We start from the raw sequence: 114,321 nt of genomic DNA on the forward strand, positions 1-114,321 counted from the left end.
ACCCAAAAACGGTTTGTCCGATTCATCTGAAAATTTTTATTAGTTAATTTTACTGAATATTATCCCTGGGTATTCAGTTGTAATCTAACAGGGAAACTTGATGAAATGCTATACACCAAGTTTAATTGTTAAACAGCAATATGAAGAATCAATTAGAGTGTTAAAAAAAAATATGAAAATTTCAGGGCAGATAGATCTTTCCCTGATAAACAATTTTACCAAAATGTCAGATTTGCTCTAAAAGCTTTGGTTTTTGAGTTATAAGCCAAAAACTGCATTTTACCCATATGTTCTATTTTTAGCCATGGCGGCCATCTTGGTTGGTTGGCCCGTTCACCGGACACATTTTTAAACTAGATACCCCAATGATGATTGTGGCCAAGTTTGGTTCAATTTGGCCCAGTAGTTTCAGAGGAGAAGATTTTTGTAAAAGTTAACGACGACGGACGCCAAGTGATGGGAAAAGCTCACTTGGCCCTTTGGGCCAGGTGAGCTAAAAATCTAATGTTTGATTTTTTTTTGTTCAATCAGTAATGAAAGTGAAATAGTGAAATAACTATTCGCTTTTTGCAGCAAAAAAGGTTCAATTTTGTCAAATTACGCTAAGAAACATTGCTAATTAGTAATTCACTTGCAAGTGAATGAGTCGACCTCTTTAAATCCGTATTCAATTTAATCCATAGCTAGAGATTGACAACGCATGCATTGCACGTGTACTTGTTTTTTTTTAAAGAAAAAGAATGTCAACAATGAAAGTGAAACTACGGTAAATCATTTGATTACTTATTCGATGCACATACAATCATTCGTATACTGTTTAAAGCAATGAGAAACATCTATTTCTAATCTATAAAATAAAATCAAACAGACCTATAAAAATCCAATTGCACGTGTTGGTTTAATATATTCATATCTTTATTTATGCTTACATCGCTTATATGGTCATGTGAGGTCAAATCGATAGTTAATTAGATGGCGTCTGGACTAAAATACACCCGAAACGAACCTATATTTTATCTACCCCATGCTCTGTAAACTGTTTATTTTAGACTTTTGATCGTGTGGATAAATGTTTTACATTGTTATAAATCAAATATGAGAATTTGAGTCAAATTGGTGACCATGAATTTGACAGCTAGTGCCCCTTTAAATTCAAAAACAAAATTGACTTCTTTACACATGAATATATCTGGCTTATCTCCCCTGCTCTGAACACAATCATTTGTGTACATCAATGCTTATCCTAGTATGCCTAGGAAAATCTCATAATCCTTTTAGCTGTTTTGAGGATATAAAAAGTTAAACAGTACTGTTTCAAACTGCAGAAATAGATAAAAACCCTGTCTCACCGTGTAGAACGCCACATGCGGGGTGTCAGCTATGTTTGACATGGGGTGGCAATTCTGAAGCGACAAAAAAGTAACAAGGTAAGTTCAAGCATCAACATTTCTTATTTTAAGAACTATCAGAACTATATAATGTGTTGCACGGAAGGAACCGCAACACAGTCTATTTTCTGAAAGCAGAAGCAGTCGTTTTCAGTGCTCAGTTTTCTCAAACACTTCGCCCTAGTTTTCCGTGTTGCAGATTTTGAGGCTTTATATGCAAATTTCGGTATAAAAAACTACTTTACACAACTACCCTCTGTATTATTTATATAGAATTGTAATCCTTTCATGGACTTCTACCAGATACCAGTTTCTTAGTTAAAATTATTTGGTTTTAAAACTGTTATTCATCAAAATATAAAGTGTCGCTCGGGGTGTCAGATTTTGCATGTCAAGGGGTAGAGGCTTGTCATTAAAAAAGAATGCACTTTCTCATAAATCGGTCTCTGTCTGATACTTTTTAATTCAAACACGCCTACACTGTTATGATGACAAATTACAAACTTAAGATATGTCATTTGGTCCATATTTTAGTCTTTTAAGTAATTTGCATTTTTATTGATAAACATAGCAAATAGAGCCTCAAAGTAGAAAAATAATTGTATATGAATAGAAGTGAAATGTAATTTGTTTTATATTATACATTTAGATAACAAAAATATTGACAAATGCGCGTAAGAATGTGAAAATTACACGTATGAATGAAGAAGGGTGTACCCGATTTATTATCAAACCATTAATGATTTAAATTAAGTTGCATAGGAATAAAATTAATGAGGCCATTAAACAAAGGCTTTGAACAGACCAATCAGATGTTATTCTATTTGACACGAATCTGACTGTTTCCAGGATAAAAGAAGCGAAATATTGTCTAGAGGAAATGTATTTTCTTTTACCATTTGGATAAATGATAGAAATTCAGCAGCCAATTTTTTTTTTAATTTTTAATAGCTGTTTTGAAATCATTTACAATTGTAGTATCATCGCCGTCTTCAGGATTACTTGAAGTCGTGTTGTCATTCGATGAAAAAGATGCCGGTGAGAATTTCTTTGGAGAGAGTATTCTAATTATTTTTGGAGTGATGGATTTTTGCGGCGTGCACGAGTGCTTTTTAGGTGAACCTGGTGATGAAGTATGATGCAATTTGGCTGGTGCATGGAGGTTTCGGGCAGAAATAATATTGAGGACTATTTTGTGATTTTCCACCAGGTTTATGTTTATTGAGCCATAGCCTTGAATTTTTTCTGACCATTGTAGTGACTGAAAAGGAAAAAAAATCATTAACCAGCTTTAAAACTAAATATCTTTAGCCATTTTGTACTATGAATGAAATCAAAAGCTTATGTTTTATAAGACCAAAAACAGGCAAAATGAAGAACCCTTATTTTGTCATAGTATAGAAGTTGTGTTTGAAATAAAATGTATCATATGAAGACTAATTTACATGCAAATATATCTTTTTTTTATGACAAGCCTCTACCCCTTGACATGCAAAATCTGACACCCCGAGCGACACTTTATATTTTGATGAATAACAGTTTTAAAACCAACTAATTTTTACTTATAAACTGGTATTTGGTAGAAGTCCATGAGAGGAATACAATTCTATATAAATAATACGGAGGGTAGTTGTGTAAAGTAGTTTTTTATACCGAAATTTGCATATAAAGCCTCAAAATCTGCAACACGGAAAACTAGGGCGAGGTGTTTGAGAAAACTGAGCACTGAAAACGACTGCTTCTGCTTTCAGAAAATAGACTGTGTTGCGGTTCCTTCTGTGCAATACAATATATGCTACTGATAGTTCTTAAAATAAGAAATTTTGATGCTTGAACTTATCTTGTTACTTTTTTGTCGCTTCAAAATTGCCACCCCATGTCAAACATAGCCGACACCACGCATGTGGCGTTCTACACGGTGTGTCAGCACAGTTTAAAGATTCACATAAAGATTTATTATTAACCTTGTCAAAAGAATTACATATTCAAAACTTACAAATAATCACATGAGGTGACATGTCAAATTGTATATCACAATGTATGATATTTTATAAGCCAATCAAAATAATATTTTATGTCAGCATTCTCTTTGTTATGTATAACATAAATTAAGCACGATACTGTACATTAATTGTACTCTGGTTGTCTTACACTGAATTAAAATTCCTGCTATTTAATATATGCTAAGTTACAGTCTTATCATCTAATTGTTAGTTCTCCGATTCAATTCTGTACTCCTGACCAGTTGTTTTACTCTTTGTTCTTTAACTTGACCAAGACAAAGTGTGAATCTATGAATTTAGAAAAGTGAAAATTGAATAAATAGAAAATGCAATTAGTTAATAACTTTGCGAAAAATGTAAACACTCCCAGACTGCGCTCTCAATATTATGTTTACTTCATTAGAAAACAATGTTTGACAAAAATAACTGTTTAGACACATATTGATAAACTAATATCTGATGGAGAGGTGTCTCATTGGCAATGATACCACATCTTACTTACAGTACATTTGTAATGATATTTATTAAATGCATAAATTATCTGATTTTAATCAGAAATAGCTTTATAAAACATTGTAGTAACTAACCGTTTAACATATAGTCACTTCATATATCTTTGCTTCCTTGGCTGTACTGTTTGCTGGTCTAGTACATCCTATCAAAAGTTGACCTGTTTGTGTAAATGCCAAGCAGCATGGACATAATATTCCTATGTCAAAGATATCGTAAAATGTCAAGAATTTTCCATTTTTGTCCAATATATGCAAGATAAAGGTATACAGATTTAAAACAATGACATTATCCCTTTGTGTTGTTACAATACATCCCGGCTTGAATGGTTGATTCTGGTTGATGTGGTCGTTTCCTGCATATGTATTAATTACGTCACTCTCCTGACCTAACACCACAACTTTACCTCGATCACTATCTGAATCATAGTCTACAACATGTATATTCATATTCCTAGTACTGGCAATACTCCTGGGATAGGCGAATATTGGATGGTTATATTGATCATGTCCATACACAGTCTCATGCTCTCCTTTCTCATTCATAACTATAACCACACATCGTTCATCATGATTAACACCTCCAACTATGACTTTCCTATTACTTGTTACATGGATGATTGACGGGACGAAGGGTGACAAATCATATACTGTGTCTTTTACTTTTCCAGTTGTATTGCAAGGCTTTTGAATTTTGAAGTTTTCGGTAACTAGTAATATGTTCTCATGGTCCTTGTCAACAGTAAGTGTCATATCAAAGACATGAACGTTGAAAGAATATATTGTCTTCAGAATTTTCCTTCAGGTTTTACTTTCATAAACTTTTCATCTAAACTACAATTTATCAAGATTGAATTGTCAGAACAAGCACTTATATTTGACACTTCACTATGTTCAGTCTGATATTGTTTATTGATTTGAATCGAAACAATTAATTCTAGTGGGGTGACCTTACTTTGCAGCAACCCAATATTAGACTGATTTATCTTCCCTAGTACAAAGTCTGGTATGGATTTGTAGGTTGACTTGATTTTTGGGGATGGCACATCCATTGAATTTTCTATTTTGCCTACCTCATAGAAAAACTTAGCACTGTCAGTGTTGTTGATTAAATCTTCTATTTCATTGTTTTTATCATCAGACGTTTGTATGGATCTTGATATAGTATGAAGTTCAGCATCAATGGACTGCGAAACAGTTTTCCGATCTTGATCCACTTCATTTCTTATCTTTTCAACATGTTTGTCAACAAACTGTTTTAAAGCTTCTCCTTGATTCTTAATATCCCCCATGACTCTGGTATATTTAACATTTTCCCCATTCTTAAGTCTTTCCAAGAGTCTTTTCTTGGTGAATACCTCACTTTTGCCCATTTCAATTTTTCTCTGTCCTCTCTTGAGATTGTCTTTTTTCGTGTTATATGCTTCACTGATTTCAATTAAATCATGTTTCTTGTGTACTTTCGATACACAAGTTGGACATACAAGACTGTTACACGACTTGCAAAAAAGGCAACAAGTCTGTCCTGGGTGGTCCCTGCATTTTATAGAAGTAAAATCTAACTCTTCACCGTGCAGTCCTACATCTTTGATATCTATCACCCTATGGTCGTTTGAGTTTTTAATTCTTGGATGTCTTTTTATTTTACAGTTGTCACACAACAGAAGTTCACACTCAAGACATTTCCACTTGATGTTTTTCTCAATATCACACAAATGACAGTTGATAGGTATTTGACTTTTATGAGCTGATTGTGAAAACGCCATTATTTTGTGCATATATTCTACTTCCTTTTACATATCTTATAAATCTTGGGCAGGTCAAGGATGCATTATAAATTTATTAATAAACGAACATATCATGTGATTCAAACTTTTCTTGTTAACTGGTAGATATGATTGTAAACATACATTTTGTATTGAATAGGTACTTACTATAAAAAAAACTCGTCTATTAAGATTTTATGCATTGGTTGACGCAAACAGAATTTTGTTTCATCAAAATGATTCCTTGCTGAAATGTAGAATATATTGATCTAATGATAGATTTTAAAAATTAACAACCAATATAGCATAATATATGACATTTATGTCAAATAAAATAGCTTTTACAATATCATACAAGATACAAAAATGAGAGAGAGGATTCATCAGAAATAAATAGAATCCAGAATATAGAACTAGCTGGATTCAAATAGAATTTGTATTTCGCTTTATCTGGTAATAATTAATTTTTGAAGTCTTCTGATTGGCTGACGTTATTTTTATATAAGCCCATATATACATAATTTAGTCATGTGATCGTGATGTCATCAACGTTTTTTTTAATGGTTTTCTACGGTTTAAAATGGATTTTAGAATTAAATTAGAAGAAATTAGAAGAAACAAGTACATACCTTCATTGATTTTGAAATATATATTTTAAAGTACTACTAGAAGTTTAAAAGTGTTTGTGGTAAACAAAATGTATTTAAGGAATAACTGTAATATTTTTTCTGTCTATTCAAAATAACATACAACATGTGGTGCACATTGTTAACTTACCCGCTACGCGCGTTATCCAGTGTGCACCACATTTTTATGTTATTTCATCATAGATTATATGTACACAAGTAAACCTTATTCTCTAGAAGAGCTGGACGTAATTGAAACATTAAATTTCAAGCGTTCAAACAACAGTGATTTCCCATTGATTGGATTGACAACAAGTAAATTAATTATTACTTTCAGCAAAGGATTTTTTATCAACTTGTAAGCTATAGATGAATTTACCGCATTTTTCTTTATCAAAAATAAAACCTATCGACCACGAACTAAACTACATAGAAGTTTAAGAATTTTCTTCCATTTTGTATTAAAAAAAAGAGGGACGAAAGATACATGTGAGAGAGTCAAACACATAGATAGAAAATAAACTGACAACGCCATTGCTAATAAAAAGACAAACAGACAAATAATAGTACAGAAAACACAACATAGAAAACTAAAGACTAAGCAACACGAACCGCACCAAAAACTCCTGCTCCACATGTGGCAAGTATTAGAGAAGAACTACAACACAACATAACAAAAATGTGGGGTTTTCTGTCTAGGACAAGAACATCCTTGTGTTATTCTGGCCTCATCCCACTACAATTTTGATGTGCAAATATTTGCATGAGTTTCAGGAATGTTTTAGCAATGCCGATAATGATACTCTGTGAACTCTCATCTCTAAGAAAATAGTTTCATATGTTCTTTAGATTGTGCGACATTAAGTTAAGTTGACTTTACTTTACTTCATTTATGATATGACACTTTTTGCTGAGGGTAGCGGAATGTGATCATACTCGTATCTAGGTGGAGAACATTTGTTTACACTAGCTTTCATATCTTATAATTAGACAGTGCATCTTGTTGATTATTCGATACTGCCGTTTTGTTTTGATTTGATGATTTATGCTTCAGTTAATTACTGGATTATTTGGACATTAAGACAAGTCCTCTATGCAATCACCTCATAAAGATTGTGTATTGGGTTTGTTAATGAGTATGGTGATTATGATAATGTTTCAAGTTTTGCTAATAAGTTTCATCGCTATTTAGTGCATTCTTTCTTTGATCCTTTTTAGTGATAAATTTTCATATCATGCAACTCGATTGAGATGGAAAATAATCACTAGACACTAAGGGCGCACTTGGCGTTGCTTACGAAATTGACATGAAATTGGCATGAATTTGACAACGTCGTCATGGGTAAAATAGCGATAAACAGATTTTCATTGGTCATCTTGTACCGGCTCAAGCGAGAAAATCAAGCTCGTTGAGTTGATGAACGAGAATCTATAAGTAACATGTATATAGACAATAACTGTTTAGTGTCTTTAAATATCAGCTGTATTTGTACGAGGCTAGGAAACAAGGTGTATGCGAGCTTTTAGCGAGCTACTACACCTGTTTCGAGCCGAGTACAAATACAGCTGATATTTAAAGACACTAAACAGTTATTGTCTTTATCCTGCAATTAATGCTGTAAATTGTTTGTATTTTGAAAGACACAAAAACTAACATATTTAGCATTTATTTTCGATTTGTAATCCCTTGAGGCCCGCGTAGTAATATCGAAATCACACATTACGCTGAAGACGGTTTCACAAAAAAAGAATCTCGAATGGTCAACAATAATACATCGCTCAAAGTGAATAATTATCTATTTTAACATAACAACTAATTTTAACAGTAAAATAAATAACAAAACATTGTCAAATTTGAAACAGAAATGTACGAGTTGTCTTACGCTTCAGACTTGACGTTCACTAAACATGCATGCTGAAATTGACATGGTTGATTTTGTAACACAATCATACACATTCAAGTTTTGAAATCGACAATTGTCATCGTCATTGGAATGCAACTGGAATATACATTCTGAGGTCACACAGGTTCAAACAATACTCAGTCCGGCAGTGGGCGGAGCTTTAAAGCGATATCTGTATAGTATACAGATACAGCTTATCGATATCTGTAGGGCTGTATCTGTATAGTAGGACACCCAATTGCAGGATAAATAAGGATACTAATATATGAATATGATATGAAGACAAATATGGCTTTATACTCGACCTATAAACTAGGATTTGGGTAATTTGCGGAATAACAATGACAAGAAAACTCCTTGAACACTTTTTAAAATGTAAACAAACCATACGTCGCTCTTTCTCCCATTTGCCTTAATGCAGCTGAGTTAAGGGAGAAGCCGCAAATTCAAATGTGTAAATGTTTAGTTTAACCTGACAAGTGGTAGTCACCACCACCAGGTGATATTAAGACTATTACAAGATCATCATTTCAGATTATGATTATGGAAATTCATATTTTAAAAGTACGTTGTTTAATATCATTCAGTTTTAAGGATGTTTCACTACACTGGTAATGATTGCTGTTGTTCTTTTGTATACTCTCTATACATTAGTGCAGTAACGAAAGTGCGGAGTAAGTTAATACAAAAACTGTTGATTGTCATGTTTATTTTGTATATTGTATCTGGACATTGGGGCAGGCAGAAAACATCCCTCTCTTCCTATTTTTAAATAATTGATCAATTGTTGTGGTGTTCAATGTCTTCTCATTCTAAGAGTTCACGTAACCCAATATGAAACAGTAAATTTACAATAATTGATTGAAACTATAAGTATAACATCTTAATACACAAATAAATAAAACGTGAGTAGAATTAAATGGAACAAATTAAGATGTAGGAAGTATACAAAAGCTTTATACAATGTAACTAATAAAGTTTAATAAAGACAAACATAATTTGAATGAAACATATATACTGATTAAGATTTAGAAAGAAATCCACGAGACAAATATGTATAAATTATGAACAAAAAGTTAATCTGAATTAAAAGAAACTTGACTTGATTTAAAATTAAAATATATGGGTTTTCTCCTGCTCTTAACACATTATTATTCATCACAATGCCAATTCTAACAATAACAAATCTCATATTCATAATGAGCACTTTGCAAGTTATCATAGGATAATATAAAAATTGCTGATTTTGAACTACAGAAGAAGATAATTTGAAAAGTTTACAGATTTTAATAAAGATAGATTATTGACAATGTCAGAAGGATTACATTGGATCCTTTTTAAAAGTACACTTACAAATTATTGACAATGTCAGAAGGATTACATTGGATCCTTTTTAAAAGTAAACTTACAAATTATTGACAATGTTAGAAGGATTATATTGGATCCTTTTTAAAAGTAAACTTACAAATTATTGACAATGTCAGAAGGATTACATTGGATCCTTTTTAAAAGTAAACTTACAAATTATTGACAATGTCAGAAGGATTACATTGGATCCTATTTAAAAGTAAACTTACAAATTATTGACAATGTCAGAAGGATTACATTGGATCCTTTTTAAAAGTAAACTTACAAATTATTGACAATGTCAGAAGGATTACATTGGATCCTTTTTAAAAGTAAACTTACAAATTATTGACAATGTCAGAAGGATTACATTGGATCCTGTTTAAAAGTACACTTACAAATTATTGACAATGTCAGAAGGATTACATTGGATCCTTTTTAAAAGTAAACTTACAAATTATTGACAATGTCAGAAGGATTATATTGGATCCTTTTTAAAAGTAAACTTACAAATTATTGACAATGTCAGAAGGATTACATTGGATCCTTTTTAAAAGTAAACTTACAAATTATTGACAATGTCAGAAGGATTACATTGGATCCTTTTTAAAAGTAAACTTACAAATTATTGACAATGTCAGAAGGATTACATTGGATCCTTTTTAAAAGTAAACTTACAAATTATTGACAATTTCAGAAGGATTACATTGGATCCTTTTTAAAAGTAAACTTACAAATTATTTACAATGTCAGAAGGATTACATTGGATCCTTTTTAAAAGTAAACTTACAAATTATAGACTGAAGATGACATTTCAAAGTGAATATCTTATACTTATTAAAATTATGTTTTTGTCAACATTCTCTTGATTCGACATCATCTAAGCATGAAAATAAAATTGCATACCAATCTTTTACACTGTGGTGTTAACTTTCTACTTGTTTATATATTTCACGTTCTTGTCTGACCATCTGTTTGTTAGTTGTATATCTAAATCTGTACTGCTGTCCAATGTCCGAACTCTTTCGTTTTGAATTAAAGGGGCACTACCTATGAGATATATAAAAAGTCTAAAATTTGATTTTTTTCTGGTCAATCAAAAATGAAAGTGAAATAGTGAAATAACAATTCGCCTTCTGCAGCCAAAAAGGTTCAATTTTGTCAAATTACGCTAAGAAACATTGATAATTAGTAATTCACTTGCAAGTGTAAACCCGTATTCATGTGAACATCAATTTAACCCCTAGCTAGAGATTGACTACACATGCATTGTACGTATACTGGTTATTTAAAGAAAAAGAATGTCAACAATGAAAGTGAAACTACGGTAAATCATTTGATTACTAATTCGATGCACATAAAATCATACTTATACGGCTAAAAACAATGAGAAACATCTATTTTTAATCTATAAAATAAAATATAACAGACCTATAAAAATCCAATTGCACGTTTTGGTTTAATCTATTCATATCTTTATTTATGTTTACATCGCTTACATGGTCATATGAGGTCAAATAGATGGTTAATTAGATGGCGTCTGGACTAAAATACACACGAAATGAACCTATATATTATCTATCCCATGCCCTGTAAACTTTTTATTTTAGTCTTGTTATAGTTTGGATAAGTGTTTTACATTGTTATAAATCAAATATGAGAATTTGAGTCAAATCGGTGACCATGAATTTGACAGCTAGTGCCCCTTTCACCAAGATATAATGAGTACGAAAGTTAAAAACATTGAAAGTAAATTAAAAGAAAATACGTTTAGTTAAGATAGTGAAACATAACCTAATATTGAATATCTTATCCATATACAATGTGTGAGGACTAAAAAAAAATGAAATTTTAAAGTTCATCAAGCGTCTTTGTTACTCCATTATGCAGGATCAATCATAATTCCCTATAACATAACAGCAGTGTTGTGTTTCAAATTGTAAGAATTCAAATTGCTGAACAAATTGTGTAATGCAGCATTATATTTTTTTCAACCGCTCGTTCAATAAGGGAAGGCAGGTACGATGCCCCTACAACACGAATGATGTTAACTTAACCGTTTAAAAAGTTAAAGTTTTTGACGGAAATACAATGAACTCGAAAGTTGTTTATTTATTGAAACAAGATTTTTATTTTTAAATTATGAGTATTTATAAACTAGTAATAATGTGTACTGAATGCACAAATAATCTGAAAACAGTTATGATAAGCAGCAGATGTTTACTTTAAAATCCTGATATATTCACTTCATACAACGTTGCGTCCTTAGCAGAACTGTGATCTGGATTAGAAAATCCAATCAAAAGTTATCCTTTTTGTAAGAAAGCAAGAGAGAATGGACATGTTATTCCTATGTTCATTGTGTTATGAAATATCAGTAGTTGTCCGTTGTTGTCTAGTATATGTAAGGTATTAGTATTCAGACCAATAACAATGATATTGTCTCTTGGTGCTGTTACCATCTCGCTGTTTGGAATGAGTTTTCCGTGTTTATATATGTATGCCCTATATATGTATTGATTATATCACCTCCAAGAAGGACAGTCAAACTCATAAATAAAAAAAACTGACAACGCCATGGCTACATAAACTACACCTATTTTGATTTTTTTTTACCTTCATTTATTAATGGCTTAGCCAGACATTTCCATTCTGTGTTTATTTGTACACAAATATTTTCTGTATAGTTTCACCAATCTAAATTTGAAATCAAAATGGATCATTGAGAGTTGGTTAAAAAAATGGGTTTCAACCGACATTCAAATGATTTTTTTTCTCAATCGATTTATGACTTTCGAACAGCGGTATACTCTTGTTGTCTTTATTTATGCTTTTACAGTTAAGCAAATTTGCAGAGCTGGTAATTCTTTTTTTTAAAAATACACTTATGTATATAAAAAACTTGTATCGAAAAAGATTGTAGAAAATACAAATGTAATATCAGATACTTCAACTATTTTATTTTGGGTATTGCTGAGTTGTTGTTTAAAATGAATCAACGTTTTCTAATCTTGTGCATAAAATGATGCCTGATAGTTAAATTTACATTGCATACTAATAAGTGTGTTAACGTTGTTTTCAAGTAGTTAAATAGTTTCTGATTATAACCGTTTAACAACGATTTAATATTTGCTTTTAGGGTTATTATCCAGGTTACAGTATGTTAACGTCAGACAAGTGAGTAGATGGTTGGGCAAGAAACATTTTTGTGAAATAAACTCCGCCTACATTGTATAGCCAGATCACTGAAAGTTCACAGGACTTTTAAAAAAACCCATCTCATATATAAAAGAAAGGAAGTGAGGAAGGAGGTATAGATAATGATATAAATTGAGTATTGAGATTTAGATACTGATGATGTAATTTCTTGATTTTACTGATACCTTTAGACAAAGCTAGATAACAAAACTACTGAACTCCGACAATGTATTTAAAACAGTACTTTTATGCGGCTATTATACAGATGAGAAGTTTAGCTAGCTATAAAACTAAGTTTGATTCACCATTTTTTATACAAGAAAATGCCTGAATCATAAAAGGAATATAACAGTTGTTTTACCATTTGTTTGAATCCCCAAGTGTGACTGGGGAATACAAAATATGGTCAGTTGGTTTTCCTTCGACCAACAGTAAAACGCCAAGTGTGGCGTTCATTTGGTTGTGCGGTATGTATCAATTTTGAAGACACGTCCGGTCAGGAATATGACTGTTGACTTCAAATTGATGTGTTTGATCTTTTGATTTTACCCTTTGTTTGTGGACTTTCCGTTTTAAATTTTCCTTGCAGTTCGGTATTTTTGTAATGCATTTGATGTATTCAATAGGCAACGCAATATCAGAAATCTGCAATAAAACAATTTTCTTCAACCCATGTAAACTGATATCAACAAAATTAAGCTAATCCGCAATAATACAGATGTTGTAATATATTGACTTTTAAGAACAGATTATATTTTCAAATGGCTGAATATCCACTGAAAAATAAAAATCAAGTCTGAATCAGCCATTTGACAAAACACATCAGAATTTAAGCAAATTCCTACCTATCTCTGAGTATCATGACTTACCAGCCACATATTTTCCTTATAGATCCATCCCTCTACAGCGAATCAGTATATCAATGGCGAAGAGCCCAAACAATAAAATTGAGAATGGAAATGGGGAATGTGTCAAAGAGACAACAACCCGACCAAATAAAAAAACAACAGCAGAAGGTCACCAACAGGCCTTCAATGTAGCGAGAAATTCCCGCACCCAGAGGCGTCCTTCAGCTGGCCCCTAAACAACTATATACTAGTTCAGTGATAATGAACGCCATACTAATTTCCAAATTGTACACAATGTAGCATTGTCTAGGCTAAAATCGACCTACCTGATTGGTATCTCAAGCGATCATATTTCAGTTCTGGTAGGCACTGTTTGCCAGAAAGACATTGTGAACAGTACATGTATCTTTCAAGTTTATGTAAACTTAACCTGCCAAAATTTCATCCAATAATGTCATCAGGATCTTATAGACTATTCATCAAAGCCAACAGCTATGATAAGTCAGCCTCCACATTGTTCATCTAGTTCCGACGAACAAGTTGTTACAAGACAAGACAGGGAAAAGCTGTTTTATTCGTTTTTTGTTTGTTTACCTTGAATAGTATTTTTCTAACCAATTAACCAGACAGGATCATATATATACTACTGTTTGCCCTAATTCTATCTTTAGATTGTCTGAAGAGTTGGAGGTAAAGTACATGTACGTCATCTACGTGTTGAAGGGACAGCACTATGATAATTCAAGTACCAACTCAGATCTAAAGCATATTCATTAAAGAAAAAAACACAACATTAAGCTAATGTTTAATTATAAAAATGCAACAATCAATTTTTCATTTTGTATGAAAAGCAATCTACAAAAACATTTATAAGTTCAATGTTAAATAATAGTTATCATTCTGAACATTTTATTTTGTAAACATCATATATAAAGTAACAAATAACAATGGAAATGTTCGTCGAAAATTACAAATATTACACGAATTTTTCCGATTTTAGTAGGTTGATTTTAGAAAAGATCAGATGATGCGGAAAAAGTCGGAGCTCGAGGTTACACTAAGTAAAACAGGGAGTTTTTCAGCAAAAAAAAATTATTGAAGAAGACTACATCTTGGATAGAAAGATTTTGTATTTAAACAGTTCCTATCCAAAATTGTTCTTACAGTAACATCTGATAAATTGACCTTCCCATTGCTATATTTTTTGCGATAAACTTGAACTCAATGTGTTTGCATAAAGTAATAACAAGAACTCACCTACATCTAAATGGAATAAAGGGCTAATATGTCGATGGAATTTATCTCAGTGAAGTTAAAAATATCCGCCATTTTTTTATCATCAATGTGTATATCATGTATACTGCACAAATTAAAAAAAAACCTTGATGTTGTAAAATTAATATTGAACCAATGTATTTGTTTTACCCATTTGTATGCCCCCCCAAAAAAACATAACTTTTAGAATTATACCTTTTTGGTTAAAACATTTTACTAGCAAAACAAAGCCTTATGAATCAATTTAAAACGGGAAAATATATCTAATCGATTATTCATTTGAGCGTTATTGTTCTTAACTTCTAGTAAATAATTTTCAATTTGAGAAACCTATGTGCTCTAACCGGACGGAATCGTACTTTTCTTTGTCACTAAGGGTCCAATTAAATCTATTAACATGATTAAAGTAACCTTTTAATTTCCTCCATCCAAAATAAACTTTATAGTTTGAGATCTGGAAAATAAGTGATATACCGTACTACCAATCTTTGTATTCTATTATCATCTAATTCATGGCAATAAATTGTAACCACTAATAGATAGTACGGTCGATTACAATTAAGGAATGAGGTAATTGATATAATTGATATGTTTTATAATCACTGCTATTAAAATTAACGATGTGTAAACAAAAACACTAAATTCTACTTGGTAGAATACTATTAAACGTTAAAAAAACAATACAAACATGCAATATTCGTACTCGCTTACATACATTCATTTGTAACTTTCGTGGTGTAACATCACATGTCAAAAGTGACTTACTGAAACATTCAGATCTATAGTAACGTGTAATATAACATTGTGCAATTTCCTAGATAGGCTAGCAGGTATAAAATAATCATTCGTTCACTCAAATCATAAAACCATCATAAGGAATCAAATTGCATCTTTTTATTTTTTACAATAAGATTATGGAAAAACATTTATTTATGAGATCATTTGTTCCAGAAAACTACAAAATAAGAATTCAAAAAACGTTTTCTATTGTGTACATACTTTCAAACTCAACTAACATACATTCATTCCTTTTGAAGCTCCTTTTAAGGCACTAGCATACATTACAAAAAGGCTAAATACGGTATCACAGTTTTATAGCTTAATAATAGACCATGTGATATATATCATATTGCCATCAGTAAATTTATTGACAAATTTATCCACTGATGTATTTCGTAGGTACCAAAACAGATTTATGGTGAATATTCCATGTATTAACCTCTATACCAGGATCGTTATAAAATTGGCTTAAAACAGTTTTATATTATGTCAGCTGCATTTGTTTACTCAGGACGTCTGAAACAAATATGTAATGATTCAGATCCTTAGACATGTTTAGCTAAAAGTTAAATTTTAATAAAAAAAAAAATAATCTGATTTCAGACACAACCAGCTTCACTAGGTTCTGTGTCTTAATATGCAAAATTTAATGAAAATATAGAAAAGTTGCATTTATTAATGAACAATGTCAAATACGCATTATAAAAGGCTGCATATTCTGTTGATATCATCATTCCTAAAATTTCAGACACTTCTCTGATGTTTATTAAGTTGCTAAATACTTCGTTGAAATATGTTTACTGTAAATTATAAACACAATATTTTTTACTGCAAAATACAAGGAAAGTTACATTATCTCTTAAATGGTAGTTTTAATAAATCTACATGTTTTTTTGTAAGACTATAATGTTTAGGCAATCAGCACATTTTATATATCATTTTATACATGTTTCCATCCGGTCTAGTGTTGATTGTTGTGTGTTACCATACTCGGCACTTCGTAGTTGGATTATAGTTTGATATAAATGGGCAATTGAAAGCACTAGCAAACGTTTCCATGTTAGATACTGATCCTCTGACTCTGAAACAGAAACAAATTTATTCTAATAACGTTTCTTTTAGATTTCTATTCATATTTTTGCCTATTACGTCTGTTTATTTTGTTCATACATCGTTGTCAATAAAATAATGGAATTTTATGCGACTGTCATACACGGTAAGAAGTATGAAGTAGAAGCTATATAATCAGGTTTAATCCACCATTTTCTACATAAGTGTGCAAAGTCAGGACTATGACAAATTTAGTCCATTTGTTTGATATGTTTGAGCATTTGATTTTGCCTTTTGATTAGGAGCTTTCCGTTTTGAATTTTCGTCGGGGTTCGGTATTTTTGTGATTTTCCTATTTATGGAATAGGACCTTTAATATTTCAAAACGCTTATCTACTCTCAATGTCTGTATGTTGACATCTATCCATTTATTTTCAACATACACTCTTGTCGTCTTTGTTAAAGACAGTATTATTGTTTTGTACCATTTGGGTATCTCTCTCATTAAGTATTGAATACATTATTTATGTACCATTTGGGTATCTCTCTTACTCACGAATACAACACACATTTTACATTCATATTTACTACTACATAGTATAGCGTTGTCACTTTTTTGTCCTTTTAACATGCAAAATCATGTATAAGTTTTGCCTGTTTGCTTAAACGCCTTCAATATATAATTCATACTGCAAAAGCAATTACTTAAAATGCAAATAGCCTTATGCAATATTTGATGTGCTACCAGTTTAATTATAAATGTCCGTTGGGGATTGCCTATTACACATCATAAAACAGTGGACTGATTAAACAAACATTGTTTTGATTAACTACTTAAATAAAACAAGTTTGATGACAAAATACTTTGATATTTATTATTAAAATCAAATTGTAATTTTGATGATGATCCGATAAAACATGATTATGTAAAAGACCGTAGATTATATGATTGTTAAAAAGAGAAATAAAATAATGCATGATAGATAACAGCTATTATTTGGCTCAAAAAGTTATTCCAGAAACTCATATGATGAAAGTGCTGACATTATTGTTATATAAAAAAGTGGTAATTGGGGTTCAAAAAATTATTAAAGAAACATTATTGTACAAATGATGATTTAAAGGTTGTAAAAATGTACCTTACTCAAAATAGAACAAAAATATCTAAGGATCGGAAATAACAAATGCATTGAGCATAGAATATTACAATGACAGTGCATTAGATTATGTTGCTTAAAATCTCTCAAAACTCTTTAAACGATTGGTAAAGCAAGAATGTGTCCGTAGTACACGGATGTCCAACTAACACTATCATTTTCTATGTTCAATAGACCGTGAAATAGGACGTCAAAACTTTAATAAGGCATTGAGATTAGAAAGATCATAAATAGGGAGCATGTACTAAATGTCAAGTTGATTTGAATTCGGCTTCATCAAAAACTACCTTGACCAATGTTTTCTTTTAACCTGAACAGAACAGACGTACATAGGAACGAACATGCGCACAGACCGAAAATCATACAAATTTTATGTAGGGCATAAAAACTGGTATAGGGTTGATTAACATTTTCCAAACTTAATTGTTGTAACTTGGCTAATTATGGGGTTTGAGCAAAACATCTTGCATTTTGGTGTATGAAAATTAATAAAATATCGTTAAAACTTTAACCTGATATTTTCGAGATCTTGTAAATAGCTAGGAATTTTTGAAAATTGTAAAATATTAAATGGTACTTAGTTTCAAATTAAATTTGAACATTAGGAAATTTGGTTTATTAATTATGAAATCATTAAATAAATAAGATTCTTATATCTCGGGCAAAGTTACCCAAACAGCATTTGGTATTGAAGTATTATACATTCTTTGGATTTAAAAGTTTTGAGTTTGAGCATTCCTGAACAGGGTAATTTCAGAAAGACGCTTTTTCCTCACAAAATTAATGAAATATGACTTTTTCATTTTCAACAAAGAATATCATACGTTCATCTGAAAGAGTATTTCCCTTCAACTTCTCTTCATGAATCAGATTACTATACATACCTAATTGGACCAGGATTATGTCTATCATCAATTAAGTGTTTTTGTAAACCTTCAGGTTTCCACTTTGAACAGAACATCTGAAGTTGAAAATGTATTTATTTAATTAGGTCTGTATATATCATGACTGGTTATTTGACAATACACAATAAAAAATACAAACATGAATATAAGAGATACTTCATAAAGAAGGCTGTTAGTTTTCCCGTTTGAATTGTTTTATAATGTCATTTTGGGGCCTTTTATAGCTGACCATGCGGTATGGACTTTCCTCATTGCTAAAGGCCGTTTTTTAGTATGTCATTTTGGTCTTGTGGAAAGTTGTCTCACTGGCAATCATTCCACATCTTTTTTGTATGTATATATACAGTATTCAGTATTGTCAAGATGGAAATAAAAACGACAAAACAAAACTCAAATACAACAAGCAAATTCTATATTTTCATTTAAACTTTCAATTCTAAATAAAAAACTGTTGCATGATGAGATTTTCATCACTTTTATGCACTAGTGAGATTTTCACCTGTCCTAAGTTAGGAATCTGATGTCAAGTAGTTGTCGTCTCTTTATGTAGTTCATACGTGTTTCTCGTTTAACGTTTTTATAAAGATTAGACCGTTGGTTTTCCCGTTTGAAGTTTAACATTACTAATTTTTGGTGCCCTTTATAGCTGGTTGTTCGGTGTGATCCGTTATAATGGTAAACTTTCATAAATTGTTTTTGGATGGGGAGTTGTCTCAATGGCACTCATACCACATCTTCCTATATTTATGTTGTAAGTAGATTCGACATTTGAACATGTACATACCTGTGCATAACTTGTAAAAAACAGCTGTCGATTACTTAAGTCAACACCAGGAAGAATTTTCTCTGATTCGCCTTTTCGTTCCCACAGTTGATATGCCTACAATATATATACTCAATGTTATATGTCAGTTTGGTATGGCAAGTCGTTTGGTAAAGTTAACATACTTTTATGAGAGTTATCTCTCCTTAACCAGTCTTTGGTGTATTCACTTGCGGATTGCATTCCGTATTTGTATTATATTTTAGTTTATGTTGTTCTCTTAATTCATTGTTCCGATACCATGTGGATGTGTTTTTGAAGAATAGAACATTATTAACTTGAGATTCAGTTTAATTATTTATGCCAGATTGCAACATAAAATGGTGGAGGAACCCGTATTTTAAGTAAGAACATTCATAATACAATACTTTTAAAAAACAAAACAACATCCATAAACAGCACGATCCTGTGAAGTAGTTTGTTAAACGTATAACCAGCATGTAGACGACCACGCGGTCGAGCACGTGAAAGGCCTTGCTATGTGCTCGATTAAAGATAATGTGTTAATGACAGGCTGACAATATTCTTGCATTTATAGAGAGAAACTTCAGGAACATGATCAACGATAAGCTAGGAAAATTGATGATGAATCGTTCATACAGCAAAAAGAAAATTTCGTATGAAACGACACTTTAAACTTTTTTTTATGTTTAAAGACCCGAGAGTGCCAGGACTCAAGTTTCAACCCAAATATAATGAACTTCAGATTGTATATATTCGTCCGACTATTTCTCAAAAGAAAAGAGTCTAGCGCCGAAATTTACCGTACATCAGATGATCCTACTACAGACTGATACAGATGCTATCCCACCGTTAAATAAATCTCAGACTCGACTCGTTCACGAACTCGCAAATGTCCTGTTCGTTTTCAAATCTCAACTTTAACGTTAGATATAAACTCTTCCGATGAATTTACGACCCAGTACCCAAGCAGACGCGCGCCATGTGCAGAATTTTCACTAGTTGTGTTTTTTTTTTATCATGAACATTAATTATGATTTATAACGTTATATGACAATGTTGAATTGTTTACCAACACAGATGTGACAAGAAATGAGGGACCAACTTAACAGTAATAATATGTGTATAAATTGATAGTGAAATTTTTGTGAGAAAAAGATAAAAATATTGACAATGTAATCAATGGGTGTGAGTTGATGGGAAAAAGTATTTTGTAAATAGATTTGTTGAACTATTGTTGAAGTATTACTCTGTAACAAGAATTTGTTTTATACAAAATATCGAGAGAATATTTTCGTAAATATTGCTATGATAGCAGTTTTAAAAGATTTTTACTTCAAAGTTACTGTTTTTTTAATTTTTTTTATTGAAGTGTTATTCTGAATTGTATATTTTTTAATTACGGATCAGTTACGATTTGAGAAGAGAAGTTAAATTAGTAGAGAAAGTTTTGAATTTAAGTAATTCATTTTATTGAAGAAATATAAATTTTAGAGTTTGCTTTCAAATGAATAGTCATTTTTGAAGTTTGACAAATAGCAAATATTGCATTTATGCAATAAAAGGAAAATACTGCGTTTAAAGGAGCATTTACAGTGTTGTCATTTGTAAGGACGGATTTGGTGTACAATACCAGAAATAACCTATTGTTTATGGTTGTATTTTTTTGAGGCAGCGTATATGGCCATTGCGTTGCTTTAATTGTATTTCCATTTAATAAGAGCCAGGGTCTCTGCTGGTGTCATCATTTGTTAAAGTTTGCTCTGTATAACATGTATGACCAATTTTATTGTGGAATATGCAGTAGGAAGTGATTTTTATTTTTGAGTATATAGTCAACGATTTTGATATTGATTGAATGAATAATAGCTTGGAAGAAATAAAAAGCCATAATTTTTATGAAAATTGATTTTTTGAACTATTTTAAATGACCAAACGCCTTGACCATTGAAAACAAACGGGGTTTGTTTATTTGATCGGGGGGATGTTATATGTCAGTTTGGTATGGCAAGTCGTTTGGTAAAGTTAACATACTTTTATGAGAGTTATCTCTCCTTAACCAGTCTTTGGTGTATTCACTTGCGGATTGCATTCCATATTTGTATTATATATTAGTTTATGTTGTTCTCTTGATTTATTGTTACGATACCATGTGGATGTGTTTTTGAAGAATAGAACATTATTAACTTGAGATTCAGTTTAATTATTTATGCCAGATTGCAACATAAAATTAACATGAACAATTGTAAACAGTAAATTGTTTTCGACAATCAAAAAGTATTATTTTGCTTAGCAAGAACTTTAAAATTGTTCTCCTTCCTCTGTAAATCTTATATATATATAACCCTCTATTGTCTCGTGTGATTCGCCGTTTCAGAATTTAATCCATTCTAGGTTAAATTTTACAAATCAAACAACAAAATGTCAAACAAATCAAAGGAGATTCAACAACGAAGTAACGTTTTTTTCATTTTGGTTTACCAACAATGAGATTATCCATAGTCCTTTTGATTCTAAAAAGGCTAATTGTACGTTGGTCGTGTGTGAGAGGATGAGGTCTGACTGCTTGACTGTAAGACACAATATGAATATTCTTGATTGATAGTCTAATATCTTGTGAACATGAAAAAAATGCTACTTGGACAATTCAGAATATTGATTTTTTCAAATTCAGATTGTCCTTATACATTCTCCCACCCCTATCTGCTTTCAGTTCATAATTGTTGCATCATGGTACCCTAAAGTATCACTAAATTAGGAACCCTCTTTGGATTTTTTTCTAATTTAAAAAATGATGCTAGTATATACTTACAAAAAATGCAGCTCTCAATCCGCCATTGTCTGCAATATTTTCATCTAATGTTTTATAACCGTTTACCTAAAATTATATAACAAATAATACTGTCTGAAGGTATACCATTAGTTAAGGTATACACATTGTTTTGAATTGAAAGTAGTTTTGGAATCTTACAAGGAATCAATATAAATGTTCTATCTGTGATGTTAGTAATACTGAAACGAATCTATGCCACTGTGTACTCTCAAAGAATTGTAACTTCACATAATTATTTGGCATTGATACGTAATGCAATATCATGGTCTTGTAATTTTAGAATAGTTGTTATAAAAACGAATATATATAGACATTGCCACTCATAACTATTTTACTTACTTTTTGTCCACTAATAGTATATCCATCATATTGGTCTTTCATACATTTAACAGTCTGATTGAATGAGCTCACCGTCAGTGGATCCCACCAGTTTTCCAGTTTACCTTTTGCATTATACTGTCTGCCTGTTTAAAAAAGTTAAATAAATTAAATACTGTAATTCTTGGTTTTTTTTCTATATCTTAAATTGAAACTATGTCATCTGAAATTTATTCTCTCTCTATATATGTGTTCATTTCTACTGATGTGATAATGGAATGAATAAAGTTCTGTAAAGTTTTTAAAGAGAACTCATTAACGTCTTTCTACTTATTAATGGTCCCTTTTATCTCTGTTGGTAGGGTGCATAATATTCTTGAATTATCTTTCAACCAGTTAATGTGTCAGCTTAATGATGTACACCGGAGCAAAACATTTCTAGAATTAAAAACTAAGTTTGATTAGAGCATTTTTTAAATTCATCGATATTTTCCAATGGTATCACATGTTTTGAAAATATAAAGAATATAAATATATTGATGTAATAAAATATAGTGCATAGATAATTATGAAAACAAAGTTTGATAAACTAAAATAAATTCTATTCTACTTTTACTTACCAAGAATATCAAATGCATGAGTTATTTCATGCCCCACAATAGCAGCCAAAGTACCATAATTGAACGTTCTACAAATTGAAATGTTTTGTATTTATTTATCTGAGCTAACTTTTTTGTGTATATCTTTTTAATATACTCATTCATTGTAACAATTGAACAAGAAGCCAAAGATATAATGAAAGAAAAAGTTAGTTATGGAATGTATTTCCTCGTTTATTCATGTTATTGAGGTAAGATTTGTTTTCTTTTTACAAATTGAACATTATACAGTACATTAAAATATAAAGTATTGCACTGATCGAACACTTGAAGAGTGACAACAAATATATCTACAATGTACACTAAGTATTTATTTCTTATATTTACTATTAATTTCATTGATTATTTTTAAAAGCGTAACTAAGTGAAACTACAATTGGTAAATAACTTTATATTTATTTTGAAAACTGTCCAGTACTTACATTGGACCATCAGCTGTATAAAAAGGAAGGTGTAACATTGCTGTTGGAAAGTTTAGATTATTCCTTACAGGGTCGTAATCGGATTCAACTCTAAAAGGTGGTCTGATCCATCTAAAAATATAGAAATACACTGCATATGAAAAGTGTAAACTTGATTTTCTTGTATAAACACGTGCATCTGTTACGTTATATAGCTAGTTTAACATCTCACTATAATGACAATTGAATCAAATTCCATTATATTGACAACAATATGTGAACATTATAGGTAAACAAAATTGTAAGGGTTCCCCGAAACTTAGTGTCTCGCATACTTTATGAAGCTAATAAATGTTTTAGCAACTTTAACTGCAGAGTGTATGTAAATAAATGTTAACTGGTAGAAAACTACGTATATAACTAAGTAACAAATGAAAAAAACAGGAACATTATTTTTGACAAAATTTCCTTTTAGATACTAGCTATATATATAGCTTTTGATCAGTCACAAGCTTATGTCAAAGTTTAGTAGAAATGTAGGATAGTTTGAGAACGTATACAGATTTTTAAAAACTTTTACCACAGAGTGAATGTTAAATTAACTGGCAGAAAACTAAGTTTATTTATAAGTAAAATAGGGGATTTTTTATTTTTACAAAATTGACTTCTGGTACCATCTTCCGACCATAAACAAGCTTTTGCTCTAGTTTGTAATAAGTCCAAGATAGTTTAAGAAAGAAGTTAACATTTATAATACTTTAACCACAGAGTGAATATTATGTTAACTGGCAGAAAAGTCTATTTATAAGTAAAACACGGATAAACAGGATTTTTATTTCTACAAAATTTATTTCTGGATACTATCTAATGATCATAAAAAAGCTTCTGTCCAAGTTTGGTAGAAATCAAGGAAAGTCAAAGAAAGTTATTTAAATTTTAAAAACTTTATCCACAGAGTGAATGTTATTCTAACTGGCAGAAAACTAAGTTTATTCAAAGATAAGTAGGGTAATTTTTTTTTTTTTACAAAATTTACTTCTAGATACCATTTTCTGATAATAAACAAGCTTTTTTCCTAGTTTGGTATAAATCCAAGATAGTTTGAAGAAAGTTATTAAAATTTTAAAAACTTTAACCACAGACCGAATGTAATGTTAAGTGGCAGCAAACCATTTAAAAGTAAAATAGTGATAAACAGGATTTGTTTGGACGACTTAATATTACTCATAATTCTACAATATCATCATAAATGAATAGGCAATGCAATAGTATTCTTTTTCGCATTATTAGTCCAACTATACTGCCACCTACCGTTGTCTGTCAGTCGTTTTACCCAGTTCGTTAAACATTGAAGTTACTTCAAACGCCTTCCAGCTCTTTAGATTTTCAAACCAATGGGTTTCAACTTCGAACTTAAAAATATTATAAAAATATTTGAATGGTTATGAATTTTAACTGATATTTCAAATGCAATATTGAAACGCAGTTTAGCCAGTATATAGTGCGAAATAAGGAATGAACATGCAAACTGATTTACAAGAAGTCACAAACTACAGCTAACGATTAAAAACGGATTCATATATATATATCAATGCATTAAACATCGACTCTAAAAGTAAATCTTTGGAATAAGATACATGCAATCCGGTAATAGAGACAGTCACCTTTTCTCCATCGGATGACATTATCAAGTATAAGTCAAATCAAACCAAAAGAGAAATGAGAAGATTAAAAGTGAAAACATCTTCTAATATTTAATAACTTCTCATCTTATCATGATATTAAAATTTACTGTTACAACCTATTTAAAATTAAGGAATGCATCTCCCTCATACAAATCTCTGATTCTTGTCTTTGTTTATAGCTCTTCATACTTTGAACAAGTTTTGGATTTTTCAATATTTTGTGGCCTCGAACACCATTGATGAGACATTTAATTTTATTGCTGAAATGTGCATCTGGTGCAGACAAATTGGTACCATTTAGGTTATCATTGAGTTCCACATACTACTGATAGCAACGATACAATTTTATCAAACGGCATAGTTAATAGCAGTTAAATGGTTATGCAGCCTCAACTGTGTGGTTTTATCTGACACTAGTCGTTTAATTTAGTGAAGATACGATGAGTCTTTTGAAGACGAAGCGCGCGTCTGACGTAAATATATATTTTTTTATCCTGGTATCTCTGATGATTTTATTGGACGCGAGCTCTTCAGAAGAGAAATATGTGACACAGATTATTCAATGATTACCAAGAAAAGAAAAATCTTAATCATAAATGCAACCCATCTTCCGTGCACAGATGATATCAAGAATTTCATGGTTATGTAGACAGAGAAGATTTCACTTTTACAGACACAGTGTTTGGTTTTATACAGGTGATGTTCCAATTGATGAGTTATGTTTATCAAACCTGCCGTGTTAATCTGCATGTTGAAATACAAATAGGCGAAAGGATGTTTGAATCGTAATAGTAGATTTTTAGATATTCTTAACAAGAACAATCTAGAAGTATCGTTTTGATGTTTCATCGTATCCTTTTGTTCTCATTTTATGTTCGGAAACCTACTGAATCATGAAAAAAAGATGATTTTGAAGAAATAACAAAAACTGAGAAAAAGGCAGCAAACAAATGATGATCTCTGTGAGTTAATGCCATTAATTCTGATAGTTTTGTGTAGTTGAAGTATTTTGTCATAAACACTTCATATCTGCATAACAATTTAATAATTGATTATACAAATGAAAATATGCAGTTTACCATAAAAATGTGTTTTGAGATTTTCACTGCTTTAGTTGGAAAACAGTGAGTTGGAAACAAGGGTATGTTGTTATTCATGTTGACACCAACTTTATGTTTTCCTATATACTAGAACATGCTTAGCACTGCATGAAACTAAACAAAGAATGTGTCAAACATGCCCCTTCCTTTTGAATTTGAATTTTCATGAGGTATAAAAATCACTGCAATGTAACAACCTGCCACAAAAAGAACTATCAAATTTTATCAAATACTTACAAATTTATAGAAGTGATCTAGAAAACTTTGCTTCAATATATTAGTTGGATAGCTTATTTTGTTCAACATTTGGTCAATCTGTAATTTAAAAAACAAATCAAGAAAGTGCAGTTTTGATTATCATCGATAATACAACACAAAATTATCAAATAATTAAATAACAAATGTTTAATGTTTTCCTGTCCTGCTGTGATGTAACTGTAAGATGTAACTCTGATTTTTCACCAAGACATTTTTTTTAATTCGGCAAATTAGGTTAACTGTACTATGCGCTGTCAACTGTTCTACGCCAGTACTTCAAATCTTTTGCTCTTTGATCGGTTGATCAATAGATAAATAAAATCGTATAATAAGAAAGCAAAATGAGGATGTTAAATTTGATGTATGGCTTTTCGTGCTTCTTTGTTACATTTGTTTGTTTTATAGCTATTAAGATGATAACATAATGTTGACTGCTGTACCCCTTTTTTCGATATTTTAATCTATGGTGTCTTTTCTTTTGTTCACGCATCGTTGTCAATATAATGTAATTTGATTCGACTGTCACACAAGTGAGAGGTTTAGCTAGCTATAAATCCAGGTTCAATCCACCATTTTCTACATTAGAAAATGACTGTACCAACTCAAGAACATTACAGTTGTTATTCATTCATTTAATGTGTTTCAGTTTTTTTAATTTTGCCATTTGATTAGGAACTTTCCTTTATGCCCGCGTCACACTGTCCCGATTTTTATATACGATGGACACCCGAATGCGAAAATTGTAAGTTCGTACGAAGTTAGTCCCGATCTCGTTAAAATACCAAATAGTGACCGAAGCAAGTACGATGAATAATGAAGTCTACACGATGGTGCCGAAATTATATACGATAGCAAAAGATGGACATACGAAGGTTAGCCGAAGACGGGTATTTAAGCTTCATATCTCAGCCGAAGCCTACACGATGGATCACGAAGGCTACACGATGGATAACGAAGGCTTCACGATGGATTACGATGATGGCGCGATGGCCATACGATGTCTAAAATGCGTTCTACCTGTTTTGAACTTTTTTATGATACGAACAGAATTTCGACAACGTATCGTTTCTGTACAAGTCTGCCATGCATGGCGGGAAATCGATCTTTTTGTCTAATTCTTATAAAACTTAGTGTATTATCCCCTCGCCTACTACATGTAAGTTGCGTGGACATAAAATTGTTATGGACACTCAAGAACTAAGATGCTCAAAACTAGGTATGGGTTACTCGTTAAGAATATCTTAAGCGCTATTGACTTTAAAGGTCAAAGGTCAAGGTCACAGTGGCAGTTGTAATACAAGGCAATATCATCCTTGTGGACACTATAAAACCAATATGATTCAAAAGATTTTAACCACATTTGGTATATTGTTCCTCCTTGTAATGATCTGACATTTTTTACGTTCAAGGCCAAAGGTCAAGGCCATGCTGATGGACTTGTTTTTTTCTCCTTAAAATTGCATAATACACAAGAAATTGGGTGCTGAATTTTTTACCTGCTGGCTCTAAAGACAATTTTAAAGGTATTTCCAGTTACTGAATGTTTTGGTTGATTTCTAAAAAAAAAAGTTTATGTATCAAATATGCATATTCAATTAACCATTTTCTGCATGTGCCATATACAAATATAGTGTCCATATGTGTCCCCAATATGTTACATACGAGGGGATGCCACGCTCGGCATTGCCTTGTTTGAACTGTAAAATGTGTGGACTAGTCTGAATAATCACCCATAATTATGCCCATGTTTACTGATCTATCTTATAGGTAAGGTAATGGGTTCGTTGATCCCTTTTATTCAAAAAGAGCTCTTTCCAGGAGAATATCATAATAATATAGACAAAAGGAAGGATGTGGGGAAAGCAACAAATGCGGCAATATATGACATATAGAAAACAAAATGGACATGGAGTAAACATTCGTGTGACAACAACTTAGACGATACATAAAAAAATCAGAATAATGAAGAAAAAGTTGGTTTCCCTATATACGTGTACCTGCAGTGTTGGTGTACAAGGCGCGTTTATGATTTTCATCATATTACTTGATATGAAAAATTGACAAAACCATAATATTTAACTAGTAAAAGTAAATCCTGAGTCTGTAATAGCTGCTCTTCTTGTTCCATTTGAATTAATTGAAAAAACGCTGTCGCCTTTCTTGATCTCCTAGAATCATATGATATGAGCCCCATGTTTTGTGAACGTCTTTCTTAACTGTCGTATTAGACTGATTAGTGCATATCGCGCATGGCACTTTAAATGTATTTTAGCGCAAAAATTAACTTACATTTAGTTCGATTTATTGCCGTCGTAGTTTCATCTTGTCGCCTTCGTACTTTTATTCGATGGCAATACGACGGGATTACGAGGTCTTCACGCAGTCATGTTGCCATCGTAATACCTTCGGGTAGCTTCGTGATTCATTCGTGTAGACATCGTAATGTAAAAAAAATGACCGATGGAAACGAAGGAAACACGAATGCAATACGATGTTCAAAGATGCATTCCCGGTGACATTACGATAATGAGGATGGTTATACGAACTCAATACGAACCCTCAACATCGGACGCACCTTCGGGGATTTTTTAACATGTTAAAAAATTTAGAACCCTTCCCGAAGTTGTCCCCGAAGGCTAGAAAAAGTGGCCGATGGTTCTATGATGGTTAACGATGGCACTACGAATAGGCCGATATGGATACGATCAGTCCCGATTTTGAAAATTTCCATAATCGAGTTGCCATCGGCGTAAAAGTCGGGACAGTGTGACGCGGGCATTAGGATTTTCCTCGGAATTCAGTATTTTTGTGATTATACTTTTTATATGTTCACCTTTGCTTATAATCTGTTGTTTACGTTGGTGTGGTGTATTGCACTGTGTAATATTATTAGTAATATCTATTTTCTATTTATAAACTATTAAGCAAGATATTTAAACTTGAAAATTCAACCCATTTTTTGCTTTAGATTTAACAAGCTTTTAAATGAAAGCAAATACCTATTTTTTTCTATCAAATGAACTGTAAAAAGTAGTATATACATGGAAGAGTTCGTGTAAGTACAATTAACACCATATAACAATAAAAATCAAGTTAATTTACTTTTTACGTCTTCCCTATTCAGACAATGTCGGTTTTATTACTCTATAACTGTTATAATTTTCTGAATTCATAAATATTAATTGTAAAAAAATATAAATAAACTTGGAAAATGAACACGTTACAGGAAACAAATGATAAAAATATGACTAGTTATGTAATATTTATCATAACAACGTTGATGTTACTTGTAAACACTGCTGTTACCATCATGAGCAAAAGATCTCGGGACACATTAATTGGCATAAAGATCCTATCTGAGAATTATAGATTAGCTTAGTTATCAATATCTATTCTCTTTACTTCATGTAATTATCAAATGTTTAACGTCTGATTGTCATGCATTGTAATGAACATTATTCTTTTCAAACGTAGTACCCTACAACACAAATCAATTTATATATGTTGTTGAAATACTGTTGTTATTAATTTAAATTTTTTATTGTTTGTTGCTTTAAACATTTAATATTGTTTGTTGCTTAAAACTTTTAATTTGTCGAAAATGATAATTTAGTTCACAATTAATAATAAACGATGACAATTAATAATTATTTACGACAACAATTGTAAATGTACAGAAATCAAAGGTACTAATTGGAAGGAGAACCTTGTGGTTTTATTTATTTATGAACCGGTAAACACAAACATTGCTTTGTTAAAGCATAAACAGGTAAACAAAACCAACGCCTTGCTAAAATATAATCAAACCCAAACTTATATTTCAAGTATATGTATATTCGTGTGTAATGCCCCAATGCAATGCATTGCAATGTTTTTTTAAGCCTTTTGTGTTCTTATGTTTAAGAAAACATGGTTTCACATAGTTTTGGTCATAAGTATACCAGGTTTAAGTAATCCCTAAAATATGTGCCGTTCGAGCGAAAATCAGTATCTTTCTTAAAAATATATTATCACAACAGTTTCATTGTTATAAAGTTTTGAAAAATGTTGACGATTTTATTTTTAAAACTTAAAAACAAAATAATTAATTATCTGTAGCAAATCAGAAAACAATATTTATGGACTATCATACTTATAATAAATGATATTGCTTATAGAATTAAGATGGTACCAACCTTATCTGTAGCCTCTCCTCGGACATTTCCTCTAAACCACACATTCCTTAAAACAAATCCTTTAAATGATTGCTTTACCTCTGTAATTAGCTCTTCAATCTAAATTGAAAGAAACATTACTTCAGAAATGTAAGAAAATATTCAACTAATAGTTTATGTTGAAGTCTAAAGTTTTGTGTTGTGTCAAGTCTGGATTAAACTTAGTACTTAGTTTTGATTAACACTTAATATGATATTCTCAAATTACGGCTTTTCTAATACTGTTTTTGGATTTTTGTTTAAAAGTAATTAAGGAAGTATTAAGATAACTAAGTTGCATCTAAAAATCACTAATTGTGTAATGCTTACTACATTTGTTTTTCTTAATCTTCTGACAAATACTCGTATACATAATTTTGTCATTTTGACTTTTAAAACGATGTCAAACAGGTGAAATAGCATGTAATAGTTTTCGTAACTTACAAACATTGTGTGAAGTCATGAAAAAAGATTTGATGAAATACTATACCAAACTAAATAGTTTTTTTTACTCATTTTAAATCTTAATACCAGGCTGATAATTTGATACGCCAGACGCGCGTTTCGTCTACATAAGATTCATCGGTGACGGTCACGTAAGAATACTAGAAGTTGAAAAGCCAAAACAGATTCAAAGTTGAAAAGCATTGAGGTTCCAAAATTCTAATAAAAGTTTTTCCAAATACGGTTAAGGTAATCTATTTCTGCGATAAAAAAATTCCTTAGTAGTTCGAACTATTACAACTTTTGCAATCAGTAAATTTATAAAAACAAATTACCATATAATTGATATTCATGGGAAAAAAAACTACCACCAGCAGTTGGATCGACCTAGTGGTGTAAATAGTTGTCAAAGGTACTAGGCTTATAATTTGAAACGCAGGACGCCCGTTTCTTCTACATAATACTCATCCCTGACGCTCAGATCAAAACAAGTTCAAAGTTAAATCGACTTGAGGTTCCAAAAATTTGTGTTAAATACGCCAACGGTAATCTACTCCTTCGATAAAAACAAATCCTTAATAGAACGCGTCTTTTCTTGTAAGAAAGATATTTATTACATGCATTTTGCAATTTTATCAATTCATTTCCTAAAACTTGGTATAGATAAAGGCAACATTAATATACCGCTGTTCGAAAGTCATAAATCGATTGAGAGAAAACAAACCGGGTGACAAACTAGATCTAGGAGAATAACATGAAATATAAGAGGAAAACAACGAATCAACAGACACACTAAAGTGCAACAAAGAAGCAAAAAAACAAACGACAATGCAACACACATAATAACGAACTATAAGATAATAATTGCCATTTTCCTAGGTACATGACATTTTAAGAAAAAATAGTGGGTTGAATCTGGTTTTGTGTCTAGTCACTCCCCGTGCTTTTATTGCATGACAAGACTACAGTACAAATAAATGGAAGAACATTAATGGAAGAACATTCAGGACAGAGAAATAAACAGATAAACGATACATTTCTACATGCTAATAGTTGTCAAAGGTACCAGGCTTATAATTCATTACGCCCAACGTGTGTTATGTCTTATCTTTTGAACAAACTTTTGTTTTATCATTGACATGTGACAAGATCCTTAAAATACCACTGACTTTCAAGTTTCAAAATTGATGGGTACAAACAGTGGATTTGTCGGGTATAACGTTATCTTATTAAACTACTTAGATATTCATTATAAGTGACCAACCCTAAAGGAGTATGTATAATTATTTCAAAGACGATCAACAAAGGTTGTAATGGGTTGTTAACGTCCTTAACAATTGATATTCAGTCATGAAATTTCCCCATACTCTTCTGATAATTCCATGCAACAGAATTTACCGATGTTCAAATCTCCTTAATCTATTTAAACAAAATAAATTAAGGTAGGTAAAAAACACAACAAAAAAAATGTAAATCACAAGCACTCCAGCCAACTCATACTTAGTAAAAACGTCAAATCGGGATTGGAACATAATTGAAAAATTAACAGAGCAAACAAAAGTAATGGTATCTAAAGTTAAGATCTGTTTTCAGCATCGGCATGAAAGTCTTAAAGACTTAACTAGATTACAATTAATGTGAAACAATGAAAGTATCATAACACAAAGCAACTTTAGAAATATTTAATTCCTTTATCATATTTGACTTACCTGCATGACGTTGTCATTCTGTGAAGTTGCATTAACGTACATCGCCGCTGTAGCAAATCCAAAAGCCTTATTTGTGTAGAAAGTACATCGGCGCCATAACTCGCCATCAAATTCCAATTCTGTAAATAATGGACACTGTATTGTAATCGTTCAGCATAATTGACTTTTGGCTGTTTACCATTTCGAGTAGTAGCCAATTTTTTTATGCATTTGTACTAGCAGAACATAATTTTTACAAACTTTTGTTAACACTTATATAAGCGTAAATTTTAATTGAATTGTCTGATTGTGCGCTAACACCATTTATTTTGACGTTACTTGCCGTGTTATTTAAGTTGTCCTTGATACTAAGCGTTTTACACTTTTCATTTATTGTTGATTGCTGTATGGTCACATCCAGTGGCAAGTTTTTTGTGCATGTTCAGGACGAGAACAAATTAACCAGTAATGCAGTATATGGGCCCAGTAATAAGGGGTCGAGAGGGATGAAAAGTGTGTATTTAGAAGAAGGGAAAAGAGGGAATATTGAATAATGACAGTTCATCGAAATTGGCATCCTGGAATTTTTTATTTGGTTTTAATCATAGATTATTTTTTTTTTAATTTTAAGTAAATATTTGTACTACTTGCTACTGAATAAACTCATCATAGATACCAGGACTAAATTTAGTATATACGCCTGACACGCATTTCGTCTTCAAAGACTCATCAGTGACGCTCTAATCCAAAAAAATAAATAAAAAGGCCAAATAAAGTACGAAGTTGAAGAGCATTGAGGATCAACATTCCTAAAAGTTTTGCCAAATACAGCTTAGGTAATCTATGCCGGAGGTAGAAAAGCCTTAGTATTTCAAAAAATTCAAAAATGTGTAAGCAGTAAATTTATAAATATAACCATATCTATGACAATTCATGTCAGCACAAAAAGTGCGGACTACTGGGCTTGTGATACACTTCTTGTAAAAATTCTATGAAAATTGTATAACAAATGTAAGGTATAAAAAAGAAGATGTGGTATGATTGCCAATGAGACAACTATCCACAAAAGACCAAAATGACACAAACATTAACAACTATAGGTCACCGTACGGCCTTCAACAATGAGCAAACCCCATACCGCATAGTCAGCTAAAAAAGGCCCCGATAAGACAATGTAAAACAATTCAACGGAGAAAACTAACGGCCTTACCTGTTTGTTCACTTAAGTCTGCGAATTGCGATACTTCAAAATACGGCATAAAACTTCGAACAGCGTGCACTAACAAGTAGTAATAAAGAACACTGAAATTAAATGAACACACAAATAAAAAGTACAATTCCCAAATATTATAGTAAAGGCATTATACCAACTCAATAATACAATGTTGAAAAAAAACATTTGTTGATTCATTTTAATAAAGAAGTACATACATGTATGTAATTTAAAAATAGAATAGATGCTTTCAACAAACTTTGGAATATGTTTGACTATGAATTAAAAATACGTAGGAACTGTTTTATTTCAAATATCAAATACTTCTTATCATGTTCTGTTTTACCCGGACCCGATTTGGTGGTGTTGCATCTTACAAAGTCTATTCGAATGCTCTTGAAACAAATTTCGCCCGAAAGGGTGCATTGGGCCGTCTTAAACTTGCAGTTGGAAAAAGTTATTGTTGCTCTTTGCCCTGTATTAAAGGCCCGACTGTGACTTTAACACGGAGAACAGGAAGAGAAAAGCGCTTTTCCTAGGCTTTTTGTGTGTTGATTGATTTGAGGCGACATCGGTATTACTAGATTTATTTCATTTAACTGGGTGGGGTTTAAGAAGTTCGCTTATTTAAGACCATTCCGTCTATAGAAAGGAGTTTTGGGATAAACTTATCAATTCTGTGATATTCGTCCCATATCATAAAATCAGTTATTTTGTATTTGCCTTTGGTGACACTGATAGGTGATTAATATTCAGTAATAATTATAACGGCAATTACCCTTATCACACACATCTTCAAATAGACTATCCTTATGCAAATTAAAACACCAGCTTCAGCCCGATCAGTTGAAATAGCATTGGTTATAGTTTAACACTGGTCCTTTTAGTTTGTGATGATTAAAATGCGAAAAATGCGCTGACAGAATGATTATTTATCTTTGATTTGACACCTACATAGGAAGACTCCTACAAGGTTAAAGAATTCTTGAAGAAGGGAAATTGAAAAAACCCTACAAAAAGTGTACAGTACTATTACGAGTAGGTTGTCCAATTTCGAATATATTTTCACAGATGAGAATGAATATTTTCCAATTGTTACGATACTCCTGTCCTCTTCATTTCGAATTTAACTAAACATATGAGACTTTCACCCTTTATGCACTTACACGACACTACGACGGACGCCGCAATTGAAGGAGTATCTGCTTACCCTTCTTAAGCCTCTGTGATCACTCCGTGTTTGTGTTCGTGTTGCTCATTCTTTAATAGATATAGGAAGATGTGGTGTGAGTGCCAATGAGACAACTCTCCATCCAAATAACAATTTAAAAATTAAACCATTATAGGTTAAAGTACGGCCTTCAACACGGAGCCTTGGCTCACACCGAACAACAAGCTATAAAGGGCCCCAAAATTACTAGTGTAAAACCATTCAAACGGGAAAACCAACGGTCTAATCTATATAAACAAAACGAGAAACGAGAAACACGTATATATTACATAAACAAACGACAACTACTGTACATAGTCTATATTAAGCTATATATATTTGAACTGCTGTTTATTTTGTTGTTGTTTTCTCTATGATATCAAGTTTGTGTGTTTGTAGACACCGTTTACCACGTCGAAAACAAACTAATGATATCATTGCAAAAAACAAACAAAACGACGAGTTGATACACTATGTCAAAGCATTTCTCATTATGACAATGTCAACAAAATAAATGTAAACTCTTTAATCACAATTTGAAACATATTAAATGGCGGTTGTATAACTTCTAACTGGGAACACTCTGTCAATATTAAGATGATAACCAGTTATATTCAGCAATTACATTTATTGTATCCATTTACTATACCAGATGCACCAATATTAGAAGACATGTAATATGAAAACGTCTTTAGTCCCTTGTGTTTGAATTTTAACGTGATACATGTATGTCTATCGGTTACAAAAGAGGCGAACAACACCAACAAGACAATAAAAAACATCAGTCGAAGAAAACAAGACGAGAAAAGAACAAATAATTGTCAACAAAATACTTGTTAACATTTTACACCACATGTGCGTTGATCAGGCTCATTGGTTGAGCAAAAGAAGACGGATGTTTGACAATGATAATTGGAACTATATCCGTGGTGGCGGAAGACCCTATCAATTATACAAATACTATTTTGACCAGCATTTTACTTTAGTTTTAAACGTTGACTCTATATTATATCTAAATATCTACTAACTACCGTCGAATACCGTTATATGCATCTACTAGTACTCTTTTGCTATTTTCTTGTCCGGAATCAATGGGGGATGCGTTATTTAAAAAATGCACATGGTCTAACTGCATTCAGAGTGCCCCCACTTCAAAAGTAATTCAAAGTTAATTTAACGTTCGCATTTGTCTGACAGTATTTGATAGTTCTGGAAAGTACATTTAATACCAACCCAGAAAATATTTTTTACATGTTACGTATATGTTAACTTGAAGGCTCTCCACATAGTATTCCCTTTCCTGTTACACATACCTAGAGTTGTTTTGTTTATAGTTTTCCACTATACCACATAAACTGATTAGCTTGTCTTCATGTAGTATGACTATTTTATCTGTGTTGAAATTCTTTGCTGTTTGGTATGTTAATGTAGTCAGGTACATTTCCCAATCAAACTATAATTTAAAAAAATATGTCGTAAGTATGTCACTATCTTTTAAAACAGCAAGAACATTCCTAGAAATCAAAGAAACTATATTGGAAACCACTAGTTTAAGATACTAAAACCGTCTACTATAGTGCAAAGATCATACAAGATACGGAAAGGAATGTTAATAAACAATCTGACTATTGAAGTTGTATAAAGATGGTGAAGCACTCCATGTAAATATATATGTTTGAGATTAAGTCCAATGTTACAGCTACACATTTCCAGATATGAGCAATATACTTTGATCTGATTTCAGTCCAATATTAGAAACTCAAGTAACGTTTTACAAAAAGCATTTAACATAATTCTCATTCCTAGTTTTTTAACATAATAATCGCATTGTCTGTAAATGAAGGCATTGTGTGAAAACATACGTAACTTCTACATTTATGCAGAAATACTAAATGAAAAGTGAAAATAATAAGAAGAAAAAAAACAGAGGCAAACCTGAACTACAATAGGAGTATTAAACGACATTCGCTAGCTATAAAATACTTATTTCAATAAACGTCATACCATAGAGCACTTATGCTGAAAATCTGTGATCGTTGTGTTCTTGTACACATCAGCTCTGCTGAATTCGATATCATCCTTGCTTCTTGTCTAGAAAGACAACAAATGTTAATATATCACAATGTAAATAGTATACTCATTTTTTTATTTCTGCTAATATTATTTAGTACATGTACTACTTAAAGAATTTATTTTTTTCAATCTTTCTTGATAGATTTTTACCTTCACGGAGGTTGCTTTTTTCACAATCATCTAATTGTGATCTTTTTGAAAAATAAAATATGACATTGTTGAATTTTGACACACTTTATAATGGACTGTTATGAATTACGAAAGACCTCTCACTTATAGCATGTTTCAGAACCACAATCACAAATGTATTAATACCGTGTGTCTACGGTGTAAATTTTTATTTAGAATGTTTTATTTTATCTTATATTTTAAACGCTTACCTTGTTCGCTAATTCAACCTCCAGTTTGAGCATATCTTCTGCAATTGTTAAAGACTCATTCTCGGACTTATTCCAAAACATTCTTAATGTCTTAGACATATCATCTAAATATTTTTGCCTAACCTACAAGGAAGAAAATACATTTGTATCAATCTTAATATGATTAATATACATATGCGTGTTTTGCACCAGAACGCTGACTACTGGGCTGGTGCTACTCTAAAGGGGGAAAAGACTGTCAGCACTATTCTCTACTAATCATCATAGATACCAGATTTTAATTTAGTTCGCTAAATGCATATATTTTTTCAACAAAAGACTCGCCAAATGCGATCTCTTCGAAACAGTTTTAAGGCATAATCTATTACTTTGTTGACAACGTTGAAAAACCAAAGTTCACGAACTAGTAATATAAAGTTGAGTCAAATCTGACTATGGCAATACATGTCTGGGTTTAAAATTTTCGATGCACCTACATGAATATTACAATAGTCAGATTACAATAGTCAGAGCCTTAATTTAAAAGTTCAATCTTTTAGATGAAATTTACAGTTAATGAAAAATTTAAATATTAGAAATCATAATATACACATAAATAGGGTATGTTAATATTGGAAAGGAAACTGGAACGTGTCTGGAATACTAATCATATTACTGCAATAAATACATTTGTAACCTTACTTGTTTAGCATCCCATTTAAGATATTTGTCTTTCATTGTTGTTTCTTCCTCTACCAGTGCATCTATCGGATAAGGCATGTCACTTTGTGAAATCTAAAATATGAAAAAAGACGAAATGTAAATATCTACTTCAATTGTATGTCAAAAACTGAAAAAATCTAATTGAACAAAAACAATCTCATTTTGTAAATCTTTTTGGTTATTGGAATGTCATAAGAAATTGTTGAAAATTAAGGCTTTTTGAAATGCCTTTTATGCTAAGCTTATTCAAAGAATTATAGTTTCTGAATATTGCGTTTATGAATGAGTAATGTGATGATTATTATTACTGATTTGGTGGTGTTGAAATTGACTATCTTTGTAATTATAATTTGTATTTATACTATGTTGATCTCTAGCTTTTAGTTTTCTTGCTTCAACTTATATAGTTTATACGTTCTATAAGCATTTACATTTAACTCCTTTTTCAAAGTGCTACTAAAGCATAGAAACAACAACAAGAAAGTAAAAAAGCATGTTCTCGAGTGTACCGTTTTCTTAAACTTTATACACACCTTAATGACATTTTTATCGTCTTGCCATTCATCTGGACCAACAGACACTGTAAATAATGGCCAAGTATTCAGTTGATGTATCTTCTCAAGAATAACAACCAAAGTATAATTGGTCTCTGTTTCTGAAATAAGCCCTATTAGATTCCGGAACTTTTGAATGATAGCTGATTTGTTTGTGGTCTCTTCTTGCAAACAACTGTCATGGAATTTCTTTGCTTTTTTAATTGCATCGGATGTGCCACGATATGATTCTACAACAAAATGTGTAATTTTATTAGAAGTTTCAAACAAGTATACATCAACTACAACACATATTTTAAGAGGCCACCTGAAGCAAGCCTTCCGCCGGGAAGCGAAATTTTCTCGCTGTATTGAAACCCCATTGGTGGAATCAGGCTGTATTCTATTTGGTCGGGTCGTTGTCTCTTTGACACATTACACGTTTCTATTATCAAATTCATTCTAACTATCATGATATCAATCATTAAACTAGTTTTATTACCCAGAGAACGATAATAACAACTATTTTTCTTTTTTCAGACAGGAACATATTTTTCCCAAGATCATCATCTCCGTTTAATTGCCATTAAATCTATAAATATTATAAGATATTTTAGTTACTTTTAAACTACTTTTTCGTATAATAGAATAACTCTACTTATATGGGTAGCAAGGTTTAAACAATCTATTAAACAAGGAAAATTGACATCACTCCTTATTTCAAGACAGATAAAGGCAACAGTAGTATACTGGTGTTTAAAAGCCATAAATCGAAAGTGAGAAAAACAAAACTAGGATATAAACTATAACCAAGGGAATACATACGGGCTTGCATGAAGCTTGCATGAAGCAGAGTTTTCTCAATGGTTGAAGCTGTTTATAGCACATTTAGTAAAAATACGTACGACTATTTTCATATTTCCGGTTTTTCCACTACTTGAGGATATTGATTTTTTAACTAATAAGATAAGGAATAAAACAATAAAAATAGGATTCAATACAATATGGAACCTAATTATCACATTGTCATGATTAAAAACTATGTATAATTGAAACACTAAAACATGGGATTTAACATTTCGTTACTTTCGTTAAGTTCATAAAAATATACTCCCAATAATTCGAATGTGTATTAATACAACCCACGTCTGTTCAATATAAAGGTAAAATGTGGATGGGGAGTTTGTTAAGTTATTAAAAGTAACGTTTGTTTGTTGGTGAATAGCAACACTTTCAGCTGCATCGGCTATACCTTGGCGGTTCTTTTGCATTGGTGGAGTTAATATAAATCTTGTACGATAACTGACAAAAAAAAAGATACTTACCTAGTAGCTCGTGAAGCTGGTACATATTTTTATATGCTAGTTCCTGAGATCTGTCCCAATAAGAATATCCTGGTGGTATCGGCGTGTTTTTCTCCCATCCACCACATGCATATTTATAAAAGTCATCGCAAGGTTTAACCTGATTGTCAATCGAAGAAAGTACAGAACTAGATACTCCAATGCATCCCTTTGTCTTACAAACACTGTCAATTTCTGAAATTGAATTATCTTTTTTTAAACGTCATATATATGTTTAAATTATAATATTCAGTTATTTGTTTTGGTAAATTGTTGACTTACTAAACCCAACTTTTCATTTTTTCATATTGATTTAATATTATATCTTTATATTATTTTATAATAAGAACTTTAAATAACCTCATGAAACAAACCAGGCTGCCGTCTACTCAAAACTCAATGACGATGGAATAAAATAAGCATGAACGACAAGTAAAGAACGAAGTTGAAGAGCATTAACTTTCCCAAAAGATATTGCGATCAGATATTTTATTTATAACTTTGTTCGGGCTTTTCAGGCTCTATATTAAGATAATGCGAGTGAATATGTACATGTACACAAATCAGTTTTGCTAGTCAATTTTGCTAGAGACACTTTTAAAGGTTAAAGGATTAAAATATTAAGATACAAAAAAGGCTACAAAATCCAGACAATCTGAATGACAACAGCATTGCTAATAAAGTCAAAGTTACTGGATCTTGAACTAGAGGAGAGGGCATCGAAATAGCAAGCCACAAATAAAAGAAAGAAAACAATGCTTCTATAATCAAGTACATATTCGGTATGAATACAAATTTCAAAAAAAGTTCTTTGGGATTTCTTGATGCATTCATTGCAACAAATGTAATAGTTCCGTCAAATAAGCAGTTTATTTGTTTGTTTCTTGTAATCACATAAATTGATTAAGGAACGCATAAAGTATAAAAAATCCAATTATTCCTCGTGTAATCTTGTTAAATGAAAGACAATAGGATCAGAACAAAATACAACATAATAAAGGAATAATAAACAAACTTGAAACCAGATTATCATTCCATGAAAGCTTTCTCAGGAAAAACTTCATCTGAAAGTAATAAGTGATTATAGCTTTTGTTGTATCAAATCAATTAGACAAGTCTGAGTGTCTGGATGTATCTAGCACAGCGTGTGTAATGTGTTTTAGTTTTGTAAACTAGTGCGTTTTTGTTGTTGACACTTTAAAGATATAAATTAAAAAAAAAAAATCGCCTTCAGTTTCACATAAGTTTTTATTTTTGAGTTTTCAAAATGGCGTTTTGTCATAAAGAATTATATTATTATTGCAAATAAAGTCTTACTTATAACGACCTTTCGTGAAAATATTCCTATGTATTAATTTTCGTGAGTATGTATGTCTTTGAAATCAGAACATCAATTAGTTTTACTTCTCTCATGATTAAAAGATTGACATAATTCTAATCATGTCATTACTAAAGATCAGGTAGGTAAACATTGGTCAGACAGAATTAATGTTTCAAATCCTTAATTTTGAAAAACATTACATGTATGTATACCCCTTTTACAAATCTAACCTGCAGTTATAGAGTCAATATAGTACTTATGTCATCAGATATTTTCTTTAAGTTTTTTATATCATGTATCACGTACAAAAGAAACGGAGAACTTGACATGAGGATAATATATTGATATAGCTATATATAGGTCGTAGAAAGGAAAGAAGAACTAGATATGTGGACAATTAAAAGTACCGGTCAAGGATGGAAAATAAAAAAATAATATGTGGACGAGCAAATGATATGAGTAAAAAAAAATGTAAATTTGACATGTGGACGAACAAAGATACAAATCAGAGAAAGGATGTGAAGAACATGACAGATTCAGATTCAATGTTTTATTAGAGTATCACAACTTGTAATACATATGATAAAACCATCACAATATATACATTGAATACAACAGTAATTTTATCATTTTAAAATACAAGTGCCATTCTATAAAAATTAAAATCACAAAAATACTGAACTTAGAGGAAAATGAATTCGGAAAGTCCATGATCACATGGCAAAATCAAATAACAAAGCGTATCACAAACGAATGGACAAGAACTATCATAAAGAATTATGAGAGACATGACAATCAAATAGTATGAGTGAAGGAAAAAAAGGGACACTTGACGTGACGGCATGGAAGATCAAATGAAATGAGTCCAATGTAGAAAGATAATATCTTCTGTGGACGATTAAAAGTCAAATACAGAAAAGGGAAAACATGACATGTTGACAATTGAATAGTATGAGTGAAAGACAGGAAAGGGGGAGAACTTGCCATGTTAGACACTTCAATGATACAAGTCAAAGTAAGAAAAGGAAGAGCATGACATGAGGGCGAACAAATGATATGGGTTAAAGAAAGACAGACGATACCATAATCAAAAGAACAAAACATGCAGACAAACAAAGCCGTTCATACTACACAGTAAACCATTAACAAAGATTTGATCCACATGCACTTTACTTAAAAACCCAAGAGTGTAAACAAATGATGATACGTTTTCGATGTTAATGTAAATGTCGTTTCAGAACAAATGCATGCTGTGGTAAGGGGCGCCGAATGGGACTCTCGTGGTTTTGTACTCGAAATTCAATTTCGACGGACAAAAGTGAGTTTTGTTCAACAAAAATTAGTTCAGTTTAACAACATTTGTAGCCTACTATAAATTAAAATTTTGTCATTCAAAATCATCCTTAAGTGGAACAAAATTAGTTTTGTTATGACAAAATTCATGTTTGTAACACAGAACTTTACTTTTGTTACCTCATTTGAAAATTTGGCGACAAAAGTCAATTTTGTATGCAAACTAGTTAAGTTTGGATTCTGTGAACTAATTTACATACAAAACTGAGATTTTGTCGTTAATTTTTGTGTAGACAAAATTGAGTTTTGTTAAACAGAAGTAAAAATTTAACACAAAAGTCAATTTGGTGTCACAAAAGTCATTTTTGTGTCACAAAAGTCATTCTTGTGTCACAAAAGACATTTTTGTGTCACATACGTCATTTTTGTGTCACATTTTTGTGTCACAAAAGTCATTTTTGTCACAAAAGTCAACTTCCTGCAAAAATGAACTATGTCTACAAAAAAGAATTTTGTCTTGACAAAAATAAATTTTGTCTACAAAAATGATTTTGGTCATCACAAAATTTAAGTTCTCATAAAACAAGTCTGTATCACATAGTTTTGTAAGCAAAAATTATTTTGTTTTGACAGAATTGAATTTTGTATAAAACCACAAGAGTCCCATTCGGCGCCCCGTATATGGTGAATCAGAACACAAGCATATTGTGATGAAACAGGACACATGCATGCCATAAAAAGATCACATGTATATTGTGTTGCCTATGCTTCATAGAATTAGAACACATTCAACAAAGCAAGCACTTCATTAGTCAATATTCTGTCGATAAAATGGTACCCGAGTTTAAACTCTTTATTCTCGATTTAAAAAAACAAGAAATTGATATGCATTGCATATACAATTAACAATATCCATATTTACCGGATTCAATACATGTAATACTTCAATTTCTAGATAGAATAATTATCTAAATTGATTTCTGGTATGAATTTGAAAGCGTGTACTCTGAATTCAATGTTTTCCGGTTATGCTAGTGCTTATCAAATATTAACTATAAAAGCATAACTAGAAACATGCAATATTGAAAATAAATTCCACTCATCAAGTAATAATACATCAATATGCAAGGCTAACAATGGAAAGTTTTTAATCAAGCCACATGGAAATTCCAATGGAATTCCAGATTGAGAATAATGTTATTGTACCTTTAAGAAAATAAATAATAATGCACAAATCAATATCTGACAAATATACGTCTTTATAATTTAAAAAGTTATTATTGCACTTTTTACACAACCCAGAGTATATGAAGAATTTCTCGACCAAGATTGATTGATTAATTGCTGATATTACCCGCCCCTTTCAGCATTCTTTGCAATATCATCGCTATCAAATTTTTGACAAGGATGGGGAAACCGGAGTACCCGATAGGAACCAATAATCGCAAATAGGAATCCCTACAAGGACACAAATGACGAAACACACAAAACATTAAAGAAGAAACAAATGACTTAATGAAAAGCAGATAATTACATTGTATATTAATCTTATTTTACCACTATAGACACTTTTGATACACACAAAAAGGTCTATAACATAAGTGAAAACGGTTTCATAATTATCTTGAAATTCCAATCTTCCAATAACAAATCCTAGTATTTTATTTAAAATCAATATAAGTATTTTGTTGCAAGATAATTTTTCGTTTTAATGATTTAAAATATTTACAGGATCATCGAGTTTCATTTTTGTAAATAAAAATCATTTTTGGTTGAGTTATGGATGCAACCACTTCAATAAACGTCAAATTCAGCGTCAAGAATCCAACTTTTCTTTTATGGATATTTTCGACCATTTAAATCATTGAATTATTAAACAATAATTGAAAAATAAAAAAAATAAATCACTTATTGGAAATGAAAATAATATAATGTGAATTAGCAAAACATTTAAAAATCAAAATTACACAGTTAACACCACTTAACAAAGATGGTTTCTGCACTTTAGTTTCTGTTGACTTATTCAGATTTTCATTTTAAATATCAGATCCTTTTGGTTTTCCCGCCCTCTTTGATTTACATGTCATTGTTTTTAAAAGTTCTAATTTTTGGCTTTGATTGATAGGTTGGGTTTTAAATTACACTTTTAAAAATCATTTATACACTACAAAAAAATATGTAGGTTCGGCCTTTTGCACCGATGCTATATCACAGTTCAGATCCCGGGAATGAAAAGGCACGTTCATTTAATAATTTCGAATGTTTTTCCTTTTTCATGATTTCGATTTGTGTTTGGTTTTTCCTCTAAGTGAAAAAAAGATGGCCATTAAAAAAGTCTGGATCCTCAATTGGTGAAATAGGCAAGCGTAACCAGGGAGAACCAACACATGCATTCTTATCTTTATGTATATTAATTTCATTGTTTCATATAGGCTGACATTAAAATACTCCTTGATGTTTAAAGTTTTATTGACACAGACTAAATCAATGAAAACTTACCAAAGTATATATACTTATAAAACATTTTTATCTTACAACATAGCATTTAAAACCCACACGTTTAGAATATTGAATGAATGTCTGCATCAAAACTAGATGACTTGCATATTGCAACGTGTACATAAAATAAAAGACGAATAATAAAAATATCGTAGAATTCACTCATACACTTGTTCTTTTTAGATTTAGACCTACCTGTACGGCTAGACTTCCCAGAAGATTTCGCTATCAAAGCAATTATAACACATACAGCAATAACCAGGAAAACAAACAGTACTTTTTCTATGGAAGTTCGTTGTCGCATACAACTACATTTTCCTCCACAAATATCATTTTCGTCTTCCAGGAAGTCTTCAGAATCTATACTATCAAAATCCCTCATCTGAAAAAAAAATCAAAATGGTAAGTGTGATTTAATTGTTTGATAAAAAAAAACCACTTTCAAAACAGGGACGGAGCGGCTCGATAGTAAAAAGAAAATTATTTAGTAGGTTTGTGAAATTATCAGAGACTACGATAATGATTAAGTTCAGTTGTCACAAAAAGGCTAGTATCTCTATTTTATACAATAGTCTACTAACAGTTCTCTCAATGAACAATTTCTTCAAATCGTTAGAGAACATACAAGACAATTACCGATATAACTAACCAATTTATCGAAAAATCAAACATTACAAAATACGACAAGTCAACAACGAAACAAAACCCCAACAAAAAGAACAACATATGAATGAAAGTGCTCCTTCCGAACCACTAGTGACTAGTTAAAAACCCGGAAACAATACACTTTCACCAGTATGTCTTTAACGAAAAAGGGGTTAGGGATTATAATTATGACAAACAGAACATATTTGCTGTGGGAGTTGTACAACTGCATAAACGTGGAAAGCAATTTTTGGCGTCTCAAACTTCGATCAGTATTGGGATGAACACTAATCAGGGTATGGGTAACCTCAAATCTAGATGACATTGCTCATTGTGACAGACATTAGTTTTCACCGTATACTTATGTCTTTTTTAGTAGCTAACATCCTTTAAAATAAGTAGAAGGAAAGGAGTGGTTTCAAAAGATTTGATACTTAACAAACTTTATAAATCTTCGTTCAAATTCTGCTAGACCTTTTTTGATGTCCCTTTCTCTTAAATGTACACTTCAAGATTGAAGTATTAAAAAGTTTTGCCTTCACACAGCGTCAAAAGCAACCAATTAATTCGAGTCATATATTGGTGTCTGTAACAATATTTCATGTTGTAAAAGTAAAGATTTACTGTCATCCTAATCGTTTTAAGAGCAACACTGACCATATTTAGATTATAACACAATTATAACAATTCAAAAATAGCACAAACACATAGGAAAAAATAAACTCATCATAGATAACAGGACTAAATTTTATATATACAAATTATACAAGACCCTTTTTGATGTCCCTATCTCTTATAAATGCACACAGTTTAGCTTCATGTTCGAAGTGTTAAAAAGTTTTGCCTTCACACAGCGTCAAAAGCAACCAATTAATTCGAGTCATCTATTGGTGTCTGTAACATTATTTCATGTTGTAAAAGTAAAGATTTACTGTCATTCTAATCGCTTTAAGAGCAACACAGACCATATTTAGATTACAACACAATTATAACAATTTAAAATAGCACATGATCATAGGGAAACATTGTTATTATGCTATCTTTTCTCTGAAACAGTAAAAAATATGCTAACTTAATAACCATTCAAAAATAGCACAAGCACATAGAGATAATCTGTAATTATACTTTCTTTCTCTGAAACAGTAAACAGTATGCTAACTCAAAGTCTATTAGACGTGATTGAACAAGGCGAGCGATGGCAGGTGTGAAGTAAAATTTACCACTGTCAATCGTCGATATTTTCTTACCAAGTCTGATATTTTAGATTCCCTCAATGATTGTAGATTATTATCTTTTATATATATGTTCCGGACCATATGAGTATTTAGATCATACGCGTATGGTCATGACCATATGGGTCTATACTCATATGGTCCGACCATACGCGTATGGTCGGACCATACGCGTATGGTCGGGGTAATTAACACTCTGTTACAGATTACTTTTAATACTTCTAAACTCTTCATATGGTATGACCGTTCATTCAAATTACGCTATCATATAGGTAATTCTATCATTATATTATAATAAAAAGATAAGCTAAATAAAAATAAGAAGTTTCACATAGTTAATTTTACTTAATTGTCAAATTTAAAGTAAACACATTTTATACCGATGGTCATTACCGATTAGTTATTACGAGTAATTGGCAATATGTCGACTAAAAATTAAATTCCAAAAAATTCTTAATGAACTGTTACATAAGAAGTAACTGGAAAGTAGCATACTATTAGTTTATTAAAGTTGTGTTGTGAAGATGGTGTATTGCAGTCATTTTACGATATTTGAGATCTAGAGCTTCTTAAAAACACCGTAGACATCAGAATTGCCAAAGACCTTGGTATCACTGAACGCAGCTGCAAAAAGGCTTGTTTTACACTCGCAAACAAAATGTGTAAATGAAAAAGATCGTGCACAAATTTCTTGCAAATGCAAAAAAGCTATGATACCGTGTGGAAGTGAATGTCATCCAAACCTATATGCACGAATGTAACTAGCGATGAAAACTAACTATGGCATCAATACTTTTTTTACGTAGTTTTTTGGATTATAAAATTAAAAAAAAATGTCATGTTTTAAACCATCACTGTTTTTTTAGATAAAGTTTTTGTATTATTGAAACGTTTATAAATAATGTAATTTGAAAAAATACATATACCTATATGGTCCAAATACTCATATGGTCCGGCCCGTTAATAACCAAACGAGTATTATACTCATATGGTCCGACCATACACGTACGGTCGGACCATACGCGTATGGTCGGACCATATGAGTATACGCATACGGTCATGACCATACGCGTATGGTCCAAATACTCATATGGTCCGGAACATATATATATTACAACGAACAACATGTGTATATCATTGTATTTGACGTCTTCATTAGACACATGACCTATTATATAATCTGCGCTAGCCTACATGTATTATGATATATCGTCTTTGTTAGTATCAGCAATAATACGCTGACACGTTTTTTAATATTTAATTTTTTTCTAAATCATCGCTTTTTAGTGTGGCTGAATTTTAGAAGTAGGCTGTTACAAATGTAGTTGTGTGATTATTAAAGGTTAAATGGGGAAATGGCGGTAGGAGTTTGGGGGGGAGTAGATGTTTCAAATATGTGAAACTCTTGATTAAAACCCTTCCATGTATTTCTAAAGGTGTCACTTGTTTCAATACTAGTCTTTATTGCACCTTTTTCAAACCGAACTTTTACATTTTACTTAATTTATGACAAAAGGTTGTTTATTTTTTTACCAATGAATGTTCAAATCAGGAAACGAACTTTAATATCAACTTTCCAGTGAATATCCAATGTGGTTGGCGACCGACATGAAAACAATTACTTGATAATGTTGTGTTAAAATCTCATTAACAGCTTAATGATCGGTAGTTAGTGACGCATCCACACCATCGCAAATTAAAAGTGGCAAATTTTGAAGCTCGTTAGCAACAAGATGTTAACTGCTTTGAGGAGTGTTTCATATCATGTTAAGCTGAAAATCGTTTTTAACAAATGTTAATGTGTTTTTCTCCAAGTCTATCTTTACATATGATTGAACCATTTCTGTGCCAGATGCATTAACGATTGTGATATATCGCTTGTAGACAAGTACACATGACACTATAGATATTCACAATGCAAATGTCATTAAACGTAGGTGCAAAACAATAAATCTCTACGCAGTTGACAACGGTACCCCCTAAAAAAACTTATTTCTTTCCGTATTCATTCCTTACGGGAAACCTAACGAAAGTCAGAAGTGGGAAAAGGAAGGAGCGTCGCAGTCTACAATCGCAAAGATGCGTTGGCCCTATTTCTATTCCCCGTTGATGTTTACAGAAATAAGTTCAAGTGTAAGAAGTCCAAACCTAAAGAACATAAAATATTCAATGTCTCTGAATCTACCTATATGTTCTTTATGATATATATAAGTATTGTAGTATGAGTGCCCATGGAAAAGACATCTAGATGAAAACATCGCTATTTTGACATGAACAGCCACTCATACACTCATATTGATATACACATAGATGTAATACCCATATTACATCTATGGTATACATACATTGTAACTCCCTCATGCTAAGTGAGTTGACCTTAGTTGTATTTAGCTGTTTTTATGTCTCATTTGCCGTTTCTACGTTTTTATACACATCTGTCTTTCAAACCTCTCCCCCTTTAAAAGGATACAATAAGACTAATTACTCACTTTAACTTCTGTATTGTTCAATAATTCGTTCTTCTCAGTACTCTGCCTGTAAATGACAGAAATATCAATAATATATTGCTTTATATAAAAATACTTTATAATCCGGAAAATAACAGCTTTATATTTGTCAAATGTTTATTATAAATGATTGTTACTACTAAAGCCATCTGATGGTCTTCTAATTGTGTAGAAAAAAATAGAAGTATATATTTCCGAAAGGTTTTAGATTTTTATTCTGACTTAATGTTATTTGTACTATCATATTAAACGACCTTGACTGGTTGTGAATTACATACTCTTCTACAGTCTATAAGATTACGTCTTAAAAAACCAATTGATAGCGCACACACATGCACGGGCAACATGTAAATAGATAGATAAACATATACATAAATATTTCAAAGACGCGTGATGCAATTGTTGGACAGCAGGTAAAACTGTTCTAACTGCTGATTATCATTGTTAAGGGTATTATTCCTGTTATTTGTAGAAATCAAAGCAAAATCAAATCCCAGACAGTATGGTTTACTTTACTGCTGTCAGCTAATCGCTTGGTACTTAAAACGATCATTTTAGATCTGAAGCTAGTCGTAATTAGCAAATAATCATTTTAAAATGGAAATTAAATCGCTATTTGATATGACAAATCTGACATTATATGAGATCTATACGAGATGTGAAGATGATAAAAAAAAATCAACACACATATAAAGAGATAAGACATTACAATTTTCATTTCTAGATCCATAAAATCTGTTTTATACATAGCTTTTCAAATCTATTAGAAATTAATTGACACTTTCAGTCATTTGAAAATCAGTAAATCTATGATGGGAGGGTGAAATGCACGCCACGAAGGACATAATGATATTGAATATTACGTAATTTTTATAGCTTTTTTGTTTGATAAATTATTTGGTTGCAGGTATGAGTCTTATAAAGATTGCATTTGATCTACATTTAGATATCATTGGATGATAATTTCAAAATGCAACTAGATGGTACAAAATGAAAGAATGTGTTAAATTCAACATGTTGTAGACTTCAGAATCTGAAATTCATATTATTTTAGACTATGTATAACCTTTTTAACGATTTACACTTCGTCTTTTCAAACGATCCTAAGGTCACTTCAATTGTCTGTATACAATGTACCTGCTTTCATTCGAAGCAGCTTTTTTCACGACATGCATTGTAGTGTCGCATTTCAATGCATATAAAAAAATCTTTGAAACTTTCATTATTCATTCAGATATGATGGCAAAATGCAATTAGATGGTATAAAAAGATAGAATTGTTGAATTTATCATTTAGCAGACTTCTGGAATTAAGATTATTTCATACTAAATATTAACATGTTACACTACAGACAGTCCTTAGGTCCCGTCCATTGTGTGTATACCTGGTTTTATTCTAAGCAGCATTTTTCACGTCATGCATTGTAGTGTCACATTTCAATGCGAAAATCTTTGAAAATTATAGCAACGGGCAACACAATTGATAAAATAAAAATCGACCAAAACCTTTTTGTTTAAGATAAATGAATTGTTCCTGCATTAAGAAATATTGAAGTCAAGTCGTGTTTATGGCAGCGAAGTAAGCAAATGCAAATGATCGGTAAAATGATGTCGAAGTTTACGCTACTATGGTTGAGACTGGGATGTGAATTTGAATAACGATGGGATTGTTTGTTCTATCAAACCGTACAATAAATACTTTCTATGAGGTCTACTGAGACCTCAATCAAATCATTTATTAAACGAAATGTATATTGACATTCTATCAGACGGCTTTTTGCATCCAACCCAAAATAGAACAAAAGGAAACGTAAATGTATTTCCAGGTCACGTAGCGTTTCATCTCCAGAACCAAAGAATGGGGACAAATAAAAACAAAGATGGAGTAAGAATCATAGTAATTTGACATCGATTTAATATCAGTTGATTAACTGGAATCAATTTCTTCACAACTAAACTGTCAATCACTAATACGTCTTGTCGATTTCATAATGACGTCTTTATCCTTTATCTTTCATAAGAAACTATTATGGAACCATTTATAATTTTTTTCCTTGTCAGAAAATCGGATATCTTGAAAGTCATCTCCGTTGCGTCCATGTTCTTGATGCTTGACGAATGTTAAGTTTTCATGTTCAGATGTAATATACATGTCAGTTATAAAATAACAAATGGTTGATTGAAAATTAGCATATAGTAATATTGTTTGTTGAAATATGACACTTGTAGCAACGACAAAAGCAGAGAACTTACTGAGTATATAATCCTACTATGACATACGTGCGTCTTTGACGAGAACACATGTTGTGTCTTAGAACTTGCTTATGAAGCTATATAACAATTATACTTTATGCTGTCATACAGAAAATTTGATGACAAAAAGCATTGGCACAAATACCAAACACCAAGGTAAATAATAAAAAAAGTGAAAGTTGATAAAACCTTACAAAACCATATGCTCGACTATATTAATCAACAAAACGTATATATGAAGTATAATCCGCTGCTTCATACAGTTCTGGTTCATCATGATATCACAAGTCCAGTAATAAGCACTTCAATGCTGACATGAATATCAATTATATGCATTTTCAAACTTCCTGTTTACAAAGCTGATTTTTTTCGAAAAACTAAGAATTTTCTTATCTCAGGAAAAGATTACCTTAGCAGTATTTGGCATAACTTTTTTGAATTTTGAGTTCGCATTGCTCTTCAACTTTGTACTCGTTTGGTTTAATATACATATTGTGATCTGAGCGTCACTGATGAGTCTTATGAAGAAGAAACGCACGTCTGACGTATTAAATTATAATCCTGCTACCTTTGATAACTTTTTACAACACTGGATCGATGCCACTCCTAGTGGACGTTTCGTCCCCGAGGATATCACCAGCCTAGTAGTCAGCACTTCGGTGTTGACATGAATATCAGTTATGTGGTCATTTCTATAAACTTCATGTTTACAAAACTCTGATTTTTTTTCGGAAAACTGAGTATTTTATATCTCAGGAATAGATAACCTAAGCCACATTTGGCACAACTTTTTGTAATTTTGGGTCCGCATTGCTCTTAAACTTTGTACTTGTTTGGCTTTATAGCTATTTTGATATGAGCGTCACTGATGAGTCGTATGTAGACGAAACGCGCGTCTGGTGTACTATAATTAATCCTGGTACAATTGATAACTTTCCTCAGACGTATTTTATGATTACTGACAAGTGTGTCCAATATATTTTTCTCACAAATGTAACATAGTTCTGCCAAGTAGTACATCATTAACTTTTTCAAATCACAATGAAGCACACATCATGGTACAATTAATGAAAAACTTATAAATGGTATGTAGCTTTCTGCATTTGCGTTTTTAAGGTGGTACCCAACACTTTAACTAAAATTAATTTGACTCGTTTAATTTTCTTTAAATTTTGACAAAGTATTTACTTTGACCCTTTGACAAAAATATAAAAATTTCAAAAGATTTGAACCAACCGTTTTATCAGAAAAATTACACTGGTTATATAGCAGTTTGACAAACACTTATTTTGATCATTGAGAAGCTTAATACTCCTTTTACAACACAACGTAATTAAAACGTTTAGCTGACTTTACGGAGTTATCTCCCTGTAGTGTTAGGTACCACCTTAAATAACACAAACAGGGTAGAAAGGCTTCACTTGTGACCCTAAAACAGATTCATGTAACTGACAGTGGCATCTCACCAAATAATAAACTATACCATCCATTTTATTCCAAAAAAAAAAAACATTCAATGCGTAAAACAATGTCATCGCATATTAAGTTAAGACAGGCAAATGTTTTATTTAATAAATAAGTGCTACACTTCTCAAGACAAACCCTCCTGACACACAAAGTTTCAAATTATCGTTCATATAGTACATTTCAACATACATGTAACTCGATCGGTATACACATATAATTAATATATGCTTAAAATGTTCAAGTGAACTACTTTAAATTATATTTGATATTTGATATATTTATAATCAAACCAAGATATATTAATGTTGGTCAATAGGGTGGTCAATGAAGTCACCGTGACCTACTTTAAAGATTGAGGTTATGACATTTAGACGCAATATCTCACTTAGTTATATGACCGAAGATAACTTGAGTGGAAACTAAATAGTAAAAGAATTATTGTCACGGTCGGGTAAAATTCCTCTTGCCGAGAACTGTTACATTGTAAACAAGAAACTTCTTCTGGATTTCATACTGATAGCCATGTACTTCAGAAGACAAGCCTATCAGTAAATATGACGGTACGTCCGATAACTTTTACATGGATCATGCCACCGGGTGATTAGGGATTTTGTATACCACTATAATTGCATCAAGTTCAGAAGACATTGACATATTTATACATAATTGCCAATAAGACAAATCACCACCAGAGACCAAACGACACTGAAATTTATTAACAACTATATATAGACCACCAAACGGCATTGAAAAGACTATATTTGAAGAATTATTCTAATTGAAATGAAGTATAAAAAAGTGGCTTTATTATAACTCATTCAAGTCATCACTTCAGTTCCAATCATGAGTCACACGTGTTTTGATAGCTTATAAATTTAAGCGCGTTAAATACATGATGAGAAATTCTGCAAAGATTAGATAATTTTAAAAAAGTAATGCAATGATGAAGACAAGAAAAATGAAACATATGCTTAATCTATTACGTAATCAATAAAAAAAAAATCTTTAGAAAGCAAATTAATGTAATTATCAAAGTTTATAAAACATATAGAAATGCAAATAGTAAACGTATATACATGCCATTTAGAGCATCCATTTCCGGTTACCATATTCCCATATCAATCCAAAGATACACAAGACGTCACTAGATAACTATCTTCCGTAATAATTGCAAAGGCAACTTTTAATATAGACACTTTATTGTCGATATATTTCTCAAGATAATCCAAACTCTCATTACTTTAAGCTCCTAGTCAATAGCTATAAAACTGTACAGAAGTTCCCAATCGTACGTACTTTTTTTCATTTATTGAATGATCAATGATATTTTTCAGATAATTACACATTGAAGGATCCCATCATTATTTTGATACTAAACAATTTTTACAGACTTTCGATCAGACCTATCTATAATTTGTTTAATTTAGATGTATGAGTGAGCCATAAAATGAGCATCATTTATATTGATTACGTATACAAAATGAAGGATTATAAAATCGTCATTCTGTCAGGGATATGTATGTTAGTATGGTACTTCTGTCTTAAAATGGTAATGGCTTTTGCTACGTAAGAGAGAACGGGGTACAAAAAGGTCATCTAACATCAATCAACAAGGCAGACATTAATCTTCTTCAACTTTTATGAAAGAGATTTAGGGCAATTTGTTTGCATTGTTGATAACACTGGTTATCATTCTATCAAAATGGTGTAATACCAAGAAATTGCTGCATTATGTAAGCAATTACATAAATGGAGAGGTAATGACAAACAAATCATACTTATTGGGTTTTTATCTTCGCAATTTTACCAAGACTTATATTTATATATTAATGTTACTTAGCAATGAATATTATGACGATGAATTGATGATTGACGTCTGGTTGCAAATTATACATGCTTAATATTATGGACGTGAACAGTATTTACCTCATATGAATATTCGCTGGTTTGTTCTAGACCGACATGTAAAATCGAAAGTTCCGACTGAAGGCACACAAGGACACATTCGACAAAAAAAACCTCAGTGTCATCATTTTTTTAAGTTGTCCGATTCATTACGGTACCGATCAGTTTTTCCTCTGTGTTTGAAAAGCTGTGTGCTAAGTTGAAACAAGACAAGTCTTTTTGTTTGACGAAGAAGGACCAGACCCGCGTTTTGCTGCATGCTTATGTTTATAAAGACTTCAGATCATTCTATTTACAAAAAAAATGACGACTATAAACAACAACTGAACTTGAAACATAAGCATCGCCCTGACAGGTTCATTCATTAACTGTAAAACTATTTTTATGCAATACTAGTATGAGTTATTTTTTCAAATAGAAGGTTCCTTTGCAACTGAAAATCTCATCTGCAGCATTCTTAAAATAAAAAAAAATGAGAAGATGTGTTATGATTACCATGCAATACGGCAACAAAACATGCACCAGAGTTAAAATGAAATGGAAGCCAGGAATAATAAGCCACTGTTCTATTTCTATTTATCTGGCTTTTCAATAACATGTGATCGAAATGTTGAAAGACCCGCCCACTTCTTTATTATTGAAAACTATCATTCTGCATTGACTATTATATCTTGGTGTCAATTAGAAACAAAAGAGAGCCGTTGTGTAGTGGTAAGTGCATCGGACTACTAACGCAAAGGTTCCTGGTTCGATTCCCGTTCGGGATGAAAATTTCAGGAATTCAATTTTCTGCTCTCCCTGACACCATTTGCTAGTATGGTCTTGAGGAAACGATGATAGTCCGTCGGAAGGGGACGATAAATGGCTGATCCGTGTTAAGAGGGAGCCAAATCTCTTGCACGTTAAAGACACCCTTGTAGATTTCGAAAAAGAGTAGTCTAATGCCGCTACAAGGCAGCACTCGCACCCGCAAAGTGGAAAGAGATTAATATAAGCTGCAAAAACTTGTTCCCAATCCACTATAAATAAATATGTTTAAACTACTAGTAAATTAGAAACACTCAATCGGTATAAGATTCTCAAGTTATATCTAATTCTTATACTTAATGATAACCAATGAGTATTCCTAGATGGGCATTTATTTAATGACCTTATTTGACCTATTAATTCACATGACAAGCAAAGGTTAATATATCATGACCCAGTTTCAATTCGAAAAAAACACAAAGATTTTGACGAAAAGCTTCTTTCCGTCTCTACTTTGTTAAAAAAATCTGGTTAATGCATTAACTGTGTACTTTTCTACTTATTGGTAAACTGAACAAAAAGGTATTAACTCCGAATGCTGATGGGTCTAATCGCACACGAAACGTCAGCTTAGTCTTTTTGTTCGTTCAGTATGTGCATGATGTATTTGTCACGTTAGATATTTACAAGAATGGCTCCATTAACTAAAATAGAAAATGAAATCGATATTGTGACATTATTCAGAATCTATTATATTGAAAAGTGTTTTATAAATAATATTTGGTTTTGTTTAGCAATTTAAAACGTACAGCAGATTAATGCACTATTTATATGCCACCAGGATAACGTTTCATTAACTAAATAACATAGCCTAGCACACTAGAGTATAATTATATTAAAGGAAATAATTCTCTATTACAACTTTAACATTAGGTCTATAGAAGGATTTAGTTACATTTGTAGTAACGATTAAAAATACTCAATGTAATTTAAAAGTGTTATTACGGAGGCAAGTCCAGGAGTATACATAATAGTAGGGGTATCGTAGTGGCCTACAGAAAGATAAAGAAAAGCAGTCAAAGATAAGAAAACATGTTTTCTTCGAGTACCTGTCATACGGGATGAAGGAACGGGTTCCCGCTCGTAAATTCTTAATCACGATCAAAGTCAACTACAAAAAAACGGCCTTCAATAATGAAAGGGCAGCATATCGTATAGTCAGCTATGAAAAAGTCTCGGCCGTGAGTTTTTGGTTTTTTTTTTAAAAGAGCCTCTGTAGCGCAGCCAAGTTAACGTCACTGTGTATATTCGACAATGGACACTTTCTAACATTGTGAACTAGAATGGAATTCTTTTGTTGATCTTGTATTCCTGATATTTTTTCTATTTTACAATTTCTCTCTTTATCTTCTTTAGCTTTTTAGGGCAACCACGCTGCGAAAGTGTCTTCTTATAATTTCAGCAAAACAAAACTTGAATGTATCACTTGTTTTTTTTCTGATTATCGTTGCTACTTAAAGAGCCAATCATTCCCCGTTTTGAAGATAATAAGCAAAAACGCATGTAACATTAGTAAATATCGTCATTCATGAAAAGAACTCCTGGTAAAAAGAAAACGAAGTCGACTGTCAATTTTTGCCATGCTTATTTATTTGAAGATATTGTCTTAATGTCTATCTATCTGTTATGGTTATCAGTATAATTATAGACAAAAATACTTAACATTAGTAAAAATCATATTTTTAATAAGAGCAATTACTCCAATAAGAAGTCGATTGACGATTTTTACTATTTGGCATAGTTGTAGATTTTGTCTAGCTAAATAAATCGTGATCATTTATATTTATTTTAGTTTTCTACCTATCATTTTTTTTTTAGATAGATGACAAACACAAAAACAATTCAAATGCGAAACGGGAAAATTAACGGCATAACTTATAACAATTCAACTTACAAGCAACAAATATGACAGATATGATGAACCAGCAGAATATAACGGTACGATTCACAGAAAAAAAAACCAACATAAACATTATAGAAACAAAGCACATATGGTGTTTATTATCCTTCTTTATTCAACATTTATTTAATTCATATCAAGAAAAAAATATGCGAGTTTCAACCAATAATGACTGAATGGACCCAGGTTTCTAAATGACATTTATCGTCCAATTTAATTAAAATGCCAGTTAGTAGAGCACTTAAAAAAATTGAGATTGAGTTAAATTAAATATACATGGATAAATTGTTCAAATTGTCTCCTTGGAACCAATTCATTTCTCAAAGTAAATTACACAAGTTAGAACAATCTGATAGACTTTAAATTAAAGTCGCTCTAAACTATAAATAAAACTGTGATCAACTTGGCGGTTATTAAGGATTTAAAAAAAAATACATTTAATGTAAAATTTATGTAATATTAATTAGTACGAAATTGCATGTCGCCATTATTGATTGTGATATAGATTTTTCTTTCCTAGGATTTCGTGTAGTACCTGTCGTTTATTTGTCTATAGTTTAGAATTTGAGTAAATTATAAAAAAAAACTTCGATAAACAATGAAACAGTCACTGTATTGATTAAAAATATAAAAGCAATCAATTTATGCTACTCATTTAGTTGATGCAATGTAAATTTCATGCGTGAAATTTACACCTGCAATTCATCACCCCGAACTACCTATTTGCATGCAGTTATTAATTTTCTACTTTTGAAAATTTACGCATATTGAATAATTCTAACTATCAAAATATGTTGATGATGAAAATATTTATGCGATTGAAATGTTTAACAGCGGCATTTTAATCGTCAAACCGTTTGTGCATTGGATATTTTTTCATTGAATTACAATTCCAATAAGAAATCCTACATGATGGTATTCAATTGAGAAATCACATATGCAGTTCTGATATCTAATAATAGCAAATGATTATACAATAAGTGAGGCAATATATCAGAACAATGGCTCAACAGAACTAGTCTTCTTGAATAGTTTATATATTGTTTTTAATAATAATAGTTATAACAAAACAAACAACAAAAGCAAAAACAGCATTGTAGTGACTCTGATTAAAATCTTAAACGATAAGATGAATTTTCAAAACAGAGATTTACCAATTTCCCAAAACGAAATGCAAATTTAACTATCATGGCAAAATATTATTTTTAAGGTATCAGTTGCTTCAGTTACTTTTTTTAGTAATTGAAGTATACTTTTGATGATTTTTTTTTCTATTTGATATATTTTTATTAATCAAATCCATGATTAATACTACTAGTTAATATTTCCAAGACCTATCAAAAATTGATTGTTGGCTCGTGTGAGCGTGTTCGCTCAATTTATAAGAGATATCATTTGCTGCTTCTACCCATATAGACTACCGATACCTATAAGCTGTATCGTTTTTGGAATAAAGAATATATATCGGCAATTCGGCATTTTGGAACAAGAACAAAGACTGGTTCGGATGCCGAATTAATAAAAATACGACGCATGTTCAAGCGGAAAGCAGAGTTCATAATTATATCACATCACCAGGATATTAAAATCCAACAGATCTGAAAAAATTGAACTTTTACAAAATCTTGCTTTTCACAATGTCATTGTTCAGATGTCGTCAACGGACTGACTGGCCACTCGTTCGCATGACCATTTTTATTATCGTATATATGTGCCTAACACTTAAGGTTCAAAGAAATTTTGGGAACTTATAATCAGAAGTAAGCTTAAAAGTATTAAAGTTATCTTGTCCAAAGTGGTTCCACACGTGGATATACCAAAGTGGACACATTTTAATGTTAAGTTGAAGTACCATACAAGGAAATGAATGTAAGACATCAATCTGGTTGCATTGAGTAATCAAAGACGGACAGACAGCAGCCGAAAAAGAGTGTGTTTGTGCTAATAATGATACCATGTACAAAAAGTATGTACTATAACACTTGTACCAAACTTCTTATACACAAAGTAAATATCCCCTAGAACGTAAATTTTTAAAACGAATATGTATGAAGATAAGCATTGTGTTGTACTGTTACAGTAATAAAATATCTGCATTATTCTTTTTTATCCTGGAAATAATCACGTATTGCAGAACGTGTTGATAAATGAAGGTAAAATATTAATGGCTATTTGAGCTCATGGGAGAAGCTATAAAAAGAGAACTGTAGCTTAATAGTGCATGTATCATATATACAGATACAACATAATAGTTTGAATATTTGCCATATCATTTTATTATGTTGTGAACAAAATGTGCCAATTCAACAGCAACCCACCAGATAAGCACAACTTAACTGGAACGCCGAATGTCTAATATATAAAGAATAACGGCTCTGGGTCAAGACTGGTTGCGAAAAAAATCGAAGACGTGGAAAAAGGTGACAAGTCCCGTTAACGAGTATCCGCGGAGGACAAAGTCATGATTGTAACTAATAAATTGTGGTACTAACGGAACATGGTCACAAGTCTAGTTAACGAGATTGTACAAAAACGAAATTGTGACAAGTCCCAATCTTGAATGCGTTCGGGAAACTTGAGAATAGACGAATTTGCAATTAAAAATCCGATATTTCTTAGCTTCCATAATTTTCTATATACAAACAGATCAAGATGCTTCTTCATATTGAACAAGACTTAAAATAAGAAGTTGTGGAATGAAACAACTCTGCACAACGAAAAGACCAAAACGATACAGAAATTTAAAACCACTATAGATCAGCGTACGTCCTTCATCAATGAGTAAAAGCCATATCGTATAGTCAGCAATCCTTCGATTCGAGACAAATTGAATGATGTAGTACCAGATTTGAATTGATAAAAAAATTAAATAACAAGCAGCGATAACGACCCTTCATCAGGTCAATCAAGGACAAACTTTGCTTCATACGGATGTTTCCTACATGTTATCTTTTTATTTCAGTGCAGTTTGTAATGCCATATCGGTGAGAAATTTCCTATTAAACAGATATCAGTTAGATGGATATAAGAAGATGTGGTATGAGTGCCAATGAGACAATTTATTCTCCATCCAACTCGCAACCATTATAGGTCAAAGTACGGTCTTCAACAACACGGAGCCTTGGTTCAAACCAAATAACAAGCTATACATGCATATGTAAAACTATTCAAACAAGAAAACCAACGGTCTAATCTATATAGAAAACGAGATCCACTTATGAACCACATCAACAAGCGAAAACCACTCACGCATGATCAGGTTCCTGACCAAGGACTAGCGCAAACAAACGCACCTGGTTCAAGCTTTTCAACAGGCACCAACCCTCACCCTCACCCGGAACAACAGTGCAACATCACAACTTAGAAAGACACGTACTATATAATTAATAATATATCAACCGAAATGGCCCAACTGAATTGAAATGTTTTCCTGTACTGGCATGTCTGTATACAGAACATGTACTTTTTTACTTCCATTAAATAATGTTACGCTTTTTTTACATAATAAATGATCACAAACAGACATGTATCTATTTTTTCTGTATCTTTTCGATTCCGAGAAGGAAATCATGTCTTAACAGGCCATTAAACATTAGTGTCGGAATTGATGAAATTCATATTTTTCAAATATCCTATTTTCACGACGATTGCTTTTTGTATATTTGTGATATACTTCATGAGCTATGTACGAGCAATTTAAATGTCAATGTAAATACAATAATAAACAAATTACGTCTTCAATGAGATAAAGCAATTTCCGTGTAGACTATAACGTAAAAGGGAAAAAAATATCCGTATATTTTAATATCAGAAAATAACAAGTAATCCTGTGTTAGGATACTAACACAAAAGTCACCAAAACGGACCCCAAATCATTGTTTTACTGTATTCCATGGTTACGGCGGCCATTTTGGAAATTTTAAAGTCAAAAGTAATGTCTACATATGGTGGGCAACATTTGTTTAAAGTTTCATCAATTTTGAAGCATTTTGAAATTTTTCACATTTTTGGAGTTTCCATGGCAACGGCGGCCATTTTGGAAATTCCAAACTAAAAAGTCAAGTCTACATTAGCTTCACAACATATGTTACAAGTTTCATTCAATTTGAAGCATTTTGATGTTTTTCTTATTTTTGCTGTTTCCATGGTTACGGCGGCCATTTTGAAAATTCCAAAGTGTCACTTCTGCTGCAAATTGTTCACTCCATAATTATATACCATCATATACCATGAAATGTCTCTACAACAAATTTAACATTGATGTTCTAGAATATTCCATGAAAATTCACCCCCCTCAAATTATGCCATGGAGTCCCCCTACTGAAATAAAATTAGTGCCAAGTTGAAGCAGACATGTGTCTCTAAATATTCATAAGAGAATATATAATTCCATCTACTCTCCATACAGTGGAAAATTTAGGAAATGTAAAAAAAAATTAACCCCACCCATCTTTGAGCCCCCCTAATTATGCCAAGATGACACCCTGGTATCATGGACATTGGGTTCTGCACCCCCCATGATGCAGACCCTTACCCAGAAAAAATATAAAATTTCCATCCTCTACTCCTTCCAAGAAAATGGTAGGACCGTTTAAGGGGTTAGAAAAAGAAAAATAAGAATAATAATAATAATAAGAAACCGAACAAAAACATAAAGTCCCCAAAACTCCGTTTTGGTGACTTAATTAAAGTGAAGAGGATTTAATGGCTGTACTTAACTTTCTTTTTAACTGGTCATTCAACTAACATAGTCTACATAGTTTTTTTTGTTATTCTAGAAATAGCAATTAAGCAGTAAAATAAATGAAACCTCGTCTGGATCACTTGTAATTAAAATGAGGATCCATAAGTCCAAATGTACAAGCTAATGACGTCACAGAAATGTGTGTACATGTCTACGCTACGTTGTGGTATACGGTAAAAGCTTAAGGCATTCAGACTTTTTTCCTCTCAATTATTCTGACAATTTTGAGTGAATCATATCGTGTTTTATAATTTAAGATTTTATTTGACATAAATACACAAGCTTATGTACTTCTTGTTTTTAAGATACGTGTTTGTTTTTAGTTTTGACATAATTGAGTTTAAATTGACACATGTTTCCTCGTTGTTCTGAGATGCTTAAAAAAAGAATCAAACAATTAGCCTTTTGAAACAATTCATATCCCTTTTTTAATTGATGAAATTTCAAAACAACAAATAATAAGACGATCTTTCCATTTGTCGAATAAAGACACACTTCGCTAATCCCGGTGGGTCCTTACACGTGTAATTTATTTTAAATATTTAAGTGCAGGTGGTATCCTAAATGACTGCAGAATTTTGACAAGGATTATTTCTCTTAAAATGAAATATGCTAGAATTACACAATTGACTCTTGTACAAAAGTTGTATACAGTACTATATTTTTATTCAATGCGACCGAACTTGTACGTGGAATAAATGGGACAAATCAAATTGAAGGATTTCGTAAAAAGTATGGATAAATGAATATTTGACATATATTCCACTAATATTGTCAATTTGACTGTGGTCACATTAAGTAATCTTATTAAAAAAATTGTTTATTCAATAATCGTCCTGGCACATTCTGCTTCAAGAAAGAATTTAATTGATATCAATTAAAGATTGTGCAATATTGCGTGTTCTTCACAACTTTTTATTAACCTACCTGTTTTTACCAGGCTTGACAAATTTAACCTCAGGTACGCCTAGAAGACACGGAGATTCTGTTCCGTAACTTGTCATGTTCGATAAATATATTTCTGAATTCCATGTCACATGTTGGGAAAAACTTTAAAAACAATTTCTTCAAAGAAATCTGTATACTCTAGCAAGATGTATTATGATGGTGTAGAACTTATTAAATGTTCCAAGTTTATAGTTTCACTTGTAATTCCACCATCAAGGTACACTAATAAAACTACAATCGTGTGTTTATTAAGAAACATATATAAAAGGATTGAATCCCAAATTATCAGTGCAAGTTTACCCAGTTTCAAATTTCTCATCGGTTTCTGTAAATATTATATACTTTGTAACTTTGCAATCCGTAACAGTGAAATCGAACATCCAATGAAAGCGATTGCATCGTTATAAATTCCCCATGTATCGGGAAAATTCATTTATTAACATATGTTTCTGGCATTGTTGACAATATGCATTCAAGTTGAGAAATTATGTTTATTTTACCAACAGTTTTAATTTCTTGAAATAGACGACGTGGATGATCGATAATGGAAATTGATACCTAAAATCTATTATATAAAACTGTGCTATATAATGCCATAGGGAGATAGGTGGTTTATATATAATTCATGACAACATGCAATATTAGGCGTAAAAATCAAACACGTTCGCTTCATCAGTCTTTAATATCTAACAACTTTCCATTTTGCAAATTAAAACCAAAGCAATTTACCAATATAACAATGCAGATTTTGAAAGATGTTAGGAGTCGCTTTTAGTTCAATTACATTTGACAAGTCAAGCGATTGAAGTTCTCTTTTTTTTTTTATTAATATCTTTATAATGCACTTAAAGAGAATAGATTGCTCAATAGAACGAATGAAATACTGGGGATTCCATTTTGTTTACGTTACTATAAATATCGGTGTTGATTTCATTGGGGATATACATATTTCACCTGTGCATGCTAATGGATAATTATCACAGGTAAAAGTGATTAAAGCAAGGTACAAAACTTACATTTCTATCGAATCTTGTTTTCGTCTCGCCGGCATAGTAGTTGATTTTTTGTTTATAGAAAATGACGAAAAATTTACTAAATATTTCTTTCAAAAATGCCTTCCAATGTCATCCAGGTATTACGTGTGTAAACATCCTGTAAACATTACCAAATTTGTCATCCGGGGTCTTTGTCACGTATTTATTTATATCTCTAACAATTTAACTCTATTTTATATTAATCTTTTCTTATCAAAGTGCCGCGAGACATTTAAAATACATGTACTTGTATATGTTTGTACACATTTTTTATATTGTCTTGCTGTACTTATTAACCCTATTATTGTACAAAGAAAATATTAAACAACATATTTGTTTTAACTTTACCTTAATATTGAATTACTTATCCATTTCTTGTATTAACATTCGAAATATATTTTTCCAATACAAAATCCATCAGACTGCTAAGTTTTGAGTATTATAGCTATATGAATGATAAGTTTGCAACACAAAGAAGTATTTGTCCGAATCACTTAAGGAATATTGAAATGGTTCTGGTCAGCGTTACTTTGTAAGATTGCGATATAGAATCGTAAAGACCGTATTATCAGAACAATCAGAAAATGGACAGCTAGCATTGTATGGAGCTTTCCTCTTTCCGCAATGAAAATTTGCCATGAAAGCGGTTTTCTTTGATTCAGCTAATAACATTAAGAGTTTTCTAACACTACATTGAATTTCGTTTGTGTTCAATATTGTGTATCCGAAACGAAGAACATGTACTTTGACGCTGGTCCTTATCTTCTGCTTTTCATGTTATAATTTCTTGCAATAAATTGATACACCACAAATATTTTTGAAGAATTGCAGTGTTTTTTCATTTAAAGAATACAATGAAGTGTTGGAACTATATGGAACAAGTTTAACCTTGTCGTTAAAGTATACAAGTATAGAAGCTCGTCAGTGGTTGTATTATATCAAACATGTATCTTTATCTTTTATGTTATACTTGTTTTGGGGATTCGGTGCTAATGGCAGGTCTTTGATACTTTCTGTTTAACGTTTAAACAACCCTTTTAGATCAAGAAAGAATTAAATCTTCAAATATTGTAACGACAAATAGTAGTTGCTGTAGACTATACATATACTTTAACCCCTTAAATATCAATGAGATCTCACAGAACTATATATGTTAACCCCATTTTGCACCTGTCCCATGCCAAGAAGCTGTAGTCATTGTTAGTCGAAAGTTATTTCTACTTTTGGTTCATTTGTATTTTTCAGAGTTTTGTGTGTTAGTCCATTTCGCTGGACTAATATACAATATTGGTTAAAGGCTAGTGAAGGGCGACTTCGGGTGCGGGATGCTCTTGCTGCGTCGTTGACCCATTGGCGGCCTTAGGTTGTTTTCTGATTTTTGATCAGGGTTGTATCTGTGGCACATCCCAGTTTCAATTTGCAAATCCACTGTAAGCTCTGATCCCTCAACATTAAAACGTATTCTGTGATAGTCTTTAATAGAATGGAGGAACCTTTGAATTTGAGGTAAAATGCTACTTTGATTATATGAACATAACATATGATATTATTTGTAATCTTTTATACACGATAGCAGATAAGTTTGTCCAAATCTAACTCGTGACATGAATTTAATTGTTCTCTAGAAAGTAAAACAACCAACTTCGACCGTATATCAAAATTGTAGGACGGGCAGACGGACGGACATCATTAACATCTATTTTTTAGTCAGTTTCACAATGAATTTAAAAGCCATGTGATAAAGTTTTATTTTTGATTTTATGTATTGCATTTTTATGTTTGTTAACATGCGATACTTTCTTTGGGGTATAAATGTAAATGTGCATTTAGGGATAAACTCATTTATCGCTATTTTGTGCATTTTTCCTTTGATATTTTTTGTGATAATTTTCATATCATGCTACTCGCTAGAGATGGAAAATTATCGCTAGAAACTAAGGAGCCACGTGGCGTTGCAAATGCTATTGGCATGAAATTTACAACATCGTCATACTTTAGGTAAATAGCGATAAACAGATTATCATTGGTCATCTTAAATCGATTGCTTTTCTCGCTTTCGCCGTAACCGGCTCAAGCGAGAAAATCAATCTCGTTGAGATAACCAACCATAATCTATGAATACCGCCGCTTTCGACAACGCTGGTATGCAAACTTGTTACAGTGGTGAATTGATGATCAATGCTTACTTTCAGAAAAGGTTGAGGTTAATGATAATCGGATACCATTTACCCCCCCCCCCCCCCCCAAAATATAAATATGCGGACTGCGACAGGAATACTACTCATTATTTTACCCGTATTGATTTTAGAACTTCAAAAAGCACTGATTGTTTGCTTTTTACTATATTACTTTTTTACTCATTACCATTCCACAGATAAAAAGTTCCTTTAATTATAGTTGTAATCATTTAGCATCCTGTAGATCATTTATATTAATTAATGTTATTGTCACTGGTATTGATTCATGTGTCTGTTTGTTTGCAGACTGATATCAAATTAAAAAAGTATTAATTTAACGCGAGAATTCATTGCTTATAAAAATTTGTCTGGTCTCGGTACATGGAGGCTGTAAGTTTGTGTTATTTATTTGAATTGTTTCTCCTTTGTTTTTGTTACTACACATTGACTATAATTGTGAATTGTGTACACTACAATGCAATGAAGTTCATCTGGTAGATTGTTTATATTATTACAATCAACATGTCAAGGACAGAATGTGGTCGAAAGATATTTCAAATCGAACAGACTATTAATTTGAATAAATAAACACCTTCAACAAACAATATGAATTAATAAAAATGTAAGAAAATAAAGCATTGATTTTCTAACTTCATTTATAACGGATAAGTGACCACAGGTTAATTTTGGTGGTAAAGTCCATGATACCTCAGATACAATACATGTATGGCTGGCATATTTGTTGTCTGGAAGGATTGCAAAGTGTACATGTCCAACTGGCAGGTGTCATCATCTGACCTTGATCTCAATTTCATAGTTCATTGGCTACAGTTAAGTTTTTGTGTTTTGGTCTGATTTTCTTATACTGTATGAAATAGGTATAGAATCATATTCAAAACAGAGTGGTCCTGGCCATTGATTGACGACATAAGTTATTCCATTGACTGGGACAGATTAGGTGAACGTTTGTCAATGAGCAATGGTCGTTAGAGACAAACGTTCACCTAATCTGTCCCAGTCAATGGGATAATTTAGGTCGTCAATCAATGGCCAGGACCACACTGTTTTGAATATGATTCTATATAAAAACGAAGATGCGGTATAAATTTCCGAGTAAGACTTGCGAGACTAACATGTACAGCATAAAATGTTTCCATACACAAAATATAGTAGACCAATTGCATATAGTAGTAGAAAAAAAACCTCGAAAATCAAATACTTAACTTTGATCACTGAACCATGAAAATAAGGTCAAGGTCAGATAACACCTGCCAGTTGAACATGTACACCTTACCATCATTCAATACACCAAATATAGCGCTTTTCCGAATTTTCCTTGCTCCTTGCTCTGGAAGAAGTGTTTTTAAACGAGCACATACGAATAATCAAGTTTCAGGTGGAGGCCGAATAGCAGGAGTAGCTTGTGTTATCACATTTAATACGAATAGTGAAGAGTTATTTTTGAATCTGTCAATTAAAGACGCAAGTCTTACTGAGATTTTTTTTATATCAACGAATTCAAGAATGGAAGAACAATAAAACAGACTACAATGACCTATAGTTGTTAACTTCTATGTCATTTGGTCTCAGTCTGGTCGAGTATTGTCTCATTGGCATTCATACCACATCTTCTTATTCTTATACGATAAGTGAAATTTACTTCTGCTATGCTAACAGACTTATAAAATGCTAGGAATAATCAGTGTAATGCTTTTAAGAACACATGGGTGAAGACATTGCTGACAAAATAAAACATTGATGATTAGTACCTATGTGTTATTCGAAATCAAGATTGCAACCTGTTCACTATGGGAGTATAAATCTGAACATTCTTTCACTAGTTACGTGTAAGTTTACTTTTTATTTGATGAAATTGTCTGAGATCCAAACAGCGTCGATTGGAGTAAATTATTTATCATCTTGTACTTTATCGTCGATGATGATGACTTCCGATGGTACCAGCTAGTGAATTCCTTATTTAGATAGTTTATTTACCATAAAATACGAGGTTAATTTTCATAGCTGTAACTGTTGATTTCGTCCGTCTTTTGGTAATAGACTTAATGAATATTTTATGCTGACCAGAAATCCGATAATAAAATTACCCCAAAACTCATTATATAGGTAACTAATTACACCTTAATGAGATACTATATTGGTTTTTCTACCAGTAAGGGAAAATCATTGTAGTTTTGTCAAGTGATGATTATACTAATTTGGTAAATGGTTTATGTGATGACTTCACATGAATGTAATGAGTTTTGGGCGATGACTTACCGACACTAACAACTATGATATAACGTTTCAACTTTGATGTTTGCAACTTCAATTACAGACAATATAACATATTACTTACTTCCATCCTTGAAAAATGTTTGGGGGACAACTTAGTTTTGGTTGTTAATCTGTGTATGCGTGTGGGGGAGGGGAGAGGTAGGGAGATACATATGAAAAGAGCACGAAATAGGATTTAGAATTCAAACATCAGCTTTGATTGAGAAAATGACAATTTAACCTAGAAAAAAAAAGAAAGAAAGAAGAACAGGTGTTGAACAGCTTTTTATGAATGACAGATTTAGTTCGTTAACATATGTACAAGAAAGAGTTCAATGTATAATATAATATAATTATTCTTACCAACTATCTTGTATGGGGGACATATGTTTTAAAATAGTTACGATCATAAAAGAATGTTCTGCTGGAATAAGTTTGCAATCAGGGAAACTGGGTAATCTGTTTGTTGTCAAGTTAAGTAGACAACCGTCATACACTGTCAATATCCCCCCCCCAAAAAAAAAATTAAATAAATAAATAAATAATTCATTTAATAGAGTACACCTGTCTGTACTTGTGATGCAATTGGTTTCTAATTCGATAGTCACCAAGTTTTGAATTATTCAGTTAGAGAACATCTCGATAAAGGGGCATATGACATGTAAGGATGATATTAGATTCCTTTCATTCTTCGTTCACGAGAGCAACTGGAAACAGGCTCATACGATTAACTTTGTGTGAACGTTTTCACTGATAATTTATCTTATCATTCAGTGAAAGTTGTCATATATAAAAAAAAAAAAAAAAAAAAAGAAGATGTGGTATGATTGCCAATGAGACAACTATCCACAAAAGACCAAAATGACACAAACATTAACAATTCTAGGTCACCGTACGGCCTTCAACAATGAGCAAAGCCCATACCGCATATAGTCAGCTATAAAAGGCCACGATAAGACAATGTAAAACAATTCAAACGAGAAAACTAACGGCCTTATTTATGTAAATGAATGAACGAAAAACAAATATGTAACACATAAACAAACGACAACCACTGAATTACAGGCTCCTGACTTGGGACAGGCACATACATAAATAATGTGGCGGGGTTTAACATGTTAGCGGGATCCCAACCCTCCCCCTAACCTGGGACAGTGGTATAGCAGTACAACATAAGAACGAACTATAAAAATCAGTTGAAAAAGGCTTAACTCATCAGATTGACAAACAATACAAGTGGACGTGGCCATGTACTTATAAATCCCGACACAAAAAGACATAATGAACAGATCTGAGAGTACTCGCAGTTATCCGACAGCTAGTTCAAAGCCATTAACAACTAATAAAAAATAATGCCTCTAAGACTAAGCAATCAATCCATACACATCCAATATACAATGGATTTAGTGTAAGGACGTCATAAACAGCCAGAGAAAACATGACCCTGTGCAATGCCAAGTAACAGGTATCGACATATTGTAGATCCATGAAAATGTATATGTATAACATACTAGTAATATAAAGTTAGCTTTTAATCTACTGATAACAAAGTCAATATTTATACCAATAAAAACAATATTCAATGATCTTATTACAGTGTTGAATAGGTAACCTTTAAGAATAAGTTTATTTAAAGGAGCAACAAGTTTACATGGATCATTTTTAAATTTCCGGGCACAGTTAACAACATTTCCGTAAAAATGAGGATGTGCTATCCCGTTTGAAATAAGTTTTCTACAGGTACAACCAAACTTCAAAACCAAATCTTTATATCTATGGAAAAATTTAGTAAAGGTTTTAAGTAATTTATGGTAACGATATCCCTGGTTTAATAATTTACCAGTAATACATAGGTTGCGTTCGTTAAAATCAAAAACATCACAACAGACACGGACATAGCGAACAAGTTGTGAAATATAAACACCGTAAGATGGTGCCAAAGGAACATCACCATCTAAAAATGGAAAATTAACAATAGGGAACGAAAAATCGTCTCTTTTGTCGTAAATTTTAGTGTGTAGTTTCCCGTTTAAGACCGAAATATCTAAATCCAGGAAAGAACAGTTATTACCGAATACATTAGATTTATTTAAAGTTAGTTCCTTAGGGTAAATTTCAGCAGTATATTGAGAAAATTCTTGATTATTTAACGAAAAAATATCATCAAGATAACGGTAAGTGTTGTTGAATTTATCAATTAAATGTAATTTCGACGGGTCTTTACTGAGTTTGGTCATACACTGTGATTCGTAACAGTGCAAAAACAAGTCTGCTATTAAAGGGGCACAATTAAAGGGGCATATATTTTATTACAATAATGTATGAAAAGCTCTTTAATAGTAGTTAATGAACTAGTTAAGAGCACTGACAGATTAGTTGTAGAACACTTACTAGAGGCCGAGATGAAACGATATTTAAATGTTTTTTTGTGTAGTTTAGGTAGCCAATAGTGTCCCTACTATGTATTCAATACATAGTAGGGACCTTCAAATGTTCAGAAGAAGCCTTAAGCTTTGATGTAGTTGTGATATGCTTGTTTACTATATGACTCTCTGTTACATGTAGTTAACACCCATTATTTCATTCTTTTCAAACATTTGTCCTTAAAATAAACTATAAATGACTATTAAAATTCTCATAATTAAATTTTGATATATGTATAGAGAATGGATCATAATTATTTGTAATTTCCTAATTGTCTTTAAGGGTTTCTGTTTTTTGTATTCTGAATTATGTTTTGTTTATTGTTCCTCTTTCTGTCTTTTCTTTTCTTATCTTCTTTGACGGTGTCAGTTTAATTTATACTAATGAGTTTGGATATCACTTTGGTAACATCCAAAATTGAACAACATAAAATCATCGCGCCTGTAAATGGACATCTGATATTGTCCGAACTTTGAAATTGTCTAATACATATTTTTTGAAAGCATTCTAAAATGAGAGATGGTCTGCTTCCCACCACGAGTACTACTGATTGTGCAATAATTAGAAAATTAAATATTATTAATTTTATTCCAAAACAGAATGATTTAAAAAGCATTTGGGGTTCTTCAGCACACAATGAAAATAAAACGATGCTGACAATTACTTATTTAATAGAAATTAAATTCTGTCATTATAAGTGTTGTCTTCCAGAAAATGGAAGACAATGAACAAATAAATATTCAAACACTGATACATTATTAGTATAATAGATTGGTTTTGCCTTTACAAGTTGTCTTTCTTCAACCAGATATTGGTAATATTTTAGAAAACTAGTATAGTATACGTATATACTCATAATACTGTGTAAAATTCCTGAACTTTTGACCAACGATTTCAATCAGTAGTTAAGGTTTTGATATCAAGTATTTTAAGTCATTGAGTAATTTTCAGCCATATTTTGCAAACTACTTGTACTTAAACATTCTCCCTTCATATGTCCAAATCAATGAAATCTTATGTGTAGCATCCTTAAACTTACGAAACATATCAAATGTTATAAACAGAATGAGTGGTGAAGAATATGCCAACGAAATAGCAAACGACCGACAAAAAAATCCAATCAAGTACACAATGAGGGCATCACATTTTTCAGTCTTCAACAACAGACAGGCAACAATTTATACGTCTGAACCAACCAGCGACCACTCTACAACATATTTTACCTATTGTATGATATCACTAGTGAGGGTAATACAAGACTGAAAACACATTCTGTATATATAATTGTCTAAACAGCCCAACAATGGTAGATCTGTAAATTTGCAAAAGTATTTTTTTATTCTTTTGAGGACGGGATTCGACATCATACTACTAAGAAATCATGGCACCAAATTGCCTTGCACTATGCCTGGCATGCTACACCACTCGACCATCTTGGCTGGACCAAAACCAAGCTTTACGGGTGTTACCTTTTTTCGTCAGCTTTTATCTTCCTACGTAACATAGTACATGATATATGAGGCATAATGATGGAACATTACAGATCAGATGAATTATCTATCATAGAGGATCTTACAAATTAATGTAGGATACAGTCACAGAAATAGTTATATTTTAAGGTTTATGTACCCTTCTGTAGCCATTTTTGTACGAACTTTTCAAACTTCAATTGTATTAAAACTACAGATATAATGAATAATAGAGATAGACCATTTTGTACATATTCCAAGGGGAAACTTGAAGCAAAGCATTATTTTTTACTATTCCATTGCTTTTAATAGAAAAAGAGGACTTTGTGGCAAATTAATCAAGATTTTTACAGAAAATCCACAGCCTTTATCCTTGTACTCTCATATTTGGCAATTTTATGACTGAAAGATATAGGATTATTGCATGCAGTGCTAGCATTGATTTCCTTAAAACAAGTTTATAAATGTAGTTATTGGTTAAAATAAATATGAATATGGCCAAAATCAAGTACACCTTTTAGGGTGCGCTCGACTTTAGTGACTCAGCACGAGGTGTTTTGGAATTTACAGGTTGCTTAGATCTTTTTGTAAAAAAATAAACACTAGCACATCATAGAATATCAAGTGAGTAAGTTATGTTTCAAATTTTAAAACAAAAATCTCGGTATTAAAGGCTGTGGATTTTCTACATAAATCTTGAATTATTTGCCACAAAGTCCTCTTTTTCTATCAAATGCAATGAAACAGTAAAAAAAAAAGCTTTGCATCAAGTTTCCCCTTGGAATATGTACTTAATGTCCTATCTCTATTATTCATTATATCTGTAGTTTTGAAACAATTGAGGTTTGAAAAATTCGTACAAAAATGGCTACAGAAGGGTACATAAACCTTAAGTACGTTTGAACCAGTTAAAAATCTGCTACAAATTTTATCCATCGGATCGTCGTGTTTCGAAGTCGAATATGATCTATTGTCACCTAAGTAAACAATAAATAAGCATGGATATGGAGGTAAGTACGTGTATGACATGTATAATAAGATATGGTTTATTTCGATGACGGAGCGATGCGTATTGCGTATTGATAAAAATCGCCAGATTGTTACGAGAAAGGTCACTAAGAGTTCACTGCATACGGAAAACATGTTGATGAATTATTGTTTGGAAAGCCATAAATTCAATCAAAGGAAACTTCTTCTAAATTAGTTTTATATAAATAAAAAAAATCGTACATCTAAGACTAAATTATCAATCCGTACACATCCAATATCCAATGGATTTAGTGTAAAGACGTCATAAACAGTCAGAGAAATACATGACCTTGTAAGTTTATATATTAAACATATCTTTATCTTTGTTCCAAAAAAATATGTACATATATGAGTTTTCTTCTTAAATCATTCAGGAAACATACTTTAGAATGTTTTCAGGTGAACAGCTCTTTCTAACTTATTATTTCACATGCTGCCTATTGTTTCTATTCAAACACTTTGACGATATTACAATGAACAAGTAATCTAAAACTATTTAAATAGAAAATTGCGTTGTAATATCTACATGTATTATATAGTTTAAAGGTTTTCCGAAAATCAAATCTAGTTTCGGTTTAGAATAATGTGTACATTTCTGGATCTGTCAAAGTATATTGAACAGGTACGTTACATTTTTATCGTGATATATAAGTTTTTATAGAAACGGAAAATACATACAGGGACTTTTTTTGGGGATGAAAAAGATAACAAAGTACCTATCAAATGTGATTTTCAAAAATATACCGGTATCTTGCAAAAATTATGCATAGAACAGGTTCCATAAATTGACAAAATGTTTTCGAATCCAAGGGTTGACAGGACTATAAAATTTCCAAAATGCCTGCTAAACGTGTCCCTTCGAGAATGCTGGATGTATAAATGCTCTGACATTGCGATGCCTCGTGTAAGGAGAGGACCCACTTCACATATGTACGCCAAAGAACCCATTTAGAAACAGTGTTAATAATTGTAAGTGGTCGTTTGAGAGGCCATTCAATCATCATAAAATTAGGAATGACTTAGTGCAATGCCAAAATAAAAGCACATTCAAGATGTATATTTTGGTACTCAATGCTCTTCAAATTCGTACTTTATTTGGCCTTTTTAACTTTTTTGGATTCGAGCGTTACTGATGAGTCTATTGTAGACAAAACGCGCGTCTGGCGTATATAAAAACTAGTCCTGGTATCTATGATGAGTTTATTTCCTTGTATGCCCCCTTTGCACTTAATCTACAATAAAACAGTCTATATATAGACACTATCAAATAACAAATGATAACTTTCTAAATTTACAGCCGGCCGACGTTAAGGCATACTACTAGATACATGAACGAGCTTCACATAACACGAAATGACCAATAAAGCAGCATCGCTTGAAAAGACGCTCATTTCAATGTGTGAAACTACAAATTCAAATGCTTTTGATTTTGATTTTGAGAGTGCAACAGATAATATCAACAATCAGAAGGAGAAAGATGTCGAAAAAGCAAACAAATCAACGAAACTAGAACCGGTTGAATTGACTGCAGTGGAAACTCAGTTTTTAGCAGAAAAAAATAGCGATTTTGAAGTTGAAGTTTCGTTGCGATCACAATCACAAGGAACAAAATTTAAGACAAGTATTGTTGAAGATGAAAGACAGCATGAATGCTCTGAGCAAGATAACATCAAAGCAATTGCTACTGGAGTCTGTGATTCCAAAAAGGTTGCGCCCTCAGATTTAGAACCAGTTGATGGTAAAAATGTATATAGCGAATCAAGTTTTGATGAGGAATTGTCAAAATTGAATGAACTCAACGATGAAATTGAAAAGATGTTTAAAAAAGAAACATATCATATAGAGGAAAAAGCTGATACTTTTAGTAAAGAAAAACCTAATGCGATAGATACTGATATACAGCGCTCATTTGAATCAGCAGAATACAACCCAGATGAAAGCAAAAAAGTTGATAAGACTTCCTGCGTACGAGAATCGGTTGAAATACTTAATAATGAAGATGCATTACCAAATGAAAATATGTCATCTAGTTATGATCCTAATATAAACACCAACGTTTCACAAGAGCAATATACAAGTGAAACTGAAGGCAAATGTGAAGCACAAGACAAAGACATTTTCGAGATAAAAAGTGAAACGAACAGGGAATGCGAGGCTGTGGCAAATAGAGACGATATTAGTGCCGAATTAAAGCATTTGACAGAAGAATGTTCACAACCTTTTATTTCATTTCGTCAATCAAGAGAATCTTCCAAAACGGTACAAAATTGTGTACCAAACACGATCAGTTTTGAAACGGACAGTAACATTAAGCCATCGTCACAGATAACATCGACGAGTGCAAATGAACTTGAAACAGACAAAAATGACATAGGTGATGAACCAACATGTGTATATAACTATGTAAATGAGAAGGACAATGAACATGAACTGATCGATGAATGTTTTATTAATAAGCAAACTGGACTATCAAAAACTCAAACAGGGATTAATGCTTTACTTAAATTGTCAGATAAAGACCTAGAACAGAATAATGATACGATGAATATGGAAGGAGAGGAGGATGACACAAGCGTTAATAACTCTTTGGATGGTTCTGAAGAGTTGAAAAACAAGCAACGAAATGAAGCTGAAGCTCATGCTCATACCTCTAATACAACGTCAATAAAAAAAACATCAAATAAATTTGCGAAATATTTTGGAAATTTTCAGTCTAACGACACATTAACCAAGAACACATATGAAGGAGATGACAAGTTATCTACTATAAATGTTCCATTTGATGCTATTGACAAACAAAACAAAGTGTGTATTGATATAGAAACAAGCACAGATCAAAAAGCAGAAGTATCAATACATTCAAAATCTCAGGTAACAGTCTTTAATTTTGAGGCTATTAGTTCTAGACACGTTGAATCCGATAAAAAAGAAAAACGAAAAATTATTAAGATAAAAGCAGGACGTTCTCCAACCAAACAAGTTTCAAATTCATCTCAATCAACCACAACAGGTTTGAATAATTTTACTCATGTTGGATCTGAAGTTACATCTTTTCCAAACCTAGATGATCAACGAAATCATGTAAAAGAACTGCATAGTAAATTCCTTTGTGAAAGTCATCACGAAGTTTGGAAATTTTGGTGCATGGACTGCAAAAAATCAAGATGTGAAAAATGTATAAACATTTTCAGTAAGGAAATTTGTATAAATCATCAGTTAAAGAGTTTAAAACTGATCGTATCAAAGAAAAAGGTAAGTTATTAATAAAATGAAACATTTATAACAAAGCTTATAACCTTAGTCTAAATTGTTCAGTGACAAGCAATAAAAAAATATTGAGACAAACAATGTCAATGAAAGTCGCATTGTTTTAATCTTATTATAATAATATCAAATATGAAAAAAAAAACATGCTTTTTAATGAATTAACTGAATTGAGTGTCTCATTAACAAGCAGCACTCCTTTTGCGCCAATTACTGTATTTCAGATATATCATTTGCTCCATTTTTTTTTCAAATGTATCAATTGCGCCAGTTTTCGGAACTCATTTGCGCCAATTTACCTGAACACATATTGATCGTACATATTTAAGATTAATATATATATCATTTTTGTCTGAGTGGAAATCTTGCACATATACATGAGACAGACCCACAAAAGTTAGAGCGTCAAATACTACGAACATCATGCAAAAAAAGCTACAGAAAATATGTTCGAAAGACCAGCTAAGATCATATGTTCGGAACTATTTCATCATGAAGAGGAGCATCTACAGAAAAATGACTTGAAGCCGAATTAATTTTGTATAAGCATTCTTTGAAAAGTTCAATCTGATTTGAGAATGACCTCATTTATTATTCCATGCTGGGTGTCGATAGAAAAGCTATCGGACAAGTCGGCCACTCGAAAGTTTCTATGCCCAAACTGGTTCTGTTCAAACTGTTCTACTCGAACATGGCTGAAGAACATGTATCATGTGCTTCACTATTTTCATAACCTTATTTGATAATTTTGTAGAAATGTTTTACACTTTTTAAAAAAATACGTGGAAGATCACTTATCGATTATTTGTCTCTGGTAACAATAAACAATGCATGACAATGAAACTCATTTATTACAAATTGTAGCGAAAATGTATAAACTGCTAGCGGTATTTTTTCAATGAAACGAATTCTTGGTCACACACATTTGCCAGTATAGAGATTGTACGATTGAATTTAACTTGTTGCAATATTTTCCTCACGTTACAGAATGTTTCTCTCAAGAATTGTTGTGAAAATTAAGCCTTGCAAAATTTTAATGCTTATTGATATGTATTGATTCCACAGAAAAAACAGAAGACAGAAATCCAAAGGGACAGCAAAAATTGTTTGCAGATTTTAGATCAAGCTTTCCAAGAACTTCAACAAAATGAACAAGAATCTCAAGTAAGATTATGGAGAGGAAAAAACCCAACATGATTTAAAAGCTTAAAAACTATATGTAGAAAATGATTTGAGCCTTTCTTAGTTTTGTATTTTTTTTTAATTTGTTCACTGTTTTTTGTTAGTGGTCTGAGGAAACTAGGCAGGATGAGACACTTTGCAAACAAAAAGGCAAGACGACAATTATGTAAAAAGAAATATCAGGATAAGGTAATAAAAAAATGACCCGACCGAAATGAGTAAAATGGCAGGACAGAGATTACAACAAATAAAAAAGGCAGGATCGATAGCACTGCATTATAAATAAACCAGGTGTGACTGTCAGAAGGGGAGCGTCATTGTTTTTGAACATTATTATGACATTAACGGAGACGAAGTAACATAACTGAAGAGGACCGCATTAAAAATGTCTCACTTTATCAAAAAGTTTAGAGAAAATGCAGTTGGCTATAGGGAAAGGAGGCTACACATATATGTAGATTTTCCCAATATTTCCCTCTTTTTTGTGTGTTTTCTATTCAAGAAAATGTTATTGATACATTTCGACATTAAGTATATTATCCAATATTGTTATTATTTTCCAGTTTCAGGCATTAATTCAACGAGAACGAATTCATCAAGAATTCATATCATTTCATCATCTTCTTATTGACGAAGAAAACAAGATACTAAAACATCTAGATAAGGTAACAATTATTTAAATGTTATGGTATATTAATACCTTCTTATATACATTATTTCTTAAGTAAAACTTTAAGGCTTAAGGCAAATGATACGTTATTAGGTGTATTTTGGATTTTTCGACATTTTGTTAAACATTATTTTTGTAAACTAATGTTCCTAGACACAGATAACAACGAGAAAACCTTGTATAAATGACCCAGATCAAAGAGTCTGAGCTATGTTTGCTGTTAATAAAACACAAGTGAGTAAAATTTCATTTATTCAGAAATTAATTTAAATTGCAACTTACACCCTAACAATTATAATAGTACTGTATAAATGACAATGAATTTAATAAGCAAAGGTGGGGTTGAAAAAGTGCCACACCGTAACGAAATAAACATCATAAAAATGAAAATAAAAATAAAAGTGAGTTGAAAAATTAACCCACCAACATATGTCTTTACAAATTATATAAACACTAAATGAATATTGTAATTAATTCATGTTTAAAGAAAAATAAATGTCCTATATGATAACACTAAAAAGGAAGGGAAATGGAAGGGTTTTCAGATAAAATTCAAAAACGATCTTTTCTCTCTCCCAAAACAAAGGCGAATGACCGCATGTCCTAGCACATGTAAAAATTTGATATTAATCACCGATCTCAATAACTGACCAATCAGATAATGCAATTAGATGATTATGCATTGACCATGTTGCAGTCCTTGACTTTATGTTGATATACTTAAACAAAGAAATGCCTACTTACACACATGGCATTAATAAAATCAATATTATCAGAAATTCCAGCAAAAAAGTCTTTTATTTACAATAAATGTTACGTTTAATTTAAAACTTTATTATCTCTGAAATCAAGTTTTAAGTTTATCCCTCCCTTCGAAGTTGAAATAAATTACACTTTGGGAGGATGTGTTTATTAACGAACAATCGACATTCCTATGTTAACCAACTGTGCACTTCATCTTTACCACTTGTTACTTTATACACGCGCTCCTTAGGACGACTGAAAAAAGCTATCATTATTCTTTAATTCACGTTCAACTATATAGATGATGTCCTCTCATTAAATATTGTACAGTTTTTGGTGAATATATTGAACGCATATATTCCATCTAATTTGAATCAAAGTATACAACATAAAGAGTCTAGTATGCTTGATTTATATCTAGAAAGTGACAATGCACGCCTTGTATGCGTTCATGTTATTACTACCACTGGGTCGGTGCCTTTGCTGGTGGACTATAAGTCCCAGAGGGTTTCACCAGCCCAGTAGCCAGTACTTCGGTACTGGCATGAAAATACGGATGTTTTGTGTTATTAAAATTTGCTGTTAGAAAATATGAGAAATTATTATAAATTAAGGAATGTATCTCCCTCATGCAAAGCTCTGATTCCTTCCACGGATTTGGCTTTACTTTTTGACCTTTTTGATTATTGATCTTTATTTTTTATATAAGCTTTGGATTTCAAAAGATTTGGCCACGAGCATCACTGAAGAGACATGTATTTTCGAAATGCGCATCTGGTGCAGGAACATTGGCACCGTTCATGTTATTACTACTACTCGGTTGATGCCTCTGCTGGTGGACTATTAGTCCCCGAGGGTATCACCAACCAAGTAGCCAGTACTTCGGTAGTGGCATGAAAATGCGGCATGATTTTTTTTGTGTCATTAAAATTTGCTGTTAGAACATATGAGAAATTATTATAAATTAAGAAATGTATCTCCCTCATGCAAAGCTCTGATTCCTTCCACGGATTGGGCTATACTTTTTGGACCTTTTTGATTATTGCTCTTCATTTTTATATAAGCTTTGGATTTCAAACATTTTGGCCACGAGCATCACTGAAGAGACATGTATTGTCGAAATGCGCATCTGGTGCAACAGAATTGGTACCGTTCATGTTATTATAAACTCTGTCTTTTGTTTTTTGTTCTCAAGTTTTGTAAACGTATTTTTTCGAGTACTTGATGACGGATAACGTTTTATATCCTTAGCTGAACAGTTTTATAATTTTTACTTCTACAATTTATGTGTACTGGTTAATATTATGGACTGCTTCTTTTAATAAAAATCCGGATAACAAAAAACAAAACTGTTGCTTAGAAAAAGAAAATTACTAAATCCTAAACTCATTCAAAGGGTATCTACACGGCTCAATCATCAAAATCGAATATCTAAAAAAACTACATTCGCTTACTGTTTTATCAATAAAAATAGTAATAACCCATCAATCGATAAGTTTATGCCAAAAATTGATTTACATGTCCCCGTATTTTCTTACACTTTGAAACTGATACATGTATAACTTGAAAAAAATTAACAGTACCATCCATTTAATCACATAAAACAAACCGGGCTGCGGTATTCAGTACGTTGCTGAAACTAGGCGCTATTTATCTAAATGACCTTTCTCGTTTAAAAAGATCCCATAAAGTTAAAAGTATCATTTAGGAATGTTTGGTCCTCAGTGCTCTTAAACTTCGTAGTTTATTTGGCATTTTAACATTTTTGGATTCGAGCGTCACTGATGAGTATTTTGAAGACGAAACGCGCGTCTGGCTTAAATATAAATTTTCAATCCTGTTATCTATGATGAGTTTTATATTTAACACCTTTTAAGTCATTCTCTGTAAAAGACAAAGAAATCCATGGGACTGTTTACACCAATGTCACAGATTTCCGAAAGAAGCACAGTCACCCTATCTAATATTTAACCTTTAGAAGTAGTAAAAAAGAAGCCTGCAGGGGAATCTCATACATCACATCTAATCTTTTATTGTAATATTTAAAAAAAAAAAAAGCACAAACATGTCAGCATTCACATATAAAGCTAACCAAACATTAAAACAGGCATTTGAAGAAGGGATATTATAACGATACTGTTGGCAGATAATTAAAGATGGCTTATTTTGGCTTTATTATTGATTCACTTATTTTGCATCAGATATAAACCTATTCATTCGAAAAAAAATTGTTGGCATAGTACGGGTTATGTTCTTTTCGCATATTACATGATCGTATGATACTAAACCCCTAATGACATGGATTGTGTAAGATATTTATAGGATGAAGACACAGTAATTTAATCAGTTTAATTGAGGTCTGAAGCTGCCTGGCATGTCAGTAACTGCGAGTAGTTATTTGTTGATTTATGTGCCATTGTGATCTTTCTTAGTTTCTTTAGTTACCTATTATGACATAGGACTCGGGCCTCTTTTACTCTTGAGTTTTTTTTGTGCGTATTGATGAGATTTTATTTTTCTACATTGACTAGAGGTAAGAGGTCAGGGTTCTGATCTCACAAATATATATACAAAAGAAGATGTGGTATGATTGCCAAGCACATTTACCCCGCCTACATTTTTGCGCCTATCCCAAGTTAGAAGCCTCTGGCCTTTGTTAGTCTTGTATGTTTTCAACTAGTTCATTTATATATTTCGGAATCTTGTATGACGTTCATTATCACTGAGCTAGTTCACATTTTTGTTAAGGAGGCAGCTAAAGCATGCCTCCGGTGTGGGATTTTCTCGCTGTGTTTAAGACCCATTGGTTGCCTTTTGCTGTTTTCTGCTCTTTGGTCGGGTTGTTGTCTCTTTGATACATTATCCATTTCCATTCTAAACTTTATTTTCTTAAAAAAAAAAAATAATTAGAGAATCAACGTCCTACATGCAAACAGAAAAGGAACATAGACAAGTATACATACAGGCACAACCATGATTGAAAAAATGAGAGTATGACATATTTAGCCAATACACTCTGACAAAAAACGACATGAACCTTATTTAGACTAAGATTTCAACTCATTATTGCTTACCTGGAATGTAGTTTTATTTAATTTATAGACTTTGGATGAGCATTCTTTGCAGAATAGTGAAGGTCAGAAGAAGTATGGTTCGCTTATTGACGCAGAAGCTTCATTAATGTGTGAAAGTTTAAGTTATATCGACAAAGATGATTCATTCGAAACAAATTTTAGTGTAAGTAAAACAACGTTAATATTTTATGAAGTAAATTATGTTGGATTGTAATGGTGAAGGAATTTAATAAAATTGAGAATGGAAATAGGGAATGTGTCAAAGAGACAACAACCCGACCAAATAAAAAAACAACAGCAGAAGGTCATCAACAGGTCTTCAATGTAGCGAGAAATTCCCGCACCCGGAAGCGTCCTTCTGCTGGCTCCTAAACAAATATATACTAGTTCAGTGATAATGAACGCCATACTAATTTCCAAATTGTACACAAGAAACTAAAATTAAAACAATACAAGACTAACAAAGGCCAGAGGCTCCTGACTTGGGACAGGCGCAAAAATGCGGCGGGGTTAAACATGTTTGTGAGATCTCAACCCTCCCCCTATACCTCTAACCAATGTAGAAAAGTAAACGCATAACAATACGCACATTAACATTCAGTTCAAGAGAAGTCCGAGTCTGATGTCAGAAGATGTAACCAAAGAAAATAAACAAAATGACAATAATACATAAATAACAACAGACTACTAGCAGTTAACTGACATGCCAGCTCCAGACTTCAATTAAACTAACTGAAAGATTCTGATTTCATCATATGAACATCAGGCACAATCCTTCCCGTTAAGGGTTTAGTATCATACCATCATAACATATATGAGAAGAACATAACCCGTGTCATGTCAACAACTGTTTTTAGAATAAATATGTTTAGTTCCGACGCAAAGATCTTATCAGTGACTCAATATTAACGCTAAAATATGCAATCTTTAATGACTGTAACTAAGCATATTATATTTCAATACATATTGGGAAACAAATTGATAAGAGTCTTTATGAATATATAAATATCAGGTTTTTTTTAATTAACTGTTCTGTAATTTTTTGTAAGTTTACTTTTGTCAAGACCAAATGATGATCACATAGACGTCACTTTCGCTAAACATTATCTTCAGCCAAATAATGTCGCACATGTACAATAAAAGTAAGTTCCAAAATGATCTATGTAAAAAAGAAGATGTGGTATGATTTCCAATGAGACAACTATCCACAAAAGACTAAAATGACACAAACATTAACAACTATAGGCCACCGTACGGACGTTAACAATGGGCAAAGCCCATTTGCATGTTAATATAAATATGAAATATATAGATATAAGTTATTTTCTTCAAATTAGAACCACGACATTGTCAAACACAACACGGGAACTAGGCACATTTAATGTAATTCATATTTAAAATATTTAGCAACATAACCGACAATTAAAGATACTTCAATTCAAAACGAACAAATTTTGAGTGAAAGATCGCGCTGTTAAACGGACTTAAAAAAATGAAGATCGAAATGAAAAAATGCACCCGAGCTTGAGTAACCTTTTAATTTAGTATCATTGAATTTAAAAAATCTCTTTAAACTTTGTGAACGTGTTTTATTCTAATGTTTAAAAGAGGATTGCATGTAAAAGAGGGGCGACAGTTACCAGCGGTACAGTTAAACCCATAGATATAAAATAAACTGACAACGCCATGGCTAAACAAAAAAGACGACCAGATAAATAACAGAACACAAGACACAACCTAGAAAAAAAAAGCAACACGAACCCCACCAAAACTGGGGATTATCTCAGGTGCTCCGGAAGGGTAAGCAGTTAGGGACTTTAATTTATTATCAAAAGTACCAGGATTATAATTTAGTACGCCAGATGCGCGTGTCGTCTACATAAGACTCATCAGTGACGCTAACATGGACATTTGATTTTATAAAGCCAAACAAGAACAAAGTTGAAGAGCAGTGAGGATCCAAAAGTCCAAAAAGTTGTGCCAAATACGGCTAAGGTAATCTGTGCCTGGAATAAGAAAATCCTTAGTTTTTCGAAAAACTCAAAGTTTTGTAAAAAAGGAAATTTATAAAAATGACCACATGATTGATACATGTATCCATGACAACACCGAAATGTTGACTACTGGTTGACTTCTGTTGATTCAACATGTCCACTGAATTTTATACATACTATTTATGTCTTATACAACTCATTATCTCCCCCTTTTTTAGTGGTTTGGCTGCAGTTTCTGAAATTTGAAATAATATTAATATGAATATGTCATCAGAACATTCAGTTATAACACAAAATTTAAAACTTAAGTTAACATTTTCTATCACAGGTCGTTACCAGTCTCGCACATGCACAAGTAAAGTAAGTACAAAATGTTCTATGCATGTTTATATAAAATACATTTTAACAAAATTTATTTTGAAAGATCTGTCAGTATTATCCCATAGGAAACAAAACTAAGCTCATGTGTAAATGTAAAATTATGAAACGTCATGACTGTATTTTATTTCATGAATATTAAAGAAGTACAAGTTCTGTAACTTGAAAACAAATGTTAACGGTATTTATTTTAAAGTTTAGCTGAATACTTGGTATTCGTTCTCTATATAAAAAAAATCATATGAATTCTTTTAAATATATACATTCTTTTATTAGTAGGTATGTCAACAAAAAATATATGAGCCCCAAAATTATATTCTAGCAGAATAATGAACTTATAAATGAGAGATAGTTATAAAACTGGATTTTACTTAAACCGTCCACATTTTAAGATTGGAGCGTCACTAATGAGGCTTTTAAAGACAAAACGCGTGTTTTGCGTAAATATGAATTTTTGGTCCGGGTATCTATGATGAGTTTATATACACTCTTTTTGCCACACTTGAATAACATAAATCTTAATGAAGACATAAAATGAAAGGTGTTTTATTATTTGTTATGTTAAAATGTCAATGAAAAAAAAAAAATATTGATACTACTACTACTGATAATAATAATAATAAGAATAGTAATAATTCTTGAAGGGGTAATGCAGTTAGCTATATCACTAACTTCCCTTTGCCAAAGGCTTTGGCCCTCATAAAATGCAATGGAATATATCATACAAAAAAGTTAAAAATAATCAATCAAACAAACACAACATAAAAGAAAAATACAATAAAAATTGTTTTGAAATATACAATATTCAAAACAGGTAGAAATTATGAATTCTTATAGTATCGACATCATTCTAATTCCCTCAATAGTATTCAATGTTTAAGTATGTTTGTGAATATTAATATACACACAAAGCTACGCGACTTCGTTTTCTTCCAACGATTATTTTTTTTAAATATTTTATAATTGAGCTTAATTTATACTTTTTTCAGGAATATTGATAAGTTATTCCATAGAATAGATCCTGAATATATAAATTAATCACTGTTTTACAGATTAAAAAAGCTCGGAAATGAAGCTACACATCTTTTATGTTCGATTCAACCAATACCAAGCGCTATAAACCAACTATTTAGTTTGAACCAACAGAAGAGCGAAATATCAGCTCATTTGGAATATGGTAATTCTGATTAGATAATATCATAAAAAAATATCTACTCATTGTCTACACAACACATATCGATTCGCGTTCAGACATTTGGTTTCTATTGTACTATATGTTGAATATTTTCTGAAACTGAATTCGGTATCATACATATTTAATATTTGTTTTGTTTATATATTGAACTATATACACGTATTATACAAATAAGTGGTAAACTAGGTTTAATCCATACATTTGCATAATCGAAATCTGACAATATTTATTTAAGTAGTTTATAAAAAGTCCCTTCCGTTGCTTTCAATTTGGATTTTTCCTACTATGAGCAGAATTCAACTTTTGAAATATGAAAAAATGTATCATTTACAAAACTTTAGTAGTGCAATTTGGTAAAAAAAAAACAGGAAAAGGGGGGGGGGGGGTGAAACATTCTTTTCTCCGTACACTGTTTGCAATCATTGCCCCATACATCTTCAACTTTGTACAACAGTCATGTATCAAAATTTAGTACCGCGGTCTTCTTAAATTTTTTTTTCAAGATTTGACTAATTTATCCACTCTATAATAAAATGTAATATTTTTTTACAGTGGAAGATCCATTCCAACTATGTACTGTCGGATCCACAATGTTTATGGATGATGAATTTATCGTAGCACCTATTCAAGTATCAGATCTATTCCTGTATGCAAATTCACGACGGACGTTTTCTGAAATTTTCCTGTATATCGAATTAATCTGTGATAAGAAAGTAATATTCAAAAAAGTTTTAAACATGACCGATTACGTATTCAACTACTATGGCGGGTATTACCTTCATCCTTATAGGCGGTACCTTGTTAAAGCGAAGCGTGTGACGAGCAATGAGATGGATCAAGTGAAAGCAGACCGTAGCACAGACAGATACAAGCATATCTTAATAGTAACAGGTATATTATTGTCTTTTCAATGGACGACAATAGTGAACAAAACTCTCTTTGAAATATCATTTGAAACACCCAGGTTGTATGTTTAAGTCTTCTTCAATTTTTACATGTATATAGATATAGGAAGATGTGGTGTGAGTGCCAACGAGAAAACTCTCCATCCAAAAAACAATTTAAAAAGTAAACCATATAGGTTAAAGTACGGCCTTCAACACGGAGCCTTGGCTCACACCGAACAACAAGCTATAAAGGGCCCCAAAATTACTAGTGTAAAACCATTCAAACGGGAAAACCAACGGTCTAATCTATATAAACAAAACGAGAAACGAGAAACACGTATATATTACATAAACAAACGACAACTACTGTACATCAGATTCCTGACTTAGAACAGGTTCATTTATTTAAAGAAAGGAGTAGGTCCAGTAAGACCCCTTTTTGGCCCCAAAATTTAGCAGTTTTATAAAATTGTTAAAATGTAAACTTTTAGTTATTTATTGGGAAGTAGATCGCTTCTGCTACATAAATTTGGGCTGTTTTTGACAATACAATCTACATTTATTGGGTACTAGCATCCTTGAGTCATGCTTAATTACTGAAATCGTCACAATTTAAGCTTTTTTGTTAAATTTTAGACGGTTTCCGTCTAAAATGAAAGTGGCCGCATTCGTGTTCATTCTTAATAATGTAAAGTAAGTTGTATTTGATGATAGTACATAAAATATAAAAAGATTGAGGATAGACACGGATGCGGCCAATTTCATCATTGACGAAAACCATCATAAAAGTGATTTTTTTGGGCATATATGTGATAGATTTTTCATATTTAAGCTTGAGTCGGAGCGTTTTTAGGTGACTAAATGAATTGAAATCATTCACATAAACTAATTGAAATCCCTCACATAAACTAATTGAAATCCTTCACATAAACTACTTGAATCAACTAAAACAGACACTTAAGTGTTAAAAAAGTGTTAATAATCTTTCGATTGACGAACCTGAAATTTGAGGCCAAAATCGACCCTTGCCGGACCTACTGCTTTTGTATCTAGATCTGTTCTATCAGTGAATAAACTTATTATTTAATGTTTGTAATGATCTGATAGATATGACTTTTTCAATGTGCACTGAAGATTTTATTCCGCTGTTAAATCTTTAACTTAGATTTTAAAAGTTAACTTGTGTTTGTGGCTGCTTATATTATATAGAATATAGTGGTGAACTCTTATTTCAGTTTTGAACGTTTATCTGTTACTTTGTGTGATTGTCGAAAATGAAATCAAAAAATGATTTGAATAGATATAGGAAGATGTGGTGTGAGTGCCAATGAGACAACTCTCCATCCAAGTAACAATTTAAAAAGTAAACCATATAGGTTAAAGTACGGCCTTCAACACGGAGCCTTGGCTCACACCGAACAACAAGCTATATAAAGGGCCCCAAAATTACTAGTGTAAAACCATTCAAACGGGAAAACCAACGGTCTAATCTATATAAACAAAACGAGAAACGAGAAACACGTATATATTACATAAACAAACGACAACTATTGTACATCAGATTCCTGACTTAGAACAAGTGTATTTATTTAAAGAAAGGAGTAGGTCCAGTAAGACCCCTTTTTGGCCCCAAAATTTAGCAGTTTTATAAAATTGTTAAAATGTAAACTTTTAGTTATTTATTGGGAAGTAGATCGCTTCTGCTACATAAATTTGGGCTGTTTTTGACAATACAATCTACATTTATTGGGTACTAGCATCCTTGAGTCATGCTTAATTACTGAAATCGTCACAATTTAAGCTTTTTTGTTAAATTTTAGACGGTTTCCGTCTAAAATGAAAGTGGCCGCATTCGTGTTCATTCTTAATAATGTAAAGTAAGTTGTATTTGATGATAGTACATAAAATATAAAAAGATTGAGGATAGACACGGATGCGGCCAATTTCATCATTGACGAAAACCATCATAAAAGTGATTTTTTTGGGCATATATGTGATAGATTTTTCATATTTAAGCTTGAGTCGGAGCGTTTTTAGGTGACTAAATGAATTGAAATCATTCACATAAACTAATTGAAATCCCTCACATAAACTAATTGAAATCCTTCACATAAACTACTTGAATCAACTAAAACAGACACTTAAGTGTTAAAAAAGTGTTAATAATCTTTCGATTGACGAACCTAAAATTTGAGGCCAAAATCGACCCTTGCCGGACCTACTCCTTTTGTATCTAGATCTGTTCTATCAGTGAATAAACTTATTATTTAATGTTTGTAATGAAGTGATAGATATGACTTTTTAAATGTGCACTGAAGATTTTATTCCGCTGTTAAATCTTTAACTTAGATTTTAAAAGTTAACTTGTGTTTGTGGCTGCTTATATTATATAGAATATAGTGGTGAACTCTTATTTCAGTTTTGAACGTTTATCTGTTACTTTGTGTGATTGTCGAAAATGAAATCAAAAAATGATTTGAATAGATATTGGAAGATGTGGTGTGAGTGCCAATGAGACAACTCTCCATCCAAGTAACAATTTAAAAAGTAAACCATATAGGTTAAAGTACGGCCTTCAACACGGAGCCTTGGCTCACACCGAACAACAAGCTATAAAGGGCCCCAAAATTACTAGTGTAAAACCATTCAAACGGGAAAACCAACGGTCTAATCTATATAAACAAAACGAGAAACGAGAAACACGTATATATTACATAAACAAACGACAACTACTGTACATCAGATTCCTGACTTAGAACAGGTTCATTTATTTAAAGAAAGGAGTAGGTCCAGTAAGACCCCTTTTTGGCCCCAAAATTTAGCAGTTTTATAAAATTGTTAAAATGTAAACTTTTAGTTATTTATTGGGAAGTAGATCGCTTCTGCTACATAAATTTGGGCTGTTTTTGACAATACAATCTACATTTATTGGGTACTAGCATCCTTGAGTCATGCTTAATTACTGAAATCGTCACAATTTAAGCTTTTTTGTTAAATTTTAGACGGTTTCCGTCTAAAATGAAAGTGGCCGCATTCGTGTTCATTCTTAATAATGTAAAGTAAGTTGTATTTGATGATAGTACATAAAATATAAAAATATTGAGGATGAACACGGATGCGGCCAATTTCATCATTGACGAAAACCATCATAAAAGTGATTTTTTTGGGCATATATGTGATAGATTTTTCATATTTAAGCTTGAATCGGAGCGTTTTTAGGTGACTAAATGAATTGAAATCCTTCACATAAACTAATTGAAATCCCTCACATAAACTAATTGAAATCCTTCACATAAACTACTTGAATCAACTAAAACAGACACTTAAGTGTTAAAAAAGTGTTAATAATCTTTCGATTGACGAACCTGAAATTTGAGGCCAAAATCGACCCTTGCCGGACCTACTCCTTTTGTATCTAGATCTGTTCTATCAGTGAATAAACTTATTATTTAATGTTTGTAATGAAGTGATAGATATGACTTTTTAAATGTGCACTGAAGATTTTATTCCGCTGTTAAATCTTTAACTTAGATTTTAAAAGTTAACTTGTGTTTGTGGCTGCTTATATTATATAGAATATAGTGGTGAACTCTTATTTCAGTTTTGAACGTTTATCTGTTACTTTGTGTGATTGTCGAAAATGAAATCAAAAAATGATTTGAATATATATAGGAAGATGTGGTGTGAGTGCCAATGAGACAACTCTCCATCCAAGTAACAATTTAAAAAGTAAACCATTAAAGGTTAAAGTACGGCCTTCAACACGGAGCCTTGGCTCACACCTTTTTCACCTTTACATTAAAGTTTCAAACAATTTCTAATCCAAGTTAAACGATCGAAATTTGATTCACGTAACATTAATATATTATGTGGATTTGAAGAAAACGTTGATTAGACCTTTAAAATAAAAAAACCATAAAACTCAAGTTAATTTGACAAAAACGAATTTGGTAAATATGTTTGCTTTCCGTGAATCATTAAAAACAAGTTGAAAGGCAATATTTTGATACGTTTTGAGTAAGAGATCTTTGACTAACAATTCAAGAGTAGTTGCATCTCTCTTTTATACATACTGTGGATTCATTATTAATCGTTGGATACCAATTTTTGTTGATATCGTGGGCACAGGTGAACTACGAAATTAAAAGTACAACAAATAACGTTTTTTTCTAAAGACTCGTCTGTAGACTTCGGTAAACCACGAAATGACACCTCCACGAACATGCAGTTGTTTCTCAATCCACGGAAATTAATACCCGCGGAAATAAATGAATCCCCAGTAAACCATTGTGAATCATAAACGTACAATGAAATATTTACATAAACCACACAACATTTAACAATTTAATAAAATTAGAATATCTGTTTTACAACTTTTCAAATTTTACGTTCTATGATAAATAACATATATGATAACAAACAATGTTAAAATAACGAGTTTACTGCAATCTTATAGGTAAAGGTCCTCGCACTACATATTCTATGCATAGTGAGGCTCGAGTGCTCAACTTCATAGCAAACACAGATTGCAGTCAAAGACAAACTTGTCGCAGAATTATCAACACTTATCGAAGAAACAGAACCCGAGTATTTTGGAATATAGGGTAAATATGCTAGCCATCATTATATGCATCACTATAAAACAAACAAAAATGTCCACAAAGTAAAAACGGAAAGGAATAGAGACCAACCACATAAGGAAAAAAACAAGATTGTTTTTACACTAATTTATATCAATAACAATTAAAAATCTTTATACACATACGATTTTTTTCATTAAGAAGACTTAACTTTTTCGTTTTAGTATACACTTTTTGTAAAAGAGGGACGAAAGATACCAGAGGGACAGTCAAACTTAAAAATCGAAAATAAACTGACAACGCCATGGTTAAAAATGACAAAGACACACAGACAAATAAAAGTGCACATGACACAACATAGAAAACTAGAAAATAAGTAATACGAACCCCAACCTAACACTAGGGGTAATCTCAGGTGCCCTGGAAGGGTATGCAGATCCTGCTCCACACGAGGCACCCGTCGTGTTACTCATGTTATAACAAACCCAGTAAATAGTCTCGCTACGTTGAAGACCTGTTGGTGACCTTCTGTTGTTGTTTTTTCTTTGGTCGGGTTGTTGTCTCTTTGACACATGCCCTATTTACATTCTTAATTTTAATTCGGTAGGTCACATTGATGAAAGCGAAGGGATTGTAGTTACGACGTAAGGAACATATCCGATATCATTTGTGATACGATTATACCATAACGGTCAACCAACTCGTGATTGTGTCCGTAAAATTTACGAAAGAATGTACCATTTGGAACTTTTTATGTAATAGCTTTCTTAAACTTAAGAAATATTTTGATATAAGCGTCACCGATTAGTCGTATATAGATGAAACGCGCGTCTGGCGATCTTAATTATAATCCTGGTACCTTTGATAGCTATTGTGAGCACCTACCCTCTATCAAGAAAATCATGATAGGAAATGCAAGCACGGAAATATAGTATCAATTTGGAGATACATACCCCGTATGCAGGTGCTACTGGAATGTTGCTACTTTTGTTGTAAAATTTTGTTTTCAACCGACCCTCATTGTCAAGTTCTAGATGTAATGAGTTCAATTTGAAGTCAAGATATGAGACCGACTCAACTGTATCTGTTGTATCCTTTATCTCTAGTTCGATTGGATATAACATAGTCACAAAATTTAGTTATTCAGTGAAACAACATCATCTATATAGCGGAAAGTCGAGTTAAATGATATTGTTAACATCTTATCCATCTTCCTAAGTAGTTGCTGTATGAAGTCAGCCTCATAATAATAAAGAATAAGTCGACAAGAAGAGGGGCACAGTTAGTTCCCATTGGAATGCCGACAGTCTGTTGTAAAACACGTCCTTCGAACGTAACAAATATGTTGTCAATCAAGAAATCAAGCATCTTGATAATGTCAGTTTCAGAGAATTTTGTGTTTAAATCAGAGTAATTTGAAAATTTCACATGTATTTAACATCTAAATTATGAGTGCGTTGGATAGAAATCGTCCTTATGCTAGTGCACGTACACATGTATATGTTTAAGATTTAGTATAATTTTGGAACATTTGAATTCGAGATAAAAGATTAATTTTGGTCTGTATTGTAGTGTTCTAAGAACAACTCTATTTTAAAAAAAGTTACAGACATTGCATAGGATTTTGTCAATCAAAAGTAGGTTAACAGATGTATTGAAAAGTAAAAACACAAAAATACCGAACTCCGAGGAAAATTCAAAAAGGAAAATCAAAAATCAAAAGGCAAAATCAAAAGTCCAAACACATCAAACGAATGGGTAACAACTGTTCTTTTGCACATGGTCAATTCCTATCCGTCGCAGCTCATATATTGATTATATTGAAAACTAGATTGTCAGCGCTCTCACCTTTACAATTATTATTTTGGGAAACACATAGCATAGGTTTATAATAGCAATGTCTTTGAAAATTACGAAAATAAGTGCAAGTATTTTTAAAAACCATAAAAATATGGAATATAATGGAAATCACATTGAAATTTGCTCCGAAATCTTCATTCTTTAAGATATTAATAAAAAGTTTTAAAGAAAAAAGATCTTATTTAAGCCATTTTTCTCATACCTTGAATAAATAAAATATATGCATATATATAACTCATATAACTCCGTTCTTTATTTTATTTAGATTTTCATATTTTGTTGAGTAACTAATTTATATTGAGTGCCAATGAAAACGCAACACTTTTGTTTTTCCAAAAAATCTTATAATTTTTATTTTATTTATATGAGAATTTTGTATGGTTGGTTTAAAATGATTTTTACGACAATTGACATCAACTTTAAGGTTGAGTGATTTTTGGAACAAATGCGAAGTAAGGGTTATTTTAAACTGACATAAAACGAGTTCACCGCTTTTCAACATACGCACCAATTTCACGATTTTGTCATTTAAAGCTTGGCTAATGTCATGAATTTTCCCACCCTTATTGTAAGGAAACTGCAATAAACATCTGAGAAAAAGCTAGGACTTTCTGACAAACAGCGACATGCAGTTTTGGGCATGATCCAATGAAGCCTTTCACTGCATAAATTACGAGAAGACTGAAGTTGTAGCCTCTACAATAACCCAAATCATCCACAAATTCAACCAAAATAGATCATTTAATGATAAGCGACACCCCGGGGTACACAATGCGAGAATCGCTCAGCCAGACCGATACCTTTGGTCTTAAACATATTCGATATTGACTCTGATTGGTGTACAAATGTCACGAGTGTTCAATGGTGGTCACGGTAGATCCTCTGGAGCAATTTCAGTAAAGCACCATTTGCGCAGAAATTGTTAAAGAGCACCAAAGTCTTTCCTTAGTGGCATCTAAACGACCGTAAGGCGTAAATGTCAAATTCTGTAGACCAAAAATCATTCATTGTGTACCAAAAACCGTCAGTGGTGGTTACATAGACATTTGGCACCCATCTTGGCCAAAAGTCATGTGTTTCGCCCGATTTTGGTCCGATCGAGCAAATTTTGCACCAGATTGGGCATGGTTTAGACAATGAAAACCACCACCGATATCATAAAGTCAGCTTGAGTTTGATATGCGGGACAAGTGGAACAACATTCCTCGAGATCAAATTAAAAGTCCGGGATGATTAATTCCACGGCTCTGTGGAGATTTCGCTGCACAACGGGGTTGTAACATGTTTTGTTAGGACTGTGAGTTGATGATTCGACATTGGATGTTTCGTTTAACTATAGCGTCTGAAAGATGACAATGAAACAATTTTGTTTGATATCGATCTATTGTTAGAATTGTTCATTTTCAAGAACAATTTATTTTGAAAGATTATCATTTCTAACATGAATTTTATTTTTGAAAAAAAGTGTTGAGTTTTCATTGGCATTCAGTATAGCAACAAAATGAGACAAACAATATCATTTTCGTTTCTAGCGTGTTTAAAAAATATCATAAAACACATAAAGTAATGAGGATATTATTCCATTATGACTCACTAAGCGACATGTTTTCGCAGTCTAAGACAATGAGATACAAGAGTAGATTTAATCTGTAACGTTTTATAATGGGTCTTTTTTCCGATTGTGATATTTTGAGTGGTTTTGAAAGCAAAGCAGAAACATTCCTTGTCGACGTACCGGTCTAGCTCTTTTTGAAAATTTGAGATTTCCTCAGTTTTTGTTTGATACATTACATAGTTTCTCATTAACGTGTTAGAAATTTTAACATTGGTAAACAACAGTTGAATAAATAAAGTTATACACAAAGGTTCAAGACAAATATATCATTTCAGCAAGCGTAAGGCCAGTTGATTCCAAAATTCAAAAAAGTTGACTTATGTCTTTTATTATTACGACGTCGTTCCTTTTGACGGTTTTTCTTCTTGCAGATTTCTACTTTGGAGACAATCAAAGATGTGGCCCTTTTCTGCAGTGGAAGGTTGCAAAGGTATTGAACCACACATACATGTAGCACGTATTATTAATAGTAGAATATGAATCTTGGAAATTTTAACACAATCTATGCATATTATTTATACAAATAATTATCAGATACTGCCAATTGAAATCTTCAATTTAAACTGTTCATACAATTCATGTATCCATGTCTAAATTCTGGCTCTATGATGAGTTTTTTTCACTATCTATAAATCAAAGTTTAACCGATAATTTTCTTGAAATGACTTAACAAAATAAATGCTGCAGTGGTTGTCTTATTTGATATATTGATTTTTGTCTTGTTTGAGACAAAAGTTCCCGGAAAGCATGAGGACTTTTTTAATGCCCTGCTCACTAGGTTATGGTCCATTGACTGAATAGATAAGCAATGTTCTGTGTACAGTTTTCTCTTTGAGTTTGTTTGGTAGATCATAAATGGTGGTGTGTATAATGCATTACTATCAGTAAATATCAGTTTGACGACCAGTTTGAGTCCCTGCTCCCTATTAAATGTTCCAGTGATTTTAAATGAATTTATAACTTTCAATGTTAGATTTTGCAGATTATGTTAATTAAATATAAGTTTGACGGCTATTTGAATGTCCTGTCAAACTAATTCAAATTCCAGAGATTTTCAATTAAATAATAATTTTAAATATTAAAGTTTTTTTCATTAAGTTTGTTTGTTATAAATGGTAAGAACAATTGCTGTCTTTACATCTTAATTTGTCAACCATTTCGAGGCACTGCCCACTTGTTTATGATCCAGCGACTTGAGACTAAATATCACTAGTGCTGTCCATCAAAATGTCCTTTTCTAAAGTGTATGCCGATAGTCGAGCAATATCACTGTATACCTTGAAGTTAGGTTTTTACGTTTTGTATATATGTAACATATATGTTTGAAATTATATGCACTCTTACATTGGTCAGAGAAAAATACTTTCTTAATCATGTAAGTAACACTCTTTATAAAGAAATTCATTTCTTTTTTGAGATTTTCAAATAAATCCTCCCATATTTTGCTTCAAGCATCACTGAAGATTCCTCAATTAGTCGAAACTCGTATATGGTAAATTAAATTGTCACATATCATTGCCTTACTTTAAACTAATGGAAATTCCTCTGTTGGTACAAAAAAAAAAGATTTAAAAAATTATAAGTTTGGGGGAAAACAAACATTTGAGAAGTAGAGATTGTAGTATCGAAAAAAAAACCTTATAATTTTGTGAATAAAGCAAAGGAAAGCATTTCTCTAATTATTTGATAAAAAAATATTATTGTTTTTAAAATAAAGCGAAGTAGTTTGTTCAACATGTTCAACTTTAAGTAATTTAAAGAAAAAAGTATGATAAGAACCAGATTAAATACATGAGGAATAGCTTAAAATACCTTAGCAAGCATTTAAATGTGAAGCCTGTCATATACGTTAGTATTATAATGTGCATATTATAAGATATTATGTGGTTATGAAAATTCGTTTGGTAACAAAACTTTGGAATTTTTCGAAAAACTAAGAATTTTCTTATCCTTAGCCATATTTGGCACAACATTGTTGGAATATGGATCCTCAATGCTGTTCAACTTCGTACTTGTTAGGCTTTATAAATATTTTGATATGAGCGTCACTAATGAGTCGTATGTAGACGAAACGCGCGTCTGGCGTACTAAATTAGAATCCTGGTACCTTTTTGGTAACTATAAATAAAAAAGCAGATTACCTAATTTCGAATATGTAATAATTTAAAACTCCTTTACTCCAGATTTGTATGACATCAGTCCAGAAGAAATGAGATCTTTAGCGTACAGATTAGATAGATCGTCATATGTGAGTTGCCCCTTAAGACATTACCCTGGCGAGTTATCATTCAAACGATATGCAAGCAAGTGTGATGATCAAAATTTAAGCAATCGTTGTACGGTCCTTATTTTGTATGTGTATATTTAAGAAAATCAGCATTCAATTCATTAAAAATTATCAAAAAAGATGTTGACCTAAAACCTGAACTAATCTTTTTTTGTATCATAGTCATGAAATTTCTGATGGTTAGCTGCATGTTTTCGTAAAACGTTTGTTTTTTACCTGTTTTGTTGCCTAGTGTTATCATGTGCATCGACCGACACACCTGTTAAATATCTACAAAACCAAACATATCAAAGTGTAAAATTCGATCGACATTAACTTTTAATTTTATCATGTCAGTACGATCAAAACAGAGGGATTCAGAAAACTCAGACTTTTACTTGAAAACTTAAATAATTAGTATCATTTATAAATTTTAAAGGTGTCATTAGAGAACGAATTGTCAGATACTTTTGATGTGATGTGCTCTAACGATGAGAAAGAACTACTGGATAATCTCAATTTAATGTATCAAATTGGTAAGATATGAATTATATTATTTTGCATCTGGCTCATAACAAAATGTGGAAAAAGGAGATAAGAAATTATTTGCAATGAAACAATTATCAACCTAAACATAAATGATGTAAACAACAACAAATCAAGTTGCAGTCTTCAATGATGTGCAAAACAGCAAACTTAAGTCCATATTGTAAAATAAATACAAACGGAACATCCACACATGAAAAAATGAAGGAGATCATGCGCCATTAACAGCAATGTATTGCCATGTAAATCATTCAAATTTGGCTTTTTGTTGTTCATAACTTAATAGCAGAAGAACACCCAATGTAAAGATTTTATTTTTTTGGTTCAAATGACGAAAAACTTGGCATAAGTGAGGTTTTATCCTGTCCAGTACTTTAGACAAAATTTTACAATGCATTTCATTACATATAGGAAAATAACCATCACTGGAACGTAACTTATCAAATGTCACTCCTTTTTTCCTTATTTTCATGCTTTATTAATCATCTGAAATTAAGTTTCCCAAATTTTCTTTAGAAAACACCAAAATAAAAAAAAATCAAGGAAATACTATTTTTTTTACTCTTTTTCGTTTGCAACCAGATAAAAGCCTGGTACCTTTGTTAACTATAATTATGTCGAAATGTCCAATTGTAATGTTTATTTGTGTATTTATCTGTCCTGAATGTACTTGAATTTATTTGACTGTAGTCCTGGCATGTTATATGGTCATTTTAGTGATATATTTAACATTACCATAAATGTGCAAAGTTAAGCTAGCTGCAAAACCAGGACCAACCCATCATTTGTTCTTGAAATGTCCTGTACCAAGTTGGAAAACTGCAGTTGTGTTCTTATAGTTCGTTTCCTTTTATGTTGCATTGTCGTTTGGTTTTTCGTTGCACTTCAGTGTTTATCTTGTTTCGTTGCTTTCTTCTGATGGTTTATGTGTTTACCTCAGTTTTAGTTTATAACCCGGATTGTTGTCTCTCAATCGATTTCTGACTTCCGAACATTTTCGATATACTACAACTGCTTTTGTTTATGTACTATGATTTGATAGCATTTCACCTTAAAAAAATAATTGCAGGTAGAGGGAACACTTAAACATTCTCCTCCGGTCCTAGATTAGTGATTTAGATAATGTTGATAGAAATAACATTGAAGGATTTGATCACAAAAGTATGATCAAAGTCATAATCATATTCCTAAATATGGACATTTTCCGTCTTCAGACTGATAATATATATAAAAAAAGAAGATGTGGTATGATTGCCAATGAGACAACTATCCACAAAAGACCAAAATGACACACATATTAACAACTATAAGTCACCGTACGGCCGTCAGCAATAAGCAAAGCCCATACCGCATGGTCAGCTATAAAAGGCCCCGATAAGACAATGTAAAACAATATGTTGTTTTATAAGAATTTAGGACAAATGATTGACGCATAAGCGTTTTTGTTGTAGAATTAAATAGAGATGTTCTTTTTATGTTATAGTTATTGAATCCATAGAACATAAGTTAATTTGAATTTTGAACTATATAAATGCTACGAAGTTTTAGTGATTTTTTTTCTGTTCTTTATATAAATTCATTTTGATATTGAATAATTATATATTTGACCTTGGATGACTTCACAATTGAATTTTTCGTTTCTTTTGTCAGCAGAAAAAATTGATACAACGACAAATGCAAACGTCAAGTTAGATATTGAAATGAAAACAGTCCAACACCAAGAGATGGAGACTCAAAGAGAAAGTTTCAATGCACAGTTGGCATCACTTAAGGAGGAGATTGACAGCAAGCAGCATTCTATTGACCAACTCAAACAGTAAGATAGTTTGTTTTAAAGCAAAGAAATCTCAAAGTACATCATAGCAAAACGTTAGTCTACAATAATACATGGTATAGCAATTATGCAATAAGGAATAAGGACAAACTATTTTATATCCTCATGTGAACTTCGCGCTTGGTTGTTTAATGAAAGAGTTAGAACAAGAATACATAAATAAATAAAGGCAAGAGTGGTATACGATGTTCGAAATTCATATCGATTAAAAGAAAACAAATCTTCGATACAACCTTACACCATAGGAAACACATCAGCTATGAGAGGAAAACAAAGAATCAACAGGAACAATGAAGTGCAACAACAACAAACGTCAATATACGGAGAAACGAACTATTTGATAACAACTGCCATATTCCTAACTTGGTACATGACAAAAATATATGGTGGTTTCAACCTGGTTTTATGGCTAGCCAAAAGCTCCTGCTTTACAACAAATGTCATTATCATGGCTTGGTACAGACATATTCTGAAGAAAACTCTGGATTGAACCCAGTTTTATAGTCAGCCAAACCTTTTTCAAGTGTGACCGTTTTTATAGTTGCTTAATATTACTAAAAATGGGTGATTAACCCAAATAGTTATATTCGGATAAAATAATAATATTTGGTATTAAATGTTGATGTATTATTAATGTTTAATTTGAAACGAAAAATATCTATTCGAATCTGAAATAATGTAAACTTATTTTGTCATAGGGAAAACGAGAAATTGTCTGTGGCTAATGTCAAATTAAATGAGGATACATGCAAGAAAAAACATAATGAATTAGAGTCAGCCATGATGACCGGAATATCATCACTCATTCATAACGACGAGGTAGAAGAACGGGATCTCGCTTGTTTTGAGAAATCTACGGTATGGGAAGAATACAGTAATTAGTGTTTTTCAAACTATCATATGGTGCATTAGTTATATACTGAATATTCTAAAAGATATATGTTGCGTTTTTATCTCATTCATTTGACTTGAAAGCAAAGAAACAAAAAATATGCGGAAAATTCAATAAGGAAGGTACCTTATCAAATGGCACAATCAAAACTTAAACACATAAACGAATGAATAACAACTGTCATATTCTTAACTTAGTACAGACGATTTCTAAAAAAGATTTTTTTCTAACAAAGAAAATGGTGGATTTAACCTGGTGTTATAGCTAGTTTAACCTCTCACTTGTATGACAGTCAATAGGTGAAGATGTTTTAAAAAATGGAGGGAAGTGTACAGCAGTCAATACTGTGTTGTAGTCTTTAAAATCACTTTAAAAACAAACAAAACAAAAGAAATATAGACGAAACACACTAGCAGTGTTTTATACGGCTTATTCAAAATGTTATAAAGCAATATACAAATTTGCAAAATCAATGTTATATTTTCTTGCACAGTTAGAGGTAGAATAGACAATGAAAATAGTCGACGAACATGTTGAATTAATAGTTAGTTAATTATGTATGATGCATTTTAATTTGTTTTAGTTTCTTTTTTTATCCATTCTGACATTGGACTCGGACTTCTTTTAAACTGAATTTTACTGTGCGTGTTGTTGTGTGTTTGGATTTTCTACATTGGCTAGAAGTATATAATATATGAGGAGGGGTTGAGATCTAACAAGTTAAACTCAGCCTCATCTGGAGCCTCTTGCCTTTGTTTTGTACTTTTTTTTCATCTATATATTTTCGTCTATCATCACTGAACTAGTACTCATCTCAATTTAGAGGCCAGCTGAAGTACGCTTCCGAGTGCGGGATTTCCCCCGTTGTATTGTAGACTGAATAAAGGCCGTCGACTGTTTTATGCTCTTTGGTTTGTCTCTTTGACACATTTCCAATTTCCATTAAATTTTATTTTGGAAAAGTGTGATACATTTTGACAACCCACAGATTGATTAAATTAGTCTCGTCTGAGTTTAACTGTTGTCCATTCGGAACATTCACTCGTCAATTTTAATAAATGATAACAGGCATTTATTTTACCAATAAACTCCGTTCATTTCTGTATCTATACACATTCCTTACATTTTACAATTTAAAACAATCAGCAATAACAACTGTTACAAAAAAACGTCAAAAGATTTGAGAATAAATATTGTGAACAGTTAACACGATTTTTAAATCCTAAAATATCAATAAAAGCAATTATTTTACAGTCTCAAATGGACGAAAAAGATGACAAAAAAGATGACGTGGACAAATTTCGTCACCTGTAAAAAGGGAATGACGCCGAAACTACAAAAAAAAACAACCTACTAAGATCAACAATAGAATATGATGTTAGAGAAGCCAAGGAAGAAGCTATAAGAGACAGACAGAAGTTTGAAAATATTTTAATTATAAAAACTGAAGGAAGTCCTGACCTTTCTGGTTTTTTTTAAACTATTGAGCGGTATCCGAAACTATATGGGAAATCAATAATAGTTGCCACTGAACACAAAACGAATTGCGAAATTAAAAAAAAACACAAAAAAAACCAAATTCATATATTTTCTATGATTGTATAAAGTAACTTCGAGAATCTTTTGTTTAAGATAAAACAGAATATAAGGTATTCAATACACTGTTAATCTATAAAGATAATAAAGAAATTCATATCAGTCAATTTAGAACTTATAAATAAACGAGTGTCCGGACATACACAAGAAAAATATTTACAGCTACCGAGAGAGAATGTTTATAGAAATTGCAGAATTGATATTTTGTCTTAGGCCTAAGCATTACGTCTCGAACTTGGTTTTACAAAAATACATTTATATTTACCTGTGTATATTATGACGCAGGTGTTTGTTTCCAAAAGTAATGATTTTCTAAAAATTGATTAATATTTCACAGCGGTATTGCGTCAACCTTTTTATTTATGTTTTACCTTAACTATTTGTCCCTTATAATTTGTATTAGCTATATATTTTCATTCAGTATGATAGATCATATTTATTCGTTCATTGTGTGTTAATTTGTGTTTTTTGACTAAGTTAAGCCTTCCATATTCATGTCTAAACCTTCTGATTGCACTTGTGCTAATTTCCAATTCACATATGAACCTGCTGACCACGTTCTTACTGGTGGCCTCAACATTGTTAATACCACTTCTCTACGAAATGTGTTATCGAAAGGTCCGAAATATCGTGAGCCTAAATCAATCAATTGGAAATACAACTTTGAAATTTTGTTGGATTCAGTCGAGGATTATGCCAGGCAATGGACAAAGCGTGAGAAAGAAGACGTAGACACTCTTTTCGAATGGATTAAGGCAGTGAGGTTGTTGATACAAATCAAAATTAAGAAACTGAATGGGTCCATCAATGCCCATGCTCGTCAATCTTTAGACACCCAAATGTTGCAAAACAACTATTCGACCTCCATTACAAATATGTTGTTGTCCCCGCAGACAAAGCCCCAAATAACATCGTTTTGGTGTGTAAAAGTCATTACTTAAACTGCTTGATAAACGAATTAGGTATTGACAGTTCACTTGGAAACTAAATATATACCCTCATGACACTTACCAAAGAGGAAATCCGGGATAATCATAGGTCTGTTCTTTATTCCTTTTGATTTCAACCAAAGATGACGAACTGGATCTTCCATCACTGTATTGGATACCTAAACTACATAAGTGTCCTTACACACAACGGTATATTGCTGGGTCTTCCAAGTGCTCCACGAAACCTCTTTCTGAATTATTAACATTTATTTTATCGGCAATCAAAGTTATTGTGAAACTGCCTATTCTAGAGGTGGCGTGAATCAGATGTGGATACTTAAAAATTCCAAAGATCTTATAGAGTACATACAATCTAACTCTCTTTCATCTTGTAATAGTATTAAAACATATGACTTTTCTACTCTTTACACAAGTATTCCACATTCCAAACTAAAAGACAAATTGAAAGAGTTGGTATTGCTTTGCTTCATAAAAAAGAATGGACAACGAAGTATCTTGTCTTAGGGAGGAATAAATCCTACTTTGTAAAGGACCACTTTGATTCGAACAAAAAATTCTCTAAAACTGATATTATCAAGATGCTTGATTTCTTAGGAATAAACAATACGAACCCCACCAAAAACTAGGGGTGATCTCAGGTGCTCCGGAAGGGTAAGCAGATCCGGCTCAACATGTGGCCCCCGTCGTGTTGCTTATGTGATAACAAATCTGGTGAATAGTCTAATTCGGTAGGTCACATTCATGAATGGGAAGGGGAATGTAGTTACGACGTAAGGAACATACCCAATATCTATTTTGAAACGGTTATTCCATAACGTTCAACCAACTCCGTAAAATTTACGAAGGGATGATTTCAACTTCACCATTTGGAACTCTTGGTTTAATAGCTTCCTTGGGAGGAGCAATTCTCTATCAAGAAAATCATGATGGGAAATGCAAGCACAGGAATATCGTATTAATTGGGAAATATATACCCCGTATGCAGGTGCTGCTGGAATGGAGCTACTTAGAAATGGAAAGTTCACAATTGGAAAGCTGAAATCATCTCTTTTGTCGTAAAGTTTTGTTTCAACTGACTTTCATTGTCAATTTCTAGTCGTAAGTCAAGATATGAGACCAACTTTTATGTATCTGTAGTATCCTTCATTTCGAATGCGATGGGATAGATTTGTTCAACATTGTCACCAAGTTCTGAATTATTAAGTGAAAGAACATCATCTATATAGCGGAAAGTCGAGTTAAAGGATATTGATAACTTCTTATCTTTATTCATAAGAAGTTCCTGTATGAAGTCAGTTTCATAATAATAAAGAAACAAGTTAAAAAAAGGTTAAAAAAAAAGAAACAAGTCTGCAAGAAAAGGGCACAATTTGTTTCCTTTATAACCTTTCAAATGTACGTTATAAGAATTACATAATACACAATTTCATCTAAAGTGAAGAGTTTCAGTGTTTCAATATTTCAATCATTGCTCCGAAAGTACTACCAAAAGACAATAACAATAGACTATGTTTGTATTCCATAATATAACAAGCAGTAGTCGACTCTTCATGTTAAGTTTCGAATAATATCATTAGCTGAGCAGGTCCCATACATGATGCTAGAGTTCTAGTTTACACGTCAATTAATGCTCTGTTTCAGAAATGAACTGGAAGACACAACAATTAGTCCATTTCTAACTGGGGGCAACATATCCTCCTATGCTATTGTTAGTGAAACCTTTCAGTAACAAAGGAGCTATAACTGCAGAAAAAGTATTCTAATCACATGTTATCAAAAGCAAGAATGGTAGTAGACAAGACCTTTGGAAGACTTTGTCATTTCGGGGCCTTTTATAACTGACTTTGCGGTATGATCTTTGTTCATCGTTGAAGGCCGTACAGTGACCTATAGTTGTTTATTTCTGTGTCATTTTGGTCTCTTGTGGAGAGTTGTCTCATTGGCAATCATGCCACATTTTCTTTTTCTATGTTAAAGTCTCATGAAAAGAATAGATCTAGACAGGTTGCTTTTATACCAGAAGTAGCAGAATGTTGTTGTTCTTTTAAAAAATACCAGACGACAAGATATTAACAACTGCAAGACACTTTCGATCTGTATGATCTTAAGCAATTAGACATAAAAAACGATACAATAATCAGCAGTAAAGGCAATTGCATTTCAAAAGTGCATTGTTTCATCCGAAAAGACCAATAGCCTGGTATGAGTTCAAATTTAAAACTAAAAAAAAAAAACCTATGGAAATCACTGAGCCACAGGATCCTACCTAGAAACATACAAATTAATGTGATGCACAAACTCAGCATGAGAAGACATTAAAAATGATCTGAAGCGAACGAGGATTTTTAAATATCTCAAAAAACAATTTCAATTCTACTATGTTCAAGGGCCTATCCAAACCAAGGAACCTCATAGCCGGTTTTCTTTTACCCTATTATAAACTCATCATCGATACAAGGATTAAAATTAAAATTTTGTATTGAGCTCAGACGTGCGTTTCATCGACAAAAAAACCCAAAACAACTCACCATGGCCGCGCGAATAATAAAAGAAGATCAAATACAGTATACGTACAAAGTTTAAGACCATAATGAACCAAAAAATCCTACAAATTTTGCCGCATACGACTACGGTAATGTATATCTGAGGTAGAACAACCTTAAAATTAAAAAAAAATACAAAATCTATGAAAACATGATGTTGATTTTATAGTTTTAACTTGATTTGTTTCATTACTTTGGTTTAATTTATATCAGACGGTGTATAGCTTTGCGTTGAGTATCTTTTGGAAAAATACGATGATCTTTATATGATTGTTTTTAGTTTTATAATAAAATTGAGAATGGAAATGGGGAATGAGTCAAAGAGACAACAACCCGACCATAGAGAAGACAACAACAGAAGGTCAACAACAGGTCATCAGTGCAGAGAGAAATTCCCGCTCCCGGAGGCGTTTCATTTATTGTGATTTCATTAATATATAACATGTTTGTTTATTTAATCATATAAGAAAACAATTTTCATTTTCAATTATCAAGCTTTTTAGTTTGATATAAGTAAAGTTTACAGTTTTCTGGGATTTACAAAGTTTCGTTTTTGTTATATTCTAACTTTACTTTCATGATCGTATTTGTACTTTTGGTGAAGTATGTAACGTCCTATTTCGGCAAACATTCCGCTACCTTGCATTACACTCGTGTGACTCTCGTATCCTGGAAATGGTTCAGGCCAAGGAACATGTACACTGTAAACTCCATCATAAATCCAATCAAATTTCTTTTCTTGGGTTTTGAAATTCTCTTTGAACGTCGGATGGCAGGTTCGATTTTTTGATTGACAAAGAACTGTAGTCGAGGTTCGATATGAACAGAATCGGGTAATTGTTCATAGACTTTATAAAGTGAGTACATAGCATTAAACCACCAACTGTTAGTCTGAAATTTTTTGAAATTTTCTTGCCAATGTTTTATTAAGTCGCTTTGGGATTTTGCAATTATAACTCCAGTTTGAATTGTGTCAGGATAGTACGTCCAAGGTTGAACATCGAAAGTGACAACGGCACTGTAACCTTTCATAATTAAATCATCAACAGATTTCACCCACATAACATCCCAATCGGTGTAGATTCCACCATATCGTAATAAAATTTCACATCTTGAGACGTCACTAGCTGCAGCCACGAATTTAATTTTATTTCCATAAACATACTGCGGCTTATGCCTGTACACAAAAATAACACGTGGATCTTTTGATATATTTTGCATATAATACCCAGTAAGGATGACATCACCATGTATGTATAGTTTGTCAGGATTAAGAATAGTTAGAACACTTCTAAGACTTAAGTAGTTTTGAAATAGTAGATTACTTGTTCCATACCATATCATGTGGACAATCTTTGGTGTTACACTTTCAGAATTAGTCTGTGCATTAATGTCAGAATGTTCGTACAATATTCGTTTTGCTAAAAGAGCAAATGGTGATATTGAATTAATTACGTCTAGTGGATTTAACTTTGGTACGATTACACATATGGAATTTCCACCGGTGTATGTGTTTACATTTTCACACTTTGTGCTATTGTTGACAAAATAATTACTATGTTCTAGTAAATATCGGCTCTTAAACCTAGTGAATCTAGTGCTTTTTCTTTCTGTGAATATGAAACTAAGTTTCTTCATTTTATCAAATGCCAATGAAAATCGTCGTTTCCTAAATGACCGCAGTGAACATGTAGGGAAAACATTATTGAAGAAATAAATACCACCTTTATCTTGAAGTTCTTGAAAAATGTACCCTAGAGCACACTCGTCTTCACGGTCAGAAGTTCTATCTACAGTTAACACATAAAATCCTGGTATAGTATTTTTGAGAAGTCCAAGCCACATATTATAATCGTTATAATTTTCCTGGCGAAGGGAAGGGTCAGGCTTTTCATTGGTATTGGTAACAGATTCGATATCATCATAAATGGTCGTGAGAACTATGATGTCAGGTTTTAATGTTCTCCAAATTGTAAGAATACTGATATAAACATTGAATGGAATAGTGTATTTTTTACACCATGAAAAGTACACAGTATTTGGAACAAAGTTACCTTCAAGATCGTCTGCAGCATTCATTTTATCGTAAATATAATCTTCTGTGGAAATATTTGTTTTCTTGATCTTTCCCATATATGTGTTCGTATCAAATGTAAATGGTCTGTGGTATTGTGTTTTGACTCTTACAACATTTTCCAAATTCGTATAATAAAGTAAAACAACTAAGAGACACAATAGCAATATACAAATGATAGACAGTAAGTTGCAATCTTTTCTGAAACTAAATAAAAACGTACATTACAAGCGCATATTAACATTTTTTGGTGGGTTTTGTAACACAGGTTATTTGACTAAAACAACCAAATACACGTAATAAATGAAAACATTGTCCTTATTCATGAGCCTGTTATTCAGTGGTTGTCGTTTGCTGGTGTTGTTCATTCGTGTTTTTCATTTCTGTTTTTTTTTAATATATATTAGACGGCTAGTTTTCCTGTTTTTATTGTAACACACTAGTCATTTTGGAACCCTATCTTGCTGTTCGATGAGAGCCAAGGGTACGTATTTTGACCTAGTGTGACTTGGAATGATAGCTGTCATATTCACACTTATACAACATCTTCTTATGATACATGTATTGAATTTGATTACATACAAACAGAATTTAACAACTACCACATAAAACACGATTTAACTACACATAACATCAAGGTGTGTATCTAAATGATTTTCTTTTACAGAAAAGCGTTATGTTAAACTTAAACAAAAACTCGGAAAAAAGTATTCATCCTTTTTAATGTTATTTCAAAATTGACTTAAAGTATAAAATTAAAAATGGAAATGAGAAAATTGTCAAAGTGAAAGTTTTATATTTAGAAAGCACGCTAAATCTATGGTCTTAAAATTCTTTTTGAGTCGCGACTTCAGAATCTCTATAAATTTTCACTTTTCATGCTATTTTGTTATTTCACTCTGATTAAAGAGTCATAAGCTTTTCTCTTTGAGTAACTAATCTTTTACCATATTAATAGCACAAAATCTGCAAAAATGGCTTTGTATAGTTTAATAATGTGACAATGTTACGATTCCTTCGATGTTTAAGGGTATAGTTGTCACAAAGAACATAATTTTCACGTCAATATGCATACATACACAAAAACGTTGTTGGTGATGATATTATTATATGAAATATTTCTTACTTTACAAATATATCTGGAAAAATTTCATCTTAAGGCAAATTCTATGCACATTGCAAGGTGCAAAAGGAATGCGTTTATAAAGACAATTTTCAGTATTCAGCATATTTTACGTACATTCTACACAAATTTTCACTGAATTTATTTCATTTCACTGAAGTAAACAATCAATTAAATAAGCATTATTTTTCAGAAATAATAGTTAACCCGCCAATTTGGTGTGCAAACTATTGCCAGACCCTATAACAAAGCATCTATACTCTTCGAAATTCTAGAACATATTTGATAATATTTTTAATGATAAATATTTGTCTAAACAGAAACAACATTAAAACTTGACAAAGATTCCACAGAAGCATTCAGAAACAACACCCAAAACAGATATGTCAATCCAGGAAGAAGATATAAAGCATTAAGAAACAACACCCAAAAAGGAGAAGACATAACGCATTCAGTAACAACACCCAAAACAGATATGTCAATCCAGGAAGAAGAAAAAATTAGAAAGAAAGTTAAGACAAATTTAATTTTACACTAGTAACTTTTGCGGCCCTTCATAGCTTGCTGTTCAGTTTGAGCCAATGATTCGTGTTGAAGACCTCACTTTGACCTATAATGGTTTACTTTTACTTATTGCCACTTGGATTGAGAGTTTTCTCAGTGGCACTCATACCACATCTTCTAATATCTATCTAGCATGTGACTTTTTTAAGGATACTATTCCTTTTATATATTTTTTTGGCATGACATTTTGCAGATAATCTGATAGATGGTATAGAATTGAAGATTTGAATCATATGACAAAGACATACAAACAGTAATTAACCCCGACCTGATCTTTACAATTGCGTTGTATATGTTTACAATTTACGAATAGCGAATAAAACATTTTCCATACAGAAAACCAACGTTCACATTTTTAAACAAAATAAGGCGATGTTTTATAATTGCCTAAAGTAGACACGTACCAATAGACCAGATCACAAAGATGTGACTATTTCATACAAAAACACACAGTATTTGAAACGAAGTTAACTGAAAGATCCGCAGCATTGACTTTATCGTAAATACAATTTACTGATGAAATATTTATTCCTTGATTTTCCCTAAAATGTGTTCTTATATTATGTTTATGGTCTATGATTTTTTGTTTTGACTCAAACAACGTCTTTCAACTTCCTATTATGAGTAAAACAACGAAAAGACATTACCCCAGGATTTCGACCTGATCGATTATGAATAATACAACCGATCGAGTACATGTCAAAGAATCAAAATTTACTCGTGATACGAAATTAATTCCCTATGCTATTATCTCTGACAAAACTAAAACATTTTAATAAATTGATACTGCAACATTTGATCTAATCTTGAGAGTATTTGGTTTGCGTCCTTGTAACATATTTGAATTTACCTCATAGTCTTGGAAATATGGTTTTAGAACTGGTCATCAAGGCAAACTATACACTTTCTTTATCAACTAGAATTTGTATTATAACAATAACAATTTAAAAACCCAGGTAAAAAACATTGAACTACGTAATATATCGATAAATATGCAAGGTAGGCACTAAACTTAAAAATACACAATTTTATTGTAAAAGATTTTATGCATATTTTTTTAAATAACTGCGTTATATTTAACTTTGACTAACAATCGAATATAAATGCATTCATCTTTTCTAAATGTTATAACATGAATTCTTTCAAAAATAAAGTTCAATTGTTCCCCTCTAAGGTATGTTCTTTTCACATTATTTCAATTTTGGTTAGTATGAATTTATTACATGGTCATTAACGTCTTTTATTTTTATCTTATCAACCTGTTACCGTGTTGATAGGGGAAAATCTTGAAAATGTCGTTTTATGGATTAACAATGTGACGATGTTCGCTGTGTTTGTTACAAAATACATTATTTTCACTTCAATATGCATACACAAAAAAGACAAAAAGATTGATGCAGTGATTATTTCACATATTCACTAATTTACAAATTATTTCATCTTAATGAAAAATCTAGACACAAGGTGCAGAGAAATGTGTTTGACATAATATTCTATAGATTTGGCGTACATTCTACAAAAATGTTGAACTATTTCATTGTATTTAATTTAAGCAAGCATATCAACTAAATATTGATTGTTCACCTTTAGTTATTATAGTTGAAACGTGCCAAATATGTAATCAAAATATTGCCAGAATCTATGACAAAGCATATTAACTTTTTCTGGATAGTAGAATAGGTTTTTAATGCGGTATGGGCTTTGCTCATTGTTGAAGACCGTACGGTGACCTATATTTGTTAATGTCTGTGTCATTTTGGTCTTTTGTGGACAGCTGTCTTATTGGCAATCATACCACATCTTCTTTTTATATTAACCCCCTCACAATTAATTTCGATCCTTTTGAAAGGAAACAAATTAAAACTGTCCAACTAAGAAAAACTTAACCAAAGAAAACTGTGTCCTCTTAAGGAATATATAACAACCACAATCTCTGTGTACTTTGTCAATCATGGAAGTTGCAAGAAAGTTCAAAATTAAAAAGAAACTAGATGTGTCAAAGCGACATGAATGGCCCTGTCCCAAAAAGTTGAAAAATCTGCAATTTCAATAAAACATGTGGACACAAACATGATGATAATCTCACAATGATATGTTCATAATTATAAATTAACCATTAACAAAACAAAGTTGAGACAGGGCCATTTTTAACTCTTCGTGAACCTTATTCAAATATACATGTTTCCAGCAGTACTTTTAAATTAAACAAGTCTAGTACAATGATTTAAACCAAAATTGGCCTTTTTACCTGACGGCAATTTTGGATCATTTGCTAAACGTGTTCTTCTTGTTGTAAATAAAGCTAATTATTCAATTTGAGTGATACAACTTTCGTTTTAGATATTTTTTATACAGATTAAATGTTGGTTTTCCTATTTGTTATTCAAATTAAATTAACGGTACCAATTTTCTTGCACCAGATGCGCATTTCGACAATACATGTCTCTTCAGTGATGCTCGTGGCCAAAATATTTGAAATCCAAAGCCTATATAAACGACGAAGAGCTAAAATCCAAAAGGTAAAAAAAAGTATAGCCAAATCCGTGAAAACTGCACAAAAAGAGTGTTTAAATTGCTTTGGAAATTATTTGATCTACTTACTAATTTGCATGGTTTAGTGGTATGCCGAATTAATAACAACATTTTGTAAATAGACTTGATTTTTGAAAACAACAATGACGAACTTTAAATACAGACATGAGCGCAGATGAACTGAAACAGAAATGATCAGGTTTTTTGACAATACATCTGAATATAAACATCGTACATTGACCTATAATGGTTTACTTTTTTTTAAATTGATTTTTTGGATGGAGCGTTGTCTCATTGGCACTCATACCACATCTTCCAATATACGTCCTTCCCTATAAGTGATGTTGAATAGTCATTTAACTGAATTTAGACGGATCTTTTCTGAGATTTGTCATTAACTGTATATGTACGTGTCTTGTTACAGTGTTTTGTTACAATATATACATTGGAAGATGTGGTATAAGTAAAATAGGAAAAATCTCCACTAAAGTCACAATTTGCAAAAAGTTATATTATAGGTTAAAGTATGCCCTTCAACACGAAGCCTTTTTGCACACCCAACAATAATCTATATATAAAGGACCCCAGAAAAAGACGAGTTTAAAACAATTTCAACAGGAAAACCATTTGGCTAATTTTATATAAAAAATGAGAAACGAGAAACTCTTACGAAATACATCAACAAACGAAAATCAACGAACTACTGGTTCCTGACTTGGGTTTATCTTCTCTATTTAAGGGGCCATAGATTGGAGTCATATTTCAATCTTTGCCCCAAAAGAATTACCATCAGACTATAAAAACAGCATAAGTCGACTCTCCATGTAATGGTTGGAATATTTGTGTTAGCTGTACATGCTGCTGGTTAAAGTGTCATTTTATGCTCTGCTGCAGAGTGGAAATGTGATCAGATATGAAGTGGTAAACAAATTTAACAACATTTAACAACACAACAATCAATCTATTTTTACTGGGGTACAGCATATCCTCCTAAGCCATGGCTAGTGGATTCGTTCAGTGGAAAATGGAGCTATACTTGCTGACAAGTACTCCAGTAACAAGTTATCGAAAGTCTTATATAAGTTCAAATAAAAAGAATATATAAAAACAATTCAGGACAATAAATAAGCCATAGGATCCGGACTAAGGACAAAAAGACATACACCTTCATATGATGAAAAAGCACATCGTAAGAACAAAAGTAAAATAAATTGAAGCAAACGAGGATTTCAAAATCTCAAGAAACTTTTTTAATTTTGTCGCATGTTCATCAGCCTGTCAAACCTCATCTGCGGTAGTCTTATTCCTAATAATATACTCATCATAGGAACCAGGAGTAAAAGTTCGTATTCTGTAGAATGGTAAATTTGGTAAACAGTTGATTTATAATTATGTCCATATGACGATAGTTCTCGTCAACACAGAACTGCTGGCCACTGGGCTGGTGATACCCTCGGG

General features: G+C 31.8%; 4 protein-coding genes across 7 annotated transcripts; 1 reads left to right on the forward strand and 3 right to left on the reverse strand.

Moving 5' to 3' along the window:
• Window positions 1-4,669: 4,669 nt before the first annotated feature.
• Window positions 4,670-5,698, reverse strand: LOC134714212 (E3 ubiquitin-protein ligase TRIM45-like). Its single transcript, XM_063575451.1, has one exon. The coding sequence runs from the start codon at window positions 5,676-5,678 to the stop codon at window positions 4,689-4,691; it is 990 nt and encodes a 329-aa protein (XP_063431521.1). The 5' UTR covers window positions 5,679-5,698; the 3' UTR covers window positions 4,670-4,688.
• Window positions 5,699-14,382: 8,684 nt separating this feature from the next.
• LOC134716040 (endothelin-converting enzyme 1-like) lies at window positions 14,383-65,305 on the reverse strand. The gene is made up of 21 exons (XM_063578725.1): window positions 65,110-65,305; window positions 50,053-50,098; window positions 45,882-46,068; window positions 40,556-40,768; window positions 39,231-39,481; window positions 38,677-38,769; window positions 37,996-38,118; window positions 37,547-37,633; window positions 36,856-36,995; window positions 34,330-34,421; window positions 33,141-33,259; window positions 30,970-31,068; window positions 26,774-26,851; window positions 25,063-25,163; window positions 23,773-23,883; window positions 23,312-23,379; window positions 22,713-22,837; window positions 22,353-22,418; window positions 19,541-19,636; window positions 18,736-18,812; window positions 14,383-16,725 (listed from the first exon to the last, which is right to left on the reverse strand). The coding sequence occupies exons 1-21, from the start codon at window positions 65,142-65,144 to the stop codon at window positions 16,626-16,628; spliced, it is 2,307 nt and encodes a 768-aa protein (XP_063434795.1). The 5' UTR covers window positions 65,145-65,305; the 3' UTR covers window positions 14,383-16,625.
• Window positions 65,306-75,021: 9,716 nt separating this feature from the next.
• LOC134716041 (uncharacterized) lies at window positions 75,022-103,524 on the forward strand. Of its 4 annotated transcripts, none has more exons than XM_063578726.1 (15): window positions 75,022-75,122; window positions 75,798-77,752; window positions 78,830-78,928; window positions 79,510-79,611; window positions 83,463-83,597; window positions 85,757-85,788; window positions 86,859-86,983; window positions 87,554-87,892; window positions 92,345-92,492; window positions 96,315-96,373; window positions 98,127-98,191; window positions 98,649-98,745; window positions 100,406-100,571; window positions 101,288-101,447; window positions 102,736-103,524. In XM_063578726.1, exons 2-15 carry the CDS (start codon window positions 75,854-75,856, stop codon window positions 102,793-102,795), a joined length of 3,486 nt encoding a protein of 1,161 aa, XP_063434796.1. In that variant the 5' UTR covers window positions 75,022-75,122; window positions 75,798-75,853; the 3' UTR covers window positions 102,796-103,524. The 4 variants fall into 4 exon arrangements, 2 of the variants coding, with proteins under 2 accessions (XP_063434796.1, XP_063434797.1); XM_063578727.1 differs by having other exon boundaries at window positions 100,409-100,571; XR_010106825.1 differs by lacking the exons at window positions 98,127-98,191; window positions 101,288-101,447; window positions 102,736-103,524 and having other exon boundaries at window positions 100,406-100,533.
• Window positions 103,525-107,106: 3,582 nt separating this feature from the next.
• On the reverse strand, window positions 107,107-108,649 carry LOC134716824 (uncharacterized). The gene has a single exon (XM_063579834.1). It carries the CDS (start codon window positions 108,647-108,649, stop codon window positions 107,216-107,218), a length of 1,434 nt encoding a protein of 477 aa, XP_063435904.1. The 3' UTR covers window positions 107,107-107,215.
• Window positions 108,650-114,321: the final 5,672 nt, after the last annotated feature.

This window comes from Mytilus trossulus, chromosome 4 (genome assembly GCF_036588685.1).
Source record: "Mytilus trossulus isolate FHL-02 chromosome 4, PNRI_Mtr1.1.1.hap1, whole genome shotgun sequence".
Lineage (NCBI taxonomy): Eukaryota > Metazoa > Mollusca > Bivalvia > Mytilida > Mytilidae > Mytilus > Mytilus trossulus.

Excerpts from the sequence above, each read along its gene's own strand:
- LOC134714212 (XM_063575451.1), bottom strand. The coding sequence starts at position 5,678 with ATGCACAAAATAATGGCGTTTTCACAATCAGCTCATAAAAGTCAAATA.
- LOC134716040 (XM_063578725.1), bottom strand. The coding sequence starts at position 65,144 with ATGCCGGCGAGACGAAAACAAGATTCGATAGAAAT. Across the intron at positions 33,260-34,329 it reads AGACTTAAGTGAACAAACAG|AATTGGAATTTGATGGCGAG; the intron begins GTAAGGCCGTTA and ends CATTATTTACAG. Across the intron at positions 26,852-30,969 it reads GAGGAGAGGCTACAGATAAG|ATTGACCAAATGTTGAACAA; the intron begins GTTGGTACCATC and ends TTTAAATTACAG.
- LOC134716041 (XM_063578726.1), top strand. The coding sequence starts at position 75,854 with ATGACCAATAAAGCAGCATCGCTTGAAAAGACGCTCATTTCAATGTGT. Across the intron at positions 77,753-78,829 it reads TGATCGTATCAAAGAAAAAG|AAAAAACAGAAGACAGAAAT; the intron begins GTAAGTTATTAA and ends TTGATTCCACAG. Across the intron at positions 92,493-96,314 it reads CGAGTATTTTGGAATATAGG|ATTTCTACTTTGGAGACAAT; the intron begins GTAAATATGCTA and ends TTCTTCTTGCAG.
- LOC134716824 (XM_063579834.1), bottom strand. The coding sequence starts at position 108,649 with ATGAATGCTGCAGACGATCTTGAAGGTAACTTTGTTCCAAATACTGTG.